This window comes from Myiozetetes cayanensis, unplaced genomic scaffold (assembly GCF_022539395.1).
Source record: "Myiozetetes cayanensis isolate MyiCay16 unplaced genomic scaffold, myiCay2020 scf9, whole genome shotgun sequence".
NCBI classification, from domain to species: Eukaryota; Metazoa; Chordata; class Aves; order Passeriformes; family Tyrannidae; genus Myiozetetes; species Myiozetetes cayanensis.
In genome coordinates this window covers 14,238,971-14,381,185 of record NW_026088185.1, presented here as the reverse complement: position 1 = coordinate 14,381,185, position 142,215 = coordinate 14,238,971, and the positions used below count along the sequence as shown (strand labels likewise).

The following is a 142,215-nucleotide window of genomic DNA, read 5'->3' as shown; positions in this document are numbered from 1 at the left end:
AAGTGGCTGCAGAGGGTCCCAGGACAGCGGGACACATCATGTAATAGAGCACCTGTTCTAAGGGAAGAATTGAAATAACAGCATGGGTGCTTGTACTGCTGCCTGACCTTGCTGATGTCGATGAGAACTGGACATGTTCAACTCTTCAACACATTCAGCTTAGGAGCCAGAGCAGATAGTGCACTTGGAAGATAATGCTGGAACATTTGCAGCACACAGGGGCTTTTGCTTTCTTTATCCTTAAAGAGGGAAACCAGCTTCAACTTGTCTCTGCATGCATGCCTCTGGAGTGCAGTTATGACTGCCTTTGTTGCTGGGCAGAATAGATGGCATCCAATGTAGTAGCAACAATTTGGGAGATCCTTAGAAATAACTGCCAGGAACAGATAGAATAAGAAGTGCAATATGAAAAATATACTTATCTTCTCACCTCTTAGTGACCACAGGCTCTGCATCTAGAGAGGTGTAAGAGGGACCACATGCATGAGTATAAATACATAGAGTTGTCTCTCTTTCACTGTTGTTGCTACTGCTCTTCCACAGCTAAGGTGTGGACAGCCCTATTTGTTTATGTAGTGTTTCTAAGTATTGGAGAAGCATTTTGTAATTTTTTTGTCCAAGGTAAATATATCTTTAACCATTCTAAATTGTTACCATTTGTAATATCCTTTGACAGTAAATGCTATAGGTGAAGTATTGGCTGTGTGGAAAAAATACTTTATTAGGTGATTGTTTCATGCAACCTGCTATGTAAGTACTTCATTTTATGTGTTCCAGTTTTGTATTGTGAGAAATAATGAGTAATTGCATCTGTTCTCCTTAATCTCATTTAGGATTTTACGTACCAACATTATTATCAGCTCCTCGTAACCTCTTTTTTCCAGGCTGAAAAGTCTTCATTTATTTAATCTCTGCCTGTATGGAAGATGCTCTGATTATCCTGGTCACCCTTGTCTGTACATTTCATGATTCTGCTCTAGCTAATTTAAAGGAACGAGAACTCCACACTGTACGCAAAAGGTGAACTCACAATTCATCTGGAATAATGTTTTCTGGTTTGGTGTGGTTGCCTATTAGTTTGGAATCATCTGCCTTTTTGACCATCATTGCTTAGCAATGTCTTCATTAAGCTGTTTTCAGAGCGGCTGGAATACTTTTTTTCTGAGCAATAGGTAATTTAAACTTTTCTGTGGGTCTAACAAATTTGTCTTTCCCAATATTGACTTCTTTGTATTTATCAGCACCAAATTCATCTGTGACTTTACCTCCCAGTTCTCAGTATCATTGAATCCTTCATGACTCCTGGCAGTCAGCTTTAGTTTAGTCTGCCTTGAATATTGACTCTCTGTGTGCTGCATGCACCAGGGGTGGGAGGTAACAGCAAAAGTAATAGCAAAGTGCAGTGGACATGTCCTGTCTGCCAAGAAGTGATGAGTCCCCGAGGACAAATTATCATCTGGCTTCTGAATGGCACAAATGAAAGCAGCTGCCAACTGTTTTCATCAGTCTGGGCTTTGTCTCCCTCTACAGAACAAATGTCAGGTCATTATTTAAAGAGGAGCTCAGCGTGGGTAAATTTCCAGAGTGCTGAATGAGCTGTCATCCTGCCGATTAGTTTTCTGGAATATCATACAGGTAGACAGGGTTGAATCACAAATCTTGTGGGAGATCATTCCTCAGAACATAGCAATTGGATGTACCTCTGAAGGATACAGCTGGATTGGAAATCTGCAGTCTAGCGTGCGTTCACTGAGCCAGGCAGCAACAGTGGGGCTGGAAATGCAGACGTGACAAATGGGAGCGAAATGAAGCTACTGCTGAAGTACAGCGGTGTGTGATGGCAGTTCTTACACTGAGGAAGGCAGCTTCTTGCAAGTGCAGAAATCTAGGCTTGTGTTTATGTATTCCAGCATTTTAAATATGTGTACGTTTGAGAAAATTTGAACCAAACTGGCTCAAATTTTGATCTTGATTAGCTCAGTTGGAGCTGATAACGCCAAGGTTGCATTTCAATCCCCATATGTTCACTTAGGAGCCGAACTTGATGATCCTTTTGGGTCCCTTCCAACTCAGGATATTCTGTGATTCTGTGACTGTATACTCAAAAAAAGATGCCCAGTAGTTAGGGTTCCTAATCTATTGGCAGTGGAATTAGAGTGACAGATTATTTTGAACTTGCAGTTTGTTTCTGAGAGGAAATATTAACACACTCTATGCTCTTCTGCCGTTGCCTGGGTTTCCCTGTTAGCTGGGAAGCCGATGTGCTGCCACTTCACTGGAATGGTCAGTTATTCCATATAAGTGAAATTTTTATTCTATTCACTGTTACATGTGGCTGTTCCCAAATGACTTTTTTTTTCCAACAGTACAACCAAGAACTAAAAACATTAAGGTATCATTTAAGCCTCATTCAGTGATATATCTGATATTTTTACTGTAAAATTACCTGAATCACCTTTCTTAGAAACATTGGTGTCTGAACTTTGCCGTGAAGAAAAACTAAAGCCGGGACAAATCAAGCCAAACGCCGGCCTTTCTGGTCCAGCTAACCTCCTACCTTTTCGCGGGGACGAACAGGCGGACGAACTCCGTGCGAGGTTCCGTGCGGGGCGGCTCCCGGGCGCGGCTGGCGGGGTGGCCGCCAGGTGTCGCTGCCGCACCGGGCACGGCCGAGCGCGCCGCTGACGGGGCCGCGCTGCGCGGGCGGGGCCGCCGCGAGCCGGGCACGGCCCCGGGCACGGCCGGACAGGCGGGCACCGGGACCCGAGCGGGGCCGCCACCGGGTCACACAACCCCCGCTGTCCTCCCACGGCGTCACCCGGGGTACAGGAGGCAGAAAGCCGCGCGGCCCGCGGGGGGTGGATGCCAGCGGGAGGGCTTGCTGCCTTTCTGCTCGACAGCCGCTGCGCTGCACTCTAAGGACGGGCAACTCGCTTAAAAATGTGTTTTGTACCCCCAAATTGTTAAAAATAAGAAGCTGCAAGAGATAACTGAAATAGCTGCTCCCAGCCCCACACTCCCTCTCTCCCGAGTTCATTAAACTGTACAAAGTTAAATAGCACTTACCTAAGTCCAACAGCCCTAGAGGGACAGGAGGCGTTGGTGCAGCGGTCCGGTGTCTCTGAACTTGCTCATCGTCTCCGAGTGTCTTTTTTTTCTCATAAAGAGAGACCATATATTTAGAATAGTGGTGCTGCTCTTAGATGCCACTGATTCCGAAGAACAGGCTGTTAAGGAAAACAAATATGCAAGTTAAGAACAGATATTTTCAACTATCTTTCAAAGTTAAATATTTGCAGATGGGTAGATTTAGTCCAGATGGAGTAAAATATCATGTTCAGTTTCTGGTTTCTTTATGAGATTAAATATTAGGCTCCTGGCACCAATAAGTTGTTTTTCCTCTTCTTATAGACTCTATTCATTCATAAGTCCCACTCAGAAAGCTGGCTTTGCAGTCCACTGATTTTCTCTCAGTAACAAAGGACTCTGGTGGCTCTGCTTCCTCTCCCCCTTTGCATGGTCCGTTCTGCTGCTCAGGTCTCGGAGTTCATCCAAACCTGTGGCAGTGGTGGGGGACTACTGCTCTGTAAAGCAGGCAAGGCTTTTCCTGTCTTTTGACTTGCATTTGGCCACTTGAAGGGTGAGCTCAGCTTTGCAAATCAGGTAAAGCTCACAGAGGTGACTTGTGTCTTTCTCAGCCTTTCAGCCCCGGTGATACACTTGCCTACTCAGCCATAGAGCACTAATGCTGTTCCTGTTTACCCCTCCGGCAGCAGTTCCCCGGTGTAACAAATGGAGTTGTGCTGGTCTGGCACTTTTTGTTTAAAACTGATGTATGGTTAAGTATTTTAAATTTACCAAATTGCTAATGATTTTCAAAGGCTTTAATTGAGTGATTATAGTAGCCATTGATTTTTCAGGCCTCAGCCTACACTGTATCAGATGCTCTGCAATGGAAGTCACGCATAATCAGATTTAGCCATCACTCACGGTGAGGCCTGTGCAATTATCATTGCAAACGTCAGGTATTGTGTTTGCCTTATTAACTTACATTAGGAACCTGTAGCGAAGCTGTGAAATAGCAGTTGTCTTAAGACGTTTCCTGTGGTAGGGTTTTTATTAAAGACATTTACAGAGTCATAAACTGCAAAAGGGAATGGTTGATGCAAATTGATGAGATTTATGCTTTGAATGTGTTGTGGGTCTGCAAATGTGCTGGAAATCCTACAGAAGCACTGCCACATCCCACAGGCCGCACTGGGAGGAACCAGTACTTCCTGGCTGTGGGCTTTTTAAACATTTGACAATTTAAACAGTCAGCGGCAGTGCTTGGAAAGCTGGTTAAAAATGACCAGGCTTTTTCCTTTTTTTTTTTTTTTTTTTTTTGTGGGAGGTCCCCACAATGGCACTGTGCCCCCAACCCAGGCACTTCATGACCCATCTGCCCCATCCATCACAGTGATGCTCCCTGTTGGCAGTTGCTGCTACACAAGGGACCTTCTTGTTCATCCCTCAAGGTGGTGGACCTTCTACCTGCTGTTCTGTCTATCTGGGCTTTGGAGACCTCCAAATTTCCATTTAGAGGGAAAACTAAAAAGAGAGGAGATACATTTCATGACCCAACTCAACTTATTTGTCTAACAGCAGTTATGCTGAGCTAAGGAACACAGTAGTATAAAAACTCTCACAAAACAAGAATCAACTGAGAAGATTATTTGAGAGCAATTTGAAAGTGTAATGACAAGCTAGTTATTCCTTGGTATTCAACCCCAGCTCTTCAGAAGGGAGTGGATAAGGTCTTTGCAATGTCCTGGGACTCAAACGTTCGTGAAACATGAAGCTCTGGAGATGGGAAGGTTTAAAATTCTCTATGGATACAACCAGCTCTGACCTGCTGGAGCTAACTGTTACTGTCAGGATCTGACTGTCTCTGGGAATCTAAGATTAAAGATTTTTATCTCATTGCAGACAACTGAGGGACCTGACTTAGCTCTTTTCAGGTCTTGTCTCTGTGTTATTTTCTGCCTTAAGTTTGCAGTAGTACTTGCTTTCCTGTTTCTGTTGCCATAAACTAACTCTGACATTCCCAGCCATTTTTAGTAACACATTGGGAAAGAGGCTTTGAGAGCTGCCTTTACTGTTTTAAGAACAAGCAATTTACTGTAGCAAGTGTCAAGCAGGCTGCAAGCACCAGATGAGTACACCTTCCTCGTGGTGTTTATACTGTGCACCAGTGCAAAAGATTTTTCTCCCAAGGCCATCCTTCCAAGCCTTGCTAAAGCTTTCTTTTCCTTCCACTTCAAGCATTTTGAAAGAAGTGGTAATTTCCATCAACTTGTTATTATGAAAAACTGACTAATGTGAAGCTAGGAGTTCAGTCTTGAATTAATATAAGGTTAACACTCATGGCAGCTGAGTGATGGGGAAGCAGAAGTGGCTCTGGCTTACGCTGGCTTGCAGGAAGTCCCTGGAGGCCATCACACTGGCAAGAATTATTGCCTGAAGGGCAATTACATTGGCAAGCATCAGCTGGAGCACCGTGCACCCTACTTTCTCACCTCATCATGCCAATTCATGCCGCCAGCTTTGTTCTGACACCCATCCTCTATCACAGGAGCAGGTGGCAAGGAGCCAGCTCTGCTCAGCATGGGGGTCTCTGCTCCTCGGAGAGCCAGTAACCAAGGGCCAGCTCAGCCTCCACTGTGGCTGCAAAAACCCAACACAATGCAAAGGGCAGAAATAAAGCCTCACTGAATAAAATCCAAAAGCTTGGACTAGTCTAAAGAACTTCCCTTGTAAACAGGAGGAGTAAGACAGTGGGAGCAAAGAAAATAAAGCTGACATGCTGGAACTAGGCCTGACTGGTGGCAAATGAACAGATGGACAGCTCTACTCATCCTCTTCCTAGGGAGAGGGATGGTAATTCAACTGTGAGACAAAAGAAAGACGTGGACAGGAAGGTGCAGATTTCCCCATCCTGGCCGCCGTGCCTGCCACCTTCTGAGATGGCTGTGAGCCCACTGGGCCTTCACTGCTCTTATCTTGTTAGAGTAAGGGATGGGCTTGGGAGACAGACAAAACCTGGCCCTGGGCTGGAGTACTGCAGGATGGAGGTTACCAAGGGAGAGGCCGTGCTGCCCAAAGACTTGTCCCAGTATGAGCTTATCCTCTTGTCCCTGGTTGGGGGACAGACCAGCCTGAGCCCTAGACAAGGACTAGGGTTGGTGATAAACCTGGGTCTGGAACTGTAGGGCTATTGCACTTTTTAAAAAGAAATTAAAAAACTATGGGATGACTGGAAGTCCAAGATTGAGCAGCCACAGAAAGTGTCTGTAAATGAAAAAGAGAAGCACCACAGCTCTACTTGTTGCAGACGAAATGCTACTTTTGCAGAGCTACCCTGTAATAGTGCCCAAAATATACTTTCATTCAGCTTCAGAAACCAAGATATATATGGAAAAAATAAAATAAATAAAAATTAATGCCACAGTTTAGTCTGCATCCCTAATTGTTTACATGCCACTTACTGCCAATTTGCTTGTTCTATACATCTTTTCTAAATAAATTCAGGATTAAGAAATGAATGCTCTTTTTTTGGAGAAACTCCATCTTTGCTGGAATTATGGAGAAAAAAAATTGGCAAGAACAGAAAAAGAGACTCTTTTATTTTACACATATGTGAATGCTCCAGGTGTCTTCCATGAACAATTCAAACATCATCATCTTAATTTTTCTGTTGGCCCTACACCAGCTGCACCTAAACCAACAGATATTGCACTAGTGCAGATGTGGGGGATCTGAGCCTGCACTAAGGAGGAAAACAAACATGAAGTGTGTCAGAAATGACATTGTTAGATCACTATAAGAAGCTCTGCCATCCCTCTCTTCCCCATACATCCAGTGGCGACTACTATGCACTGAGGACTATGAACTTACCTACCAAAAGCTGCAATTTCCAGCCTTCTAACAGCTGAGAAATGAACTATTGGACAACCCAGCTCATTAAGCCAACCAACAAGGAATATAGAGGAAAAAAAGAACTAGTTTTGTGCAGCTGCCTTACACTACATCAGTTCAGTCTGGAGTCAGACAGGTGCTAGACCTCATGCCCTGCCATGGCTGAGACTGCATAGCTGTGAGCAGGGGCAGAGATGCAGAGACGAGGAGGATGGGAAGATGTATGCCCTTCTCAGTGTCAGGAAAATGAGCTGCCCTCTCCCTGAGAAGTGTTTAGCTACTTGTTTAAATCTAAATCAGTCCTAAATCGGGAACTCTAAGCTCTTCAGGATAGAGACTCTATCTTCAGACTTTAAAGTGCTCTGCACCTGACAAAGTATTGCAGGACTTCCTTTCCTTTCACCTTGCTTTGTAATGATGTTCAATTACACTCAATTACAAATAGCCTTGGAAATCTGGCACAGGTAGATGTACCTGACTAGGTATTAGGAATGTCATATTAAATATTACATCATCTCCACTCCTTTAACAGATAAGTCCATTATTTCCTGTCAGTGTCTGGTCAACTTTTCTCTCTACTGAATGATTCTGTTTCATGATAGAGATGCACAGGTCAGAGGAGGCATTTCTAGGGCTTTATTTATTACCTGTCTGTGGTGCTTAAGCTCTCTCATCATTTAGACTACATGACTTAAAAATGCACTCAATATACATAGTGAAATAAGTTGTCTTTCTCTCTAAATAAAAGTTCTTTTGTATTTCATTATTTCTATATTCATAATGTTTAGTGTTTGCTCTTATTCAGACACAGAGTGATGTCTGTAGTGCTTTCTACTGGTTACAGAAATAAATCACATGTATTTTTCTTTCCAGTCTGTAGTAGACTTACATGAAAACACAGCTACATTTTTTCTTTAGGCTGTGAACTAAATATTTTTTGACAGCATCAAACATCACCCTGTGTTGTACCTATAGCCTAGGCAATGACCAGCAGCATGGTATCCCTATGTATTTTAACTGCACTTATGTCTCTGTTACTTAGAAGTGGATTCGAATGTGTACCTGAAGTACGTGTTCAAGCATCATTCTTGTGTAGTGGTAGGTGGAAAGTACATATTTAATGTCCATTCCCCTCACTCAGCACTCCTGGGTATTGGGTAGAGAGTTCCAGAGGACAGTGATCAGTACTACACACTACAGCTACCTTTGGTTCACATGTTTATTGTGGTTTTTCCTATTTGTCTGGGGACCACAGTACCAGGCACTCCAGCCTCCAGTACGTCCTGCCAGGTGCTGCAGTGGCAGGCACAGAGACACTCAGCACCAAGGTATGAGGGAGAAGGTTACCTCTGAACACATGGTTACCATTTAGGTAGGCTTTTCACCAAAAATGCTTGCTTGGGACCTGTGTATTCAGTTTGGGAAGGATAGTGCTGTAGGAGCTGAGGAGATGAGAAGGGAAGCACACAGAAATCACCAGTTGTTAAGGGCTGTGCAAATAGGTGTCAGTGCAGTTTCACATTCTGGAGGACTTGAAAACTGAATCATTTGGATAAGAAATGTCAAATAATAAAATAGCACCTGGACCCTTGCCTAGAATTTTGAGTCCAGTCTTTTCCAAAATATTAACATATATTTTTTATTCAGTTCTGCGTAATCAAGCTGCAAATGATCAATCTTATGTGAGGTCCTGTTTCAGCCTATTTTGTCAGATGCCTTCACTTAAGCTAATTTGGGGAATGGTCTGGTCGGTTTGGGCTTTTGAAATCAAACCTCCAAAAATCTGCCTGTGTCTTCTACTCCAGAGTCAATTTATTGCTAATTAGCACAAATCACAGGGACATAACCTTTGGAAAATACTGCTGATGTACAGTGCATTTCAACACAGTATTCAGCATTACAATGTGATTTGTTGAGAACATTGTTAGAAATATTCTTTTGCACAAGAGAAGCATGGCTAAGCAGAAAACCTTATCTAATCCTGTTTTATGCCACATGCCAGATTAAATGTATCAGCTGCTATCATACAGGATCCAGATGTAAACATGCTGTCAGCTTTAAAAGTATTTTAACTTTATATATAAACATAAACCCTATGGCTGAAATGTCTTTTCAGCTTTCTCTTCTCTGTGTTGGATTAGCACATCAACAGCTGTGAAAGAATGTTTTCAACCATGCCACAGAATCTTATTATTAAAATAATGTCCATACACAATGTCCAACCAAAGAAAATTTTAAGCTTTGATTACTCTTTACCTCTGCTGCATACACACGAACAAATATCAGGTTTAACATTTCAGATTTTCTTTTCATCCCAAAACAGAATAAGCAGTTGACATTTTGAAAGTCATGCAGTAGAAAACACCCATGAACTTTGGGTTACCAAATGGAATTTAGTTGGGTACTGGGCTGAGAGATCAGAGCACTTTGTTTTATGTTGCTATTTGCATGTGTGCCTTCCAGAGCACCACCATCAGCATCCAAATGAGCAGCCAGAACAAAGTGCTGACTAAAAGTGAGGAGAGGATTTTCAATAATTTTCCAGGAAAGATAATATTGATGAACATCGTGTTCTCTTGCAAAACTTTTGGTAATATCGAACCCATATTTCTACAACGAGAAACAAGAATTAAGCTTTCTTCAGAAAGAAAAGGCAGTGATCAGTTCATTGTGCAGGAATGGTTAGAGGCAAAAAGTTTTGTAAATTTTGTGAACAATGCAAAAGTAGACCCATAGACCCCATAGCCCTACTAAATTTTTCAGTAAATATGTATGTCACCTTGTAGGGCGTTTCCTTTCACCACTGTTTTGTTCTCATCTACACCTATGTGAAACTAGAATCACTTCCCTCAGGCTGTTCTGCTTTAGACATTTTCATTTTTCTGTGCATGAATGTCTGATTTCCTTTCTTTATATTTTGCATTTATCTACCTCTTTAATCCCATTTATGGAGTCCTCCTTTCAGTCCTGCTTCAATTACACTAGAGATTTACATATCCTGCTACTTCAGTGAGGAAAAAAATGTCCTTCTCCTATTCTGTTGCACTATTAATGCTGAATTTACAGCTACATTTTGGAGTAGGATGCTTTTAATAGTTCTTTTTAGCCAAAAGGAAGAATATAATTTTAAACAACAAGCAATGGCAGGCCTGGTCTGCTGCACATTTGAGGGAGCATTAAATTTTGCTGAGGGAAGACCCTCCTCATCTCTAACAAATTAAACATGCAAGAGTTTTCTTCCCTTTATAGGCTGTTCATGTCCAACCCACGTCTTCACTCATTAGATAATGGCTTGGGCATCAGTGACCCTTCAGTCACAGTCTCTGATCTGCTGTTCCCTACCAGGGTGAGCACAGCCCCAGCAAACACCTTCAGGCCATCTGAGCTCTCCCTGTCCATGAAGCACCAGCACACATCATCCTTCCATGGAGCATTATTCAACTCACTGCTTCTTACAAGGCAGTAAATAGCAGTCTCTTACCTAATTTGTTATCTTTTGTTGGATCCTCTTTTCATGATGCAGCTCCTATTTTCAATATAAGCTGTTTCAGCTTTTGGGTACAGATATTTGTTGAGGTTGAATTTTTTAAAAACTATATGTATGAATGAAATCTGGGACAGCTGCATTCTGGGTCTCAGATAAGACAAATCCTCTAGGTATAAGAGTCCCTCATCTTTGCTAACTCTGGCTGTCTGAACTAATGTGACTATGAAGCAGTGAAAAGGTTCTCACTTCTCCCTTCAGATTTAAGTTTTCAGTATCACTGGCTGCACCATTGATGGCAAATCTCAAAGTTCCCGCTGGAACAACCCTGTGCAGGTAAGGCCTTGTGCCATTCAGTAACCTACTTCCTTGACTTCTCTCATTCCATGATGGTAGCCCTGTGGCTGTCATGGCTGTTTGTACCTATGAAAAAGTCTTGTCCTAATCTAGAGCAAAAAGGCTGCAGTATGCAAAGACAAACCATTGACAGCAACATCTTCGAAAATAAAGCTGTACTTGGCTCTGTGTATGGACATATATGGCACCATTCCTCTTCATTTTACTAGGCAGGGATATTTCTTACCTACTAAATATTGGGGGCTGAGGCACACTGGCAATTATGGCAGTCATTAGTGCATCATCAAGAGAAACTGTGTGCCCACTTGCCCAGTGTGCATACACCCATCTTAAAGTCAGAAATTGCTGTCTCTGAATTTGCTGTATGGACTAGTCTGAAAAATAAACATGGAAATGCCCCTCCTGAAGACTTATCTAGTGATTTGCTTCTGGCCAACATAATCCAGATTTTTCTGTAGTCCTCCAAGCACTTCTCCCTTGTCATCCTTAGTTTCACAACTCATCTCCCAAAAGGAAAATCATAACTCCACTTAGTCGTGTAGTGTTTGATTCTGCCTCCCCACAGGCAGTGGGCAGCACCACAGAGTACCCAGGCCAGGGGCATGATGAAGGTGCCAAATCCAGGCTGGCTGTTTGCAGGAAAATCTCTCTGGATACCCGCAGAGTGCTCAGCATCCCCCCAGGAGGCTGCATGCAGCCAAAGTGGCGCAGCTCCTCTGGAGCTACCCACGCCCTGTCAGCAACACACCCCCCTCCAAGTTTGTGTGCTGGTGGGGCTGCTCGAGCAGTTTTGTTTGAGTTAGAAATCAGGGAATTAAAAAATAATCGTGCTGTTTCATGGTTTGATCTTGCTTGTCTACATGTACATATTTTCCTATGTGTTATAAATACATCCTTATAATAAGACAGCCTGAGTTTCTTTTTAAATTGGTTTGTTGTAGATAATAATTTTTAGCAGATGATAATTTGAATAGATTTATAGAAATTCAGAACAGTTGGGGCTGGAAGGGGCCTCCAGAGCTCTTCCAATCCCACCACTGGCTTGATTTGAGTCAGCTGGATCCAACTGCTGACTGCCCACTCAGTTGGGCTTCGGGTACCTCCAGGGAGGGACATGCCACAGAGTTACCTGTGCCCATGTTTGACCATCCTCACTAGACAAGACTTTCTCTTATGATTAAGGAGAATTGTGTTGAATTACTTCAAACAGTGTTCCTAAAACATGTTGCTTTCAAACATCAGAAGAGTGTCAGATGCAAGATGATACTTAGACCCTGAAAAGCACAGCTGTGATTCACTTAACAATACCGAGTGTAATATAAAAGCTATACTGCTGAAAGCTTTTAAAATTGAATGTGGTACCTTCATTCAACAGGTCAAGTGGAGGATATTTTCTTGACAGTATCTTCTATCCTTCAGACAATTCCTGATGCTTCCCAGCAGATCAGAATGATCTTTAGGTGAGATGCTGTTTCTGCTTGTTACCAGGCCATTACTTCCTCATTCTGTCACTGTGGCTGCTAAATAGCTTCAACATGCCTGGTACAGTGCTACAAATATGAAGATATTTCATAAAATTAGTGTCAAATTCTCACCACTTGCATGATATTGTTTCTTTTTTCTGCTAAATATTTCGTAAAAATTTGAGAAAAAACACATTATTTCCCTCAACCAAGCTGGCAGTAGTTAGCTGGTCTACTATGAAATGAAAATACAGCTCTCAGTTCATTCAAAGGTCCTTAATTTTCCTTTTAGTTCCATCTTACACCATTTTATCTCAGGGGCATCTTTCTTGATCTGCACCAACAGCCCAGCAGACGGATCAGACCCACTAATTCCACCAAAGAGGCTGTGCCACCTCTCTGGCCAGCCACAGCTGCCCTAACACAGAGTCAAGAGCATCTGATTTCTTTGTTTCCCTGGGCAGGATAATAAAGCTTTCCTGAACAGCAGTGTTTACAGCAAGCAAACTATGCGAAATCTCTCCCCTCAACTGCTATTACACAGCTTGCAACCTTTCGTTCAGGAGATTAAGTTTGCATCGCTTCGAATAATCTCTTTGTAATTGGAAAACTTTCGTTTTGACAGAGACAATGTGGCAGCCTCCCTGCGAGCCTCGCTACAAGCCAGTGCTGAGTGCCATCTGGAGAACCGATGCCGAAGTCAAGCAACAACATCCTGTCATATTTTATCTGGAATTTTGCAGCAGAACAACTAATAACATCTTAAGCTTCATTTGTCTGGCTCTCTCATGCTCTTGGCAGAGGTCATAACCAATGGTGGCTTTGCTGATTTGCTGCATCAAAACTAATTAGGTTACAGTGCTCACTGACAGAGCCTCTCATAATGGCATAAAAGCCTCCGGCTTTAACTTTATTCATTATGTCGAAGTAAAGTTTCAAACTCATAAAACTTACACCTGTATCAGCTCCTCAGTCATAACATTTAATATCCATTAATGGTGCTTATTCACCTTGATGGAGCTATCGACTCCTATACTTCATTTTTCCCTTTCTTCTTTAAAATTGCTGCTGGTGAGAAGCTTGAAGACGCGTGCCTGAGGTTGCAGATGAATTCCAAGCACAGACTCTTTGCTTTTTGCATTCTTTACAGCAGCAAGAATGCCCTGAAGTGACTCGATGGGGTTTGTATGTCAATGCACTGAGGCTGCCTCCTGTCCCCCCCCCGAAGAAAACCTGGCGAAGATGACCTTTTAACCGAGCTTATAGGAAATCTATTCATTTACCAGACACTTTCAGTTTGTCTTACTGAATGAGACAGTTTTGAAACTCTGAGTAAAATTAAGATAACCGTTGCACAAGGTTAAAATTAGGGCAATGCTCAGGGTAAAAGTCAGGGCACATCTTAACGGCTCTTAATTCAAGTGAGAAGTCAGCAGGAAAGAAGATTTCTGTCTGCATGGAGGGAAAAGAGAGAAGTAAGGTTTAACAGTTTCCTGCTTAAATGTTGTAAAACATGTCAGCAGGGGGCTGTGGCAGTAAGAAGGATTGTGCTTTCTCACAGCAGGAAAGTGGCACTTCACTAGACTGGCTACATTGATTATCAAGATGAGGCCGTCTTAAAGAGCAAGCACAGCACTTAAATGTATTATAATGTGTGGAAGAATCATTATTAAAAAAGGCAGCACTGTGTATTTGCTCTAAGATTTTCCACCTGCTACTGTTTGCAGGGGCTATGGTAGTGGTGAGAGCTCATGCAACTTTCTTTTTTACTTGTCTGATGAAAATATGATCTGAATCCTAGAGATTGCTGTCAATCTCACACAGCCTGGATTTTGCTGGACATTAGTGCCAAATCATCTCTGTTTGAGAAGGACATTAGGAGTGCGTGACAATTAGGGTTAAATAAGGATTTATTTATTTATTTATTTCTATGTTAAAAAGTGATTATCATTCTATTACTTAATGTTCTTGCACTTCCTATTTATTTATTCATTCTTTATGCTTTTTTTGCATAAGGAAAACAACCACAAAATTCTGGAACTTCTAGTGCTCTTATATGAGATAAAGGGTTTGAATTACATTAAATTATTAATTTCGGTTTAGACCATTGTAAATAACTCAGTACCTTTAGATGTGCCTGATTCTTCTTGATAGATAATGCTCTGCTTTATCAAATCTTCTTATGCTTTCTGTCCTATTTAATGCTATTTTGTGCATTATAAAAAAAGTATGGAAAATTTTTTAGCAATGCACACCCATTTCAGTGTCATAAAATGGAACATATGCTGTTCACCCCCAGGAGCATTTCCAGTCGGGAGCTGTATCTTTCCTGTACATGAATGTACATCAATGGTTGCTACCAACCGTGTGAATGAGTCTTATATGATAATGGACAGATGTAAAGAAATCAGGCCTGGAATATTGTGTTCATATTAGGATATGTAATTAAGTGAAGAGACTGGATATTTAACAGGGAAAAAATCACTCCATGGTTAATAATCTGGATGGATTGCTTTCAGAAAGGAGACTAACCTAGGAAAATATGTAGGTTCACAATGCAGTGTTTAAGGAGATTGTAGCTGTCTGAGTCAAGAGATATTTGAGGAGGTTCAGATCCCCAACACACTATACACACATACACATTTATTGCTTTACCAGCTTTCATATTCCTTGTGATAACAAAGTTAATTGTGTGCATAAATATGTGCAGAACTACACTCTCACAATGGAGAGAAAGTAGTTAGCATGTCATACACTACTTCAATTAAGAAGTAGAAGTGAAGGGAATGAAAATTAAGACTGCAAACCAAGAGAGCCCTTGTCAAAGAAGATTGCAGGCTATGAACTCTTTTCCGTGTTTGATGAGTGAAGTTTCATTGTTTGGATTTTAAAACCAAAACAGAACAACCACCAATACACCCTAAATGGGTTAGGCATTCACCGACTGTAACCTCTACATCTACGTGTGTGTCTCCAGACTGATATTTTGCATCAACCAGAACAAAGCAATATCTTATTATATGTGCTTGGTAGGAGCTACAGGTAAAGATCGTTTAGTCCTTCAGGAATATACAGTGTTATGTAGCAGTACAGCAGCAAGCATTTCTGATTTGGGAACTTCCCATGAACTGGTAATCCTCACTGTCCCTAGCGTGAAGTATTTTATTATTATTTGATTTAGGAAACTTAAAATTTCAAGACTGCTCTCTTGGGACAGAAAAAATGTGCTGAGAGAGGGCACTGTGGACAAATAAATACACCCTTATTTGCATACATGAAGTAGTATCACAGAGGCACTGAGGAGCCAGGAAAAAAAAAAAACCACCAAAACCTTGGCTGTTGTATACTTATTTTGTGGACTTTTCAAAATGGAGTCTTAGACCAGAATGATGTAACATAAACCAAAATACAGCATGCAGCTCAAATTTTGAAAATATGCTTTCAGAAGATAGGCGTATTTCATTTCCTATTTTTCTTAACCGGCTCGGCTGAAATATGAGCTTTAAAACTGCTCACCTTAGAGAAAAGGGTGTTGTCTAAATTTTCTTACCACATTAGAAGGGTTTGTTATGACAAAACATGACTGAGGCTAGGTGAGACTACCCATTACTCACGCCTGCTTCCAGTGCAGGAGTGCTGCAAGGACCATGTGTTACAGCTGCTTTGTCCTATCTGGTAGCTTAAAGAGGGACGTAATCCAGCCATAAATTCACAACATGAATTCCCTACTGTAGAGGAGCGCTGCTGGATATAAATGTGCCACAGTCAATCTGTGCAGAGGCATAAAAGCATGCTGGAAAAGAGGGAGCAGGACTGAGATGAAGTGAGGTTGTGCTGTGCATTATTTCTGCTGCTGTGTGGGCACCAGGGTATTCCCACTGCCTGTTTGTGTGGGACAATGCCATAACACATCCCACCTAGAGCCACCCTTTACTCTCCAGTGGGCACAGAAATGGTCATGTGAGGGAATGGCCTCCTGAAAGAATAAAGGTCTGGAAACTGAGAGGCTCCTACTCCATCTACCTTTTCCTCTGAGCTCTCATGTTACACAGGAACAACTATTCCCATCATTTGCATAGTACATGCTAATGATGTGTGCCAAAACTTGCCTCTTTCTGTAATGCCTTTGTAACTCCCAGGTCCTGCAAATTTCTAGCAAAGCTGAGTGCTTCAGATCATTGTCCTTCCTGATGGCAGGATTCAGATTCTAACAGATATATTTAGATTAACATACCCCCCACCCCCAACATGAAAAAGCTGACAGTGGTCAATTTGGAAACTACAAAGCAAATCGTGAGAGTAGTAGCTGTCACTGAAAGAATAGCACAGTCTAATAAAAATGGAGCTGAGAAATCAAAATGTGATTTAGGTTTCAGCCTTTGGGTATGGAGATCATCAGGTTCTCTGCAGGACAGCTGCGGTCACCCTGTGTTTCTTGTTTTGCTAAGTTGTTTCTGTACAGCTGGAGGTGGGTGCTGAAGAGACATCACCAATATCCAGCCTCTCTGTCAAAAGTGAAACTGTCACCAGCATTTTGCAAACTTGATATGGCCCTTGAGCACGCTAAATCATGTTTGTTCTACATTGATAATTTTCAATGTATTTATCTGCCTTTGAAAGTCTGTGTAGATTGCATTTTGTCGAGAGATATCTCTGGGTATGTGCGAGACAGGGACTTTCTGGACAGTTCAGGGGTTGGTGCTGGAGCAAGAGAGGCCAAGCATCTTGTAAGCAGTGTTCAGAGTTTGGTATTTTCCCCTGCTCAGCAAGAATGAGTTTCTTCTTTAGCTAGTGCATTTCAGACATATGTTCTATTAAAAAAAGGACAATGCTCCCACAGCCTGTGTAAGGAGAGGCAGTTCAGATTGCTACCAGTGCTAGAAATATAGAGATATATCTGCTGCATATCTTCTATACAATTTTAAAGACATCTGAAATAACCATCAGCTAAGCTTGGAGGGAATGTGATATCTCCATCTGTTTTTATGTTCCAAACACAATGCTGCAGCCCATAAGACTTATGTGACTAAGTAAGGTCCTGTGACTTTAATATGAGAGCCAATCCCTTGGAGTAGGAAGGTTTTTTTTAGCTCTTGGCATTTCTAATAAGGACCCAATTGTTTCAAACCTCTGTTTCTGGATAGATTTTTTTCTTTACTTCTGCTGTAGATCAACTGCCAGCAAGCTTCTAGGCCTGTGAGGAGGCAGAGTTCAGTCAGTCTGCTCACAATATAGAAAGTCATCGGCAAGGTAGTGGCACTGGGGATTGCGCTGGGAGCTGGAGCAGAGCACCCTCTCTGCCCATATAACCAACGGTCACTCTTATCAGGTGCAAGCATTAGTTCCTACATTGTGAAGTGTAATGTGCAGCATCTGCAAAGGCCTTCCTCTGAGCAACTGGAGGGCAAAGGAAAGGACTTCTTCCCTTTGTGTCTGCCTTCTGATTTAAAAAGTAACTTACATCTTTCTGAACCATTAATTCTTTTCAGCTGCTCTCTGTCTCTGTAGATGGTTGACAAGTCCTAAAAGTAAAGGCCATTGTGAATGTTGCTGCACTTCTTTCTGCCTACATGAGAGGAGTCAGGAGAGAGAGGCAGATTTGAAGTTTTTACTGTTCCTCTTTCAATTTTCTGTTGCACTGAAGAAGATTCAGAAGACTAAACCGTATAAATCAGTCTTAGGGGAACACAGGAGTTAGATCATAGGTAAATCAATGCTAGACCCACTTAAATGCCCATTCTGTTGAGACATAAAGTTGCAGTCTGTTGCTTAAAGCTCTATCTGCAATTGCCTTCCTTCCCCTGTGTGTCCCTCTAACACAAGAGCTGACAAAATTATGGAAGTAAGCCAAATACTTTGCCTTCAAAAGGCAAGTGTAAATGTTGTCATAGCAACGAAGGAAAGCAGAATGCTACTTTTTAAAGGTGGTGTTGGGAAAATGAGGAAGGGATAAAGGGAAGGAGAATTAGGGGTTTACAGAACACACAAAAAAATTACAGTTCTAGGATGTGTAAGTGGACAGAAATTTGCCTTGTGACACCTACTGCTACTTGCAAGAAAGTTTGTGTTTGAAACACAAGCAGCTCCAGTGTACTAGATAACACATCTAAAGAAGTAAGAATCTTTACACTCTCAACGTTTTATGTGACAAAAAACCAGAATATTGAGGGGTCAGACAGGCCTTACCCAGGTCTATTATTGGAAAAAGAGACTGCTGACTAACAGGATTTTTCATTTTCATAAGCAGCTTGTGACATCCTAGACCCTCTTCACGATTTGAAAGTTTCCACTGAAACTGCCAAATATTAGATATTATAAATAGATCCAGGAGGGCAGATATTAGCACATCTATCTCACACAAGACCCTTTGATGGAGAAGCCTTTTTTTTTGCTTGTGCCTTCTCTGGTAAAGCAAAAGGTGTCACATTATGGTGTCCCAAAAGGCAAGGTTTTTTCGTTGCTTCATCAGTGAACCGAACAAAAATTGATTCAGTAAGAAAAAGGAAAACTAAGAAGGAATCATTAAAGAAATATCCTTGTAATAACATTAAAAATACTCCTCCAAATTTTTGGTCTCAACCCATAGGAAAAAGCTGTGTTTATTACCAAAACACAGTTTAGGTATTTTACTTTAAATGTTTTGTGTACATCTGTTTATGTAGGTGCTTCATCAGGGGCTGAGGACTTGAGAAGCTGCTGTCAACAAACCCAAGGAGACAAGAAAGAGCCCACGACCCTTTGATGATTGACAGATTCAGTCACTTAAATGCTGAGCCCAAAGCTGAAGCCTGAGCAGAGTCTGCTTCACAGAACTATGTGAATTCCATTGGAAACTTTTTTCATTTTAGCTTGTTGTTTAAAAATATCAGCATCTGAGGACAATTCATTTCCAGGAGCTTATATAACATCTAAAGTACTGTGAAGGGGATATTTTTAGTGTATCTGCAGTTTGCTTTAGTATTACAGAACGAGAAGAATGTCTTAATTAGCTTGCTTTAACCATTACTGTAGCCTGTATTATAGATTTAGATAATGCTATTCAAGAGAGAACAGAATGCTGCATTTTCATTTGGAGTTGACAAGTGGCACATCATTTCCAGATTTATGAAGGTGAAATAAATGCTGTATAAAAATAGAAAAAATTCTGTCTGCCATATTTAAAACCTAAAATGATATTGCTGAATGCCTTGAAAACAAACTGAAGGAAACACCTATGTAAAGAAATCTTTCAGGCAGCTTTTGTGTCTGCTTGTATTTCTGTCTTCCTGATGGATTTCTGCTGCTCATAGACCCTTTAAAACCACAGTTGTAAAAGGACCTGAATGACCCACAGGAATCACTGTAGACCTTCCTCTTCTTGTCCTCTACAAAGGCTGATCTCGTCCTTAGTAGCAGACAATGATAAACGTGGGGAAAGGAAGTTGCTCGCAGCCAGAGTACTGCAGGTGCTTTGACTAGAACAACGCACCATTTCCTGTCTCACTCTGCAACTATTGGCTTACAGTGGTGATGGTTAAAAATCACAGAACTAAGATAGAAGCAAAACTAGCACAATGAATGTTGAGCACAAAAACTAAAATTGCTAAGAAAACTAACTGTAGAAACAAAACTGTGAAGCTGAAGCAGAGAAAGAAAAGCAAGATTGTTCTATACATCCTGCTATGGTGGGGGAAATTCCTAGGCAACGTAAAGCAAACATGTTTTAACGCTGCTTGTTGCTTGTGGGGAGTGCTCTGGCCACTCCAGCAGACTGTGCTGTCTGTATTCCTGTACTTCTCACTGCCACGTGGTCCCACAGTCCATCTGGAGTACCAGCACAGCACAGAGCAGCACAAAACCGTCGTGGGCCTTGTATGAAGCAGAGGGACAGAGCACTGAAAGAACTACAGCAGTGTTTGCAGCTCGGCAGCTCCTGCAGCCCCCAGACAGCCCTTCTGGGCGGAACAAGTGAGAGAAAATCCACTCCTGCCCCATTAGCTACATGAGTCTTAATTGCTTTCTCTTGTAGAGATACCAAATATCTTTGTAAACAGCATGTTCGGATTGTTACATGCAAACGTACATGTGACACCTTTATGAAATATGCAAAATATGATGTGCTGGGCTATGATCTGATCTGTGTGTGTATTTGAAAGCCTTTTCCATGCTTTGGTTCGGGTACTGAATATTTCTGACAGTTTGTTTGAGGTAAACAGAGCCAATCTGTCAGCATGATTCATTACCAGCACATCTGATAAGTATGACTTAACTTGCAGCAGGCTTGTATGTTTTTAAAGCACTTTCCTGCTTTGCAGTTAGCAAATTACTGCGAGGCAAAGCAAACACAAAAGGAGATAACAAAAGGAATGATGGATTCAATTGCATTACAGAGGAAGTGGGCTGATGAAGAGATTGCTTTACCTAGCTCAGACACCTGGAAAGCAGAGCGTGTCTCTCAGTTGCTCAGAAGAGGTGTGATCCAGAAGCCCCATGCTGTGCACAGGCATTATAACAAGAGGCTGTCATCACATACTGTCCCACATTCCCTTTTACATGTATTTCCCTGATTAAGTTTCTCTTTTGACAGCTTTTGAACAGTAACACCTTTCTCTTTATGCCTCTGAATTTTCTTCCTTGAAAGGTGCAAATTATGGTTTTACTATGGCCTGTTAGAGGTGCAAATAAGCACAGCATAGCCAAACTGGGACAGTCTTGAGGAAGTAAAATAGCAGGGCTGAATCCTGGTGAAAGCTAATATATATATATATAGATGAGCTGGGACTAAACTGGGGAAATATACTTGTGAATTTCTTCAGGTAGTGTGAAGTTCTGTATTTGCACAGCTTGGGAACTCGGTAATACCAAGGACGGGGAAGGCACAGGAAATCTAATTATGGTTAAATTCTGGGAACAAAACAGCTTTGGTCGCAATTACTACAAACAAATAATGTTTGTGTCCTTGTTTCATTTGGCTCCTTGCAGAGTAAAAGGTGTAACTCTCATTATTTGCTTCTGAACTTACTTTGACTTCTCATTCTTAGTATTACAGAAATTCTGTGCCTGACTCAAGCAGCACCACTTGTACCTACAGGGAACAGAAAACCACTTCCTTAACCACAGCTTGTCACTAGTTGTTTATCACAAGGGCACATAAACCTATCATAACTGTATGGCAACTTCTTGGTGCTAGAGGCAGAAAATGAGAAGAAGAAGAAACACATTTTCTTCTGTATTTCCTTTCTATTCATGGAAATAGGTTAAAAGAAATTTGTGAGTTTGTGTGACTTTGTTTCTATATCTTCACGTTTTCAAAACTAAAACAATACTGGTTAGAATTCAATAAAAATGCATATTTTCTGTTCTCCATTTATCTAGACACAAAGAGTCCAACACAACACATTCATTTACATTCTATACATGCTATTTTCCCTTACATAGTGACAGAAAAAAACCACCCTTCAAGGTAAAACTCTTGATGTTTAGCTGCAAGTGAAAGGGAACATTTGTTTTGGACTGAAAGGAACACCTTCTTTTCATTTCCACACCAAGAACAGCAATAGTTTCTTTTGCTACAGAGTTAAAAAGGTCTATTTCACCCACACGCTGAAAAAATAGAGCCTTTTTGTCATGTACCTGTTGCCAGAGCTAAAGGAAGACTAGTCGAAAGGGAAGCTTAATCAATACATTTTTTTGTTTTTCAAATCACTGGAGTATATGTTTTACTCAATTTTTTTTTTTTGAAAGTTTAGCATCTTATTGGAACACCTGAAAGAATTGTAAAAACTGTATGAAAATAGACAAAATTGCAGGTACATGAACACTTCTTTTGGTTCAGTTTAACCTCATTCTTGTATGCTTGAACACAGATCCGTTTTCACTTTCTAATTTTGGTTGGTCTAACAAAAGATACTGTCTCTGCCTGCAAACAATCCCTCCTTCTCCTGAATTAGCAACTGTCATGGTTGATACCATTACTACTACAGGAGTTTTATTACAGGGCTATAAAGTCCTTTCTGTGGCACCAGGGTGTCCTTTATTCCTTCACAGAGTGGGAAGCCCAGAGGGCTTTGGCTGCGCTAATTGTGTGCAGGAGACTGCTAAGCTTTTAGTGCAACCACAGAGAGCCTTCACAAGCCAAAGCTGCTGCTTGAAGCTTCGCAAAGTAAAGCTGTGAGCAGAGAAAAAAAATCCACATGGTGTATTTTAAGAGTTCCTTCTCATTTCTAGGATATACATGATATAGAAGATATATTAGATTTTCTTTTAAAAGCAGGATATGTTTTGACTATTTACAGTCACAAGTATAACCCAGCCGTAATATAATACTATTTTCTTCTGTCATTTAATTCAGTCATTTGCAACAGTTCTGCATATTCTCACATCCAGTTATTTCAGTGAGAGATGAGCCTCAGTGGTTAACTGGATCTTTTAGATATTTTTAAGATTCACACTTTCTTTTCTTTTAGAAATTCCTGAATAGAAAAACAAGCACCAGTTTAAATTCAAGTTTTAAAACACAAGTAATGAAAAGTAAATTAAAGTAAAAGTTAGCAGTTTAACATTGTATATTTGATTTTACATTTATTTATCATTATTGTAGTAGAAGTGAAGTATGAAAGAATGACTCCCTCTGCAGAAACATGAGTTCGTGCATGTGTGAGGCAGCCAACTGAACAGTTTGCAGTTGAAAGCCTCAAATACCCCAAATCTTCTGAATTAACAAAGGATTACTTCTGATTGTTTTTCTTTTCCCTCCCTTGCTTAATAAACTTCAGCTTATCACTTCATAGAGATTAGATACAAAATAGGGGGCAAAATAGTTGGTGGTTTTGCTAAGGATGCATTTCTGTGAGATGAGAAGTCCCAGCTGGCACATTTTCATAGGTAAGAGAGCAAATTCTGGTGGGTCCCTTGTCTTGGAAACTGTTACTGAATTTTTCTCTTGTGTTCATTTTAAGTCTGTCTTGAGTAAGCTACTTCTGTAGCCTGATACACACTTTCAGTGACACCAGGTTACAGAGCATCACGTGACATAATGCGTTTTGACACATCCAGATGTAATGTGGTGCACATGCCACAAGAAATAAAGCAAAGCAGAGGCATTTAATTTTTCCTCTCCTCAATGGACTTGTAATATCCACAGGTGGCTGAGTTTTTCCTCATGTATGCCCATATTCTTGCTAAAGGAATCGAGTAGCTGAGGACAGCCCTGAGCAGCAGCAGGCTATAGGACATCCTGGGTGGCTGCTGTGTTTTTACAGTGATAACATTTGTATAGCCCAGCAGGCCCTGTCATGTGTATTTAAGTGGGTGCTACACAGCTCTGTGTTAGACCGAGGTGGCGTCAGATGAGTTTTGCTCCTTTGTGTACCTGACAGAGAAGGCACACCAGCCACGTCCACGCTGATTTTAAGCTCTATAGACAGCTGTGACTGCACTAAGGCAAAGTGGGTGCTGCTACAGCCAACAGCTGGCAGAGAAGTTGCTGCTGCCCTTGCTGGGTGCAGTATCGCCTTTGGGCATGCCTGTGGCTCTGTTGGAGGTGTCCTGAGGGTTGCTGGAATGGAGGGAGGGAGACACAGGGCAGGCACAATTCAGCTGCTCTCCTGTCTATGCTGCTTGAAGCAATAAAGAGGTAATCTCAGCACTGTGTGTCACTTCCTGGCATGTAGCAAAAGCAACAGGAGTGTGTTAAGATGAAAAGGCCTCTAAGCATCTTTTTTTCCTTCAGGTACCAAGTATTACTTAAAGCTAAGAGCCAGAGGTGAGAACTGTCACATAGGTACACCACGGTATTTTTCTCTTTAGTAAAAAATGGGAGGCAAAATAAACCTTTGTCAGCATTTCAAACTGGTTACTACTACCTTTACAAGTGCTGGCAATGTAAATTAAATCATTCTGTAACAGATGAATTTGCTATACTTGTTTCTTATTGAACACACCAGTATTTTTTGGAGGAGGGAGGAGGAACTTTTCTTCAGCTTTGTAGGTGGATAGCACAATTAACCAACAACCAAATGATTTACCCCACTCTCCTTTCCCCATCTGGATACTGAGGTACAAAGTTGAATTTATCAGCAACTGAGGCTGACAATTTTTGTTCCTAGTCAGACAGCTGCACTGAGGCAGAACACAAGGGCAAAGCAATCCACAGCCTCCTCCTGTCCTCTCCAGTAACGTCAGCAGTCCCCTTCCATGCAAGCCAACAAGTGTCACACTTTGAATTGAAATATGTATAGATGCAATAACAGACTGTTGCTTTTTTCAGACTGAAGGTGCGCCTGTTAACGTTGCCTGAGCAACGCCATCCTACAGCTTCCTGCTGCCAGTGCAAGCAGGCAGTGCTGAGTGGACAGACTCCAAGACAGTTTCATTCATGAGATTGACACCATGCCTGAATCTTGTGGAAATTACTTTTTAGGTGTTGTTGTTTGTTTTGTTTTAAAGGTAGAAAAATGCAAACATATTAATTGCTACACGATGAATGACATTGGCTCAACTGTGCAAATGTCATGAGGATTTTTTTCATTGCAATAAGTGACACTTCAGCATTGTACCTTAGGTCCATTTTTCATTAAATTTTATAGTTTATCCTTCAGCAATAATTCAGTCAATCTGGAGAGAAAGGGTACAATTTTGCTGGGATTGAGATGCTGAGATGATGTGATTCCAGGCTAAGAGCTGATGGTTGTACATTACCTCACACCAAATAGCTCAGGGATTTCAGAAGTTTTCTTAAAGTCTATTCTTCCCTCCTCCATTCTATATACAGAATCGTGTTACTTGTTTGAATGATTTTTTTAAAGCTCTATTTTTCTGGGAGCTGCCTGGATGGCTGCCTTTCAGCTAAATTTGATTTTAACATGTGCTTTTAAACAAGTATGGTAGAGCTGCTAAACCACAATGATTCAGAACAGAAAATAGCTAGTTATTCTAACCACTTCCCTCAAACAGGTTTTGATATTTTTATCAGAAACATAAATCACTTGATCTGGTTGGCCTTTGTACATTTGGTAAAAAAAAGGAGTTCATGTGCATATTTGCATGTATATGTCCATCGGGTAAGTAAACACTGTGCCATGTGTGTTTGCCTGTTCCTGAACAAAGGACACTGCCATGAGGTTAATGGACTTTCCATCCTTCCCTCAGATGTTATCAGCTCCACTGTGGGTATCTGATTTACAGGAGAGAGATGTGACGCTCCTCTTGAGAGCTCAGATAACTGAGTCGCTTGCTCACCACTCCTGCTGGTCTGTGGTGCCGAGATTACCCCTACACATAAACTCATCTGTCTGGGCATGGTGAGGATGTGAAACAGCCACTTCTGAATGTCCCAGTGCTGGCAGGTTTGCATACACACACTCGTGTGTATTTGCAAAATAAACCCCAACGTTCTTAGGATAAACTTTAGCAAGAGGCATAGGGAGTCTGTGTCAGTCATTTCCATACTCTCCTGTCTCTATCTGCTGTTGGTTTGAGCCAGGTAAACAGTTTTGTTCTACATGATTAAACATTTCAAAGACACTGCACGGGAAGGAAGAAAAATTCATAGAATCATTAAGGTTGGAAAAGATCCCTAAGATTATGTGCAGACACTTTTTTACATACTTTGAGGACAGTTTTTGTAACAAATCCAGACAACCCCAATTAACTCCACTGAAGAAAGATAGTCAATAGAAATGCTATAATCAGTATGGAAGCCTAATAAATGACCAGCAGGCACAGGAAAACTTACCCAACTGTATATAAAACTTTGGAAACAATTTTTGGAAAAACTTGGGATAAGAACAATTCCTGTAGAAAAAATTTTCTTTTTATACAGGAAGTAACATCAGCCTGTAAATCCCTTCTCTACTCTCAAGGATGTTTCCCATATGGATCTGAAGACATTTTAATTTCCATATGTCCTGAGATAATTCCTCAGCCTCTGATCCTGTAGCAATCCAGGATATCAGATAAAACACAGCCAAATATTAGATGGGATGTTTATACATTTCTGCCTTGTGAAATGCTTCAAGTGAACTTTTATCTAAAAATTTAAATGTATTCCTTTGCTCTCAATTTAGTTTAGCATACCAACCTCTTTCTGGACTAAAATCTTTCCTACATTACTCAATAAACCATCTCAAAGTCATAAGTGAAATTTTATGAAATGTGTGCTTTCAAAAGTATGTCAGCCTCTGGGACTTTGGCAGAAAATTTATTAGCTTAAATAATCTCAGAACATTTTTGTATACAGCATATGTTTTGAATGAGAAAAATGAACACCAATGCTACAATCTTCTACAATGGAAGATGACCTTCATAAGATTTTAAAAGAAATCAATGCCTGTCAAATTTTAAATTAAACCCCTAATTCACTGGGCTTGATCTATAGATCTAATATAAATTATTAGATCTATATGGTGAATTATTTTGAACAATCTATGGCAAATTATTTTGAACAAACCTGCAAAAACACTAATGAAAAAAATGTAAACATGAAAAGATGTGCAGTTGCTGTTCCTAAAATGAACAGGACGTTCTCTTCTTTCTAAAAGAGGTTCTGGGTTGGTATCAGAGTTTCTAATTTGGTATCAGATTTAAGCTATTCCTGGGACTCTGCTTTAGGAAAAGAGTTTAATATTTTGATGGAAAGTGTCATAACTGTTGAGTCTTTCAGAGGCAGCTTTGGGACTTTGTCCAATGGGAACCAGACAGATGGGATGGAGGTCAAACATTGTTAGGATATGTGCGATCATCTTAATCTGAGGCATCTTTATAGTCATATGAGAGAATGAGTTAGCAGAGGAAACTGGGGAAAAGGTGACATTTAAACAAATGGAGATGAATGATTGTTGCGATCACAATTTCCCATTAGGCAGCTGTGGAAGCCTAGTGGCCGGAACATGGAGTAAATGGATGAATTTGAATTTTGAACACCTAAAATTACAGCAAACTCCAAGAGAAGAATTAACATTATACAGCTACACAGTATAGGAATTTTTCAGTGCTGAAATCTGGAGCAATCCCTTACTTTCACCAAGGCTCTTTTCAAGAATCTAAGAATCATCCGCATGTAGTAAGACACTCAAAGCCAAAAAGAAATCACCACAAAACCTAATAATGAAATAGACATTGAAACCAAACCATGATAAAATTCTCCACTAAACAAGGAGTGACCTTTTCACCAATTCGTGCTTTTTTAGAAGGAATCAGAGCACATCCAAAGGTTTCCTGGAACCTTTGCCTTCTCTATATGCTCTTTTGTAGTTTGAGGGGAGCCTGTCATATCCAATGCCTTTGTATTTAGCTAGTCATTGAGCAAATGAGCACGGCAAGCGCAAAACCAATTTCATTTTTCAGTCACTGATCCATTTATTCATTTACTTTCTACTTTTGAACCTGAGATGTCTTTTAATAGTGTGTGTTTTTAAAAAAGAGTAGTTAGAAGTGTACTGGCCCTGGTGCAGGTTGCCCTCCAAGCACAGAGAAACCTCAGGGTCATAAATGGCAAAGATTTGTCTTGTATACAGAAGTATCTTGTGTCTCCACAGATTCCCGAGGCAGTTCTGTTGGTGGCCCTGGAACTGCCGTTGGTCCCATTGTCTGATTGAGCTGCAGATGGTTCTCTGGACTCCTTTAGATTCCCAGTTAAAATTTCTGTTAGTTTTTCCCAGATTCTGAAAAATTTAAACACTTCAGAAAAGAAGACATGGTTCAATTTGCCTTCATGAAATCTATTTTGTTAAAATAAATGCAGAAACTAAAGGCTATAGTTGTACTCCTCTGAACAGGAATTCAGGAGCTGGCCCACTGAGGCCAAAGACGGTGCAGGCACATTTTGCACATGAAAGAGAAGACATCAGTAGGGAAAGTTAAGCCATGTTCATGTTCAAATTCTATGTGATTCCCTTTGTTCAGATATATGAAATGCCCTGTCCAAGCTGTTCTGTGTAGAAGAGTTAAGATACTTAGGGCTCACCCGCAGTAGCCAGTGGTACCTCTGCAGTTCCAGAGCTGCAGTCTTCATCAAGAATGTGGTAAAAGCTAAAGCAAAGGAGCAGTTCAACTTTAAAGAAGACAGCTGGACTTCTTCAAAACTTCAGGAAATGTTTGTTTGAGGGTTTTTTATGAGGCTTTGAGTTGCAACACTGAGGTTGCTGTTCAAAAAGAAGCTCAGCACATTCATTATGCCATTGTACACTCTGCTGATAAATATGCAGAGAAATGCTGTCTGTTTAATCTGTGTGGGCATTCAAACCTTCTGTAATACTTGGTAGAAGTTCTGGGCTGAATAATTATTTGTACTGCAGGAAAATAAAGCAATTCTCACAGCAGCTGTTGTAATCTTGGTAGTAAAAGCTGGAGAGTTTGTGCAGATGCTCCAGTCTTGGGAGCCATAGAAGCGGATATATCAGAGGAAATACCAGTACGTGGTTCTGCATATTTTCTTCTCACTATTCACAGCTACAGTAGCACCATTTTTCTCTCCATCATCCTTTTCTTTCACCACTGTTTCCTGTAGTGCATCAACACCACTCAGCTTCTCCTTTCTATTAGGTGACAACATTGTACAGTAAAGTAGCACTGTTTAAATACATACACATCTTTCCAAAAACTGAATTTTGCTTTATTCTCATGAATAGGACACCAGCAGTTCCCCTATCTTCTGTACTAGGTTCATATCTCAGCTAAATAAATAGGTTGGATGTGTTTGTTGTGGTTTGCCAGAGCAAGCAGGACAGAAGCAGCTTGCCAAAATGGAAAGAAAAAAAAAATCTCCTCACATTTACATAGATGATATTTCTTTCACAGGTCTGGCAGAGTTACCAAATATGAAGAGCCTCCAAATGATGGTGTGTTCTGGAATGTGCATATGAATGACTATGATTTCTTTAATAAGTTAATAGGTGCATTTTTATCTTGCTGTAAGGAGACAGAGGGCAACTAAATAATAAGCAAAATGTAATTCCATGTTGAACCAACACTCAATTAAATCTTTTCTTCTCTACAGTAACTAATAACTCAGGAATTTAACTATTGTCAAACATATTCTTCCCTCTTATGCTGATACAGCCTCTAATGATTTCCAATTAGAAAGCATCTCAGAAAAAGTGTATTTTGAGTGAAGATGAATTTGAAGAGATGAAGATCTAAGTTAACTCCAATCTCCCGGAGAAGGAGGAATTGTAAAAACAAGAAGTGTATGGAGGAATTCACAACAAGAGAATAGTAGGACAGTAGGAAGCGGAGTAGGAAGAGCAGGAGGAAGGTCAGGAGAAGGAGGACAGCCAATTCTTGCCAGTAGATAGAAGTGATTGCCACACTCTCCTCTTGGTCCAACTTCGCATTTCAGTCCTGTGATAATTTCTCACACACTCCATGTCTGACTCACACATTTTGTAAATAGAAACTGTGTTTAACACATTTATGAGAAAAAGTTAAAGAAAAAATTCCAATGCACATTTTCTTTTATGAGATGAATTTGCAAAACAGATGATGCAAGTTTTAACACCAATGCCTGCCACCACAGCATATAGAAAAGTCAGACTAAGTAGTGTACTAGGTAACACATCTACCACATGCTGGTAATTTTTTTTAATTCTCTCCTTAATGTAAAAAATTAGTACTTGTGAGGTTTGGGTTCTTTTTTTCCCTTTTAAATAATGCGGGTCTGTCCTACTGCATTTGTATGAGAGAAGACAGGTGACAGAGCAGGGATGTCTGTAATGGCTGTTCTGTTTGGTGCAGATTTGTTCTCTAATCTGGGATTACTCCAGCACAGCTCTGTCTTCTGCACAGATGAACTTTTGCCCAATGGTAAGAATTTCTGCTGCCAGCCTTAAACTTTTTCCTGAGTTTTACAAAGTGGAAGAGAAGGTGAAGAGACAGGGAAGGGCTTACGGGGAGATAAGTGGTTAGGGGGCCACACTCCTTTGTTATTTATGAATGTTTTTTAAAGACTCAGTTTTGTGGCCAGATGTGTTGTTATTTTCCATGCAGCTTAAGAAGATACATATATAAGATGAGGCCACCATCTGTCAGCATGGGACACATTTCCCCTAACCTGTCAGAGACAGCAGAATGTCTTACCTGAATGAATTCTACAATGATGGATTTAGCCACTTAGTCCTACAAGTGTATCACTAAAAGGATTGCTCCATGTTTGCAAAAAGATCTTTGAGAATTTCCTTCATAGTTCAGCATCATCTCTCTTTCTGAGGCTCATTTTCAAGAAGCCATTATTTTCTTCATTATCTGATCTTGTCCCAACACTGAGACTGACTGTAAATACTGGCATATGAGTATATGGTATCTTTTGGGTTCCTGTAAACTCAAATTGTGTTTACAGGAATATTGCCAGTGCTTGCTGTCATGGCACCTCATGAACTGTCTTGGGACTGCTTGAAGATGTTGATTTGAACTGGAGAGCACACTGTTCATAGTAAAACTTTGTAAAAATACTCATGCCACTATAGGTAGTGGTGGTTGAGCAGTATACTGAACAAAACAACACTTAAGTCACCTGCAATCACCTGAAATTGGTTTGCTTATTGACTAGATTTAGTTAAAGGATTATTGAAAATGAAAAGGAGTATAGAAAATAGCCTTGGAAAACTATTAACTGTGAAATGTTCACAGGGAAAATAATTTTATTCTTCTTGTTCCAACTCCTGGCTCGTTCCTGTTTTACTTGGGAGATCCCCAGATCTCTCTGCAGACAGGGAACCAGTAATACAACAGAGGTGGATGGGTTGGAAAACACCATTTCCTCATAAGAATGTGTAAACCCCTTCTATTTACCATGTTGAAATTAGATCTCAAATAAAATTGCTCATAATAAGTAATTCTTATATTTTTTTCCTGTCTATTGTTGTACTGGTTAGCACTAAATCTAGAGGAGAGAGCACGTCTGAACTGCTACACCATTACATGAAATGACTTGCAGAAATCAGTACTTCAGTAAAGAGATTAAGTAGTGTGCCAGTTTTTCAACTATTTGGATCCATGCATGTTGTCTGTGATGTGTTGTCAAGTCAAGGATTGAAGACTAGTTCTACAAAAATGAGATGCCTTTGAAAGATAGCCCACTGAAAAGGCATTTTAGTTAATCAAAAGAAGATTGTGCTTTTTACTCTATTCTTTTCAAATACTTTTTAAAATAAGAATCCTGTAATTAGGTAAGTTAATGTAATACAATGTAGTGGAATAAAAAGTCTTAAAGGATGGTGTCAGGCTCATAGACAAAGTCCAAGTCATAGACTATATCTATTTTTATTTCAGAAAAGACTAACAGCTCAGTTCATGCCTTTTCCAGCTGTAACTGTGCAGCTGAATGGGGAAAAAACCAGATGTTCACAATATGAAAACTTCCTCTGATAGTTCATGAACTCACAAATGTGTTTGGTAGGAAAGTAGCCTGTTTCTATCAAAAATGGGAAGCATGGCCATCAAATACAACTTGAGACCCAGGCCTGGAACTGTTTTACTGCAGAACAGTTCTTCAGAGCACTTCCCAGGGCACAGGCAAATCCCAGGATATGGGATCATATATTTTCATTGACATGGAACTGGTACAATTTCCATTTACAAAAATGTACATGTAAATGCCAGTTTCTCATAAACACATCACTAAAATGTCTGTGCAAGGGTTTTTTTTCCAAACTCAGTTGGATTATACAACTATTATCATTATGATTCAAGCATAGAAAATGAAGTTGGAATTAAAATAACTGCCCCTCCAAATGTGGGAATATTTTTTGAATACTGTGATCACTTGTGTCTAATAATTAGTGACCTGAGAATTCACAAAAGCAGTCCTTCAGTTTCCCTGGTTCCCCTATTATTACCAATTGAATATTTTCTCCAAATATGATAGTTATAATGCTTTACTCACACTATGAGAGTCTGATTCTATTTCCAGCTTGCAAATTTCTAACTTTCCTCCCTGAAAACTTTATTGCAGGTTACAATCATATGGTTGGAATGATTGCATGTCCAACAAATCTTTGACTGAAGACAGGCTGAAAAATATTGGCACAGTTAAGCTCCTTGGACCCAAAAGGAGACTCAAGTTCTTTCTGCACTTCCCATGAGTTTGGTTTTTCAGGAAAGTGGAGAGAAACTTGTTGACTTCTTTTTCATGCCTGTTATATTTTTCTTGTTTAGAGCAGGTTTGTTCTCAGTGGGTTTGTAATCTCTTAATTTTTCAGAAAGTACTTCCAGTTATGCCACTCTCAAAACTTTGTATATGATAGAAGAGGCTCATGAGTTTAATGCAAGAAGCCAGGGTCTATCCAACTCTCCAGTCTTCCCCACCTCTCCCCACCTCCCTGTCATTGGAAAGGCAGAGCAGAATCACTCACTGTCCAACCTACTGGATGTTTTTCAAGCGAGCATATGAAACTTCCTACTCATTTGTGCCCAATTATTATTCTTCACATCTGCCATCCTCACCAACTTCAGCATTAGCACTTTAATGATCTCTCTCTAACAGGAAGTGTTCTTGCTATAGTGAAACTGTATTTTTATGGGTTTAGATTGCATAAATGGGAGTATGAATAACATGAAAAAAAGGATCAACAGGTTAATAACATTCTCATATACTCAGTTTAAAAAAACTGCCTTTTGGGGAGTTTACTCCAATCTCATGCTGCAATAAGTCATCCTCAAAGTCTGGATACATTTCCATCCCTCCCAATGAATTGGATTAAAAGTTGCCTTTCACAATGGTATCACCTGGTATGACAGATTTACATTATTGTAAAACTAGAATGAACTTAAAAATAAATACACCAAGTAAGAAGACAATTTTCGCCCAAACTAACATCTGCTACTGTTTAATATTATTAAAGGAAACTGAGACAGCCAGGTTTTAAACTTATGTTTTGCACATGCACAAACCACTGCTTTTAGATACATTTTGGTTAGGAACTGCATGAGTTCTGGCTCCACAATTGCCCAGCTGACCAGACTTGTGGTCTACTGTATACTTAATATTTATCTCCAAAATTTTTCTAATGAGGCAATTGTTAATTTATCATTTAGACAATGCAGCCTTAAAAGGATTGTAATTACGTCATTATCATCCACAGTGGGCTATAAAAGAGCTATTATGAAGTGAATAGTCAGTGTTTCAACCAAAGTATCTGTGGAAGCTCCTTTATTTACAGAGCATAAATTAAAAAAAACCCAGAAGTTTTAATGTTTATTTGCTCTCTGGCCACCTAAAGAAAATTTAAGTGGGTGTCAGTTTAAAAGAACCCCAGGAGACAGGACATTGTTTTCCCTACACAGATGTCTTTTAATCCCTGTAGTTTTTCTGTGGGAATTGAGAAACAGGATCTTGTTCTCCACCCACATGATATTACTAATTGTCAGAATAAGAAATTTTGCAAATTAAAGCAACAAATGCCTAAATCAAAATGAAAACTCCAACAAAAGCCTAGTAAAGCACACTATGAAACCTTCCAAGTTTTGAGGTATGGACTTTAAGTCTAGTTATAAAATCATCCTGTGTCTAACCTCACTGTGAATGCCCCTTCATTTCCTTCTTAAATTGAATGTCCAAAGGCTAGAGCTTTAATACAGAGGAGAAAAACCTTAGGAAATTTCTGGTAAAGAGAGTAGTACTGATTGATTTGGAATACAGCTACTTGGGCTTACCTTGTTTGTACGCTGCAAACATGGTTTCCAGCACAGACTAAAAACCCTATAGTGACTGATTTAGTTATTGTGCATTATAAAGCAGGTGATACTACTTGACTTATGTTAAGCAAATGTTCTCTTTAAAAGGTTTTATTATTTAGCCAGCTTAGGAATTTATTATATTGTCATTCAAATGTGAATGTTTATGAGGTCTACCTATTTATTTCAAAAGATATTTTTAATGTCAGTCTTTTACTATTTGTGGTTGGAACTGAAATTTTCCAAGAATATGTGTGAGCAAATGATCCTTCATATCCTGAGCTGAGGGACACTCAGGTCTACATGCACATGTATATTTACTGATTTATATCTGAGGGAAACAAGAAAGGAGAAATATTTATTCTGAGAAAAAGGAAAGAGAACATTTTCTTTATTATGAGAATTAAAAATATTTTTTTAAAAGGCAATTTTAAAAAAAATGCATGGATTATGAAAGTTTAAGAAGCGAGAAAGCTGGCAAGCTGGAAAATGTTAGAAGTGGTAGAAAGAAAAATAACATCTCACAATGTTACTCAAAGTAGCAGAAAAACCTAGCAACAGTGATCCAGGAAAGGCAGAGCTTGACAAATCGTTCTGGTCTGCATCAGGAAACAGGCAGATACAGCTCTCCCTTAGCTAAGGGCAGTATTAGACACAAACATTTTGAAAACAGCTAGTCTAAAGAATATCTGGGAAAGAGCTTTTTCCAAGCAAGTTTAGCTGCCCACATCTCCAAGGTGGCTGATCGGCAGGAGCTGCTCGTTCTGGCTCAGGAGGACTTAGAAGTGCAGCCTGAAAGCATAGGGTACCTCTGAGACCTGGTGGCAGTTGAGGGAGGTCCCACTCCTGCTCTTCCTATCCTGGTGCTCTCCTTCTCTGACTCTGCTCCTGTCTCTCAGCTCTGCACAGCCCCCAACTCTCACAACATCCTTCTCTAAGCCACTTCAGCAGTACAGCAGAAAACCGTCCAGTTTGTGTTTTTGCAGATTTTAGTTTTTCACTGGATTAGAGAGCTGCAGCATCTCATGAAAGATCCAAAGAGTATCAGAGCTGGCACCATGTAAGCACAATGAATGTAAGCAGATGGGATTTTGCAGACTGACGCTACCATCTTTCAGCAGGGTTGGCCAGTTTGAATCCAGTGGCCTTCCCTGTCCTCCTTCTCCTGCAGCTTCATGCTTGCTGAGAAATACCGCAGGCATATGCTGGGCTGCCCAAGAGACCGTGCTGCAGGAAACAGACTGCAATATGTGGGTTGTGTGCATCTCACACGGCTTGCACACACTGATTTCCAAAAATTGCTCAGTCAGCAACCCTAGAGGAATAAACTGACAATAAAATTAAGATGAAGCTCCACAGAAAAGGATCCTGGATATAGTGCTCATATCGGTCTGCAGCTGGACATAAACTGTGCCCTTGAGGCCTTGCTTTCACTGAAAGGGAGTCAGACACTGTAGCTAGGAAGAGAAGGGACTTGTGTGAGTGAAACAGATTTCAGACCTCTATTGGGCTTCCCATTTTTTTTCTTTTTTGCTCATATTTAGCCAAGGCTTATTGTTTAAGTGCACTCAAAGAGACATTTACTGATGCAGGTTAAACTCAGTAGGTGTAGCAAATATGCAAGCCAGTTACGCTATCGCCTACTGAAGCATGTTCAACTGTTCCTCTGATCTCACAGCTGACCTTTGCAGATGACTTCTTCTCATCACTTAAACAGGGAATCTTTTCAGTCACAGGAACCCACTTATTTCATTGTAGTTTTAAAAGTGAAATGTTGGAAATCACATAGCCTGAAGCAGCAATGAGCATTACGATACTCATGAGCAAAAAAAGGAGCCCTCCACAGACTTCTGGAAATTTTCCATACTGTCCCATTACTTCAAGAGGCTGATTTCAGTCCCTAAAAAAATTTAAAATGTGGTTGGTAAAAGTAACTACATAAATGTAAAAAGATTCAGCCAGACATCTGACATACTGTTCTTATTGAGAGTTATTTGTCTAATAAAACCATCTAACGTGTGATTTATTGACACAGTGTAGCATTAACTTTTCATTTGGGGCTTAAGCAGGAGGTTTTACACAGATTTTGCAGGGAGTTGTAACCATTCCTCCCAGTACTGAGTATTCACATCAATGAACTAGAAGTAACACATAAAATCGTGGTGAATGAAATTTGCAGATGACCCAAAGATGGGCAGAGGGGTGAATTTCAACAAAGACAGGTTGGGCAAGTTGAAGGAAGGTGTATTCAGGTACAGTTAAATGTAAAATATATCTAGGGACAATGAATGCAAACCCCACGCCCAGCATAATGTACTAAACTTTGGAAAGCAGTGACTTTCAAGAAGAATTAGGGGCAAAGAGAAGAACTAAAGAAATCCTTATGCTCTGACTAAACAAACACTTATGCTGTCACTAAATACATACATGAATGGCAGCAATAAGAGATAAAAAAATTTAACTGCAAGTCTCTCATTGACATGACTGATACATAAATAATTCATTCCAGTCCAGTAGCCCCATTTTAAATGGGTATTGAAAGTGTAAAAAAAAAAGCCACAAGAATGCATTAAATTTTTTTTCAATGAGAGAGAGCAAATTCAGTTTATTCACTGAAAAGAGGTGATTTGAATACCATGCATAAATGTCTGGGATGAAAGGAAAATAAATGCCTATTAAGATCCTTTAACCTTGTGGAAAAAGCCATAGGAAGAAGTGTCTGGAAGCTGAAGCCAGGCAAATTTAAATAAGGCATGCTGGAGTTACCTTAGATGAACATTAAAAGTTATTAGATGAACTACTGGAAAGAGTTGCTTTTGAAAGCCACTTCTGCTTCATTTTAAAGTATTTTCCATGGAGTGTCTTACCAGGCCAAATATCTTTAAAAGTGACCCAGTAGTATGCAGATACCTGAATATGTCATTAATGTGTAGGTGCCAAAAGAATTCTTGCATGTTTCAAGATTCAGACATCAGTACAAGATCTTTACAGAAGGAGTGATACAGGAACTGGGACTTTGTAGTCATTAATTCTGAATTTTTCTAGCTTTTCACAGATACAGAAACACCTCTGGAAGGCAAGGAACTTTCATGGATTCATTCTAGACTTTTCCTCAAGTTGCAGCCTTTATCTACATTCATATATTACTTATGGAAGAAAAATAAAATATGGATTTGTGAATTTGAATAAAATATTGAACCTTTCAGGTGCTGCAAAACATGTTCTTACAAAATGGCATGATTTATGTGTGAACTTCCTTGTGACTAATATAAGTGGGACAGGGGAACGCTGCAGCCTCTCCCTAGCACCTGAAAATTTGTTGTTTCCTTCCCTCTGGATAGCACTACTACTGGAGCTCCCAGTGGCAACTTCACCTGTTCTCACTTTGTGTGGAATATCCACAAGGATTCACAGGCTTCCCTCTTACATGAGTTTTGAATTCCTGATTGCAGGGTCATTGTTGTTTCCTAATCTATTCTGTCTGCTTTTTGATACAGGTTGACTCACACTTCCCTATTTGAAATCAGTGTTCCACCATGACCATCTGCTTCAATATTACTTTCTTCTGCTTCATAAATATGAAAGAGAAAAAATAACTCTAAAAATAACTCTAAATGTGAAAAGAGAGATTGCCCTAAGATGATTCTATAAGATTGATCATGACATATTAAAGTAGAAATTTAAGGCCGCCCTGATTTACTATATCCAACTAACCATTTTCAGGACAGCACTTTAACATTAGCTGGCAATAGAATATGAGCTGACATATTAATTGATAGCAAATGATTCAAATATATTTTAAAATGTAGCTTACTGCTTTGCTATACTATACTGGCTATGCTTTGTCTACGCTGTCTTGATAAGTAAAGGTTTTCTGTTCCCCAGATGCACATCAGTGTTAGCATGGGTAGCAGCATACTTGTGTTATGAGCACATCTCAGGAGGGTGTCCCTGCTTGGGGTCATTGGTTTCCTCAGAGCCAGGATGTCACTCTATTAATGAGAGCTTCACATCCAGCGTTACTGGTTGCTGATGTGGAGGTTTCCCTGTCCTCTCATTTCTTGAAAGACTGGGGCAGGCTTGGGTGCCAGCAGCCAGGACTGGCAACCTGTCACTAGTGGGGTTCCACAGGGCTCCCTCTTGTGCCATGTGCCCTTCAGCACCTTCATAAATGACTTGGATGCAGGACTGGAAGGGACACTAAGCAAGTTTGCAAGTGACATAAAACTAAGAGGAGCTGTTGACCCCTTCGAAGTCTGGGAGGCCCTGCAGAGGCATCTTGACAAATTAGAGGACTGGGCAATCACCAACCATATGAAGTTCAACAAGGATTCTGCACCTAACTTGGGGCAACCCCAAATGTATGTACAGGCTGGAGAATGAAATGCTGGAAAGAAATGCCATGGAAAGGAACCTGGGGGTCTTGGTTGATGGCAGGTGGAATATGGGTCAGCAGTGCCCTGGAAGCCAGGAGGGCCATCCATGTCCTGGGGGATATCAGGCACAACATCGCCAGCCGAGCAAGGGAGGGGATTGTCCCACTCAGCTCTGCACTGGGACAGCCTCAGCTTGAATATTGTGGCAGTTTTGGGCACCACAATATAAGAAAGATATTAAAGTATTGGAGAGTGTCCAGAGGGGGGCAACAAAGATGGGGAAAGGCCTTGAAGGGAAGTCAGTGAGGAGCAACTGAGGTCACTTGTTCAGCCTGGAGGAGACGGAGGGGAGACCTCATTGCAGTTACAACTTCCTTGTGAGGGGAAGAGGAGGGGCAGGCACTGATCTCTTCTCTGTGGTGATCAGTGACAGGACCCCAGGGAATGGCCTGAAGTTGTGTCAGGGAAGGTTTAGGTTGGATATTAGAAAAAGGTTCTTCACCCAGAGGGTGGTTGGGCACTGGAACAGGCTCCCCAGGGCAGTGGTCACAGCACCAAGGCTGACAGTTCAAGAAGCGTTTGGACAGTACTCTTGGGCACATGGTGTGACTCTTGGGGATGGTCCTGTGCAGGACCAGGAATTGGACTCAGTGATCCTTGTGGGACCCTTCCAACTTGGCATATTCTGTGATTCTGTGAGTTTTCAAGGCAGTGCTAGACATTGCCTGACTGAAGAACAAATCTGTGGCTATGTGCAGTTTGTGAACCTGAATTTCATGAATTGCCTTTACTTGTCACTTCAAAATTAGAACAGCAAGGTAACAAACAAAACAAATAGCTAATAAAGGAGGTGATAGTATCATACATAAGCCAAATGCACACACCTGTAAGAATTTACATGCAAGGTTGTCAGGGAACTTGAATTCCATTCTATTACTCCCAAACTTACTTGCAAAACTACACTGTTGTTGATAGTGGGAAACAGAAGAGCTTTTGCTTCATTTTTATTTATTCCTTATATGTGATGCTGTTCTTCAGTGAGATATCTGGCACACTGTTCTTAGCACTATTAGTGAAATTCTGTATTTATTGGGAATTTTCCTCTCATTTCAGTGAATTCTACTTTATATTGTGCAAGGGAATATAGTGTAATGGATTATTTAGCAAGAAAGCCTCAGTATATGCAGAACAGCACAGGAAATTCATTTTTACTGAATGCATAAATTTAGAAAACACAAAACAAACAAAACATGCATTTAGATATGCTGACATGAAAAAAATTATGGAGAATAAGATAGTTCTGGTTCCCAATGGAGAAAACAACCTCTCTTAGCAGAATCTGTCTTTATCCCTTTCCTTTGAAGAAAAGATTTTGGACTGTTCTTCACCAGAAAGAATGACAGACTTCTTGGGTTGGGTCTGCATACCATGTGTGTGACTCTAATGGTGGATGGGTTATCTCTCTGCTCATGTTTTCATATATTGATATATAATTATATGCATTGTGTATACAAACATGCAGGTACTGAGTTATAAAAAAAAGAGGAGATCAGCCTCACATTTGTGCCAAAAATTCCTGCTACACAATCTCAATCTCAATCATTATCTTTTTTCCTGAGACCTTCTCTGTTTTTTGAGAATTGTTGAGAGATGTCTGTGTTTGCTGTGCTTTTCTGTTGTTTTCTGTAACTGTGTAAATTTAACATTGCATGCAAAATAGAACAGTCGGGGTTCTGTGTGCAGGAGTTGAACTCCATTGGTTTCATACATCATTCACACACAATCTTCTTCCTACAATTGGCATTCATTTCTTTTATCCTACACACCCTCTAAAAGAAAGATTTCTTCTCTTCATGAGCACTGGGAAAATTGGTACTAGGGGATTCCTAATTGTGTAGGAGAATCAGATATTCAAATTAGAAAAAAAGGAAAGCATTTGAGGATGATTGTATTACTGATTTCCAGGAGGCCCTACAATTATTTCTGTTTGGGATGGGAAAAGATTAAAATGCCATTTGCATGACTGATGTTAAACCTTCTATCTTGCAGTCTTGTAAATGAATTACTGCCTCACAGGTGCTTCATGTTATGAAAACATTTTACATTCAACTGGAATAATTGAGCATTTAACTTCGAAGTTACAACCTGCCCAGGGTATTAATTTGTCAGGTCCACACTGGAGCTGAAGAAATGTCAAAAGAATTGGCTCAGGATGGAGCTGTCATGCACCATAAAATATTCCATCTTGTCTGCAGTCTCTACTACAGATCTTGAATCAAAATTTCTCATAGTTCAGGGGAACTCAGATACCTGACAACCATTGAAGAATGTTTATCCTGCTTGAGCAAGACTTCTGGGTAGTATCACAAAATGAGGAGCTATTATATTGTACCACTGCCAGCTTGCTCTATTGCTTTTAAATTGGTTTTCTATGCACAAATAGCTATGGAGCTAGGGTATGTTCCTCATACAGATAGTTTTTTAATCTCCTTTAAATTAAAAGTGGGCTGTGAAGTGGGTTTTATTTTGGAATCACTGTGGCAATGAAAGCTTGCAAAGAGATAACAGCCCTGGTAATGCAAGCCGGAGTAATGCGCAAGTGATTTCATTCACTGACTTTACAATGTTCCTGCTGGTTACAGAACCGTTTGGCATTAAGGTCATCATTGGTTTTAGGATCTGCTGAGAAATGCAACAAACCACCTTAAATTTTATGTTTCAGATGTTTGTGATTCAAAATCAGTGAAAAAGATTTCACCATTTGGGGCTTTTTTTTATCTTTTTCATACCAACGATCAGGTGATGCGTGGGGCACAGTTAAACAAAGAAAACTGAGATAAACCTAATGGATGCATGGCATCTGGGGACAACCTGCTTGTAGCTGCTGAAGGATTCACCCTTCATGAGCTTAAGGTAGCTTTTTCTTCATTTGGCAAGGATGATTTCATGACGACAAAGCCTTTAGAAATAAAACTCATCAACTCAAGTAATGCATTAGTGATCTTTTCATCACAACAGAAACTTGATTTTGCATATTATATTTGGCTACTAAAATAATTTGCCTGATTAAAATGCATGCAGAGAACATATGCAAAAATAAATTGTGAAGTAGTGATTTATTCTCAATATTTACTCAAAACCTTTCTTCTTAGAATCTGGTAACTTATCGCTTCAACTATATCTTTACCTTAAAAATTGTGATGGCATTTATAACACCATTGCCTCAAAATTATTTAATTTGTTCAGTGTTCCATTTTTAATAAAATGAAGCTTTTTTTTTTTTTTTAAACTTTGCTTGCATAGATTTAGAAGGGAAAAAGATGTATTTGTAATTAAAATCTGAAATTTCTGATTATTTCTGTACAGCTTCTCCATAAAATCTTGATATTGTGCTTGAGATAGTTCTGAAATACTTGTGGGCTAAATATCTCTGAAAACATACATTAAACAGGAAACTGGTTCTATTACCATTACTAGAGTAAAATATTGTTGTTAAATCTTTCCAATAAATCATTCAATGAGGCAGTTATTTAATTTCTCTGACCTAATGTCTTCTGCTACTTTTAATTAAAAATGTATCTAATCAAGTAAACATTATTATGAGCAAAACGTTTTCTACTTATGAGTTTTCAAGTGTCAGCAAACACATCTGGAACTTTGCTTAATAGATTATAAAAGCGTCCAAATTTGCCAAGAACAAAAATATAGACAGGAAATTTTCGAAGAAGGATGAGGTCTTGTGTTTATTGAAAGAAGTCTACAGAGGTGATAGATAACATAATGAGGGCTTCATTTACCCACCAGCAGTAGACCATTAATTTTGCTAAGTAAGTGCTTTAAGAGAAGCAAAGACATGCTGAAATTTCAATTGACCTGATTTCTATGTTTTTGGCACTTTCTATAAAAAAGTGCATACCAAAACCTGCAAATTTGTAGAGAATTGAGCAGCTATTACTAAGTCCACTGAGTGACACAGTCAGAAGACAATGCTGGTTTACCACAGGTCTAACCACACAAGACTAAGAACTGTAGCTTTTGTTCAGGGAAAAAATGAAATGTGTTAGTCTGGGAGCGTGCTCCAGTGGGGCATTAAAAATTCAAACTAAGGTAAAGAAATGTTTTTTGCCACAACTGGATGTGCATCAGAGCCCCAGCTCCCTGTTGTTTCCTAGAGCCATGGCAGCAGCAGAGATAAGTGTCTCAGGCTGGTTCAAGGTGAGGGTCTGAAGCAAGGTGTTATATCTACACCAAGCAATTCATGGTAGTACAGAGACACCTCAAGTAGCAGGAAAGCCAGGTTGTAGATGAGCATGAAATGGTGACTTGGAGACGCCCACAGTCACTACTGTCACTCATTTACACAGAACTGCGTTTATTTTTTTATGTTGTAGTCTTTGAGCTATTTCAGAAGTTGTATTTTCTGCTGAAAGGAAAACAGAATCTTGTTGGTTGCTACCATTAACCTGCTTGCTGGGGTCAGCGAGGACCTCGACAAGGTTTTTTTCTCTTTGCTGTAGGGGTGAGCACTGGGAACTTGAGAGGGGAGGCAGATGTTGCCTGTTGTCAAGAATCAGCAGCACAGTTACATCAAAATGATCCTTCATCTGGCTGGGCTTTGCCTGGAAGGACCATCCCACAGTGAACAGAGGCACAAATCAATCACACAGCAGCTGGGTTTGCTTAAGCTCCAGGAAGTGCTTAAATTAGGATTTGTATTTCTCTAGGTCCTCTGCACAACTAATAGATGATAGGGCCATGTCCAGAGTGTGATTTAGCTAATCCAGCAAATTAGCTAATCCAAATCCAAGCAACTCCCATGTTCAGCAAAATTGCATTCATGTAGATCACAAAGAAGCTGGGACTAAAAATATGTAAAATAAGGTTCCTAAATATCTTTTCAACATTTTTTCTGTGCTTTTTACAAATTCTAATTGAAGCCAGTGGTTTACATGTGATATCTTTTATCAGCTAAGGATAACAGCACTGACATCATTGAAAGTTTGCCATGAGAAGACTCAGTTAATGTCTATTAATAATTTGATAACTAGTTTGAATGGACTATTCAACAGATAGTTATTCCATTATTATATTCCCTGACAGTCTTTCTTTCACTCTTCTGAAAACAAAACCTTATGTTATTAGCTAATGTTCATTATGTAAAGTTGCTGAACTCTTGGTTCTCAAATTGAAGGGGATTAGTAAGAATAACAATGGGATACACCTAACAGAAATAATAGAATTTTCGTTTAGATATTATTTAGATTGCATCATGACTGACTGCAGAAGTGTCACTGTTCAAATGATGTTTAATGCTCAACTAGAAACTTATGAAATCTCAGTTTTGGTTTGTAAAACTCAGTATTTGGGAGCAACTTCTAAAATACCATTTGATAACCTGTGGTTTTTATTCCTAATTAATAATGCATCAGCACTCTCTTCTAGTGAAAAAAAATCTTTGTTCAAAGTGCTGATAGGCAGCAAGGTATCGTGAATGTTGTCAGACTTAAAGCATGCAACTTTATCAAACGGAGAGTAAACCCATGTTGTAACTGCTCTGTACAGGAATGTCACAATGGGAACCTCTGTTTAGAGAAAGGCATCTCAAGGGCACCAAAAGAGCTTTATTCACAGGCTTCAAAGTGAAGCTGCTTTTAATTTAAAGGCCTGTTTGGTTTTCTAGAACAGCTGCTAATCTGTTTCTATGGGATACTCTGCTGATACACTGCAGAGTGCTTTCTGCCTACTCTAACTTCTTAGTTACCTTTGCGTTCACTACAAGGATTTCAGGGAAAAAGGTTAGGAAGTCTTGGGTTCTGCAGGCAAACAGTGAAATGAATTCTTGTGTTCCTAGGCAGAGTTGGACATTAACATCCATTTTTTAATGTAAAATTTCAGCTTCTTTGCAGTTCCTGAGGAGTGTTCCTTTGACTGAGTGATGATGGTCCTGGTCCTTGTGCCAGGTCTGTAACAGGAGCCACCACGGTATTCTGGCCAAAAAATCCCTATTGTGTCATGCAGGAAATCAACAGCTCAGCTCCCACATGGCATTGATTTGTGATTTAGATGATGGTTTGTGCTTGTGGGTCCATGCCTGGGCTGTGGACTTCCCTGCTGGCATCTTCTTTGTCTTTCACATTTCCCTACTTCAAATGCACTGGCTTCAAAATTAGCATAATTTTCCCGAGACACTCAAGTGTGTTCTTGTGAGTCACATTAACAATATGCAAATATTTTGAATATTTTTTACAAGTTTTTTTGGTTTGGTTTGGTTTGGTTTTTTCTGGGACACAGTGCTTCCTGTCATAAACCAGAGTGCAGTCTAATATCTAGTCCAATAAATTTTCAGTGGAAGTGCTTGGAAATCGTGGATGTGCTGTTTGTTGAAACGAAGTTTCATTTTGTCAGGGAGTTGAAGGCTCTGAACTATACACTCTAAAATTATCCTGTAGGGTGGCAGTTGTGTACACAACAAAACACCTATACTAAAGAATCATAAACTTTACGCAACATCTACAAAGTATCACATTTTTCAGTGTAGATCAGAGTTCCTGAGGGAACAGGGGACCTCAGGAAAGAAAAATCTCATTAAGTTACTGCTATTGTTCTCCTATTGCAAAATTAAAAATGATGGTAAATCTAATCTGCATGACATCTGAAATACAGACAGGACTGTGTTCCTTATGACTTTAATTAAAAGTATTACAATATTTATAAGTTTATACTTGTGTAAATGTATTCACAACTGCCAATTACTAATTATATATACAACTCTATTTAGCTGTTGTCTTCATGAAGATGAAGTGTATGAACAGGAGAAAGAACCATTCTAGGTTTTATTTTTGTGTCATTCTACAAGTGCTCTCTTGGAAGTCATCTTATAAGCATCTAACTACATGTAGTCTTAACTAGTATTTGTGCCTTCAGTGCTTTCAGCTGATATTATATGAATTTCCTAGGAACTTTACTCAAGTAAATTGCCATATTTAGCAGTCTTATCTTCTCAGATTCTTTTTCAAGCCATGGGAATTATTTCTTGCTGTGCTAAGGCAGCAGGGTTTTCTCTCTTAATTCTTATAATTCCATTAAGTAAACCTGCTGAGCAAATAGCTGTTATTATAATAGTGTAGATTTTCTACTGCTTCATTGGAGTGAAAATAAGGTTGATAATTGACCAATATGTTATAGTATTTATCCAGTGTCTTAATGTAATGCATCCCCAATTCAGGTGTTCTGTTTGTTACCAATAAATACCAAAAAGAAAGGGCCAAATCAACAAGCAATTCTGATTAAAGAGGAATGAACCACATAGGCTGTGACTTACTAGTCAACACAGAACTGTCCTCCAAAGGAGAGTCTCATTCTTACTCTCAGGGTTTCAGTTTGTTGGTTACTTCTCTACTTTTTAAAATTTCTTTTATATATTCTTACAATGCTGATCACTCCATGAGTTTTAGGCAAAGGTTTTAAAGGAGTCAGATAAATGTATGCATGCAAATCGAACTGATTTTGCATTCTGTGAGTGAGTTTTTTTCTTACACTGGAATTTTCCTTGCTTCTCCTTGAGTCATCAAGAAATGCTGACTTCTTGGAGTAAGGGCTAGTTAGAATGAACCTCTTCCAGATACTCCAAAAGAAAGAGGAGGAAATCCAAGTTACTCTGAATACAGTGGAATAGGCTCTGTGGTCTTCCACTGCAGAGTCATTGAAGTGCAGAATGAAATTCCCTGTCATCATTCCTCACTAAAGATTAAGCTCTGTAAGAGATCCTGCTACCACAGGGGTTGTTTCCCTAAATAAATGCAGCTGCTAGAGAGGATTAACATTTTTAATGGCAGCATTTGCACCATCTTTTCAATACAAGACCATGGATATCAATCTCTTTCCTGTCTCCATTCAGATAGTGGCCTATAAAAAGGAGAGGCCTTCTGTCCTTAGACTCAGAACTTCCTTTGTGAGAGGTCCTTTAGGAATTCAAAGGTAATCAGTATGGTGCACTTAAGAGGACAAGAGAAAATTAAAACAAAAAGCAAACCTGTAGCATTATTTAAATCCTCATGACACTTATTAAAGGCTTTGGGTTTAAATGCCTGAAGTATAACATTTTGGGTTTATATCTTAAGGGATTAGAGGGGAACAAAAAAAGCAGAACTGTAAGAATTCAACATTAAGAAATCAACAACATTTCAAAATAAGGTGAACAAGAGAAGCTAATTTCAGGAAAAAAACCCAGCAGACAACCCCCAGAAATGCAGGAGATATTGCTTTCACATTGCATAGACATGGACAATTTTTTTCAGAATCCAAGTTAATGGCCACTTCCTGAAAGTATCCAACATCTCAGTTTTCGCATCATGGAGAGAACAGATTGAGCTCACCTAGCTGCTGTGTTTAAGACAGAAATAGAGGCTGAAAATACAGTTTATGTTTTCACCTCCCATGAGTTGTTTGGGATTGCTTCACTCTTGCTGCAGCTATGTTTTCATCAGAGGACAATTTCCTGTTAAATCCAGCATAAAGGACCCATGAGACTCTGTGAGCTGAAAACCTCAGATTACTGATGAAAAACTTATATTAATGTTTTTTCATAAATTAATGTTAAAGTAATGGATTTATGTTCAAAGAATAAGTAAAAGCAACTCTGAGAAAAAGAAGAATGTGCTATGGTAATCATGAGAGCAATTTAGCCATCTGTATATGTTGTCTCTGATCTTTGCTCTGTGATCAAGCTACCTCCCCTTGACAGGGCCGAGTGTGTCGAGATGTAAAGTCCCTTTTCATTCTTTGATCATGTGCAGCTCTTTCATACCTTTTCTTTTTTTTTTAAATGCTTCCATTTAGTCTCTATTTATAGTTCCCACACTCAGATATGGGAAGAAACTGCAGCCACATCGTTTTGCTACTTTACAAGGACTTCAAGGTCTTTGCCAAAACAGAGTGTAGCTTATATTTTTCCAGTTAACATTTTTCTTGTCTAATGTGAGACTTCCTGTTACGAAAAAGTACTTGTACAAGGAAACACCAAAGTAAATGTTCAGCTCATTAAGAGTGCAGTTGGTAGAACTAAGTTGATTTTGCTGAAGTTTACCACCCCTTGGGAGATTATTGACTAATCCATAAGAAATGAAAAATAACGATGGTTGTATCTACATAAGTAAACATTGAGCTGCATATAGAAATAAAGATAACAACTTTTACATTCCTCTCCACTTCCCAGCCTTACCATGTTATTCTAACACAACAAATAGCTTGGATTTATGTTGTGTTTTCAACCCCTTTACATCTATCCCCTCTGTTCAAGCAGAGGGCTTCACACATTGCTGTAATAGTGGACGTGTGTTACCAGTCGATGATGTAAATAGCATGAATACTGATAACATGTAAACCTAGTTCCGCAAGGAAACGCTCTACCTAGAAATCTGGCCCAAACACTATACTGGTGTCTCTGGGCTTCTAGAGTGTTTTTTAATTTTGTCAGTTGTTGGGCTGGTTGTTTCCCTGTTAAAAAGTGTGGTGGAATCTTTTTGAACGCCACGTGTGAGAATTCCGTATTTTCCTTACAATAACTAAAGGTAGTCAAAAGGTTTGGTGGAGGCCTATGCAAAGCAAGACCTCAGTGTGTATGTTTGGTGGATGAAGTTTTATTTACCATTCAGTATCACAGGAAAAACATTGTGAATGACACTGGAGAACCCATGGGCTGAGAAGGCTGACAGAATCTCTGCCAAACTGCCCAGTCATGCAGCAGCAGATGCCTGAGCCCTTGCGCTGCCCTCAGGTGCAAACCAAAAACCTACAAGTGATTTCACCCCAGCTAACAAGTACATTCGTTGTGGCTGGAAAATGAAGCTCCAAACTTCTGACACAATCCTGTAGGTAGTGTAGAGCTCAGGAAGATTGTATCAATATGCTTGATAAGATGAGATGTTCTCATACTGTGGACTGTGATGAGAAAAGGCTTCACAGAGGCGCATACAGGATTTTATACCAGAGTGATTTAGCAGCAGACCAGTTTTGTCAAGGCAGAAGTGTGAAAACAGGCCCTAAATAGTGGTTTCTTTCAAGGGACTCCTGTACTTGTAGACAAGCCAGTGCCATAACCACTGTAGGCTGAGCAGTTCTTGCAGACAGCTGCGAGGTTGCAGGGGATTAAGAGAAAACATTTAAAATCAGGTGCAGGTTTTCTTCCCTCCTGCCAGAGGAGGTCAGAAGATCCAGAGATATCACACTTGGGTCTCAATGGTGACCCAAAAGTGGGTCACCATCAATTTCTAAAATTTGTAAAATCCTGATCTAGTGCAGTCTTGCCTGGTTCTCCCAGAAACCTTGTCCAGTGCTTTTCTATCTGTAATCTAGTTGACATTTCCATTTGGGAATATTTGCATTAGGCAAGAAATCTGAGATTGACCATTGTTTTTTAACATGTCAAACTCAGAGATGGGCTGCAGAGATTCATGAACTCTTTGTTAGATATGAGAACCAAAACCAGAAAAAAGCTTCTTGTAAATTATCTGTTGAAATACCAATATTTAAAACATTTTAAATCCATTTCTTTTAAACATAAAAAGTTTACACAGCTTGTAGGATATCCAGTTTGGGGACATTAACTGTGTCTTTCTACAGTCCTTTTATCTCATTTCTTCCTCTTCCTGAGCAACCAATAAAACACAAAAATGCCTATAAAAATAGCTGTTGGAACCAGTAAAATAATTTATTTACATATATAAGTTGTTTCATCCAATACTGTGTGGCATGCACTATCACATCTTCTTCCCCTCAGTGGCAGGAAGATGTCTGATCTAATTCAGAGGGATCATCAGTTAACTATTTTCAAGAGTGGCATTGTTTTCACAGACAGCATTGAAACCATATGCTCTTTTCTTTTTCTTGTCTTGTGCTTTCATCTAACAGATATTTATGTTTGAAAGTACTGGAAAGCATTTAGCTTTCAGATCTATCCCTACCTTCTGGCAATCTGCTTAATTTCCAAGTTTTTACATCAATGAAAGCAGTGTTTCAGCATGGAAGTATTTTTCTTTCTCTTATCTACCTTCCAAGTCAGTGTTCAGTGCTATTGAGGAAATAGAGCAAGCTGAGGACTTGATGAAAAGGAGTAGCTTTGTCACAAAGTTTTTAAGCCCTATTAGGTGAACCAGTACATCGGAAAAAACTTCCAAGAGCACACATGAGTTTTTAGTAATTATGCAGTAAAAAGCAGGTAAAAATGTGTGTTAGATGGTAAAATTAATTTTTTTCTGTCTATCTCATTTAGAAAGGTACTTCAGTATGTGCCTGCATGTAAATACAGCTCATCTGAAGAATGAGGGTTACACTGGTCTTGTTTAGTTGCAAATCTGGTGTGTAATCAGTGTTTTCTGAGGCTGGAATGTGACTGATGTCACAGCCTGTCTTCTCTGAGCCAGCAGCTCCTTGTGTGATACATCCCAGGGGACATGATGATTTGCACTTCATGTCACATGTGGATGAAGCAGATCCCTGTGCCCTAAGGAGAAGTTCATCTGAGCTCCACCTGCCTGTTTGCCAGCGTGCAGGTTAAAAAGAAGTTCAAGCTGTGGGTAGTGAATGAGTACATTTAGGGAACTAGGAGTTGAATCGTGATTCTCTTTGTGCAGATGAATGCTTGTCTGTTTGTTCTTCCATCTGCCTCTGACAATCATGGTCATGCATCCTTGGGAGGTAGGAGGGACAATCATGCAAGAATAAGTTAGTCTGTGCCTTCTTACATCATTGATTGCATTTGCCTTATTGAAATGTACACAATAATCCTCACTGGTGCCCTGCAGGATCAAGCTCCTTCCCTACCATTTACTGCCTTGTCTTCAAAAGCTTTTAAGTTTCTGCACGTGGGTCACAGACAATTGTGTGAACATTGGTTGCTAAATTTTGGTGTTAAATCCAGGGAACTCAATATGCAGTGATGCATCCCAGATGTCAGTAGGCTGTGGGGCCACCCAGCAGCAAGGACGAGAATTTTCAGGGGAGGAAGGTGAGACACATGAGACAAACAACCCCAAAAAACCTGGCAAGGCAATTCAGTGACTGAGCTTGCTGCTGCATGCAATGAGCAACTGGCTAACTGGAAAGTCATACTGAAGGAACAGTATGTGTGGAGACATTTATTTATGATTATTTCCAGTTTTAAAGGAGTTCAGAAAGTTATATTTGTGCATCTTCTGTCTACACAGCTCTGACATGTGACCTTTTAGGGTGTTTACTGATCAACAGTTACATACTTCATTTTTATTTACATTTTAAATTGTAGTTGCTTTTCCTGACACCAGCCAAAGCTACTTTTTCCCTAGGACAGACAGCTGTTTTCATCCAGAGGAAGCTCAGTTTCAGACACAGTGTTCTTGTTACCACCACCACCATGCCATGTACCCAGCATTCATGGTTGGACACAATGATCTTGAGGGTCTTTTCCAACCTAAACGATTCTGTGATTCCATGATAGGCCCTGCCAGCTCTCAGGGAATTTTGAAGGGCTCTCTGGGCTGGAGCTGTGAAACAGGACCACTGCACTGGAGCTGCCACTTCTTTGGGAAGATGCTCCTGAGTTAGCCTGTCTGGTGTTGAAACTCTTCATTTTTATGCAAATGCAAAATGAAAGTATTTAAATAAAGTAAAGAGCTTAAAAATTAATTAACATATTTGGAAGCATTATGTGTTGATCCCTAGAGAAAGAGATGAATGTCAAAGAATCAAGCCCTAGAGAAACACTTTTTTCCAAAGACCCGACTTTAAAGGAAATATATTAAACATATTGATGGTAGAATAGAAAAGTTAATTAGAACAGATATGCATAGATATATATAATGCTAAGAAAAAGAAAAGTGGCCATTTCTGAGCCATACCTAAGAAGTTAAACACAAAGGCTAAGAGTGTCTTTACATCTGCAAGCAGAAATCTCAGCATAGGTGTGGGGTCAAAGTCAGAAAACACTAGCCCATTAACCACCTGTCTTGACAGAGATTAGATCTGAGAAACAGCCTACTGATTTAATTCTGAGGTTACCTGAGTCACTGAGGCCTTGGTCCCTGGGGTCAGTTTTAACTCTATGGGTAAAAATTAATGATGCATATGCCCATTTTTTTGACTCCTTCTTCAATATCTCTCTTCTGAGTAACTGAGGATAAAACCTCTCACATTGTCATATAAAGATCTAGAAAATGCTGCTACTTCCCCTTGGGATGTCACTGTATATGGTATCTTGCTATTATGGTTAGAAGCAGCGTTTTGTTTGCACAGCAACTTGGTTTGCTTCTTGTTTTGTCACAAGAAATAAAACAGTAAGTGTTCCTTCCCACCCCAGCCTGGCTCCAGGGCAGGAGCTGTGCATCCATCAGCTGCAAGGCTGTCACGTGAAGCAACTCATAATGGGGAACTCTCCTACCCAAATACTCCTCCCCTCCACAGCTCTCGCCCTTGCTCAGGGCCAGTGATTTGTTCAGGTGCCATGGGAACAAATCCAATGGCAAACAGTGGGAAAAAAAGGCTACATTGCAGACAGAGCAGGAATGGGCTCTGGTTCACCAAGAGCACATGAAATGACTGGATTTTGATTACACAGTATGGGTATAGATTGCATAAATATTTCCCTACTATATATTTCTTTCATGTCTGACTTCTGTCAGGTGATTTGAGGTGTCTAAATCTTAATTCTACTGAGAAAATAGCAGAGGCTCTATGAAGATATGAATGTGAATTCATATGTGTGTTCAAGGGACCCCTTTCTGGAGCTTGCTCAGGGGGCTGCTGGAGCTTCCCTGTAGAACCACATGGCTTGAAATTGGCTGAGTGATGCCAGTTAAAGATGCTACCTTGCAATACAGAGCCAAAACATTTCCACAGTAAGAAGAAAAATAAATAAATTGCTAACAGTTTGTGAGGCTTTTTGAAACTCTTTCCATATAAAGCTGTTTTTCAATCTGTCATCAATCTGCAGTAACCCAGTGAAGAAAAACAGAGCTATGGTATCAGTTTGGGTGTCAGATCCAGTTGTAAAAAGCTGCTAAAAACATGCAAAGCCAAATTTGGAAGATCTCTTTTTCATATTCCTGGAAAAGGATGCATTGGCAGAGACATGAGCAGAATTTTTAATTTATACAAAGAGACTTGTCTAAAACATGTTTATACTCCTTATTTGACCAGTCTTTGGAACTTGAATCATCATATCTTTTTGCCTGAGTGGGAAGGTTTGCTTTCACAGTATGAGAAATTTTAATCTGCCACTGGCATGGTTAAATTCAGAAGCATTTCTGACCAATTCTCCCCTACAACTATAAAGGAGAATTTCACAAAGTAAATATTGGGAATCTCTTATGACTAGTGACTAAAAAATCCTCCAAAATGTTTAAAAGCCCATCTTGGAGCCTGCTGTTATGGCCACTTTCCAAAGATTACCATAAAACCTTTAATAGACTCTTTCTACAGTCATTTCATGTAGATGTTGCCTGTCTACAGTTTTGTCTGCTCAAATTGAATTGATTTATCTTTTTTTTATGAATGTATTACTTTCTCCTTCCAGGATCCCCTAATAGACTTCTCTTTTTCTTCCTATAGGACATTCCTCTTCCCCTGTTTTTTTCTTTTTAGTTTTTTTCCCCCTGCAGTTTATAAAAAGAGGCCTTTTTGTCACGTGGAATAAATTATGAGAAATAAAATTAATTTTCCAGCTGGCTCCAGGGAATTCAGTGGCAGAAGAGGACTGGGATTTCTCTACCTTTTCTCTCCTGCTACTTTTTTCCCAGAGATTCCTTGGTTTGCTGGATACTGCCTCTATAGTGGACATTTAAACTTAATTATTAACATCTGGAGAACCACAAGGACAACTAAAAGATGAGCTAGTCAACAGTTCAGCCCAATCACAAACGCACATATCAAGAGAGGAGCACAGGAGAACACCTCTCTGCCGTGTTACACAGGATCCTGTTGAACCCTTGACTACTGTCTGAAATCCATCTCATGGTAGTTATTTTGATCTGTGCAGGAAGCTACCTGTTATCTTCTCAGCTAGGGATCTTATGGTAGGCTTCTGTAAGCATGAGTGTAAATTCCTGGACTTTGCTTATGCTGTAAAGACACAGCATTAAAAGACTTGCCCTTCTACAAACTGCTGTGTTTACTTGCTCCTAATCTATGCAGGAAATACATTAAGACTATGTTCCCTTATTTAAGACTATGTTCCCTTATTTGCAAAGCATTTCACAGTGCTTCCAGATAAGTTAAAAGTTGAACAATGATCTAATATGTTCCTATATATGCTAGAGATTGCTATCTTCCAAAATACTGGCACAATAGCAGCTTTAACAAAGAGACAGATGAATTTTGGCTAAATGCTAGAGATCTGTATGCACTGCCTAGATGGTTTTTTTCTGAAGGTATGAGGGATGCTAGGGAAATCCTAGAATAAATGCTAGGGAAATCCTAGAATAAATTCTAGGAAAACTTTCAGACAATGATGACAAATCTTCTATAACAGTTACCTGTTATTAGAAAAACATACAACTCCTGGATGTTTTGGTGACCTGTTTTAATTTATTAATGTAAACAAAGAAACTAAAAAGAGGAGAGCACAGTGGAATTCTGCCATCAGGCAAATTTCAGAGGAAAGGCTGTCAATAGTTATGTGCAGATATTACACCTGCAATACTGCACTGCTGATATTTCATTGCACTTGGAGTACAAGCCCCATGGATTCTATTTCACCACCAGATCTTGGAGAAATTATTCTTCTTAGGATCTGTAGGTAGTTACAAAAGCTGTAACACCAGTCATGTATTTTACATTACGATCTTTGAGACAAGGGATTCCTTTATTTTTCTGAGGTATGTCTCAACAAAGCATCAGCATAAGCAGTAAAAATACTCATAAAAGTGAGGAGACTCATTAAAATATTTGGCATTTGTACAAGAACCAAGTAAGTTACTAAGAAAACATATGAAAGATTATTTTTATTCTGGGTTCAGATTAAAATGAGCCATATCATAGGGAATCTGCATAGAATCAGATTCGGTGACAAGAGACCATGTAGAAGACTTTCTCTGGCGTTCCCATCAACACATTGAGCTTCACACCAAAATATGAGCCTTGGAGTGTCACAGATGCTGGTGGACATCTAAATTTAAACATTAACATCTGGAGAACCACAAGAACAGCCAAAAGATTAATAACTAGATTCTGGATGCTTTGCTCTGACAGACAGTATGTGTGTTTTCTTTCATTTAGTCGTTATGATATACCATCTATTTAAAATATCATCATGATGTCAGAACACTGTTTCTAAAAAGAATGAGATAAAACAGAGTTCTTGGGTAAAAGCAGTTGCTAGACATTTACACACGTATTTCAGATTCAAAATGGGTAACCATATCTCCTGCTCAATTTGTAATTAAGGGATTAAGTTAATCCCTTAAGAAGTTTCAAAAGGCTTTTCATACATTTGAACAATTTACTTAGTCATATCGTTTTGAAAGTACAAAGTTCTCTGGCAGACTACAAACTATTTAATATTTGAGGAATGTTCTCACAAGGCAGCATTAGTCAGTGGTTCTGATATGACATGACAGATGATATCGTGAAGATGAGGAGCTGGACAAGTTTTGGGTTATTTCTATGGGTATCTAAAATTGCAATGTAAAGAATCGTAATATTCAAGAAATTTGGCAAAGATATAAATCCTAATGCTTGCACTTAAAGGTACAAAAGAGCTGCTGAACAACAGCAAGAGGGAAAATGTTTTGAATGAGGACATCAAGTTTTGTTGTACATTTTCCTAAAGGAATTATTATTGTAATATTGAATTTAACATTATTTTCTTTAATTATTCATATTGAATTATTATTGTGAATTTTTAAAGAACTAGCAGTAATAATTATATGGAGATAGAGTATAAAATAGTTCCACTGGAGTGCTAGACTCTTTAATCTTCAGAGTGGCATTATCAGCTCTGGCTCTTTGTAAATGGAAACCAGCGGAAGTGAAGAAGCATAATTCATATACATTGGATTCCTTCCCAGTTCCTAATTTTCCATTTTTATCAAGTCTGTGGGAACTGGTCTCGATCCAATTCTCATGGCATTTAAAGAACTGGCTTAAATACAGATATATTTGTGGCTGTGTATTAAGAGGAACAAGCACACATAGAAAAAAAGGTGACCCACAGGAGATCAAAACCCAATCTGTGCCTTCTTGAGATCAGAATATAAATCTTGGAGGTTTTTTTCAAACTTGTTCTTCTGCAGCTGCTCTCCACATGCAGGATCTATGGAAAGACAATGCTGGACACTACTGTAGCTTTATGTAAACACTGAGAAACTCCCTACCTAAACTTGAGGAATAAACAAAACTATCGAGATGGGGATCTGTCCATAAGAAAGCCAGAGGACAGAGAAATGGCAATTGGGCATATTTTGTCCTTAAAATATGTTCTTGCTATGGTTTAAGCCTGTAGTATATCTGTCATCCAGTGATGATTTTCCAGAAACAGAAGCAGGAAGAATGCCTTGTAATGACCACTCTGCACCTTCAGCTACTCTCCAAGTTATGCTTACACCCCTCCTTGGCTTTATTTGGATGGAATCACTGTGGCAACAGTACTTCCAGCAGCAGAAAACTTTAAATGGCTGATGTATGCTCAGGTAAAAGTCTTCCTGCTGTCATAGAGAGCACCATGCTAGAACTGTAGAAAGTTAATATAAAGTTCCAATCAAATACCACAGAAGAAAGTACTGAAGTATTCTAAAAATGAAAATGTAAAACATAAAATTCCTCCCTGTTCAGACAAGAAGAAATCAGAGACTTGGGTTTGATATTCCTGAATAAACTTTGAGAATTTTCTCTATATAGAACTGGACAAAGGCCCATGAAACTGAGCACTCTGCAGCCAGTGAAGGAGTCCAGGGTTAAATGAATATTCCAACCTTATAGAATTTGCTGTATTTGTCACTGCATGTACCAAATAGTGTGAGGGATATGGCCTAGACCTGTGAAATAGTAGTGTCAATTATTGGCTTAAAACTGATTATGTTATTGCTAGGGTTTTGTTCCTGCTTTTTGTGTTTGGTTGTTTTGTGGGTTTGGGGTTTTTTTGGTTTGGTTTGGTTTGGTTTGGTTTGATTTTGGGGCCTTTTTGTTCGGGTTTTTTGGTTTTGTTTTTAATAAATAACACCAAAGTGAGTATGACATGAGGATCCCAAAGACGCAACTGCAAGCTGGAACTGAGGATGACGGGGTTAAAAGTAGTTTATTCAGTGTACCCAAAATGTGTAGGCAGATCCTCCGAGCTGTGCTCTTCTTTACCAGAGGTATTTATCATGAGAATCAGAGAGCAAAGTGAACATATGATAACTAATGAGCTGCAAAATACAGCATGCCAAGTAGAAACAGCAGAAAAGAATCTATGTGAAGATCAGACTGCTTTTCTGGAACACTTCCTGCTGTCTCAGTTATCTCTTATTTTTACAGTGGTATATTAACTCTGACTGCATGAGTCAAAGTGGCAGCTCTCATGCAGAGAGAATTATAAGTGGCTGTACGGAAAAGAAAAAGATACTAATTCTGTTCCTATCCTGTTGGTACCTTTTATTTTTAACAGTAAAAGCAGCAGCAACATTACTATGAAATACTTCCTTCATATAAGAAATTTTCAAAGTAGCAGTGAAACACAGAGGAGCCTGAACATAAAGTCCTTATGGTGGCAAACTCCCATTTTTAATCCATGAGCTTTACCATGCTCTGAAGGGATGGCAGAACGCGCCAGGCAAACTCCTTATAGCGTAACTGTAGCCTTGAGCAATGAGCAGAGCATTTGGAAAGCAACTGGTTTTTACAAAGCAGCACTGCACAGAGTGAGAGACCTTGCATTTGAGTGGACAGTACTCCACCTGATTTACAGACACTCTGTGCTATAATGATATCTGTCAGTGGCAGTGCAGGAATACCTGGTTTTCCAAGCAATTTACTGTAATAGAAATAACCTGTTTCTTGTGACTACTCACCACCCTTCCATCTGCTGAACATTTGGAACAGACACTTTCCATCCAAATTGGATCGGATACTAACTACATTGGCACAAATGTAGTGCTAAAGCCAACTATTCCTGCTTGGAAAAATTTGTCCCAGACAAAGCTTAAAATCTTCTTCCACTGATGACATTTGACATGCTCTGTTTGTTCCAGCAAAATAGGTCCCGTGTAATAAAAGAGAGGATTTTACAAATGCTATTTTTCTACCATTCAAAGCCCACAACTCTCCAATTTCTTGAAGCTAAGAAAATTGTGAAATTGTGAGCACTTTCAGTGAGATAACAATATAAACATTAGTAATAACAGCAAGGAGGTATTGACAAGACTGAAAAAAATGCATTTTAGCCTTAAACTAATTTTACCCTGCTCTGTGGAAATTTTGAATGGTCCCACTGTACTTCAGCCTCTGAAACTCAGTTGCTGCATTCCAGGATTTAAAGTAGCCCATTAATTTTAATCCAGGTTTTGCAGAATGCAAATTGTGCCAAGCTGCTTCTCTACACACCCTAGTTCATCTATTTTTCTTTCAAATGCCAGTTTGCATAAGCAAACACCAGTTCATGAACTTCTGAGTCTCGATCTGTTTTGCTTCATAGTTTCTTAAGCCTTACTCTGGTCATGTCAAGGCTGGTGTACAACCCCCAGAGTGTCCTGGTTTGACAAAAGAGCAGAGCTCTTTTTGTTTTTTCTAAATTTCAGCACCACATGATGTAGCACTGAGGTCTGTCTGTAGCTTGTCACACTCAGATATTTCTGAGTGTGAGAATCCCAACTTTTGAAACAGTTCATGACTTTTACTTTCTTTTATAAATAAAGATACAGTAATAGAAGTCCTTGTGGTTATGTTCTGCAATGAATGAGGATTAGAGCCTCTCCTTTTCCTAACAAGGGTGCATATTTACCTCTGGAGGTTTTTTTTATTTTCCCCACCACCTTTTTATTTTCTAGTTGAATCTCTTCCTTTTTAATAAAACGTCACAGAAAATGGGATTCTGTTATGTACCACTCATATGCTCTCTAGTATTTCTTCAAGTATGGGTCCAGACAAACTTTCAAGGTTAAGTTGATGCTGTGACTTGAAAAAACAACTGTGTCTTTTACTCTGGTATAGACCTAATATATTTTTGCTCTTTTGTCGAGTTTTAATGCAAAAATATAAGATTTGAACATTATTATCTGATGCTCTTTGTATCCCATTGGGGATATATCTCACTGAAAGTATCTGTTGTCTAGTAATGACTAACATGTATAAATATTTATACAAATTCTTGTAACTCAGCACCACGAGCTATCAAAATGTGCTAGATTTTTTTGCTCAGTGCAGTAGAATTGGACATTGTACACTGGGAACAAAAATATACCTTTTTTTTTCATTTTCTCTATACAACTTCCTAATGCTAGAGTAGAATGATGTTGTTTGGAATCAGATTGGGAGGTTTTCTTGTGTTTATCAATACTTGGCACTGCATGTTTTCTGTGGTAAGCAGTTTTCTTTTCACTCCACTTTTATTTCCTTCATTGCTGTCTTGGAGCATATGTCTTTACCAGTGCCTAATTCCAGAAGACTTCCTTAATGCATCTGAAGGTGCTGACCAAAGTGAATATGCTACATTCACAGATTGAAGTCCCATATTTTCATTTTTTCAGTCCTGCAGGACTCACACTGATTTAGTGTAAAATTTTGAAATTCACTATTTACTTTTCGCTTGTTATGATGTTGAACACAGAACTTTAGTCCAGCTCATGCACCTCATCCAATTAAAAGGCCTCCAGACAGCACATTCAATGTGTTTCAGGGTTGCCTCAGAAAAGATCATTGGAATAGTCCATCCACAGCATAGTTCTACATTGCCAAAGGAAATACTTGGAACTAAAGAAAATTTTTCAAATTAAATCATCACAAAGAAGAACAAGAGATGAATTTTTTTTAACCCAAATTACTGACTGGAATTAAACATAGCATTTCCTGAATTAATTTTGATCGTTTTCAATAAAGAACAGCAGAACTCCAAAATCACACAATCTTAAAAGAACCTGCTGCAAAATTTAATCTCAAAGTGTCTCTACATCAGAACAGCTTTTCTTGTAGAAATTGTATTTATCTGTATAAATAGATATCTCCTGTTAGCTTTTAAAAACATAAAAATATGAAACAAAGCATTCCATTTAGATATGAGGGAAGAATTTTGCTGTATATATAATTGAATTTTCAGAGTTTTATTCCATCCTGTCTTAATATTAATCTTTTTCCTATTCAGACAATCAAGCACATATTCAATTATTTATAGGGCTCTGATTCTAACAGTTTGCAATTGTTTCTCATGTTATTTGGAAGCAAGAGGTAGAAATCAAACCTCAGAGGAATAGAGTACAATAGAAAGAGCAGTCATTAAAAGGAACAGGCGTGATGGAGGAAACAGATCAGAGAATTCTCCCATCACCTGATACACCAGCCAATGTTACTGGGCAGCCTGAGAGAAAATTCCTGGTTTATTGAAAAGCCCATTATCTAATTTACAGATAAAGCACGGAGAGATGAGTCGTCTACAGAATAGGAAAGATCAGAACTCAGATCAGACCAAATCCCCCTTCTCCCTGTGTGCTCTGTTCACAACGTAACCCCTACTATACAATTCCAATGTTAGGAGACTCCTTTGGCTACAATGCAAGTTAGACTAGAGACCAACATAAATTTGCTTTCAAGCAGATTGAATGTGCAGGTGAAACAGCTGTATGCAAGACACAAAGGTGTCCCCATGCACCAGTTTTGAATGGCAAGCAGTTTGACTGATGCAGGGCTGGAGGAAGGGCATGTGGGATCTCTTAGGAGGCTTTCATGAAGAGCAGCAGCACCTCCAGCCTCTGGGCAAGCAGTAGTCAGTAAAGATACCATCGAGAGGTGAGGAATAGCATCTCTTCATTTTTTCTTCTCCCAGTCCTGCTGGGTTCCCACAAGGACAAGTAGCCCAGGTGGTAAAAGAACAAAATGTAGCAAACACGTCAGCTTGGTAGGTTGTTGCCACTGTGCCCAGTCAGAGCAGGGTTCACAGTCTCCATACGGCTTCCTTCCCATTTGAGATGGCTCTGACTCCAGCTACAGTCCTCTGTGACTCTTGCCACCCTGAAATGCTCTTCCCCAGGGGTAGAGGACACTGGGGCTGCACAACATGAGATCATTAGTTAGAAGAGGAGTAGTAGAGCAAGGCCAGGACCTGGCAATTTATGTAGTATTGACTAAGGGAGTGTCAGCATTTATATTTTCTTTCAATTATGACATAAAGCAAAGTCCTTTCATAGCTTATTCAGCTGGAAAAAATAAGAAGAAACAATAGCATGACATTTTCTAATCAGATATTTTTTCCACTTTTCCAAAAGACAGTGTCCATCTGTTTTAGCATCTGCTCAGTGTAGTTCAAAATCCTCCTAAAACCAACAAACAAGAGAAATGGCTTCACTGCCTTCAAAATGTCAAGATCTAAGAATTTCTTGGGGAAAAAAAGCTGCACATGTTGTCACTATTGCTGCAATCTCTGACCCCTGTTTTCTCTTTTTGTTTAAATACAGTATGCAATCTCCATTTATTTCGGCAGGTTTGAGAAAGGTACTTGATTGAAATTTTGATGCCTGGAAAGACAAATTAATTTTTTAAGTTAAAAAATTTGCCCTGCTCTTAAAGGCATTAGCCTTTTCTTGCCTTTTCATCAGGGTCCTTACAGCAATAATGAGGGATCACACTATGTCCTTGAAGTATCTTTTATAACATGAAACATTTGATAGAAGGGTTTTTTTAAAGGAATAAAACAATCTGCACAGGTGTTGTTTCCCCACTTACTATGCAACAACCAGAGAACATTGGGGGAAAAATGAAAAAATCTGCCTAAACCTCCAAAAAAGTTAAATTCACTTCTTTTTTCAAGCATATTTTAGACTGTTTTATCAGGTTGAATTTACATGTAAGTCTTGATATGGCAAAAAAATAATGCCACAAGATTTCATTTCAGGCAAAAGAGGATTGGAAAAGAATACATTGAGAAACAAGATTACTCTAGTTTTGGATGTCTTTTTTTCACTTTTGCTGATTGCTTAACTATGTACTGACTTTTAGACAGTTTTATAATTATTTCATCTTATATTCCATAGTCTCCTTCCTATGTGTGCTGACCCTTCTTCTGTCTTGCACATTATTGATTCCAAAGGTGGTCTTCCAGCTTGTGTTTCTGTCATTGTGTCAGTCTGACATTACCTTCTTAAATGAGGAAGAGTGGTGTAGGCACAGCTTTCCTGAGAAAATCACTCAGTGTCTGACAGACGGTACTAACATGAGGTAATCTGACCATGAAGTCTCAAAAGAACTGGAGGATCTCTTCCCTGTGGGAGCCAGATGAGATTCCCCATGAACCAGACAATGATATGTCTACAAAAGACGACTTACACTCAGAACATGTAGCAAATGTATTTCTAATCACAGTGATCCCCACAGCTGTGTTACACAGGGGGTTCAGACTTGAGGAATGAGACAATATTCCATTGGCCTTGGAAACACTGAGGCAACTGCCCATTTTATTGAATGCCAATGACCCATGTTGAGCAAACAGCATCAGCAAAGGCTTCAGTTTTGCTTCTGTTTTTGCCACCAGGTAAAAACAAGGTCTGCAAACAAGGAAAAGTTGTTCACCCTTGTGTACTGACCTCTGCATTAGTAAGCAATGCAGTCTGATTTATGCCACCCACTTCTGTTCCTTCATTCCTTTGTCCCACAGCAGAGCTGTTGCTGGTTCTGACCAGCATTTGTACATTTCCATGAATATTTGTAGAGTTTTTTTAAAAGGGGCTTGGAAGTAGCAGGAGATGACAGTGACCAGTGACTGATACATGAATTGTGTTGACAATGCCGCTATCCTACTGACAAATGTCAGGGTGGATAGGAAAGGAGGGTGAGAAGCATCACGATGCCTTAAGAGAGAGATGAAATACAGTGTAATGGAATATAGATGACACATATATCAAAACAAATATGTCTAAATGGCTGACCTTATTTAGATAAGGAATGACATTTACATGACAAAAGCAATGAAATTTAAATTATTATCTTTAAATGGCAGTAATTAAAGAGTATGAGTCTATAGAAGTCTTCTGTATAAATAAATAGATACATGATATCATAAGTTACTGATAGAAAAGCCTCCATTCAGTACATAATTCTCAGTAGACTTTCTTTATCTGAAAGCAGTGTTACAGCGTTATCATCAGAGTGACTAAAATTAAATGAATTAAAATGTCATCTGGAATTAAGTCAATCCTTTTATTATTATTCAGTCTATCTATGGAATCCTTACATAACAAGGAGAAAAAACCCACAGTTTGTCTGAGAAAATCAGCATGATCAGTGATTTCAACCTGAAATATTTACTGTTTTCACTGAATCTGTTGAAACATGAGTTGTATTAAGGCTTCCTACTTACTTATTTTTAGCTATATAGACAGATTCATTGAATCAATAGGATTATAATTGCTTTTGAAAGTGTAGGGGAGCTGGTCTCTATGTAAATTTTGCTGAGAAATACAACTGAAGCCACTAGAAATTTTAGTGCAGATGTAACTGCAATTATATGAAACACTTATTTACTGTGATATAATAAGTGGTTTTCTTTCTCTTTTTGTCTGATAAATTCTGTGTAAACTGGACTCCTAATCTAGGTTTCTTTGGAATTAATTTTGTAACTGAATAATGCATTTGGAAGAACAGCCCCCAGAAAAGGAAAATGTATTTTAAAGAGTATTTAAGTGATAATATCAACCAGAAAACTGGAGAGCAGCTGAGGTATAAAATATGCTTCCTATAATGAATAACAAACCCATATTTTGAATACAGGAAATATATATGCAGCTTTTTACAAAAGGTCCCATTTCTAAACATTACTGAATATAGAAATTTGTTCTTCCCTTTCAGTAAGTTTGTGACAATAGGAATATTAACAAACACTCCTTGACAGGACAAATTCTGCTGTCACAGGTACAGTTACATCTCATTTCTTTTACACCTTCATTGGTTTTTATCACTGCCAAAGCTGTTCCTGTGAGTTTGTGAACCGGGCAAAGGGTTTGTATTTAGAGGGAACGAGGGGCAGTGCGTGTCCTGGGGCTGGTTGTTCCCACATGACAGTGGCTGTTGGGGATGCAGGACACAGAGCTCTGTAAGAGCAATAGCAATGTGTTGCTCAGGTGCTTGAACTGATGAAGCAGCTCAAAGCTTTCCTTGTTAGGAAAAGCTCCAGGACTGCTTTTAAATTAAACCACTTATCTCCAACATATTTGAGTAATCTTGTAACAGGAAGGAAGAAGAAAATCAGGGAATATGTTTAAATTTTTCTGTAATACTTCTACTAATGATAAGAATAAATCTTAGAAACTACAACAAGGATGCCAGTTTGTTTATCCTGTAGCACTGTGTTCTTTATAGGATCTGGGAACTGCTGCTTCTGTATTTCAAGTATGCAATTCTAAATATTCTGTATGAGTTGCTTAAGAAGACCTTATATACAGGAAGAGTATCTGTTAGTGTACTTAAGCCTAAGCATAGATGAAGTATAATGAACAATCTGTTAAATGTTAATGTAATTTATCCTTTCTTAATTTACAAACATGACATATTGCATGTATTTAGTGTTAATCTGTTTTAGACACTCATTTGTTTTGACCTATGTCCATAATATATTATGTACCTTGAGAAATTTATCTTGTCACTTTGAAACAAGATTACAATTAATATGACATACATGAGTTTAAATTAGTACTCCAACTAGAGATGTGTGAGTAATGAATTAGCCACAGTCTTGAACTGTTGGCAGACAATTTAAATTGCCTGACTTCGATGCACGATCTGGAATCACTAAATATGTACATGGTCTTAAGTCAACATGTTTTTTGGATCAGTGACTGAATGATACTCTTTAAACACTTTTTTTTTTTTTTTCTAAGGGAAAAGAGGAAAAAAAAAGTTAGCTTGGGACTGCATAGTCAGATGTCTGACTGCAAACAATTCTTCCACAGATTTGTTTTGTCACACCACATTTGGTTTGCGATTGTAAGGTCAAGCCTAAAAAGTTAAGTGGTTGCCTATAGGAAGCAGGACTGTAATTGTGATATCATTAGAAATACTGAATTGTGGATAATACTTTATATTTGTACTTGTCACTTGTCTGGTTTTTGACAAGAGGAGGCAGTTTTGATGGGCTTCCTGTGGTCCTTGTGTTTTTTATCCTGTTATCCAATTTTCTGCTGCACTGCTTTCCTTCTGTCACACTGACTGCTAGCCAGCCTTGCGTCCTTTACTGGAAGGGCATACAAAGCTTTTCGCTATAGTGGACAGGAATAAAAGGAGAGGCAATAGCAGGGCTGAATTTTGATAAGTACCTTATGTCCCCTGTCCAGGGCAAGTCATACATGATCTATGTATCACCTGAAGGTCTTTCAAATCTTACAGAAAAAGTAACAATTACGGAATACGTGTATGTATATATAATTTTGAAAATCAAATAAATACTTAGAAGAGATAAAACAATCTGTAATTTTAAGGGATCTTTGTGGAGGACAGAAAACACTTAAGTTTAGTGACCCTGTATTTTTTGAAAAAGTCAGAAGCCAAAAAAAAAAAAAAATCAAACAAAACCCAAAAAACAACCAGTCCATAAACCACAACCAAAGTCCTATAGGTATATAGGTAAGTGAACACTACCCAGTTTATAATACCTTTCCTTTTTTTGTTTTTTTTAACTGGATTTCAGCAGGAACAAGAGTGAATGTATGTAGGTTTATGCTCATGTTTACATGCTGATTTAATCTGCTTTATATATATCTTATGTAAAACTGACAGCCTCTGCTAATAGTCACATTTGCTCCTATTCTTTGAAAACAACTGTAACTTTTGTGGGGGTTTGAATTATTGCACAAATCCCTGGCCCTTTTTTTATATTTAATGCTAGATTTCTTTGTCTGAGTGTTTTAAAACCCCACCCCCATAAACTTAAGGACAGAAGCATAACAATGCAGGCAAGATATCAAGGCTATGTCTGAACTGCCAAAGCTTTGAGTTCCTACATGCAGGTTCATGCTTTATTTGGATTCCATTGCCCACAGGTAAGGAGAAGTTTGTGACAGTCAACCTGCCTCTCACCATGCCCTGGCTTCTTTGGCTGGGACCTGGAAAGCAGAAGAGAGGGAAGTGGCAGTCCCAGTCTGGACAATCAGGAGCCTAGGACAATTAGTTCCAAGCTCAGGAGAGCTATGTCTGATTCCACATGTGCCTTGTAGTCTGCTTTAGGTCTTCAAACAGCTCCCAGCTACTTTATTTCCATTCCTCCTTTGTGCATAGCTGAGGTAGAAATGCTCTTGTTAACAGCTGTTATTTTGTTGTATGCCACAGGCTGTCAGTAACGTGGCTCTGGGCATTGCTGAGAAAGGAGGCATTAAATGGCCAAAAGAAGTGTCCTGTAAGCTATCAGAGACATAACTGATTACTGAAAGGAAGCACATCTTCAATGCTGGGCTGGATGGGACTTTGAACAACCTGGTCCTGTGAAAGGTGTCCCTGCCCAGGGCAGCAGGGTTGAAACTAGGTCATCTTTTAAGATGCCCTCCAACCCAAACTGTTCTAGTATTCTATGGTCTAATGTGGTCCCATCATCACTGATAAGTGTAGAGAACACCATTCTCCTTATTTGTTAAATTACTTTCAGAACAGGGAATTTTTAGTTTATGTAGAACATTTTTTGTAGATCTTACCTATTATTGCTCTTTCTAGACTCAATACCAATGTCTACTATAAAGGAAGAAATAATTGCTTTTAATATCTGTGAAAATTTGCAGTTTTTGGGGAATGTGGCAGTCTCCCAAAGAAGCATCTGAATCCTTGTTAGTCACTTATAAAACTATTTTGAATAATGCAATAAGTCATGAGATTATGGATAGAACCCCTGCCTGAGTCATGGGTTGGGCTATGATTTGGTAGATCTCATTTTATAACTTTATTTTAAGAGGTTTTTTTGTATGCCATATGGGGTGTAGGATGTAGTTGGAACAGATTGGTATTCATTAATCACTAATTCATACTTCATAAAGAGCAGAGTTAGTGTTAAAAGTAATGAATTCTCTAATATTCTTGGTCAGGCACAGCAAGCACTTAGAAGCATAATGATTGCTGTCCTTACAGGGCTTCTTCCACAGCCGCCTCCTTTGTTCCCACGGTACAGTCAGGACATGCAGTTTTATGTTTGGAAATGAGTGGTTGCAGTAGCCAACATTCACACCGGGTTGGTTAGAGGCAAAGATGATACAGCCACAAACTGAGTCACACCCTGAGCAAATCTGGGATGAGACGACAGGAGTTAGGTGATATCATAAGAAACCTGACCACATAAAAGAAACTTAAAGGTATTCTCAAGCTTTGAAAAGTCATGAAAAAGGAAATCAGATCAGTCTAATGCTCGAAGGTTTGGTAGGTCAGAGAGGAATAAACATTTCTGTAAAAGAAATTTGTAGGATTTTTATTATTTACTGTAAAGGGCTCTAAGACCCAGTATGTTAGCTATATATATATTTGTCTTGTTTTATTTTATGCTACCAACAGTATTAAAAAATCTTAGTTTTCATTAGACCACTTTAGTCTTACTGAATGGATGACACTTGGTAGCTATCATACCTAGGACTACAGTCAGCACAGCATGTACTAAGGAGTTCTCTCTAAGGTATCAAAGACACCCAGGAAGTGCCTTCAGGTACAAAAAAACCCTCTGAATTCATAATTACTTATGTGACTCTCTCCTGGATTGGATTTATCGTTATGTATAATATAGCAGCAGTTTATTGACCTGTTTGTAGTGGCACGTATCTCCTCTACTTTTGTTCTGTTCTTTCTTACATAGCTACGTGTGTTTTTTCACACGAGAAACTAGGACATTTTAAATTAATTACTTTATTTATTAGCCCAGGTGTACTTTTGTGTGTTTGTGTTTGTGCTACTGTGTGTTCTTGGGTCGATGTAGAATATCAAAAATCCAATCACTGAAAAAGCTGAAGAAGCTTAACTTGTGTCCAAATAGTTGCTTTTGTTCTTAGCTTGCTGCAGAATAGGTATGCAGCCATGCACATCAAAGAGCTCTTTTAAATTTTTCCTTTCAAGTACAGTCTGGATGGATATAAATCAAAACATAGGCAACTCAAAAACCTATTCCATTCACAAGTTGACCTATATTTAGACTGTGTTTTTCTGTTTTAGTATGTCATGTTTTCAGGTAGCTTTTATAAGCTCCTGTGGTTTAGTGCTGGTAGGTCAAATGTGACTGTGATGTGTGCCTGAACTTTATGGATTCTCATTCATACTGAAACTCCAGATGTTTTGTGGTTTTGGTGTCACGGTAGAATAATGCAAGGTACTTAATAATGTCACAGCTCACCTATGATGTAAGGCAAAATGTTACATATCTGGATTTGAACAACCTGCTACGGAAAGAAGGTGGTGGTTTGGGATTTTTTTTGACCCCATGACTTCGGTCTTGTAATTTCAGTAACTTTATAACTCCGAGCTCTCTGGATTCAATCATAGAAATAAAGTTTCCAGTTTGCTTAGGAATAAATGAGTGCAAAAGACAAGTCCTCTTCTAAGCAACAATTAGAGCATTAGCTGAACAAAGAGCTTCATCTGGCAATTAGTATTCCTATGGTGAACAGGGAGAGAATTAGTCAGAGATACAACAGGCTCAGGCTGCAAGAGCTGAAGCAAAAGGCTCGGTGTGCAAGCTTTCTGATGCTCCAATGCCTTTTCTCCTCCCAGTCTGAGAATCACTTGCATTTATTTTTCACAATAGGTTAATACTCTTGTGTTGAAAGAATACATTATGGCTCAAACATTCATCTCTGCTTCAAAAGATAGGCAACAGCTACTGGAAACAGCAGGGCTCTCTGCTGTGTTTTTCGTCCTGAGGCTGATCAATAAACTCTGGTGACACAAGGGAGGAAGGGGTAACGCACTCGCACACTGCTCAGCCCCAGGAATGCAGAAAGGATGAATAGAAAGCTAAATGTTTCTTTAAGGAATGAGACCCAAGCACAGATGGTACTCTGTATTCATGGAAGGCTCCCACATGGTGCAAAGAATTAGAGCCTGCAGGGCCTCATAAAAATAGTGGAATCACCTATACACAAAATCTTCAGCCTGATTCACTCTCAGCTACATCGCTGTAAGATAGTAGGAGTAGAGGTGTTAAAGTCATTGGATTAATGCAGTGTAACGCTGTCCTTAGAGCTGAACCTCACACCCACTGTGTGAAACGCTTATCCAAAGGGCTTGTAGTGACTGAGTCATGAATAAACTGGGCAAGAAACCTAAAGCTCCATCTTTAACCATGATGAACCAGATCACAGATACTATATGGGGCATGATATCCCTGTTGAGGTGGAAACAGCCCAGAAATCCAGTTTACTGGAACATCTGGGGTTCTCACAGGGATTGGAGTCAGATCTTGTAACCATTTCTAAACCACTGTCTTTATAGTTCTTTTCTTTATCTCAGAAGTAACGTGAAGTCAGGAGAAAGGAAAAAAAAACCCACAGTTTTTTCTGTCTAGTAATCTCCAGATGCCTAAAGTGCCCCTAAGAGAAAAATAAACTAATGTCATTCTCAGCCTTCTAAGTTACAAATCAGAAGAATAAACTTCCAAATATTCCAGAAGTTCAGATGTCCTGAAACAGAATATTGCTGCTGAAGGAACTTGGCTAGTTCCAGAAATCTGAACCTTAAACGGAAACAAGCATCTGCTGGACATTTGCAGTGAATATAAATAATGTATGCCACATAGAGACAAACATTTTTATTCATTTCAGCCAATTAAATCTTTTCACAGTTTCTACATCACTAAATTCACTTGTGCTACATAGATGAGTTCTACAACTGATCGAAGAAGAAAATAAAATGATCTCTTGATCTTAATTGAATACAAAGGCATAGTTTAGTTATGTCATTGATGTCCTCTAGTAGATCACTCAGCAAATATCAATTCTTCAGAATTTATGTGCTGTGGATGTGCTAGTTCTGAATTCTCCCTGTAATAGGGAAAACCAGTTATGTTAGCATCATGTTTGCTGATGCTTTAAAATAAACTTGTAGCTGAATTTCTGACCCCAGGGAAATTCTGTTAAAAGTACAGAATGGTAAAGTTAAAGCAATCCAGGGACACAAAACCTCTTCATTTAATTGCTACACACTCAGATCTGCCAGACTGCAATGGAGGCAGCAGACTGAGGGAGACAGGCCTAGGAGTTCCTGTCTGAAGAATTTTCCTTTCTTGAGTTTTTACAGAGGAAAAAGCAGATGAAAAGGGACTATATTTGTCCCACACCCCTCATGCCTTCCCAATCTCAATCTTCTCCACCATGAGTAAATTGTTGTGTTGTGGTTTTCTGCTAAAGAGGGATCTCCAGTCTGGGATGCCCCTTAAGCTACGCTCCATCAGGCTTTGGACCAGAGAGGGCTTTCAGAAGTTGCATCTTGATGTAAATCCACCAAGACTGGAACTAACATTTCTAGTAGAAAGAGCTCCTGATGAGGTACTAGCTATGAGAAATATTTGGTTTTGAAACAGAACTGACTTTGAAGGGAAAGAAGCATCACCAGACAAGAGTCAGGGCCCACCATAAATCTTGTCCAGATATGTTCAGAATGGTTGGAGTTAGGACAAAATTAGAGACTGAGGAAGAAGAAAGGATTGTTATAGCAATAGTAAATATATAGTGAATAGCGATGTAATTGTTCTGATTTATGAATAACAGCACGTATGTTAATTACCATGTCAAATGGAGGCAGTGTTCTCTCCGTACAGCTCCAGAGCATTGTGTCTTCAAGCTTTCTTCCTGCCTGGCCGTGTATCAGCCCTGACAAAACAGCTCTCCCAAACCAAGAAGGCCCATCACAGCCTAGTGAGACAAGCTACAGAGCCCCTCTGTGACACCACTAACCACAGCTGTTGCTGCTTGGAAGGACATTTTAAGTATAACACATGACTTATCAGGCTGATTTTCTACAGGTCCCACAGCTTCCTAGGTGGATGCTAAGTTATTCATTTGGTGGAAGCACATCCAAGAGCAACGTAATGTGTAAGAGGTTGGGCTGGGCTAGTCCTAGATGTATAGCTTAAGTACATGGTCTAAGACACTTGAATGAGGGTAGATTAAGCACTGATGAATTTGGAGATCATAGAAGCGATGATCTTACAAAAATACATTCTTATTAGGCACTATAGACCCAGTACATAAACTAAGTTGGAGTAATTAAATAAGAGGAAGGCGAAGGGGTGAAAGAAAACACCATCTGCTAACTCTCTATCAGTCACTTATAAGCAAACTGGAATATAATGAAGGCCATTGCATTCTGATCATGAATAGATCCATCTGCTCGGCTTGTGTTTTTTTTCCTCAAAAATAGTGCATATGTTTTGTAACAGTTTGGTAAACACACAAAAGAGAGAGGAAAAAGAAAGCTAAAAATCTCTGCTGAACTGTATGAAATGCAGCACTTTGGATGCTCCATGATATTTTTTAAATATTTATTTCACAGACACTCTTAACATTTACAATATAAATAGTTTGATTTGAAGGTAAGAGCTTGATTATCCAGTCAGCAGTTTCACGTTGCCATAAGATAATTGTATTTGACAGAGTGAATCCAGATCAACACTAATTCATGACCTGACATTCTCACTTATCCATAGCCATTAACTGAGACACTGATTCTATTAGCTGACTTCTAAATGTAGGGTATTCATGGAATCTTCTCTAGGGTTGAAATAACAATTGTTTTTAAGTCTGTGCATTTTTCAACATGAATGATGACTTTCTAGGCTATTAATAGAGAAGAGTGGCATGAAATGACATGCCCACCTGTTGTGTCAACTACCAGCACCCAATAACATATATGTTAACGCAAGACAAACATTCCTTAATTAATATTTATAGAAAATGAAAGAATATTTTGATTAGATGCAAATAATTCAATTATTGCAAAAAGTAAAATTTGTTACAGCATTGTCATAGGCATTTCACTTAAACAGATGAATGACTTTAAATGAGAAGGAACAAGCCAAAATGCATGGAACAAATTTATATAAGATGCTCTTGTACTTAAGTCTTTTTTTGAAAGATATTACATTGAGACATGCAATTACTGATACAGTCTTTTAAGGACACTTTCCACCACACCTGTGCAAGGATTCAGTCCTAGTAATGTTAGTTCAGCTTAATTATTAAAGCAAGAAAGAGTTTTGAGAATCTCTACAGAGGCTGTGAGGTTGGTCACTGTTAATAATATTCAAAATTCAGTATTCCTGAAAATTTCATTTGAATGGAATTCTTTTAAAATACAGCTTGTCACTAGTTTGTTTAAAACAGAAATACTATATGCCATTTTCACTTTTGGAAGTTGAATTTGCTTTCTAGTTAAGCTAGTACTGTGCCTCTCGTGGTGCCAGGACATGGTATCATGAATAGCAGTGTGGGATCTGTGTCAGGTTCCTCATTGTCTCTTTGGTTTGAAGTTACCAGCAATCAAGTCCTCGTGCTTACGAAGACTATGGGAGCACCGATTTGCAAGGAGGGCAGAATGCTGCACCTGTGGAAGGCACAACCACACCTGCCAATGCGATGAGCTGTACAGTATGCAGCTGACAAACTCCAGTTAAAACTCTTTTTTCTGCCCAGAACTTTCTGAGGACAGGTAGTGTCTTTCTTAAAACCAGCACTAAGTAAGAGGACATCCATTTTGATTTTAAAATCATGTTCCTGATGCCATTAATTTTCTTTTCCTTGGTTACAGCAATGAAGCAACATGCTTTGGAAAAGAGAAGAAAATATAATGCGCTCACACCAGGCATTAATTAAGACTTCGATGTACTTGGAACGGATTTTAAGAAAACTTTATGTATCTACTATGTTTTGTTGCTTGCAAGTGGTCTTTTGCCCTAATTTCAGTTATTGACCTTTAACTATGAAAAGTAAACTGAGGAGACAGACACAACCATACTTGAGATGTGCTATTGATATTCTCTAGAGAGCCAGAATGTTTGTGCCTTTGCCAGCTCTCAGCAGGCTTTTAAAGACATGCTTCCATGTCTTTTACAAAGTTGTTTCAGTGCAATTCAAATGGGTTTTAAGACTGCTTAGGCTGGAGGACTAAAGCACAATGCTTGGGTTACCAGTATTTCAGCCCAGCAAACCAGAATAGTTCCAGCTCACATGTGTATCACAAACACATATGCCTCTCTGGGTACTCGTGTAAGATTTGGAGACTCTGAAATAGAGAAAAGAAAATGTTCCCTCCAGACTGCTTAAAGGAATGGTTTTTTCTAGCAGTTAATTCTTGTTACTGAGGTAAAGTGAATTGCTCCCTCTATGCTCATGGTAACCCAGCTAACACTTCATAGCATTTTTCCACTGATGGGGCTCTTTGAGGACATTTCCCAGAGCTCCATGCTTATTTGCCTTGCAACCTCCACAAAAACAAACAGGAACCACTATGTGGCTGTTTAAATGTGAGTCTTGAGGAACTGCTTTCTAATCTCCACAGTACAATAAGGGAATGTCAGGGCTATGTGACGATAAATGTTCAGGGGCTGAGTTTCTCTCATTTTAGCACAAAACCCAGTTTTTCCCTTGTACTAATTTGTATCACAAAGACATCAGGGACAAATGGGTGCTGTGGGAGCCACTTCCACAGCTAAACTCTTGAGTGTCTTACAACTTAATATAGAAAATGAATCTTTTCTGTGATTTTATTGTCTCAGTGGAGTTATTTTGGTTTAGCTGAATGCTACATTGAATTATCTCTTGCAAAATACCCACACACACGCACTTGTCTATTTGACATCCAGAAACTTGAAGAGGTTAGTTGCTGTGTAATATCAGAGTCAATTACTTTTTAAAAGACAATTTTACCAGTTGGCACCTGGTTAACTAACTGTAGCTGCCCTCTCCTTGGAGGCAGTCTCCCTAGGTCAGCTCTGAAGTTTAGGGAGCATATACATCACATCTGCTAGAAATAAACAGATGACATCTCCACATAAGAAATAATCTGATTTACCCAGTGATTTATGTAAGGGCAGTGATAGGAAGTTTGTGTCTACCCCTTATTTAGTCACTGAACATTTGTCATGATCCCACTCCTATAAAAAATTGAAAAGTGGAAAGGGGGAAGTGTCTTTTAGCATCATGAAACACGATTCCTTGCATGTCATTTTAAAGCAGAACAAACATGGTCCCTGTCACACATTCATTTTATGGAGAAAAGGAGAGGAGTATTTCAGGACAGTAAGCCATGGTGAAACAAAAAGCAGCCTTTCCCTGAGTGTTTAAAAGATAAAGAATGTTATAGAAACTGAAAAGAAATTAATTGGCTGGGTGTGGTTTAACTGAACAGGAAGAGGAGGCAGTAAATGTGAGAGTCCCAGATAAAAACAAAAGTTCTTTCAGAGTAACGTAGCTGCCACTGTTTCTGGTTTCAACAGAAATGCACAAGGGACTTCACAGCCCTGTATTTTTCTTCCTTGACAGTACTGCCACAAATAAACATGACACACTGAGTTTGTTTTGCATTTATTGAAATTTTCTGTGTTTTACTATGAAGAAATTATTTGTTGGAAGCCCTCTTGGGACTCTTGAGAAAAATGTATTAAAATCTGCCACCAAATTAAAGGAAGGCTTGGGATGATGTTTTGATGTTTTGCTTCTAGGATTCCCTATCCTCCCCTAATTTGATCCTTTTGCATTGAATTCTGTTTAGTTTACTTTGCATTAGCATCTAGATGCCTTTATATGAAAGCAATTTTGTGTTAAAAAAAAAAAAAAGGTGTTTGAAGAGAACTCTTGCTACTTCCAGAAAAATGCAGGAAAACATAGCACTTCTTTTCTTTCCTAGCTTCTAGAAGAATGATATGGACTATAAAAACTGATTAATATTTAAATAGAGTGAGAAACATTAACATTAATTAACATTTCTGCAGTATATAATTGATATGGTGGCTAGCAATAGGCACTCACATAATTGTGCTGGCAGGAAATAATCACCTGTGTATTCTCCTTTGTATTCTAACAGAGGCTGGGATTAACTGTCCTGAAGTAGATCAGTTACTCTGAATACAGACTGCTCAGACTGAAGAAGAACCAAGGCAGCACTGAGATTACAAAATAGAGAGGAGAGAGGTGTATTTGATGACTCTTAAGAGAATATATCTAGTGTACTACATCTGGTTACCAGTAGGAATATAATATCTTTCTTAATAAAAAATAACTCTTTCATATACAGAAGAAAATAGAGGTAGCTGCTGACACAGAAGGACTCTGGGCCATCCCAAACAGCTAGTACATTTTGCTTTGGCTGTGCTCCTTTCCACCTTACTAATTAAGAGTTCAAATAAACCTAGAAAGTGAATCCCTGCTATGAAGCAGACACACAGAAAAGAGTATGAAAAATAACGAACATAACAGTACAAGGATTTTTAACAAAGAATTGTACGCAGAGAAGCAAAAAGCAATTTGTGTTACACTGGGGTGAAGGTAGTGTCATAATAGCAAGATGTGCCAGTGGGAAGGTGAAAGTTGTATCAACTTAAGTTTCCATGGCCTGGTTTTGATTTATGTCAGAAACAGTATCGCTGCTATGACCTTCAGAGCTTCCCAGGGAACACTTTTGTATACTCCATTGTCCTTGGCATAAGGGACTTCTCATAAGCAAAGATGTTCAGCATAGCCAAAATTATACAGAACAGTTATATCACAGAGGAACAGTGTGGTTCCATACATGGTTTGTGAAAAATCCAAGCATCTCCTTCCCAAACAAAGATCACGAAACGTGAAACTGGTAGTTTAGGTTTTTGTTTGTTTGTTTGTTTGTGTTTTTCCTGTCTATGGAATCGTATGACACAGATTTAGAACTCCTGACAGGCTCCCTTGAGATACATCTCAGAAAGGTTGTTTTGGATAAGTATGAATACCTCTGTTGGCTTCCAGGCTGGGTTACCTTCAGTGGCAGCTGATGGCAGTGTACAACAAATAGGATGAAACAGAATTTGGGAGCAAAAACTGTTATAAAAACCAATGGAAATCACATGGATCCTGCAAGGCTATTCAAGGCTCATGAACAATTTCAAACCATTGCTTCCTCCCCAGACGTGGCGATTATGAGACCTTTGCCAATGCTATTACAGACCCTGCACTGGCCAAGATCAAATGTTTACACAAGAACATTTGGAAAGCTAGAATTCAAATAATCTTTTGAACATGAATAAGTAAACCACATGAATCCCTTTCTATGCTGTTTAAAATCACTTGTTCTGAATGAGAGTATTCACACATTGGGATTTAACTTAGTTATTTCAAATTTCACCTTTAGCTGGTTCAGATGAATCTTTTGTGTGAAAGCAAGCCGTGAATTATAAGTGATACATGTAACGTTGCCCTTTGACTCACTTGGTTGTTTGCCTGAAAGCCTGAGGGCAGATGAAAAAGTGATGAAATTAATGAAATAAAAAGCATCCTCTCTATTTTTAGAAATAGGTAAGATTTACTCCTCATGGAGTACAAGTATACCATCACTGTGTTGATGGTTTTCAAAGTCATTCTAACGTTGTGTGTCACTTATTATATCTTAAATAGATTTTGCAAATTTATTTTGGCTATCTGTCTAAAAGTAATGTACTTAAATATCAGAAGACAATATTTCCAGAAAATATGCAATGCTATTTAAATATTATTTTGTATTTCTAACATGCCAGCTAGCTGAATAGGGTTTATATTGCTTTACTGGTAGCTTGCATTGGGTACCTCATGCCTTAAGAAACAAGGAAAATGATTTTAAGAATTCCTCTTCATGCCATTCATAACTTTAATATGCCTTAACACACTGTAGAATTCCTCTTTTATAGGACTCCCACACAGTCACATGGAAAAAAATTCAGATATGTATAGCATAAAAATAGTCTGCACTGTTCGGTGGCATTGAGAATTACACTTCTCCTTAGTAGAACTGTATTTCAGGCAAAAATTCTGAGGGAGCTTTGTGATATCATTTAAAAAATAGTGAACTTATAGAATTATTTCAAATGTCTGTGTGTTTTCTTTCATCTGGTAAATCACTAAATCAAGTATTTCTACATGAAAAAGACGTGATCCCACTGTTGATGTTAAAAGACGGCTCCCTGTTGTTCTCGGCATCTCAGCCTTATACTAACAAAAGAGCAAAAGGTATAACTTCTGTAACAACTATCATTTACTATCATAATTTTTGTAGGAAACTGAGACTAGAAGGCAAGAGTCATCATTAAAAACATATATTAAAAAGTATATTTAAAGGAAATATATATTTCCATGATCAGCGACACATTTTAGAAGATAAGAAATATCTATAAATTTATTTGAATCAGATATTAAATGCTCCAGTTCTTTGTTAGTTTACCGTTGCAATTTGAAGTGCCATTGTATGTAATAACAATGCATAAAAATGGACTGATTCTGTTTTTATAAGTGGACTGAGAGTTTGTCATCTGTAACACATTACCTCCTGTGACATAAGCCCCAAGAGCAGCTTTGCTATCCTCACCAAGCCAAGAACTGCAGGGCCTGAGCTGGGCTCTTTTAAGTAGCTTCCCTTAGCCTTAGTAAACTTTTAGTAAGAGCCTTGGATCAGCATGTTATGGTTATAATCACCACCTACATTCTCGAAAGAAGAAATGGATTATATGAAGTGAGTGTGAATGTTCACTGGTTTTCAGTGAATCTTTGCAGTTTATGAAAGCTTGAGCTCAAACTGCAAATTCTAAGGTCCTTCCCAGTGTTCTGATGGTTAAGGTTTATTTGTAATAGAGTAACTTCAAGGGATACCAGCTAAACCATCTTTTTTTCCAGTTTATTTTTGTTTTATCTTTCATTTTCCCAAGCATAAGCTTATATCGTGGTAATTAGAAAGAAGAATTTTGCCTGCATTATGCACTGGACAGTACTTGGTCTTTGTTTCAGCTGTTTCCCTTCTTTATAATTAGATGTTTCCTTTATTTTTTTAACTGTTTTTGCCCATAGCAACAAAGCAGCAAGATCTGATTGCCACAAAACCCCAGAAGGTTTATAAACTGTTAACAGTATTGCTAATGCCTGGGAAAAAAAACCTCTTCTGAACCCCCCAGTGTTAGGGTCTTCTTGTAAGTGCGAACAGAAAATGTTAGCTCTAGTGGAAGTTTACCAAGCACACTGACTGCTGCAGTTTACTTCATTGGTAAAGGAATAGACAGGCATGTTCAAAAGGGGTTTTACAGGGTGAAAATAAAGAAATAATTTCCATGAAATTATGAAGGAAAATACTTCAAGAAATATGCTACCAAAAGCCTCATGTGTGACCAGGGATATCAAAATGTCAGATTTCACCTACAAATTACAAAACCTATAATGTAATCTGCATCATTTTATGAGCAATCAGAAGGATGCAACACATTTGCTGGCCAGAATATTTACTTCTCCCAGAGCACCTACAGCTGCAGTTTCCAGATACCTCACTTTAAGGCATTCTGTGCACTTCAGCATTTAGTGCTCTCTCCTTCTTTGGCCTGGGAAGTGACTGAATATTTTCTGTTCCCTGAATATTTTCCTAATTAAAAGTACCTCATTTACATTTAATAGTTCTTATGTCACCAAAATCATATTGAATCTCTGTTTCACCATGATTTTTAGGTTCACACTCCTTAAAAAATGTTGTAATGATAATGGCAGACGCAAATTATAGCTGTTCTTAAAATGTCCCTATAGTTCATGAACTTTCAGTAAAACTGTCTTTACAGTAAAATTTCAGTTGTAGGCACTGCCAAAGCACAGAGAAGAGAAGCAAACTTTGGCCTGGGCAGAAGTCACAGACTGACTTTCTGTTAAACAAGCCTGTAAGTGATCATTGAAGTCAGTTGGTAGCTGTATGAACAGTTTAAATTTATCCATAACACAAATCCCTAATGTACCCTTCACAAGAATAAAATAATATGCTTAACATCAATGCATAACCATGTTTAGATTCACATAAACGAGACTTTACTTGTTTCCATCAGCAGAACCAGAAACAGACCAGATACTTCAAATTTCTTTAGCTGAAATATATAAACAAAAAATGTCCACATTATTCTAGAGGGTGAATCCAGTAAAGAAAAAAGTAATCAAAAAAATTTTAAATTCAGCCTCTGCCTAAAATAGATCCCTGTGAGAAAAGAGTCAACTAAACATCCTTTTTTCTAAGTGACCCCCAGCGGGACTTCCATCAATATCCCGGTTGGACATAACTTGCTACATGGGAACGTGCCCAGGAGTTATTTCTGTGGAGACTGTAATATAAACTTGTGATTGTTTCTGAAAACGTAGTACTTCAAGTCAATGATAAAATTATTATTTTTGAATTTTTGTTGGTTATCAGATGAATGCTGTGAGCTCCTTTTTGAGCACAGCTCAGAGTAAAAGAGCTGAATGGAGGAATGTTCTTTGACCAAACTGCTATTTTCTCTTTTCTGTATTTCATTTTAATCTTCTGTCTGTGTAAGAAAATTTCTCTGTGGTATATAGCTGACTCTAGTCTTAAAATACAGAATATAATAGCCATTGATCAGTCAATGGATATAAAATAGAAGCAAATATGAAGGTAAAAACATGTGACAAAAAGAAAGCAATGAGAAGAAAACATGACAAATGCTATTTCATGAATCCCTCTGCTTCTTCAGGAAATGCTTTTACTTTGGGAACTAGGGAGGGCTGGACAAGGCAGTGTCTTTTGGAACAGTGCCATCTTTTAACAAAAGGGCTAGAATAAATATATAAACTTATAATTATAATAATAGTACAATTTGAAGGTTTATGGAGTCTTCTGATTTTTTTGCCAATTATTATCACAATATTTACTGATTGTTTACATTTTTCTTTCATGTATATATTGATGCATAATAAAGCTGTAAACTCATGGTCTATACCTCTTTGTACCTTCATATGTTCTGTTTTGCAGTACTTATCTACAGTACCTGGGATAAAGCCAGTCAGGCACGGAAGAAAAACAGAGATTTGATGAGTTTGTTCTGTAATATTAAATCAGGAGATGGGAAATGGCATCTTGTGCCCTTTTATTAATTTTATCCCCATAAAATTCAGTTCCATACTTAGTGGAGTATTTTGTTTGTTTTCTGGAGGACCCTGTGGGAGGATCTATCCATCATCCAAACCCACATACAACACAGCCTGAATAAACGAGAATTTACCAGAAGATGTGCCAGCAATACAATAAAATATACTGACACTTCTTCACATACAGTTGCCATGTCCTATATGCTTTGCCCCTATAATTTGCCTTCTGGGAAAAGTAATATATGATAAACTTGTTGCAGGTGGTAATAAATTAGTAAATGCAGAACCGATTCAGAGTGGCTGTGTCCGCCCATCTCTAGCACAGATGTTCTGCAAAAGATTTAGAGACTGTTTTGCAGGCACTCAGCCTCTGAGGTGAATTGGTTGCATGATTACACTGAAGAATAGAAACAATCCCTTTTTGCATGTGCCTCCTCAATTTTTTGTTTTTCCCTTCCTCTAAACTCCTCCTACACAGAGCCTTTCCCTTGTACAGTATGTCCATGTGCACAGATCGAAAGTAGTTTTTAATCTGCAGCACAATATAGCTTCTGATACATTATAACTTTCCTTTAAAGTACCCTGTATTATCTATAGTGGGACTTCTACTAATTTCAGTAATTGTATTCACTTAGTCATCAGAAAGTACTTACTAATTTTTCTAAGAACAATTACAAAATGAGAAAGGAATAATTTTTTGGCTTGAAGGGCTTGTTTGGTCTATCAGGCTATACTTACCCTATCATCAATATTTAACCTTTCCCAGATTAGCAGAAATTCGACACTGAGTACACGGAAACCATGTTTTGATACTCATGTGGCTCCTCAACACTTCACGATAATACATTAACTAGGTTAAGAATCACTGAAGACAAAACGTTTCTGTCCTTTCAGTGTTATTTCCCTCAGTTATCGAATCAGCACACTAAAAATACAGTGGTAATAGGTAATGCTTATAACTTGATGACAAACTTGCCTACCAGTGCCAATGGCACTTCTATTAACATTGCTGATCAGATGAATAAGAGCTACATTTAAAACCTAACATGCAGTGCAGACAACCTGGCTGTGACACCAACCACTGAGAATTTGGAGACCCTGACAGAAACTTTCTTTTATCTATTTTGAGAGGACACTGAACTATAAAGCAGTAGCAAACTAAAGGGAGCTCATAAAGAGGCTAATCCTATTTTACTGTGTGATGTAGTTATAAATTAAGGGCCAGATCTGTGGAGGTATAGAGGTGTTTTAAGTGCTTTCTACATCCATTTCGGCACTCAGGCCTTCACTGAGATAGATGAAAATTTTCAAGTAACTTCATGGCTGTGTATTAACTTCCCTAAGTGCAGCATCAAGTCTTACATTACCAGTGTATTCATCACACATTATTTTAAAACATCTCAACAGCTTTTTGTGATCTAGTTACGTATCTTTAATGACAGAAGCATCAAAACAAATAAGCAACACAAAACTAACTGAAAGTAATTACCTTACTTCCTGGTCTGATGATGTAAAACCCCCACAGCTCACAATTGATTTACAAAGGGGCCAACAAGATCTGTAAAGAAAAGATAAAGTAAGAACTCCCAGTGTAAGCACACAAGGCACCCTGCTGCTTGATTTTATTTGTTAATACTCTACATTCCGAGAAACAAAGCTCTAGAACATACCAAACTATTTACTGTGATGGGAGTCACAAACAAAAAAACCCACACTTGCTTTGGGGACATGGTAACCTTTCTTATATTTGGATCTGCGTGTTCTGTGCTTCACATACCACCAGTATGGATGCAATATTTCACACCTGTGGGTGCAGCACAGTTTCTCTGTTGGTTTATTCTGTCTTTTGCAGCTCACAGTGCTGGGTAACCCATGTTGAACTGGGAGGAAGACGACTTCGGTTGTTTCGCAGCTGAGCCAATTCACAAACTGCCACAAAAAGGATTCTGTTTGTACCTCCGTTTTCAGTAGCATGACACATGATAGTCCATGAGGACTTATTGAGCTTGTTCTACTAAATGTTGCCTCTGCTTGATAAGCAACATGAGTAATGAATGTACCCAATGCATTGCACCTCACTGTGTGCACTCCTGGATGATGGGATGGTAAAAGGAGCCCAATTCCCCATTTCACACCAGCCATAGGAATTCCTGGGATTCACTCTTTCGTTTGGATGAACACACAGAGTATCTAAACAGCATTTTAAAATGGCAAGTGACAAAGAATATATCACAGTCCTTGGATAACTGCCATTGCCAATAACAACTCAGGTTTTATTTTAGTCTGAGCTGTTCTAGCTCTAATGCTGGTGATCTGAATCTGCTACCTCCTACTTGATACTTGTCTATAACACACTGACAGTACGTGTGGATGTAAACTGGTACTTGCAAGTAAGAAATTCCTATATGTTTCCTCTTAATTAATACTTTCCTATTCTCCTGTATCTGACAACTGTTGTCATACACCCATTCACTCTTTTTTAAGCAATCATATCCTCAATGAGATTTAAGGTGATAACACATCTTGTGGTGTAATGATCTGTAAAGTCAAAGTGAGCCCAATTCTGAAAAAAACTCTGATTTCACGATCAGTATAGTGGTGATTACACACTGTGTGTCCTCACATTGAGAAAGCTGGAGGGAGCAGCTTCCAGCATGGGGAAATTTCTGAGGTTCAGCTCATAAAGATAAGCATATAAGAAGTAACTGGCCACAGCTTGCAGCTTCTGCTGAATTGTGAAGGCAGTAGAAGCTGAGACCCTTCACCATGGAGAGAAAAGATTATTTTTGGTGTGCTCTAGGGGTGGGAACCAAACAGCTCTCATGCCCTGGGCACCAAAATGTCTTGCCCTATGTGATATAGGATACTGATGCTGAAGTTGCACATAATTTAATGCAGCAGACAGCTACAGATTCACAGCTGAACAGACCTGCAAAGAATCATATTATTGTGCACAAAGGAAGCTGTATGATATGAATATGATCTGACACAGCTGACAAAACCTGACAGTGTGTATCAAGCTAATCATGCAGAGAGTAAGTATGGGTAGTTTTCAGAAAACAGGCTTTTGTTGTTTATTTATTTTCCAAAATACTGCATAAAAGACTATTTTTTGACCTTTTACCCAGTTCACTGAAACTGATGGAAAAATCTTCTCTGATTTCACGGGTTGTTGGATCAGGCCCAGAGACTGCAGTAGTGTAGCAATTTAGTATGAAGGGCACTGTCAAAGCCATGTGGAGGCAGTGGGTTGGGGTAGATGGAGAGATTCAGAACAGAGCTGAGATTCATAGGTAGAATTATTAATGTGAAGCTTGCAAAGGCCCTCCTCCCACTGTGCATACCTCTGCCTAGCAAGATCAATCACTCACTTCCACATCAACCAAATTTGTCCAAGATTAGGAAGATAGTAATAATAAATAATTAGCATTTACATCACACCTTTCAGCTTCAAAGCATCTTACAAATATTCACTAATTAATCCTCACAACAGTCTTGTGAGTTAGGGATTTTCAGCATTCATTAAGGACTGAAAAATCTACAGAGTAAAACAAAAAAAAATAGTCAGCAAACTACCCCCTCCCTGACTGTATGAGTCTTTACTGCTGACCGGTACAGGAGAAAATATGATGTGTCTTGGGAACACTTCTCTCCCAGTAATTTTTGCATTCTCTAAAAAGTAAATAAGTATGTATCATAAACTCATGAATTAAACATAAAGTAAAACAAACCCTATTATTTTAAGTCTTTGTCATCCTAAAAATATTAAATATATTAATTTTGAAACAATTACGCAGTTATTTAATCTTTTACCAGCCACTGTGATCATGAATTGTGTTTTCCTATTATAGGTTACTGAAATATCAAGAGAATCTTTGAAAGTATCTATTAACTATCCATTTGTCAGATGAGTGCTGGGAGCATAAATGCAGTAGTCCTAAGAGACTCTAAAGCAGCTGTGTTTCTCAGAGCATTAAAAGGACACAAAAAATATTGCTTGTAGTGTCATTCACATGTAGTTTTACGTTCATTTCCGTGCAAAAAGAAGCTGCTAATGGGGAAAAAAAGGAAATGTTAATTAATTCTATCCCTACCCCATAATGCAGGTTACTCAGAAACACATGGTACCTTCAAATCTTTCTGGTTAGCATGCAATGTGGAGAAGCAGTTACAGTAAAGGATAAAGAACTGCAGAGAACTACAACTGCTCATGATGTCCTGCTCCCTATCGTGTCAGTAAATTGGAATAGAACTGCTGAAGGAGATGGGTCTCAGCTGATTCATGCCAGGTAAAAATACGGTGTGCCTTTGTGGTTTATAGAACCTCTTTGTCTCAGTCTCCCCAACAGACAACTCTGCACTTTTCCAAAGGAAAAAGAACAGGCTCTAGAAATCAATGGAAATCTAGTTTTGCTCTGTGGTTGTTTCTTAGATTTTCACTTTACCCATTGGTAAAAGAGGGAAGTTAAACAAGTGGCTTCTTACTTGTTTCAGAAGAGAGAGGATCTCCTTGTATTTCTTCAGGATTCACATAGAAGAAATTACTCTTATCTTAAGGGGAAAATAGATTCATTTAGCAGGTTAAAAAGCTTCTTTTCTTGTGGTCAATGCCAAAAAGTAACAACCTTGTTCTTCAGAAACAGGGTGAAATAGTGTAATTTTTTTTGTATTTTGTTTCTGTAGAGTCTCTTCATGTGCTATTCAAACTAATAGTCTTCATATTACAAATACTATGAAGTAAGGCTACAAAACGAAGAGTTATTCCCTGAACAGTTGCATCAGTTCAGGTTGTGTTGGAGACATATTTTCTGGGGCAATGTTGATAGAAGAGCTACCAACATTCTGAATTGAATGTTAACTGTCTTCAGAAATATCTAATCCTTTTTTTTGATTGGTCTTTTCCAGAAATCAGAACGATTCATAATCTGCTGAGTTCTGCAAGTGACCCCTTCTCCTACCTTAGGTTCAAACTTCTAAATCATTCACTGCTCTGTGGCCTCATCATTATATCTGGTTGTTCCTCGCTTGCTGTCCAGCTCTTGTACTTTTGCTTTTTAAACTTAGGTCACGATTTACAAAAGAAGGTTTTGCAAGCCATACTTTTTTATGTATTTGTTATTGGACTCAGTTTCATTCCCATCACTGACCTGCCACCAGTTTTTACCCACTCCCAGTTCCAAAAGCGTTCTCTTTTCCGGCTCCTTTGTGGTGTTGGGGAGTTTTACAGGAGGGTGGTACACAATGAAAACCGGGTGTCACAGATAAGACTTTACTATGATACAATTTCACAGGGTGCTCTGCTTTTCTGAGGAGACATTCTGGACTATTTTATGTCGCACGTTGCCAGAAGCTGATTAGAAATCACTGGAGTACAAGCTGAATGGCCAATTAAACCTGTGTATCCTATGCCAATCTGATCGAGATAGAAAGTAGAGAACATAAGGGACATAGCTCCCCTAAACCACAGCTTTCTTAGCAGCTCAGCTTCTTTTAGACATTCTGTCTGTGATAAAACACATTTGGCCACCTGACAACACATATATTTAGTACGTATTGCAGTACATCCATATATGTACAAGACATGCACTTACTATCTATCATAGCACATGTAATACAAATATATGTAGTCTTGTAATTTTTCAATGCCATACAAAGAGACTTACTCACTCCACTGTTCTGAAACACAAAGACCTTTTAAGTCTTTCTGACAAGCAGAAAATTCCTAACCCAAACAGGTAGAAACTGTCAGGAAAGTAAGTTCTTTCTGGAACATATGTCCTGGTGTTTCACCGATGGAAAGAGGGTGAGCCATAAATGGAGCCATCCAAAGCAGTTTGAAAAACCTGAGTGAATTTAACTTTTACTACATAGATTTTTCAAGCCTTCACCTCAATCAAATTTAATAGGAATTTAATTCTAGGGAAAACCTAGCGTCAAGCTCTACATGCTTTTAAAAGACACAAACTTTGGAGCCACATAAGCACACAGGATGTATGTCTTTAAGTGCTGGCCACTTTTATGTTTGTGCTGTGCTAATCAAAAACATGTAGTTATGAGATGTCTCCTTGTTTGTTTCCCATAGAAAAAGGAACTTCAGGTTATGGGATGTGACTGGGACTAAGAATGCACAAAATCCACTGTTTTCAATTTCCTTGAGGCTTGAATGGTCAAGAAGGGTGGTCAAGAGCTATAACTGGGTAAAAGAGGCTGCTCTCTGTAAAATGAGGCTGCTCCAGGTACCAAACATAGCTGTGCTGTGAGTGTTGTCTTATGTTTAAGACCAGCAGAGCTGATGTGGGCAAAAATAGAACATCTACTTTTGGGGCTACCTCCAGTCTCCATGGCAACCCTGCCAAACTGACTTCTTCACTCCAGAACTATTGAGAGGCCTTACTAAGTAGATAAATTACTTTGTATTTTCTTTCCCAAGACATTTAATCTTGTTTCTGTTGAGACTATTGGAAGACTACATTTTTTTAAGTGAAAGGTGTCAGCAGGTGCTTGTCTTCAATGCCTTATTTTCCTTTTCTTATTGTATGGGGCAGGGACAGCTCACACACCTGACAACAGGTACAGTTCTGCATTTAGGGACTCACATGGTTACAGACAAATCAGCATTTAGTCCTGTAAGGATATGAGATTTAGCAGTCTGGAAATGTTGTCTCATCTGCCTTGGTGCAATCTCCTGGGATGCCCTGTCCTGCAGCCCCAGGTGTGCTCAGGAAGCAAAGCCAAGCCAGGAATTGTGCAGCAGCAACTTTGGGTTTAGTTGTAAGGATGTGTGAAGAATCCCCAGTGCTTTGTAACTCAAGATCATAAAGCTCATTTCCAAAAGTTCTCCTGCAGAACATATCATGTTAATTGTACCTACAATAATAATTCTCAAAGCTGATGAGCTCCAGAATTTAATTTCCAAGTCCTTCCCACACCACAATTATATGAAAACATAACTTAGTTCTTTTTAATTCAGAACAATAAAATTATTCCAGTTTCACTGGAGAAGAGCTGCGTGGATCCTCAAACACTAGGGAGAAATTAACACTTTTTGGTGAACTCAGTTTGTCTATGAGGTTTCAAGACCCAGAAAGTGTGTGTGTGTGGCAACTAATTATAATAATTTTACAAGTTCAGTGATTTTTTTTCCAAACCTTTGATTTTCTTTCAGAAAAAATCATGGCTCCATTTTGTCAAAGATGTGAATTATTTTTCATTTTGTGAATTTTTTCAAGTAAAGCAAATTGGACAGTTTGTATTCAGCAGCAGAACTCATTTTGAACAATACTTAGGTAATGGAGCAAAAGATGTATAAGGTAAAAACATGTGCTGAACATATGCACCCCCCTGATGCATGCCAAACTTAATTAAAAATCAGGCCCTAATTTGCTGTGGGATCTAGACAGTGTACTGGTTTGTCCAGATGTTTATAAATGAGAAAAATATATTCTCTATTGCAATTCTGCATTTTGCACACTCTGGGAAACAATTGTCCAAGTGTTATGCACTCTCAGTTCCTTGAATACCAACATTCATCATTGTTGAAGGTATAGTTTATAAATCCCAAACACAACTGAGGCCCTCTGAGGATTGCTCATTTTACGTTAAAGAGACTCAGTGTAAAACCATGAATAGAAGTCTTAATAAAACCCTCGGAGAATACGCGTCCCTGGGCTATTGAACAGGAGATTGTCAGCCTTTCCTCTGAAGTACAAGGCAAGCAATAATTTCAAGTTGTCTAATACTACTGTAGTATAACGGCGTGAAAAATAGAGAAAAACTACTTTCTTCTAATATTTAAATTTTTGCATAGTTTATTGATATAAGTTACCTGTTGTGGGCAATTATTTCAGCATACAAGTTTAGCAGCAGTCCTCTATTTCAGCATTGTAACAGAAGCAATAAATAGAGGACTTTGCAATTCAGTATATTGATGGATATACACATTAAATGCAATTTTGATTTTGAAATTTAATTAATAGCCTTCATGCAATAGAAGAACATATACCAGTTTAAAAAAAAAATTACCTGCTCCCCCCCAAGAAAAACCTGCCAAGCCCCCAAACATTTTTAAATATCTGCTTGCACCATTTGCAGTGATCAAAAATTACTTTGGGAATTATTTGTGTCATATTTTGTTTTAAGAGAACGTCCCAAAAAATAGGTAGGAAAAAAGTGTTTAATACCACAGAAATTGGCTTTCTTCACATAACTGTTTATTTTTGATGTTAGATTTTGATAAAATATTAACAAATGTGTAGTTTATAACTAGTAGTGTTCACTAAGTATAGTGAAAGATGGAAAATTCCTGGCCACTCTGCAAAACAGTGACAAAATTTGATGCAGTATTTTGCATCTTTTGGGAATCTCCAATGTCAAACAGAAAAGTATCCTTATATCATCTTTAACTGGCATGCAAACAAGGTTTTGTACTTGCTAATACAATGAACTTGATGTTTAACGTATCAAATTATTGTATTATGCGTCACATTTTAATAACCTCTTCATTACAAAAACAGTTACTATTTAAGAATGTTTAAAGTAGCCAATCTCCCCCCTCCTTTTGATTAATATTTACCTCCTTATATTGTGAATAATATAATAGTACCGACATTAAAAAAAAATTGGAAGCCTAACTGGTGCCTCAAAATTAGAGTCATGTATCCCATTGGCAGCAGGGAGTTCCTAATTTAAGGCCAGGGTCTTAGAATGACAAGAAACAGCTGATGGTGAGACCTCTGTTCCTTACACAGTTCAGCTGGTTCCACTCTTTTCTTGGACTTTCCACAGCTCCAGATGCAGCCCTCTGCTTTGCCTTTTGCTCAGGGTGGGAGCCCTGTGAAAATGTCTCTCTTGTCATGCTCTTTGTCTAACAACCCAGCAGAGAGGGATACTCTGTCTTGGCTATCTTCTGGGCAATGAAATAAAACAGATAATTGGTCTTATATTTCTGGGGGAAGACTTCTGGATGGAAAGAAATTTTTTGTGTCCCCTTTCAACTGTGAGAAAAATCACAGAAAGATTCTGCATCAAGTCACAGATTTTTTTATCTTTGCAGAAATATCACGAAAACCTGCCAGATTTTAACTTGCTAAGAATATTTTAGCCAAGAAGCAACATTGACTCATGCAACACTGACAATAACAAAATGTGACTGAAAGTTCTCAGAGTATTAATAGCCTTGATCATTTCTCAATATGTCTGAATACATTTTTCTACATATATTGTTATGGAATTTTACATGTAAAAGGACTAATTCACTAATTGTTTTTCTTCACTACACAGTTACTATTAAAAAACACACTTATAATATTTTTCCTGTTATTTTAACCATTATTTAACTCTCTACAATGGTGGAATTCTATGGTCTATTGTGCCATTTCCTAGTAGCCCATAAATACCACCACCACAAGCATTTCTTATCTTGTCTGCAGGACAAGCTGATTCACTCCATATGCAGTAGAGCTGGGTGAGACTGAGCTCAGAACAGCAATTACAGAAAGTAGTGAAACTCCTGTATTAAAGCCTCTCCTAACAGTTGTGTGTGCAGTAATAAGCAAATGTGGAAAACAAAATAATTTAAAAATAAAAAGGAGAAACAATTCTCCCAAGGCCGCCTGATCCTCTCACCTGGCATTTAATAACTTACACCAAAGGGACATCGCTGCTTATAGTTCACCTTCTGTTAATCAGCCACTTTTCCTTCAAGTATAAGTGAGCCAACAAAAGGCAAGCCTTGCTTTGAATCTGTAACAGTTGAAGGAGTCCCTTTTGAAGTGCTCACACTGAAACACCTGCATTGGCATCAGTGGGGCTATCCACTGTCAATGGATAGCACCTGGAATTTATCCTTGGGTTTAATGAGTGGGATCCTGCTTTCTCAGTATTTCCACACGATGCTAAGAGGTGATTGTCAGTGAATTAGGAAGAGTTTCTTGAGAGTTTACAAAATATTAAATGGAAACAGAAAAAAAGTAAATAGCTTGCTCAAAAAAAAAAATAATTGTTATTCTCATGCTATACATCTTATTAGGTATTATTCATTGCTCAAAGTTTCAGGTGTAAGCATCATAAGCTTAATGAGAAGCAATATTTCTTCTTACATTGTAACTATCCTGACAATGACTACGAAGAGTGGTTAAGAGAAGCAAGGATAAGGAGTATGTCCTGCCCTCTAAAGCTGGAAAGCAGTTTCCACACATGACATGTTCAGGCATTCTGGCAAAGCCACACAGTCAGCCAGTGCTGATGGCTGTGGATTAATGTCAAACTCCTAATTCCAGTGTAATTAGTGATTATTTGAAGAGCCTCAGTGGCAAGTCAGATGTGAAGTGTATAGATCTAATTCCCTGAAAAATCTGCTTCTCTTTCTCTCTTAGACAAATACACTTTTCTTCACATAAAGGAGTATTGGATTCCTTCACGTAATAAATATCAAAACTTTCCAACTGATTAGCTTGGCATCATTGCTGTTACTATCCTGCAGGTTAAGAGCAGAAAAGTAACTCCTTCCCACAAACACTCAGAGAAAGTATTAAATAATCACTGCTTCCACCTTTGGTGCACTAAAAAAACTGGATAATTTACTTGGGCATAACGAATCTAAATCAAGCTGTAGGGTTTGAATCAGTTGATCAGTCAAAGAACATATGCTAAATCCAAGGAATATCTTATGGTGCAAACAGTGAGTGAATGTATTTGTAGATGGGTAACAATCTGAAGATCCTAAATAATGAAATATCAACAGAAAATATTAAATTTTGAGACAGAAACAGTTAGTAGTTAGCTTGCTTCCACATAGAACTGTTGCTATTAGTGGCAAGCCATGTGGGTTTTTTTAAATAATTATTTTTTTCCTCTCTTCAGATTCCCCAAGAGGGAAGATAGTAATTGATTATTTAAGCAGTGTTATTCCCTGGTATTGACTGAAATTTAATATTTGTAGTCAAAAGAATAATTTGTGTGGGAGAACATGACTTATCTCTTATGAAGGTTCAGTATTCTGTCAAGGGGTGTAATAGCTGTCAAATCATGATGTCACCTGACTGTCTCACCAAATTGACAAGCAAAAGAGTAAATCTGGAGTCATCAGAATTGTAACTTGTGAAAAATAAATCTCAGTGGGACATTGACCTTTCAGCACTGTAACAGTCTTGACTCGTTCAGCCAGTTGCACACATACTACTTTTTACTCTCATGTGTTCATCACTGTAAATACACAGCATAGATGTATAATCTACAGGAACAAGTGAAAGGCAATATACCTAGGCAGAAATAATTGAGAAGCTTCAAACTGTGGTTAAAATATTCATATGGCTGCTGGAAAAGCTGCCAGCACATATTTTCCTGTGAGTGTAAGACCCCAGGAAGTGAGGGACTCTTACATCATCTGAGGGGGCAGCACAGGGGAGCCTGAGGATGGGAATTCACAGCCAAGAGGGAGTATTTTGGACAAAGTGACAATCATACCTTCTACTATTACCACAGTGAGAAAACAGCTTGGGGAAAATCTTTAGCTGAAGCAGCAGAAGGACAGATAATGTCCCTGGGGAAAACAAGAATGAATGGAGCAGACTATAATCCCAGAAATACTGGGGAGGCAAAATTTAGCTGGCTCTCATTTAACCCTTTGATAATCCAGCATTTAAGAGTACGATTTTAGATCTTGATGCATCAGGATCTGAACTCTGTCTCCCAAATAAAATTTTTCTTTCCTTGCAAGATCTAAAGAGGTTAAATTGTCTCATCTTCTGTATTATTCAAAAGTGTTAGAATCCTCAATAGTACTTTCACAGCTGTGTCATTGTAAAGTCAAACACCAAACTTACATAAATATAACATCTTAAACTTTTATGCAGGTCCTTACCTAGAACTTTTTGTAGAGGAATGTTAACGAAGCTGTGAGCTATACTTATCACTGTAAGACAACTTCCTCATGTCTTTTAGGGCTGCAAAGAACCACCTGTCTGACTGTGGCAGTAAGCCAGAAACCAACTGTATGATTTACACCCACTGGCTTCCTAGAGGCTGTGGGAGTGTAACCTTAACCACCATCTTCTTGTACAAAAGATCCTGAGAACCGCTGTTGATTTTTTTTTCCCCCCAGAAAAGCACAGTGAGTGAAATATTAAATATACTTCCTGCCTCCACATTCTCAGAGCCTGACAGGGATAGTATCTCTTTAGGAAAGCAACTACTGTTTTTTATGCAGTTGGAGAAATGCTAACGAAGTCAAGAATTTCTGTGCTGTGGCAAGAGTCTGATTGTATAGCATGAGCTCTGTAAAGGTAGTTAGACACCTAAATCTCAATAGTATTAGAGCACATCAGGCATCTGAAGATTCAAAATTTGGCTGTTATGTTACAGTCAGCTGTAATGCAGAACTCAGTTGCAGAGCTGAAATACTGAACTGCTACCCTGGACTTTTTAAGCACCCATGTCTACCAGAGGATTTGCTTGTGACACGTTACTTGCATTATGCAATAATTCATTTTATACACAGATTTTATACCCAAATGAAAGAGTTTATGAAGCATTATAGTATTTAGCAAGTTGAAAAAAACTGTAAACAGTTTCCTTAGGAGGAGAAATATAGCAACACTAAAATACAAAAAAAAGTTAATTGAGTAAACCATTTTCACTATTAGAATATCACTGAATTCTTAATCAGTGCTCCTCAAAATCCCAAATTTTTATAAAATGACAGGTCAGAGGAATGCACAGACCAACTTGGAGGTTAGAGATAGATTTTCCTTTCAGATATTGGGCTTTGTCTTAGTCCACACAGCATCCCTCACAGCTAATGCCAAAGAGTCGTTCTCGTTATTCCCTGCCCAGCTTCTAGGGGGAAATCTTTTCCCACAGATAGGGAAGGGATCAATATTTTGTCTCCTGGTTTGCAAGATAAAAGCTCGCTCACAAGTCTCTAAAATAATTTCCTCTAGAAAGAGTCCAGCTGGCAGATTAACTTACTTATGTGGTATTCTGTGTAGCTCTCTGAAGACCTACAACTAATTCTTTTGCATTCTACTCTGTGCAGTTCACTCTTTTAAAGAGATGCACAAGCTGGATACAATGAAATGTATATACCACCAGAGCACAGCTTTGCAATGCTCTTCCCAGCTGTCTGCAGCCCTAATGCCTCCTTCTGCTCTTCTGTGGTTAGAATAAGACTTAGTATATACAAATAGTCTTAAAATTAGAAAGAATTAAGAAGCTGCCTTGAACAATGTGATTCAGTTCTTTGACTACGTCTAGTGAAAGGAACTACTGTGAGATCCTGGAAATGTGATAAATTTTGCTTCCCATACCCAATTCTGCAAAATTACATGCTCATACCACTCATTGATGCAACTAAGTGAGGACAATTTCTCACTTGAAAAGTTGTTCTCGTTTGTGGCCTGAAAACTGTTGAAAAAAATAAAGTGTACAGAAGCCATTCTCATCAGACAATAAGTTACACAGACTATTCATTGCAAGCAGATTCAGAACGCGGGATTGGTTTAAAACATCCCCAGCTGTCCTCCACATTTTTCAACAGTTTCAACTATGGCATTTTATCTGCTTTTATCTCCTCTGATTTTGCACTCAGAATATTTCCTTAGCTCATTTTACTCCCAGTACCATGTGTTTTCGGTAATCGGTCAGAGTCAGATTGTGTTTCATTCAGCGCCTGTGCCCTCACCCAACAGCGCTGCTGAGCACAAGCTCCCATCTTAATATATCAACTGGTTCCAGCTGCTCACGCTGGGGACCCTTGGAGGAACACGCTGCCTCCAGGAGCTGATGGGCTGAGTGCTGCAGCCCTGCATGATGCACTGCAGCTGTTGGTGCGCAGAGCACGGCTCGGGGAGTCACGCTGCTCCCGGCCTCAGGAGGGAAAAGTATCCCCAGCGCTTTCTGCAGGCACTACAGCACTGGTGCCCTGCTCTTACCTGGCAACTGATAACAGGGAAACTCTTGTTAGAATCAGAGAAGCTATCTGTTATTACAGGGAGAGAGAGAGCACTGCATTGCTTTTTATTACTAAAATGAGTCGGACTAGGCAATTAGATAAACTAAGATGCGATATTGCAATTCAGTAAGGCTTTAAAAGGCTATATATACTTAACCTCTTTTGCCTTCTATTCTCTCCCATCTCTCATTCCCATGCACGTCAGTGTTTAAAAATATATCTTACAACCATACTTGATAATCTAAATTTTTCCTATTCTCATTACTATCTGTAGCAATAGAAAGTTGTTTTGTCCAGCCCAAGGTGGTTTTGCATATTTTGTTTTCTGAGCGTACACTGGTTTTCTTTCTATAGTTTTTTTCCTACCAGGTATAAGGGTCTCATAGGAGAAGGTCAGATGTGAAGAAGCTTATGGTTATTTCTTTGCTGACACTGGGATTTGGTGGGATGAAAGAGGGGTGGATGAAGGGGGAATGGTAGCTGTTAGGTATCTTACCACAACTGGGTTTCATCAGTAAGAAACAATATCATTATGCCAAAAGTAACATGAGGGTGGAAGATGGCAATGTCTGTCACATCCAACAACCCCTATTTCTTCTTTAATGTGTTTTTGGCCAGCTGTCACTGTGGCACCTCACAAGGCAATTCTGGTGTGCCTTATCTCACTCTCTCATTCGTTTCTACCCATAAACTGCATTTTCAGGGGGCAGAGAGGCTGTTTGTTTCCCTGCTTTCACATCACTGACAAAGGTTTTTGTCACGTAGCTTTTCCCTATGTTTTCTCCACAGCACAGTTTTCCCTAGATTCTGATCATTGTCCAGGATGTTACACAGCTCAGCTATGTGAACTCAGAAGTGCATCTTGGGCTGTTGGTTTTGCTTACTGGTGGTTTCCTGCCTATATTTTAGTGGGTGTCATTTTTTTCCTTAAAAAAGATCAGATTTTATACACTGCAGTGCAAATTACCAGCTTACAAAACAGTACTGCCAGATTATAAGACTGCTTTATTGTTGAGAAAATTTAAGTAAATTCATGCTGATAATAGCCGTGGGCAAGGGAAAGACAAACATGTAACATAAGATTGTATTCAGAGATTGTATAAAAATTCTTTTTTTTTTTTTTAGTTATTAAAATCATGGGGGGGAGAGCAGGGAGAGAGGGAAGAATGAGAAAGAGAGAGTAATTCGCTAAAAAGAGCTGTTCCTCTTATTGGTCAGACCTTGTGCTTCCTTTTCTTATTTATATTTTGTGTTTATAGCAGTAGGTCTTCATTAGGTTACATGCATTTGTTACGAAGGTCAGGTCATATTTTATCATGGTAAACAGCTGTGCACGAACAACTGCTGGTGTTTATAACTAATGGGCATGTTATTGTAGCCAGATATGTGCTTAAAATGTAACTGCAGTATTTTTTCCTTAAAAGCACATATGTAGTGCTAAGGATCTAATTCTGTACCTTTAGTTCTAAGTAAATCTTTGCTATTTCAAAGATCAAGCACTTAATACTCACGAACTGCCTTTCAAAATATTAGTGTCAGGAGTCACGTAAATGGTTTCCTGCAGTTCACAGACTCTAATACAAATCTAATTTTTCCTAAAGCTCCTTTATTTGATGCTCATAATCGATCAAGCAGCTTTTTTGCTTATCTACTTTCACTAAAATTATCTGCAGTAAGTTCTGTCTTTCACTCTGGCTGCAGTAGGGAGAGAACCACCTGTAATGAGTTATCTAATCAGCAATGAACTACACCACTTTTAACATGCAGGGTCCTTTCAATGTTTTATGTCTTGCACTAAGGCTATATTGTCTAAGAAACATTTTCTGTAGTCTGTAAATCATAGGTCAAGGTCTCAGTTTCTGTTGCAAAGCTGCATTTAATGCTATACACATGATATCTTTGAGGTAAGGCATGCTCAATAAGCAAGTTAAGTGTAGCTGAAAATGGGGCAAATCACTTTATAAAGCACTGTGGAGGATATATCAATCTGCAGATAATAAGTAATGGAAATATACCAATAAAACATACAGCATTTAAAAGAACATACTGATTTGAAGACAGAAGTTGTTTGATCAGTTTGAGGAGCCCCAGAACAGTCTTTGACTTCTGCTCTGGGCTGCTGCAGTGTTGTACAGGGAACAGCTCAGCTTTGTAAAATGCTCTCAGCTCACAATCAATACAAAGAAAAGTACAAGCTGAAAGTCCAGTGAAATAAATTCAGATTTCAGTTCTAATACTCCATTTTGCACTAAAATAATCAGTGAATCCCACATCAAAACATTAGGCCTTCTCCAAGTTAAAGAAAAGCTAGGAAAATTATTCACAAATGTTTGCATGAATTCTAAATTGCTTTCCTATTCAAAAGTGTTCACACCCCTTTTGGTGATTAATCCATGAACATTTGTGCTAATGGACATCTGCCCACACAAATGTTTGGCTTTTCACTAAGTGACAACTTATTTTATTTGCAAATAAGGTATTGGTGCCCCAGTAGGGCACTCACCATCATCCAGTCAAAGAGCAGGAACAGTGCCATGTGATTTAGGCTACTAATCTTATATAATGAGTTGTGAATAGGCAAAGATATAGTGGAATTAAGAGTTGAGGAATACCACGTGAGTAGAAATGTACTCTGGATGAGTGTTTGGCACTCCAAACTGAAAAAAAAAAAAGAAAAAAAGAAAAACCAAAAACAACAACCATAAACCAAAAAAAAAAATCTAGACTGCTGTGAAAATAGGAAAAGAGCTGCATCAAATAAAATGTTTCTGTAAGTAGTATGACCTGTTATAGCTGTACTACTACAGCCTGGTTCCAGGCGGGTCTGAAACCTGATGGCTTAAGGTTTTAGAAGAGAATATAAGAAAAAAAGACGCTTACAGCTTATATAGAAAGCAAGGAACTGAAGAATTTCTTTAACTGGGTACACACCTGGTATTAACTTGCAGGCACTCAGGCACTACTGAAACTCTCAGCCAAACTTCCCAAGCTATTGATAGTTGCTACTGAGTTCAGAAAGGCAGCCAAAAGCCAAGATATATTGTGCAGCTTTCAGTCTCAGAGATGAGCTGGAAGTGTTAGGAAAGCATCCTCTTGGTGAGTTTATTTTCTCTGTTTTCAAGCTTGGCAATATCTCAGCTGTTTTCTTAGCTATTGGTTTTTCAGGTGGTATATATATATATGGCCAGTCTTCACGAGTGAAGATCCGGGGAAGGTCTTTCCACCTTCCAGCCTGCGCATTGGATTTTTTAGGTGAGACACAGTGTGCGCGGAACTGAGCCCACCCTTTAATCCTAAGGTTCATCTGCCGGGGCCAAGCGAGCTTGGACGGTGGCAGCGAGGTCCTTAGGACGTAGGTGGGTTGCCTTTAAGGGCTAACGAGCCCCACCTGCCCGGGAGTGGCCCTGACCGGGAATCGAACCCGGGTCTCCGCGGTGATAGCGCGGCGCCTTTACCACTAGACCACCAGGGGCTCCTTTCAGGTGGTACTCTGATATTTAACCAATACCTTCAGGAAAGTACTCTTTTCATCCAACTTACAACCAGGACAACTGTATTAAGATTTTTTTTCTTTTTCCCTACCAGAAACATACAGCAAACTCGAATTGTGCAACTTCTTGCTTCAAAGAAGATAAAGAAATTGAGTCAGAGATTTCTTATTAAAGCAGTAGAAATGGCTATTTAATTTACCACCCTTCTCTCAGTAGGATCTCTTTTGAGATGCAGCATTTAAGGCCTCTCCAGCAGACTTTGGTTACCTTAATGAGGAGCATAAAAGAACACAATTACAATTATAAGAAACTGTGATGTGTTGATAAGTCTCAGCTATATTGTGGCTTAAATAAAACACTGAAGACCAGTAATGGTCAACAGAACAAAAAAAAATTTGAGAGTATGCAACTGCTAAAATGGAAGTAAGCCCTACCTACTCAAGTGTGGTTGTCCTGCTAATATGTTTGCCTGACAGCATGGGCCAGGAACCTATGCACAAATAGCTAGCAACAAATCCACCTGGAGCCAGATATCTCATTTTGTATACAAGACATTTCAAATTGTCAGCACTGGTCAGTATGCCAGTCCAGGGGCACAGGAAACCGCCTGGTTGCCTGCTCTCAAATTTTCTTACCATCTTTGCAAGAGAAGATTTTAAGGAAAATTTTGAAAAGCGGTATTGGTTGACAAATATCTCAAAAGTTTTCAACTCAGAGTGCTGAAAAATTACTTGAACGACGTAACAGCTTAAGACTTACTTAACTCAATAAGATTTAGACGCAAGTAATTAATGATTGCACACACACGTGGGAAAATACCAAGTGGAAATCCTTTTCTGATTCTATTTGAGGCTTAAGCTTGAACTGTTCTGAACAAACATATACTCTGTCTAATCAATGGAAAATGACCCTGTCTAGCAGAACGTTTAGTTTCAGTGACTCGGCATCTTTGGAGGGAAGTGTATCTTTTTCATCAAGGCTTCATTACGGACTTTTCATCTGTAATTCTGAGTTTATTGATCACTCTGTAAATACATCCAGGAAATAATAGCCTTAAAACTTATAATCTTCAGTCCAGTTGTCAAAGAGTAGTTCTTTTTTCCTGAGCCACATCAGATCTCTACACATTTGCATGCTTAGACAGTTGCCTTATAGATAATCTAGTACCATTTAATTTCCTTGTTGATTGATTTCAGATGTCAGAAAAGGTCAGGCCTAATCAGTACTTGGATAGGCAAATTCCCAGGAAACATCTCACAGAGCAGGCTGTGGTGATCCAACACACTGGACTCACACCCCATGGCTGCTTCTCAGCAAGGGCTGGTAGATAGAACTTTACATTCCAAGATCTTGTCAGCTTTTAGTCTCTACTGCTCCTGCAGCAGTCTTTGTTATCAGTATGATACTAGTTGTCATACGTTAATCAAAATTTAATTGAGAAATTACAGCAGGCCTAATTCTGCCCATGTAGAAATAGTCAAACTGACTTTAGTGGAAGCAGAAAGAAATCGTAAACCATTATATACCTAACAGTTCTTGCATAATTTCAGTTTTGTAAATAATGTTTGCTTTTTGTCCTTAGTCACTGAGTAGTGTTATATCCCTTTAAATGGTTCTGCTCTTCTGCCCTAGAGGTAACTGTGTGATAGATGAAGTTGTCTCCCTGCCATATACAGCATATTATGTGCTCACATCTTTGCATGAGGAATTCTAGGCTATTGTATCACCATCACTCCTGTTGCAGACTCAGTGTCCTCCCCAGTCTGCAGCAGCACTGTTAGCTCAGTTTCAATTGTGACAGAAAAGAAACACAAACAGAAGCTCAGAGAAAGCAAAGACATAATTACCATTCAGCCTGCCTGCCTAAGTCAGCAGCAATATTCTGCTCAATATATTTAGCAATGACATTAGTGGACTGTTTTACTTATTCTCACTTCACCTCTGCGAGGATGCCTTGAGCACATACCTCTTTCATATACTTATGTTAACATCCACTAATGGTGAATATTCAAGTATGTATCAGGCAGAATGGATGCTGCTCTAGCCCAGCATTCTGTCCTTGTGTTTTGGTGCTATCCACAACAGGAGTTGGACAAGCAGTTTCCTCACTCTTCCTTTTTTATCTCCCCCCCACTATGGTGGTTGTTCTTTGTAAGCCATTTCTTTTCCTTCCTGCCCACTGCACAAACTCAGTATTGTGTAGCATGCAATGAGGAACAAGGGGGGCACAGACTGCTCCTGTGTGCCCCCTGCCACTCCAATTCTCTTGTTCATTAAAAGCTCCTATTGACTTTAAATCAGTTCCACAGGGCTTTGTGTTGACAGAAATTTGCCCAGAGACAATTTGGCTGAATTTTGTCTCCAGACTTCAAAGAATCTTGCACTTGTACATGTAGTTCAGACAGAATTATTGATAAAGTTGGAGTGGGATTAACAAAAAGTGCTGCCGGGGCCACAGCTGTAAACTCTGAACCTGTGATATGTCATGGAATACCAGGATTTATAACTGACTTTTACAGCTCCCCAAATGAAACCAAGTCATATATGTATTGTTTGTTTTCAACTTTCAGCCTGTTTTAGGATTTAAAAGTTTACACAGTTTTTTGTGTGCATTTTTTACTAAAGGTACTTCAACCTGAAGATGTTCATCACAGTCTAAAAAGATAAATCCTAGACATTTAGCATGTAAGAAGAAGAATCACCCTTATAGTGAATTATCTTTATTTTCTTATATATAATAGTGTGTATTATCTATGCAAACCATTGCCATGTCTTGAAAAGCTGATCTTTTTCAAAGCCAAGTAAGTTTCCATGCCTGAATTTAACTTGTAAATAGTATTGGCCAGATAAGATGGCATTTTACCTAGCAAAAGATTTTCAGCATTTGAATCAACAATCAAATCAGAATGACTGGAGTGGGAATGGAGGGAGAGTGGGATTAAAATACCTTAAAGATTTAATTTTAAAATTAAAACTTTAGATGTTTCAGAAATGGTGAGATGGCAGTTGAGCATTCTGAAGCTCTGTTGAGAAGTTCTTAAATGGGATATGCGTTCACACCAACCTCCAAACAACATCCCCTGCCAAAAATCCGAAAAATGACCCTCTAACATATATGTTAATATTAAAGCAACACTTTTAACTTAATGAGATATGCTATAGTTCACACTTAAATTTAAATAGCATACTTTGTTCAAATGGGGTTGATAGCTTATGGGATAACTCAGAATTTTTAACTTCAGAGGTTACTTGATTTGTCTAACTGGGCTGTGCACAATCAGCAGCTGGAAAGCCTGATGGGGTGTTACATCCTTCTTGCTAACTGCTGTGTCATCCCTTTCAGTCTGCTCCTATCCTTCACACCACTAGCACAAATGGGCAACTCCCACAGGCTCTGTGCTCTCACAAGCAGGGGGGGACCTGCTGGGGACAGCCCTCACATGGGCTGTGCAAAGAGGGAAGGCTCCAGACCCCTCCTCCTGCAGGGTGAGGGGAGTAGAGATTAGGGAGCATAATCCAGCCTTCCGTAATTTTAGCCACTTCTTAAAAAAGTAGGCTAAAGAATAGCATACCCCTGATTTGTAATTAGGTTAAATGACAACAGCTCTTTGTTCTTTCCTCTGGGTGCTTCACTCTTTCATCCGAATCCACACCTGTGTATGTACATGCCTGTGGCCTAGGATGCACATTTCTAGTCCACTGAACTACAGTCCCTCAAAGAAAATCTTAAGCCCCCTTTTCATCAGTATAATGTCGTTATCAGAAACTTCATGTGACTCCCTCTTGTGGAGCATCAAACCGTTCTGTCAATATCCTCAACTGTTAGCAAGCTGTTAAAAGGGTTAGTGCCTGATAAGGGATGTTGAGCTCATATGACTTTGCCTCTGAATGATAAAGTGAAAAATGCCAGACTGAGTCCCATAGGGTGGCTTTCTACAGTAAGTTCTTGAATTAATATCTCTAAGTAGATACATTATGTGTAATTAAAAGGATGTATTTTATTTGTATGTCTACATATATATGTGAATAGATTATTTATAATTATATAAATATATTTTACTTAATTTTTAAAATCTGTTTTATATATTATGTATAATGTATGATTAGAAGTGGAATCAGCCACTCGCTTGTGTTGTATCACAGAACTTCCCTTTGCTCTGGGGGGATCCAGTGGTCACAGAATCACAGAATATCCTGGGTCGGAAGGGACTCACAAGGATCACTGAGTCCAACAGTCACAAGGGACTGTTTTGTATTAGGACCTTTGTGAGATCACCTTAAATGACTCAGACCAAATCCTCAATGATTCAATCCACAGAGGTACTTTTGAGGGTTCTTCTGGTGCTGCTGGCATGTTGTACATCTCCCACTGCCCTCTCCCAGGAGGCTGCCGGTGAGCTGCCCAGAGCATGTAAGGGCTCACAGTGACTGCCCGTGGGGTGCTCCCAGTGCCGATGTCAGCACTTGAGGCTGCAAGCAGCACATGCACAGGCTCACAGCACTGAGTACAAGTCCCAGCCCTGGGGGATTCCTCAGAAACCTCAAAGGATTGGATCCCCCCAGGCAGCCACTGCTATGTTCTGCTGGCAGAGAACCCAGGGGCAAGAGAAAGGTGACTGGCATGTCCACCTCACTGAACTCGGCTTTATTTTTTACCAGGGCAAGTGTGTTCTTATCTCATTCACATCAGGGATCACCCTTAGTTTGGGGAGGAGATTACACCTTTTCCTGTCCTGAGATGGGGCTGGAGAGTATGCAGAGAGGTGGGGAAAGCTCCTCTCTGTCTTGTGATCTTCTCTCAAGTGGGATTCTTGCTGGTAAGCCACAAACACCAACCCAAGACAAAGGACACTGCAGCAACAGCGCCCTGCATACAGGCTGGCTGCCCTTGTTTCACGCACAGTGAATCTGGTAGTTTTGCGATAGGACTGTCTTTGTTTACAAGGGAGACACAGTTGAGAACAAGCAGACTGAGGTCTTCAGCAATAATTTGCTGGGTCTTGTTTGCTTGTTTGAAGACTGGAAAGCACACATGTGGTCTTTGGGTTTGAACTCTGCCTATGGGAGCCTGGCAAAGACAGTGGGATGGGGAGAACCCAACACGCCCAACATGTGGCCCCTCTTGGATGTAATATAGTTAAACTCTTCATTGCTTCACCCTAAGACACGTATGGTTTGGCACTCCTCTGAGACAGCTCTCAGTTTGCCCAAATTAGGAGTGATATCACTGTCGATCACTACCAGTCAATGCTATCAATGTCTGTGAAAGTGGAGTTGCAGGAAAATGAAACCCTCTGTGGTGCAGTGAACGGTGTTTTACAGAGATGCTGCTAATTTTATCTTCCCTGTGCAACTTCAGTGTTTGCAGACTGAAGGAGACAGAGGACCTAGCAAACAGTTCACAAAAGCCAGTCACTCTGCAGCACATCAGCAGATTTTCCTTGTGTTTGCCACAGCTGCCATGCAAACACAAGAGCTCCCCAGTTGGAGTCTTCCTATTTTGTCCTAGGACACTTCATCATTTTGATCCCTCTGTGCCCATAATCGATCTTAAGTGGGTCCAAAAGTCACGAAGTCACACAACTTAAAAATTTTAATGCTACTATCCAAGGAGGAAGGTCTCAAACACCTTCCCTCCTACAAAAATAAATTATGAAGCAACTGCTATTGCCTGGAGAATAAAGCAAGCTTTGTCTCCAAAAAAGAATTGATGAAAGGATTGTAAAATATCTCTAGGCAGCCAGTTGAAGTCTGTAATATATCTTCTTGGAAAATAAATTAACATATTCCCTCCCATAAATAATTAAATTCCAAATAAATTCCTACAAAAATAAATTCTCATCAAGGTGAGAAAACAAAATTCAGCCTTAAAGGAGTATAAACTTTGACTCTGGGTGGTGCAGTGGAAGGGAACTAAAAAAGAAAATGTCATGTTTCAACTGCATAAGACAGCAATCCCACTGCACTGATTTCTCTGGCACTCATTTCTAGGAAATCCTGCTCCACTTCAACTTGGTTTCTATTTTATATCTAATTATAAAAAGACTAAATGCTCCTAAAATGCTGTTTTAAAAGGGCAGCAAAGAGACACAGTTCTAAAATAATATAGACCATGAAAGCCAAGGCAACTTTTGATAAAATCCTGCTACAACAGTTGTTTTGTCTTAGTACTATGTTGAAAGCAAAATGTAGTGCAAGTACATGTTTGGTAAAGTCTGTTTCAAAAAGTAACTTGCAATGAAAACCACTGTTTTTTGTACATACGTAAATCTTAAAACCTTTTTTTCATGTGCAGGTAGTATGTGGATTATCACACAACTGTTGATTGGTTAAGACCAATGTATTTTACTTTTTGTCCTTCAAAGTGTATGGCGAAAAATTATTGCCTCATTACCACATTCTCAGTAATTGGTTTTGTTTATACAATGCAAAGCTCACACCAGGGGTCTATCAAAATTAAGTAGACACAAATTCTGCTCTTTGGCTTCTTAATTAATGTAAAGATTTAAATCTACCCTTTCACACTGTCAGTTTGATAAACTGTTTCTGGTTTGGCCTTACAGTGTAAGAGGAAAATAAGAGGCTTTTGAGCCCCCACAAAGGAATCAAGATAGAGTAGTGCTAACAAGGACTGGACATCCTTAAATGTGCAGATCATGAGATCCTGCAGTAGTTCCATGCAATCAGTGACCTAATCCAGCTGGGAATTTGCTGATCTGAGTGATCTAAACCAGTTGTGTCTACCAACTGCAGATAGGAGCTCGTCTACTTATGGCAGCTTTGTGCCCACCATATTTGGCAGAGAATAAATTCAGACTGACAAACAACCCTACATATCAGTAAAGGAAATTACTCATAAGCTCCCCAGCAACTTTCTTAAACATACTGAGCAATCATGCTGATGGCTGCAACAAGGATCACAATAAGAGGGAATGTGATATCCACTCAAACAGTACATGTTGTAAAAGGTATGAGGAGCAGTTCCTTAGCTCACAATTTGCTACAGCTGGTGTGGTGGACTAAATCCCCCAGCCATCAAGGTTAGAGGTTGCTTATTCCTTCCCTGAAATCCTGGTGAGAAGGAGCACATCAGAGCTGCTAGGCAGTCAAAATGGTAGAAAAAAGGGTCAAGAGAGACAACAGATTGTGGACAACTTCTGCAGATCTAATGTGTTTGTGCCTTGAGACACCTGTGAAATACAAGTGTAAAATGTGGCCAGAATTTCATGTTAATGTAAAAGACTTACTGGTAGCAGCTGTGTGAAACTGAGTTAGCCGGATATCCCAGCCACACCAAGTTGTAATGTCTTCCAGGGGAAGAAATAGCTGGTATGATATACTCACAGTGTTTTAGGATTATCCACAGTTTTATTTCTATCTCTAATGCTGTGCTGTCACTGTCTCGGTGACACCTGCCTTGTGCCATAAACTTATCTGATTCTACCTTGTGGCCGTGACCCAAAGGATAAGTAAAAGAAGCCCTCTCAGCTTCTCCTCCTCACAGTGCAGATCACACATGCCAGTGATCATCTCCCACTCTGCAACTGCACTTTGGAGAGCACAGTGCCATCTTGGAAATGGCTTTTGATTTCATGCAATAAATAAAGTCATCTTGTGTCCCATGATAGTGGAACTTATCTCCAGCCACAACCTGAGGATTTTTATTTATCTGATTTTGTTTTGATTGCATTTCTGAATAGGTAGTGTGTTTCAAGTGTTTCAAGTTGAGATAATTGATACTGGCATTGCAAAGACAAATTGGGTAATGCTCTGCTGAGGGAAACGGGGTATTTGAAGGTCATAGAAAAAGGAAAGCAAGAATACCCTGGAAGAAACAGGATTTTTCAACACTAAAATCAACAAATGGCTTCTGAGGCTAAAACTATGCCTATTATTTCAGTGCTGGACATAACTGACTGACATTTTTTCTCTGGTTTTGGAAAGTTTTTAAAAAATCACATGAGATGAATCTTGCTGAGGTTGTAGTTGATCTACTAACACTTTTGTTAGGAAGCACTGTCCTATGTCTGGAGTATAGCACTCTGAGAGGTCACATACTCTCAAAAATGAATCAATGGATGTAATGGTCTGCAGCTGTCAAACAGCTCTTCTCAGTAGTGCTAATTTGTTGTGGCAGGATTAGTTTACATTACTAGTGCATTATAAAGAGCAAGACTGAAATCTTCCCTCTTCAGGGCAGTTGTGGTAAAGTGAAATTACTCATCCACTGAAACTCAAGGAAGATACACAAGGTTCAATATGCATTTGAAGAAGTTTCTCAATTTTAACGGAGCAGCTCTGGCTTTTGAGTCTGAACATGGCTAAAACTGGTTTTGATTAATATTTTTCTCATCTGCTTGAATTTCCTAAACCCATCGTAAGTTGTGCTCAACACTGTAAGGACAATCTCAACATACAGTAGGTATATCCTTTGTGTTAGGCTGTTATGCAGACATATAGGCCAGGAAGATTTAACAAGAATGCAAAGTATGACCAGCTTTTACAAGTTGCTAAATGAATGATTTTTCACTTATATAGACTATTTTAGCCACTTTTTGTCATATTGTTTACTCAAACTTATTCATTACTTAAACCTATTAAACAGATGCTTTCCAATAGTACACTGTGGACACCAAAACCATAGTTTGTATAGGTTCTTCAATTATTTCCTTAAAAGTCACTTGTAGGAAAGTGATTCAATGATGTGTTTTCTTCTGCCTTGTTCTCGCTAGAGGGAGGTGTATATTTTGTAGAGCTACTTGTTTTGGAAAGGTTTATGTTTGATGTAATGGTTTTTCCTTGAGCTTTACAGAGGCATGGGTTGTTTTGTTTTGTTGCTATGTATTTCTTGTGCTAGACACAACAAAACAAATTAAGTATGTACTTGAAGGAGTAAACAAGAGTTTTATATCCAGGAAAGATAATTTCATTTCCAGGTGAATTCCATGGAAATTTTTATTTCAAGCTTTACTTCTTCCACATCAAGCCAATTTACCAGATATCACTTTCATCTCAGAATTTTAGTGAGAATGTTTTGAGTTTTAATATGTCAAACTGCAAAGACAGATTATGAATCTAAGCTAGATTGAAAGTTTATGAGTTGTTTAAGGCTTAAAGACTATTGTCCAGTTGCTGTGATCCACAAACATAGTGAATGAAGGTTCTTGACTGAGTTTGAGAATAGTGCAGTTTAAGAAATAGAAATATTTTTTTATCTTTGTAGATGAGAATTGGAACATATGCTGTGAAACTCAACCTGAAGCAGACTTTCTGCTGATATTCATACAAGTCTTACACAAAGTCTTACAATTTCCAGGAGAAGGGCATGGCTGATTCCTGTGATGTTTGGGCAAACTTTTGAACCTTTACTCCTTATTCATCCAGTTCCAAATCTGAGCCTACTAAAGCTCCATTGCTAAGTATCTGCTACCTCCAGAAATGCCAAAGTCTGCAAAAAGGGTCAGCATCTCTTCCCTGCCTTCCTCACATTAATCACCCCTCATTAGGTCCTGGAGTGCTCAGGATGGGCAGCTGGCTATGGATCTGCAGTTTTTGCTCCACGGCTTATGAGTTTCTTTGAGTCAAAAGGGATAGGTAAGAGAGAAATGAGTGAGAAAAAAGTAAAATATGCAGATCAAATTTGGATACATTGTCTTAAATATGTCATGCAGATGGGCTTGGTTTTCTAATTCTGCAATTCCAGACCCAAAAAGGAAAACAGACTTTCTTTTGACCTTTGCAGTAAAGCCTGGAGGGTCTTTACTGCAGACTGTCCCCACTCAAGTGCCTCCCTTAGGATAAAACACACAAAAGCCAGCCCTATAGGAGAGGAAATCGTAAGGCTTATGCCTTCCTACCTCTGTTGTAACAAATATGAAAGGCTTTGACTGTCACATGTGTTTGTACGGAGAAAAAAACATTGCTAAATATGCACACAACCCTAAAACACTTCTCACCACAAACCACAAACACCTTCTTCAACACTAAACAAAAAAGGAGTTTTAATACATAATCTCTCCACTTCCCAGATGAGCTTTTCCTTTTCCAATGTCTTGCCCTTATTTTGTGCTCAGCTTCAAGTTTTCAATGGAGTATAAACTCCAAGTATTGGAGGAACCACCAAAGACACTGCCCAGTTACTGTCCAACCCAGTCACAGAGACGCCACAACTAATGGTGGCACTGCTATTTCTGGCTGTAAATTCATGGGCAGACCTGTTCTGGGATCAAGCTGACATACAATCAAAGGTCTATGAAAAGTCACTTTCTGAAGACACTTGTGAAGAACTGAGCACAGGGGACAAGTTTCACCTTCTCAGCTTTCAGATCAGCCCTAAAGGTTACGCTACAACAGTTCTGCTTTACTGGGTTATTCAAATCCGTGCAAAGGTGGCTTGTTTCAATTAGCAATGAGACAGTCTGGGGGTTTATAGGCCACCTTGTTATACTAATAATTCAAAGGTTTTAGTAATTTTAGCCAGTTTCATTTTTGAGATGTGACCTCATAATCCGTTTAAACAAGGGTTAGTAAAGTCCAGCTTAATGGTGCTAGCACAAAATTAGCAGGACAATGTCTGTCTAATGAAGCCATACGACTAATTCATTTTTTCTGTTGAAGGTGTGGGGGTTAGTTTAAAAAAATACATACATAGTTTTTTGATGAAAACACTGGATTTTCAAATGAAAATTTTGAGTTTTAATATAAATGACATGGCTTGGTTGAAATGTGCAGAAAAGAAGAAGAAAGAAAGAAGAAAGAAAAATTCTGCCTATCTGAAAATTAACGTTTCAACAAAATTTCAATTCCAGTAGTTGCAGCTGAATTTTTCTTTGCTGAAACAAATCAACTGCAGCTAGGGAAGTTGCTAACATACTTTTGTATGGTAGTAGTGAAAGAGTTTACCTTTCCTCCCAAACTAGGAAATTCCCATATCAACATCCACCAAGAATCACTTCTAGACAAGGGTTCTCCCTCCCTGTGAGAGGCCATCCACCACTGCTGTGTACCAACATACCACAACAGCCACTCACCATAGATGGCAGGCACAGTGCTTGGCTCTGGCATTTTTCTGCTGTAGACTAGCTTTCATTAATGAACTGAAAAATGCAAGGGAGCAGTTAGTCAAAAAGGAAGCTCTGCCTTACAGCTGTGACAGTCTGCCATGACACATCTCTCGTGTTCAAGCCCCAGGTCACAATTTCTTTCCCTCCATCTGGTATAAATATTTAGTACTTTTGATGTCCCTGTTTCAAATAAATTGACTTAGACTATTTGGATATTCAGGTATTCCTTGCTTCTGACGTATTTTGAAGGAAATAGTATATCTCAACCCTTCATCAACCTGTTGTTTTTTAATGACAAAACAACTATTTATTGATCTTTTTTATGGTGACTGGAACAATGGCAGCCTTAAACACCAATTCAAGTATCTAATAACAGTTATAATATCCCTGTCGTTCTCAGCACCAGAAGAGTTTACTGAATGTTCAACTTCCCTGCTGATGAAAATGAGAATAGTTTTACAGTTTGCTTTCTCTGGAAAAATCTCATCACCTCACCAAAAGAAAGGTGCTGTTGCTCTGAGAATTTGCTTCTGTAAGGTTTTCTAATTTACAGCAGGTTTTCAGGTTTGCTCATCCTTGTGATTCTAGTGATTACCTTCAGGCTCTTAAGAAAAAGTTCCTGTAGTGTCAGTGAACATGAGAGTGTCAAAGAAGCTATTTGTCAGTAAAACAGGAAACATTTCACTTGAGCATTACTATTGTCAGAATCAGCTTTTTTTTCCACGCCATTGCTGAGGTAACCTCTGAAAATAATTGATAGTAGTAATACTTTTAAGTAGCACCCACTGTTGCAACACCATTTTAGTGTCTTTCCAGTCAAGGTTTATTACTACTTAATGGATTTGCTGCCAAGATTATTCAGTAAGGAAGAGGGATAAATATAAACTTTCTCAATATGGTTTTATTTCCATCTTGAAAACATCCATACAAAACATGAAAGTGAGCCCTGACCACATGGCACAACAGTTGTGAAGCTCAGCTGAACTTCTTACAGAGGAATTTTACGGTCAAGAATTTCATCTCCAAAAAACAAATTCTGTTCCTGAAGCCTCACTTTATTGCACTAAGCATTGCACTTCTTTCATTGTCCCAGCTAGTTAGGTTAGTTCTGTCCCTGCTCTTCTTCCCCAGCACTGCTTGTAATCTACCACCTGCAGAGGCTGTTAGGAAGAGCCTGTTTACTTACTCGTGCTGTGACTCACTACTCTTCAAAGGAAGAAAAAAAAGTCTTCTGTACCAGTAGTCTATCACTGGGGCCAAGATGAGAAGGAAAAACCTCCTTCTGAAATCTTTAGGAATTACACTAGTGATAGAAAGACTCCTGTTCCCCCAAAGAGATGAAGTTGTAATGCTCTGCTTTGAGGAAGGATTTAAATAAAAGGAAAACTAACAAACAGGTATGAAGAAGGGTCAAAAGAAATAGACAACACCGAGAATTATTACCCTCTAATGTAACATTCACAATAACATTTTTCTTTCTTTTCTTCTAAAGCATAATGTGCTTTTGCAGACTGCTTTAGAAGTAGTAAAAATACACTCCTACAGAAACAATTATTACAAGCAAAGAAAACAAGAAGAACCAGAGACCTTTCAGAAACAAAACACCCAGAATGAATTCCAGCACAAACTGGATCTCATGAAGGTTAGAAAGAAGAGAGTAGTTACATATATCTACTATCCAGCAGCCATTTTAAAATAAAAGAGGTCAGAGCTGGGAGTAAAAATTCACAAGTGACATGAAGTCAACTGTGTTCCTCATTATGAATCTCAGTGAAAGGGAAGCTGAATATACAGGATGCTGGGGTAAGGAGGCAGCCCATGCACGTCTCCCACACTCAGTGTTTTAAAGTAAGAATGACAGGCAGTAAAAACTCAATACTTCACTTTACAGTATAACTGAAAGGAAGAGCAAATACAAGGGGGAGGGAAGGTAGTTTATAGTAACATTATTCTAAGGGAGCAGTACAAAGTTCTGCCTTCTGATTTTGATTTTCTGTCAACATTGGACTTAAAATGCAGACTCGTACTGTTCTGTCTTCATTCCGGCTTTTGGTTCAGGTTTTGTTGAGACAGAATTTGACCCACCCAACCAAAGAATAGAAGTGAAAATGAGGTTCCCTGTGTTTGCAAATTGGTATTACAATTCTTCCCGCTGCCTGAATGAAGCTATTCTCCATGCTGCATGGAAGTTATTCTGCAGTCTCGACCCAGGCAAAACTTCTGTTGGTTTTAATTGTAATTTCCTGGCTGTGGGTTGCAGTTCTTAAGAGTTTTTTAATGTGTATACTTTTCCTTAGCAGGATGTGAAACACAGCTGGATAAAAAAAATAAGCAGTTTTGAAAGTATCATTTGTTTTCACGCTTGAAAGGGCAGCTTCAGCTGTAGTATTATTGTGCCTGTATATGCAAGTATAATCAACGTTTCTTCTGGTGACTTAATATTATACTGCCTTTTTAAATGTCTTTTAAAACGGTTGATGAAATCATCTTAATTAGATGATTTGCTTTAACATCTGTTGCTGTTGTCATTTAATTTTCAGTGTTTTCATTTGGTGGAAAGATTTTTCTTTTCTGTCTTGCAAAACAACATAATATCTGTGTGCACATATGTAACTGTAGAATGTATACATGTATTTTTAGTACACTCTGTTCTTTCAGCTGTGCTTGGGTAACCTGGTAAGCTTCATTGCCTTGTGTTTGCATGATCATGATGCACAGCATGGGGGGACTTTGGTAATGTGATAAAAGAACTGTGAAATCTCACATTTGCTTGCTGAAATAGGAAAAAGAGTTTATCTCACCATGACCAAAGAGTTTTTTGTAGGTTACAAAAGTTCTTTAAAATAAGCAGTAAGAAGGAATGGGACCACAGTCTCCTGTAAGTGTAGGGAGAATTAAGGTAAGCTTTGAGTAGATCAATATTTAGAGCTTTAGAACTGCTTCCTGTTATTCTCCTGGTTTATTTTCAACCCTTTTTTAGACTGAATCAGCTGCTGAGATGTTTCCTTTGTGTGATACCTTAGGTTTTAAGGAGGAACTTCTCACAGTCCAACAACATTCATTGGAAACAAGTCTAGGAGCTGACTACCAGAGAAAAAGATCGGCTGGAAGATTGTGCTGTAGTCTCAGGAAAAGCTGACCACTTTCTTCTGAGGGTAAACAACAAATCTATGAACAAATCTATTATGTATATGCTTTAATGAGGATCTCTATCTCACTTTCTGTAAAGTAAGAAATGTTTGCTTCACTCCTCACCCAGTCTTCTAAGTCAATAAAAAAATTTAAAATATATCATCTTACTGTATCCTGAGCTGCAGAGACTGTATAGAGGCAAAACAAAAAACCCCACATGCTAGCACATAAATTATTCCATGTCATTTATTAGAAAAGTCTAGATGGCACTTCCTTGAGAAAGGAAATTTTGTGTTTACTTTTTTACTGTTAGAATCTGCAGAGTATGAATTGAGTACACTGTAACAGTGGAAACTAGTCTTTAACTAGGTTCCTTTTAAATGCTAAATAGATAATACAGGGAGTCACTGTTAGGTGTGAGTGGTAATCCTTTCATGGCCAAAAATTCCACACTGATTTCACTGGCATCAAAGTCCAACTAGTGATAAACTACTCACTTTGACTAAGGTTTGAGTAATTATATAAATGGAAACTGCTGCTTCTCAGACACTGCTGCTGTTTTCAAGTGAATGGGGCAGTTTACTTCAGTTGCAGTCTCCTGTTCAAGCCTTGTGGCCAACATCATCTTCTGTGCTGGTGGGCACAGGGGCAGCTGTTCCCACCATCTGACCAGATGTGTGTGCAGGAGAGACTCCCAGAGAAATAGCAGCACATCTTCAGAGGTACAAGTGACTACTGAGAACTTTACAGGGAGAAATACTTATGGGTTTCAGTCGTGAACTTGAGTCATAACTGGGGTGGTGGAGTGACAGGAGTCAAATTTCTATTTTTTATTAAAGACACTTCAGCAGCTGACACTGATTTGGAGGGAACTGGTCAATATACTTGAGGGCAGAGCTGCATTCAGAGGAGCCCAGAGAGACGAAAGGGCCGAAAGTAATCTTGTGAAGTTCAAGGACAATGGCAAGTACTGCACTAGAGAAGGATGAAACCCTTGCAGTCATAAGGGCTGGGGACTGCCTGGTGAGGGTAGACCTCTGTGGAAAAGGCCCTGTGAACGGCAACTTCTATTTGTAATGTACTGTAAGTACTGAAGAATAAATATCAGCCCTTAGGAGAAATGCCTGGTCAGGAATACAGTGCAATAGTTTCACTTAATAGCAATCATCGCACACTGTACAAATAAAAGAGAACTATGTGGTCCTTCTTCTACTATTTCAATAAAAGAAGGTATGTTTTCCCTTTTGGAAGAATTCAGATTTTCTAAAAGGAACATTATATATTACGTGTTTGTCATTCACACTGTTGTACCAGCAAATCTAGAGAACATTTCAGCCATGAATGTCATCCCTTCCCCCTTCAATTTAACTTCAAGGCAGTTAACAGAAACTACCTGTTTCCATCTTCTCTGCATATAATAGCTACTTGTAACGATGTTTAGTAAGTAGGTGCTAACTAAAACAAGCTTACAAATCAAAGACGTTGGGTTTGTTACCTTCCCCGCCGGCATGCATATTAGAGTGATAGATGGGGTTTTGGGTGGAGTTCAGTTTCGTTTGTTATTGCCTATGGATCACACAGTTCCTAAATGAGTATGACACCAATTGTGTGACACTAATTTCCACAGAAGTCCAGACTTTAAAGCGTTTGATGTAGACCTTGCCATCTTATCATTTAGAAGAGCTTACTCTGTCACTGACTTACTTAAGAGCAGTGTGGGTACTTTGAACCTCTCAAGACTTTGAACATTTTCATGTTTCTAAGTTATGAATTTAAGAAATTTTTCCCTGTTGAGGTCAGTGCATCCCTGAGTGCTGCTTGCTGGTGAACTAAATACAGCAGAACAGTCTATGCAAACAGAAGTGTCCAGAGATGCTGAACCAAAGGTTTGAAAGAATTAATTTTTTTTTTCAGCATTTGTCCCTACTTTTAAAAACTCGCTCAGTTTTTCCAGGACCCCCAAAAAAGCCTTTTCTCTTGCTCTTGCAGGAGGACAATGAGGGCCTGAATATCCAGTCACAGAATTGTGACAGGTTTCAATCTTTCTTACTGACTAGAGATCACCATTGCAATCGCCATTACCACCCAGCATCTGAGAAAACTTTGCCTGAAACGACAGCCTGAAAAGTCCACACTGGGATTCAGTAAAGAAGAAAAATGAGAAAACATGTTTTGCTATGCATAACCCACACCTCAGTGGTAAAACAAGTAGAGGTAGGTGTCTATCCAGTGGAAGTAAATACAGAGGGAGAGGTTCAAGTGAAGTACAGCAAAGAAACTCTATGCAGCACACAGAGCTCTGCACTGTGCTCCCTTTTGTACTACAGGTACATACATCCTACCCTTCAGCAGAGCCGCAGAGCTGTGAGCTGTGGTTTAGGGTGGGGTTCGTTTGTGATTTGGGTTTTTTTGTGTTTGATTTTGTTTGTTTGTTTTTGTGAGGGGTGGTTAGCAAAAACAGATGCTGAAACGTGGTTCTTTTTTGTGAAGGACTAGTTCTAATTCTCAAAATACAAAAAGTATTACATTATTACTGAAAGGTTTTTACAGATGAGAAGTAGAGTTGAGGCTTCAAGCAAAGTTTGTTTTCTTCTGTCTTGGTTTGTCAAACTGACCATAAATATGACTCCAAGACTAACCTGAGGATTTGAGGATTTCAGGTGGTGATTACTAGGCCTCCAACTTTGAAACTACAGTGAATTTTTAATAGAAGAAAAGGTAATCATCACTTCAGTGGAGATGAAGTCTTGTGAGAAAAAGGTCTGTGGAGCTGAAGTAGACTGTGAGATAGTAACAGCAAATTACTTTAACCAGAATGTCTAAGGATATTTTACACTTCAGATTAACATTCTTAATGGGGCAGTTACCTGTATATTTCTCTATCAGTTCACAGTGTTTTGAGTTGTACTTCTGCACAAGGTAAAATTACTTCTGTAATGAACAGTTCCTTTCCTTTATAAATGTGTGATTGATTTCTGTAACACTTGACACTCAGTTTATGTACAGCCTGTGTACAGGTATAGTATAATCTATTTTCACAGTCCTTTGCAAGTGAGTGTCATCTCACTGACAGAGGTTTCTTCACACTCTATCATACAGAGACTTTCTTGGTCCTTGAGCTGCCACCAAATTATGTTACATTACATGCATCTTAAACTACTGGTAAGCTACAGGAACAATGAATTAATTAGTCCCTAACATTAGACACAAAGAAAAGGTTATCTGGTTTTATATATTCCTTTATGTCAAAAGACAATGTGATGCTAGTAAAGCAAACCAATTCAGGGATCTAAATGCATTTTCTTTGCTGGCATTTTTATTTATTATTTTAGGCATTTTTCTATCTGGGCTTCTTTTCTAGCCCAAAGACATCTGGAATGAACTTTCAAGATAAGTAAAATATATAGCACACAAAGCCAGTAGCAGTCTTTCAAGCAGTAAAATGATTGTATCATTTGGACAAAATACATGGATTACAGTGATTTTCTTAGACAATATTTTGACATGTAAGTGTTAGGACTAGTAGTTTTTCATGGTGACTTTAAGGTGGCATGCTAATCATTTGCTTTGTTCTTCTGCTGTTTCCAGTCTTCATCATATCATCTCTCTCTAAATAATCTGGATTTCTTCCTGTTCTGCTTATTTGTGCTGAAGAAGATCTAAGATCTAATTCAAGTTTTAAGCATTAGAAGTCAAAATAGAAAATCTTGCTTCTAACATGAAGGTGAAGAAAAGGTCAGCAGAGCAGTCAGAAGGATGACTGATATGGTTTGACAATTCAAGTAGTCATAGGGAGAGGAAAACCATTACAGTCATAATTTAAAGAGAAGAATTAGTAGGAGGTGAGAGTCAAATATGACTTTAGACAACAAGTGAGTGGCTGTCTGGGAGGCAATACCTTCTTATTTTTTAGTGACAGAAATAGACTGAGAAGTCACTCTGAGAAGTCTGACAAAAGCAGCGAGCACTTATTGGAACAGAGAGTCTGACTCTGCTTTTCTGAAATGTCACCCCATAGTCAGTAGATGAAAAGTAAAAGTAATGGACTGCTGCGAGTGTCACAAAGTAAGAAGGCCTTAATCTGAGAATAATACAAATTACAGATGTAGATAGACTTTGAACTAGACCCAAAAGATGTCATCTGTAAGACTTCTAAAGATGAAACCTGCAGATCATGATGCAAAAGGATACACAAGGAAAGTATCGGTATTACTTATTACACAATCTCCAGTGGCTGAGGATAATGAGAAAATTCTTTGGGAGAATGTGATAGATAATCTTTTGCCAATGAAAAAAGAATTAAACCTTTTGTTTTCCTGAATATTTCAATGTTTATTGATGGTGCTCTCACATTTGACAGCTTGCTACTGGTGGGTAGCAGTCCAGGTTTCATCTGTGTGATATAAAGTCTGTACTTTAAAATAACCACAGACTTGTCAGCACCATGTACCGTCTACCCCCTGACTCCATGCAGTAGTCTTTAATTTTCAACACACTGTAGGTCTTCCTCTCTAAAGCCTTTTAGGAAAGACAAGAGGTATTCAGTAGCTATGTAGAGATCTTGACTTGCCCAAGGCAGTAGAAAGGTCAGGTAGTGTTTCCGTTACTTCAGAAATGAGACAGTCATCTGCCTATTGCCTGACCATACTTCCTGTAAGGTGGCTGGTAAGAGTCTGCTGTAAAGGCTTTCACATCTAAAATGGGTTACAAATCTTGCAAGTGGTCAGCAGCCCAACCCATAAAACTCAGATGGTGATGATCAGACCAATCACATGTCCAATCACACACGGGACAAACTGGTATGGGCGAAACATGCGTTGGATTATCCTTACATGTGTTTGATACTATAAAGAAAAAACACATTTATGATGGTGGACTAGTATAGAAAATGTGCATTCTCATAGTGAATCTGATACTGCCTTGCAATACAGGTACTGCAAACATCACATTACTGGTGCTGCTGATGCTAAGAACTATGCAGGGTCACACGCTCAGCTCATGAAGCTTGGAAAGGCCTGTGAATGAGTTCTTACCAACTACTATGATTATTTTTAATTAATTCATTAAACTACGTAATACCTTGAATCCCATAGGATTACTGAGTAAATGTTCTACATTAATACAAGCTTGAATTGCTAATTACAAAATGAAAGGCAAGAGAAATCAACGCAACATGTGTTAATGCATCAACAAATGTAATCCAGTACTTGAGGACTTACTTTATTGGCAATTGCAAATGAAGTGCCACTACTGCAGTATATTTTTAGCTTAATGCTTTATTTCTGTAGTAAAAATGTTTGATATATTTGATATCTTAAATAAAAATACAAAACATTCAAGAGTTCCTTTGAAAGCAACTTTTGGCCTGAAAGTAATTTTCCAGTGTCAGTAACACAATTCTAGTACTTAGGGCACAAATTCAGCCAGTCAAAACTAGCTGGCACAACTATTGTAACTTCTATTAATTTCTTTTTCTTTTTTTTACATCTGAATGTGATTGATATGTCTCTGAGCATTGGCTGCAGAACCATGTTTCAAGAAATAAGTCAACTGAGAAAAACAATCTCATGCAAAAAAAATTCCAAATAAATTATTTTTTTCTTACAAAAATATCCTACATTTATAAACTTAGTGCAAGACATTCCTCTATAACTGAATGGAGGTTGTGCTAAAAAAGATATTCACATGTGAGTGCAATGCCACCAGGATTCCCCTGACATTTTACATGGAATTTGTAAATCTCCTTCAGCTGTACTGGGAAAGTTCTTCTCAAAATCAGAAGTTTACCAAGTGGGAGAAGCGCGGAAACACCCTTAGTTATTCTCATGAGACATTTTGCTGATTAGTCTGATTAGTTCATACTCCAACCAAGCATGCGGTTAGAGTCCTTCTCTGTGGGTTTAGTAGGTTGGTATTTGCTGCTGATATCAACAGAAGGCAAAACAAAAGTTTTCTCTGGACTGAAAATACTTCTGTTTTGCAGGGAAATATGTTACTGCTTCTTTCTAAGTCATTTCACATATTTACCATTCTCAGTCTACATGGGTAATAGAGACAGATGAAAGTCTGTGGAACTGATAGGATTGTGTTATTGTAGCTGCTGACAGATAAAGAGAAAAGCTCAGTGCTGTGAAAGTTTTTCATGCTGATGCCATCTTTCCACAACAATAGGTGTAGGACAAGAAATTATCTGTGTAATAGGATGATGTTTCTGATCTGTTTGGGAGAGGTACATCAAAAAATCTGAGCAATTTTTAATAATTCGGAACCATTGTCCCCTGGAGATTATGAAACAACGCATGTGAAAAGTTCACACCATAACCTAGAGATGTATAAAAGGAGGACAAACATTTTGTAAATAAGGGGTTTACTAAGAACAGGTGAAATAAAAGTATTCTTTCACTTGCTAGAGGAAACAAAGAAGAAAAGAGCAGGGATAAGAGAAGCAAAGGAGAAAACTGAAAAAGTTAGACAGAAAGAGAGAAAATTGCCAGAACCAATGATATGGTAAAAGTAAAGCTTCTACAGGGAGCAAGCAAAGTAGATAAATAAGGGAGAGAGAGGGAAGTCAAGACAGAAGGCCTGTCTTTTCAAAAATTTTGGCAGGACTTTTTTAAAAAAGCTGGGAAAATTACAAAATGAGAGAGGATACAGAACCTGTTATGGTAGCAGTGGCTGAAAGGCCTCTTACCACATTTTAACTGTCCTTGGGACAGAGAAGGAACTTTCAGACTGCAAATCATGACTTCGTGACAAATATTCCAGCACATTTGCATCGTGCATTTTTGGAATAGAATGTAAACAATGAGACCTTTAAACACCATGAAATACACTCTTTGCTATGTATTTTGATGTGGTTTTCAGTTCCTCTTACAGAAATCTCCAAATGTCTATAGTCAACAAACAATCAAAACTTTCAGCCTTTTGAAACAACTTTTTGAAAACAAAACATTCAACCTCTCAAACTAAGCAAGCAACATAAACTACTAATATTCTGCTAATTCTTTGTTTTGAAAGATAGCCAGTGGACTATATGCCCATGACAACATTGACTACTGTGCTAACTCTACAGCGGAAACCAAAATAACCTGTAGTTCCGTGTTATTGATCATTTTCTGATCAAGGGGTTATGAGGTTCCTGCCATTGACACATTGTGTGCCCACCCGCCAGCGCCGCTTATTCACCTGTTTGTGAACTCTCTCATCTAAAGCAGAACTGAAAAATTATCGAGTCATAGCAAGTCATTTCCTTAATCAGCATTTGAAAAGCAACTGTTTGTAAACTTAGTCCAGAGCAGTCACATAGTTTCTGGGAAACGGGAACTTGCCATGCTGAAGGTTTTGCAATGTGAGAAAGTGGGCTGGTGTTCCAGACTGGGCTGAGACTCTGCCTTTCAGTTCCTTTGGTTTGTGTATGCAGCGGGAGGTCTACAATCAGGTCTCAGATCCCATATGGACTTCGTAGATTTATTACAAAGCATTTATTTGCTTAGTTGAATTTCTTGCTGAGCAAGTGTTCGGTAATTTTGGGATTGTAGGTACTGCATGATGTAAATCATTTACAATTTTAAAAGATCATAGTATACATTTATTAATTTCTGTGGTGGTGAGCTGCAGAACCAGCAGCATCAGAGTACTGTTTCAAAAACAAGCTAAGCTTGTGACAGTAAAGACAACTATCATATGCTACAACAGAAAATTGTTGTTGTGTTTCTAAATTAAGAGAGAATACTTGTCTAGGGGAGGAGAAACTAAATTCCAGGATCTTCGAGTCCATACACTTCACTTAAGTAAATCTTCAATCATCCTCCCTCAAATAAAAAAAAAATTACATTTGCTTATAACTACAATAAACAAATTGGCTTAAGTACTTTTTTCCTTCTTTCTTGACAGATAGTCTCAACATGAAGAATGACAAATCACCTCAAATCATACTTAATCTTTAGAAATTACTTACAACAAGTCAATGCCCCCGAGAATAAAAGAAAGCATTTAATGTGGCAGACCATGATGTAAGGAAGCAATAAAAGGGAAACGCGGCTTGAACTGTGATATTGCCGGATAACTCACATCTCCCTGCTGAAGGCAGCAAAGTTGCAGTTACTGAATGGCTAATCTGTTCTACTGTTTTTTAATCAGATGTTGGCATTATCTGCCACTAATTGCTTTTTCATTTCCACTTGTAATTATTCCATTGCATGTTTGTGGTGAGAAGCTGAAAATGAAGCAGATCACCAAGAAAGAATTAATTGTTAATGAATAATCATCAGTAGGAAGCCAATTTCATTATCTTCAAAGAGGTAGCTAGAGATTAACTACTAACTGGGGTTCTCCTACATTCAGTGCATGACTGTAAAGTAATCACAAATAATCACACCCTCCAACTTCATCAATTAGTTTCTATTATGTGAATTGATACCCATTTTTGGTTTTGTTGTTTAATGTTAATGGTAGTATTCAAGCTGGGGAGTGCTAATTGGAAGGTGTTGTATTCAGTGGTCTTCGGCCCTAATTATTAGAGCATCTTTTTCATTAGCATATGATTCTAGAAGGGATATATCGTGGTAGTTGCTAAATTCACCTTGTTATAAATGCATTAACTTTATCAATAAATTTTAGACTGTCACTTAAAATAGAATGATACATACAAAGCTACTTTGTCAGCAATGCACAGCAGTAGGTCAATTTATAAAACATGTCATCATTAACTGTTTCTTGAGAAATTCTCCTTAAATCAAGATGTCAAAAACAAAGGCTACTTGGGATTTAAGCAATGGGTACAATAGAGTGAAGGTCTGAAAGAAATCAACTAGAGTAAAAAACCTATTAGATACTAAGCAGAAGTAAAAAAAAAAACCAAAACACATTTGCCTCTTCATTATTGCAGAGATTGATGTCCAGTGAGAACTGTTTACTATCAGCCTTCCATTCTGCTTTGCTACTAATTTCAATTCAGTCCTCTGTGATACTAGAAGCAAGTGTAAAGAATAGTTCTCCTAATATTTTTGGATGAATTCTGTATTACACTTGTATAATTTTTATTGAAAAAGAATAAAAGAAATAATGCCAGCTGTGTGATAGATTCGGTCTCTCTGTACTGCTGCCCTCAACAAAACCTCCAGTCTTCTCTGAAAACGATATAAACACAGAAGTTTGACCTTTACTGAGAAGTAAAATTTGGCCTATCTAATATGACCAACAATTCTGGAAACTGGAAAGTTCCATTCCTGCATGGAGGTGATAGTCACATCAAACCCCTTAAAATATTGCAGAGCAGCTACACTTATCTTCTGTCAATCATATAACTAACCTGTGCCACCTCTGTTAAGTAGCAATATGTTTCTTTCTCTTTGAAGACTTCATTCAATGTGTTGTGACAGAGCTTGTATCACTGCAGTTATTTTCAGCCAAAATAGTCCAAAGCAGTAAAAGTAATATTCTCTTTAAGGCAAGATATTTTTCCCAGCTATCATGACAATGTGTGACGTGCTGATGTCATTGTTGCCTCAAAATATTCTTCAAATTGTGCATATTTGCATCCAGAGTGGGGTGGCTTCTGTTATATTTCTTTTTTGGCACAGAATCTGATGATCTATTAAATAAATATTAATCTCTTGTTGCCTTCAAAGCTGTCTCTGCCATATTAGGATTTTAAATATCTTCATTAATTGCTTAACTACCTTTTCCTAAATTCCCCATGGGCTCCTTTGATACTAGTGGCTCTAATGTGTTACCATGTGATTCATGGCTTCACTCTGCTGTAACGTAGAACATGTTTTTAGCCAATTTTGTCTTGCAGATGCATTTGACGAAATGAAAATTCAGCATTGTCAGACTCCAAAGATAAGTAGGCCTAGAGTCATTAGAGTACTACATTTTTAAAAGGATAGAAAGCTTATTCTGTCTCAGTGCATGTTTGTGGAAAATGTTTGTGATTAAAATCATGGGTAAATAAATACCATCAGTATTACTTTACCTAGACACATGCACAGGATGATAGACGTGAAATGTGAAAACATGTAATGCCAACCAGGAAAAAACAGCTATACTCTGTGATAGTCCTAGAAAGATGACTTCTGAAATGTAACAGGAGAGCCTTACTTTCAGGAACATAATTTTGGCAGCTGCAAACACAGTCACAAGAAGCAAAAATGTAGTGTTCATGTATTGATGCATACATACTTTGATGCAAAGCTCCCATGCACTCTCCATTCATGTATCCTTGCAAAACTGAATTTCCTCACCTCTTCCAATCCCTGGTAGAGACTCAGTCATACACATTTTCCCATAGGATACTTCATATTGAAATGCCCACAATATTTTATAATCAGAGGTTGCATTACTTATTTTGTCATTACCTTTTCTGTTTAATCATCTTCTTTAAGGTGAACAAAAGACCTTATGAAGCATCTCCTGGCTCCTCTAATTAGAGCTCTGGGTTCGGTGATCAGAATACTGATCTAAGTACCTATACATATTCTTTTTTAATTGGGCAGGACAAGCTGATCTTCAAGAATATCTTAGAATATTTTTTTGCCATCACTTATTCTGTGGTATTTTAGTCATGCTACAGAGGGAGGAAAGTGCAAGAAATAGCACTTGATTTTTCCCTAGGCAGCCAAAGATGGGTAAGTGTTCATCTGTTATCTGGCCTTCTGTGAACTTTCAAGCTTTGCTTTCTGACCTTCCATGCATTAAAGAAGGCCTTCCAATTTGTATTGCCAATAGCCAGCTATCACACTTAGCCTGACGTATCAGAGACACAGATAACACTGTTAGGTTTGGGTTTCCCTCATGTTTAGCCTAAATTTAAGCTTATATGAGAACACTTTGACTACTAATTCATTTTGAAATGAATGTGATGCATTTGTACTAAGAAAAGTGTTTTGAGAAAGCAGTATATTGACATGGAAATAGTAGCAATGCCATCTTTTTCTACAAAGATTCATAGTACAAAGGGTCTTCATGATTTACTGGTTTTATTGTTTCCAGTGAGGAAGTGCTGATCACAAGATAAAGAATGCAGTTAGGTCCAGAATCCAAAGCTAACTATAACTTTTGGTAAAAACATCTTCATTTTGAAAGCTCAAGGAGCAGCGCATAAAGTTGCCTGCCTCACTGGCTTATTTTTTGTAAGTGACATTTAACAGCCACTCAGAAAAATGCATTAATATCCATTTTATTTCTGGAAATAAAGTAACTTGTTAGTATAGATCACAAAGCACTGCAGACCTTAAGTCCTATTTCCAAGAAGTGAAATTAAGTGGAGTACTGGAATGATGAGCCTCCGAAGCTAGAAGGCTTTGTAAATTTGTAACTTGACTCAATTTTTAGGCAAATTGTAGCTGGTTCCTTCATGTATGTATTAGAAGGAAGGAAACTTTTCAAACCTGATGCATGAGTAGAAGAGGGATCTGTAGTCTGCCTATAGAATTTAATGATAGAAAGCTCCTATTAGATCAATCAACTTGAAAAGAAACTGTGGAGCTGTAAAGCATCTTTATCTTTACTGTTACTGCAAACACAGGAAAACTGCTTCCTCAAAGCAATGAAAAAAGGAAAATAAGGCTTCCATAGGAGTAATTCAGATTTCTAACAGGATAGTAAGGTGTTTCACCCATCTTTCCCTATAAAGAGAAATTTAAATCACTTTCACTATTTAATCTTGTTTTGTCTTTAGCTATAAAACAAAAATTTGAACAAAACAAAAATTTGAACTGTTATATCCATATGCAATTAGATACCTCTTGCATCTATCATCTAAACCATCATGGCTCATGTTCTAAAAGCCCAGTTACCTTAGCTTTAAGGAGAATATTAGACATTGAAAATCAAGCAAGCAATTCATGGTTTATATGGCACATTACAAGAAATAGTACCAACCAGTAAGCTCTTTCTGGTCAAGTATCAAGACTCTGTAATCTCTGCTTTCCTTAGCTGGATTATTCACACCAAAATCCAAATGTCACCAGAACAAACATATTTTTGATTTTATTCAAACACATCCCGGCTCTTAGATTGACACAATGGACTGTGACAGCCCTTTCAGAGGCATTGTAGTTCATCATGTCCTGTGTGGTTGTTGTTCATGCACACAAGTCTGTGCACTAAAACCCTTTATGAAATATTTATCCCCAGAAAGGTAATGTGCATTATCACTAACAACTTCCCCAAACAAAACTAAGTTAGTCATTTCCCATTTTCCCCCCAAAGCACTAAGAGAGTACATCACAGATTAATGCCTTCAAATCTTTAGCTGTAAAAAAAAAAAAAAAAAAAAAAAGAAGACAGGAGGAAAAAATATTTATAATTTATAACTGCTTGAATAAATAGGTGAAAATTTTATGCCTTTCAAATACTTTAAAAGGGCCAAAAAAACAGCTGCAAGTGGAATTTATAATTGGAAGCAGTGGCACACTATACCCTACAGCAGCATCAAGAGTACTTTTATAATGCTGTCACCTGAACGCAGCATAATTTCATTTGGCAACTAGGTCCTTATATCAGTCACTTTTGAAACACACTCAATTCAATAAGGTAAAATACACAGTCATATTTTTGCATTTATTTTTAGGCTCCCTTTTTTTTTAATTTCAAAACAAACTTTCTACATAGCATACATAATTCTGTCTGGTTTTAGGGGGTTTTCATTAAACTATAAGTGAATTGCCCTTCTGGCTGAAAATCTGTTTTCTTTTGCATTCCCATCCATCCTATGTGCTACATTCCCTCTTAAATTCCACATGGATTCTATAGATTTTATTTAAGCAGGGCCAAGTTGCATGAACAGATCTGCCCTAGAGAAGTTTGCCTCTTTTAGCATGCAATCCACCACTAATGCTCCTTTTTCATTTAGGTTTTCAATTTGGATGAATTCCAAATTGCCATTTATTCCAATAGAAATGCAACTAATTACACAAAGCATCTTAATAAAGAATGGAAACAAGATTAAAAGCCCTCCTCCTTCTGGTGTTTCAATGTGTGGCATTTATAAAATGCAGAAAGGTGCTTTAATTTCAGTTGTAGTTGGGTTTCCTGATCTTTTATCTGGTTTTTAGTACTATCCACATAGAACAGTATGCAAGTGAAGGCTAAATATTGCCAACTTATATGAATCTGTTACAGAGGGTTTTCCTTACTCTCTGTGTTTTCTCATGTTTTGCAAAAAAAAAACCCCAGACAGGCTCTTCACATATGGTGTGTTCAGAGCACTTATTCTGACCTAGAAAATTCATTGTCCTGTCTTTCTTCAAAAGCTTTGCACACCCTGAAGAGATGAACAAGTGTGTGACTGGGGGAATGAACAGCAAGAGGTATTCTGTAGGTCAGCTTAATTCATTGCAGGCAAACCCCACATTTATACAGCCTCTAAGAGCACTGTCCGGCTGGATAAGACAGGTTTCAAACAAGCCCTTAATGGTTACACAGCTGTAATGGTCCTAAGCAGAAAGGAGAATGAGGCTGGAAATGGTCACATTAGGAAAGAATTATGAGAGATGGAAAAGAGTAGGAAAAGAAGGTTTAATATATTTAATATTTTATATTTTATATAAAATTTAATACTTAAGCAAGATAAGTACTACGTGAGTGATAAAAACAATGGCACAGACACCACTGGAGATGTAAAGATGGTGACTGAAATCCCAGAAGGGAATAACACACTCTGCAAGTGAGTAAGTCTGATGGCAAGTGTTTGTACTTGAAATTATCCAACACAAAGAATGCACGTACTACAAAGACCAAAGAATGTACTTTTCCCATGTAACTATTGCCACAGCCAAGCCTATGTAATTACAGATCTGGGCTGGGAAGAACAGACTGTGAGAGTACAAAAGAAAGGGGTATTTCCTTTACTCCACAAAGAAGCTGTGGCAGGATCCAGTTAAAACAGTCACTGTACAGCACAGAGGATCATTTATGCAGTGCTGCAGAGTCAAACTCAATCTGTGCATGAGGAACCTCTCTTATACTCATGATTTGTTGAACAAAACACAGTGTGATGGTCAAGCAAGTAGAAAAAAAGAGGTAAAAAAACTAAATAAGAGAGTTTTAACTTAACAGAAACCTGTGTAAATACTGGAGAACATTATAGCTGGAGAGTCAACTGGAACAAGGATATACTCTAAGTCAGGCAATACCTCCTCTGAACCTTCATGTTTGTAGCAATTTTCCAGTGGTTCAAAGGCTACTTGTGAATGGGTGTTACAGAGATTTACAAAATAGTGCAGGACCACTGCTGCTGCTGGTCCTATCCCTCTTGGATTCAGTCTCTGTATGTCCTTTCACAAAAACACAGTGCACTGTTGGTTTCTTCCCTTGTCGATTATTCACCTCATGGTTATATACAGTTTGGTCAAAAATAGCATCTCCTAGTGATACAGCAAGTCAGCATTTAGGGTGATTAAGAGGTCAAAAATGGGATGTGGCCAGGATTGTTTGCTTCATCCGATGTTTAGTTTTCAAGGGGATCTTATACAAACATACACACACACCAGCAAGATTCATTATGCTCTCTGGTATACATTCACTTCATAGTAGCAAGCATTTGAAATACCTGGGAGCTCAGGAGCACGTAAGAGAAAAACAAAGCCTTTCCAAATATTTTAGTGTATTTACTGCTTTTGAATCTCTGAAAGTGTTAATTACATTGCCAGTACATAGGGAGAAGACAGTACAAAATAGAATTCAATTATTCTAGGGGAATTTGTCCTTCGATCTCAGCACAAATGAAAGGATAGCATAAACCAGTGAAAAGGTGAAAATCAGTTATTTGTATCTTATATTTCATAAGAATCCCTTCATCAGATTTAGGACACTGCTAGCTAGTAAACAAACCAGTTCACAATCCTTTCTAGTACTAAACTCCTGACTGGTCTTTGCAGTGCTGTTTAACATAGGACAACTAGGAGATTCCACGATCCAACAGCAGAAAGGTCAATAGCTGGGAGTGGGACACAGTAGAAATCTGCCAGAGGCTACAGTCAAATGGCCAACTCATTATAGAGCCTCAGCTTTAAACTTTCAGTTCCTTTTCCCCAGGAGCTTACAGATAGCATGGCCTTTGTTTCCACAACAGCTTCCTTGAAACCTGTGTTTCCACTATGGTGTTGTCACAGTAGACAGGATATAGCTATTAATAACAGTGTTACACAATTTACAAAAGTGGATCATTTTTTGTTGTAGCATAGGCTATGCCCATCTCTATTAATATTCAGTGCTAACACAGGTCTCAGTAGTCTCACCTGTGGGCAATAAGGAAACACCAAAAATGCTGTGCACACCTGCAGCCAAGTACCTATTTAAGAACACCAGCGCTATATGTACCTGTATTTCTTATAGTGTGTGTTGTCAGTCTTCATCAAACTGTTTTGGCTTTTTTTGTTAGATTTAGAACAATTGACTAGCACCTCAGCCCTCTGTTCCCCTTGGGCAGTTCTGTACACCTCTACATATTTTAAAGACCTAGCCAGAATATATAACTGCAACCTTAATCAGCACAGTTCTGCAAACCTTTTCCAAGTAAACTGTCCCTGAGAATCTGCAGAACTAAGCACCTCCGGAGCAGTGTGTGTATTCAGACCATGAGTTTCTTGCTGCAGATTTTCACATCAGCGACTGTTACAAACGCACTTGCTCTCAAGCTCCCAAGACACTGAGAACTGACAGTAGTTTCAATAGAGACATATAAGATGGATATAAGAAACGCTATGAAATAAGAGCAAAAGATTAACATCACTGGTTTTGGATTTTGAGATATAGCAGTTCCTTTTAATCTCCAGTGCTGTTCAATATTGTATCAGTTGGCTACTCCTGTCATGCTTTCATCTGGAGAGACTTTAGGAAATACAGTTTGTCCCAAGTGCTTCTGGACTTACTCATTGTTTGAATCATAGAAAGGAAAATTGAACAAGAACTGACTAGCGCTAATACATTATTTTCCTACAGCAATCGCTGAGCTATTAATTATTTTACATGAAATAATGAATGTTTACATGATCTAATTGCATGTTATTTCCTTCTGTCTACAAATTAATTTTAAGAAATATGTTCTCTATGTGGGAAGAAGAATCACATTTATCAGCAACTACAGAAATCTGAAAATCACATCCAGTTTTACTCTGTTCTTGAGCAAATAACAAAACCTCACTGCTTGAACCAATGGTGCATTAGTATTTTAATGATAAACATGCATTTTTCATTGAACTTGGAATAGATTCTTATTATATAAATGTAGACTGAGTTAACTGCAAAAGTTGAATTCATAAAATCAACTAAGATAAAAAGAAATATAAACATTTTCTGAAGGCAATATTTTATGGATGATCAATACAAATAAAATGTACAAGATTAGGTTTTCATTCTGTGTGTGGCAAAATTATATGAACAACAGTTCTGCCCTGTTAATGAGATTTCAAAACACAAAGGAGAGGATCCTTAGTTATTATTTAATGCTAGAAAGAGTATCTCAAATTTGCATAGTACAGCAAAGGCTTCTCAGCTGTTTTATGAACCAAGACATCTATGAATGTGTTAAAATGTCCAAATATGGTTCACTTAATATAGCAATACCCTTATACTTGCTCCACTTATTGTCCCAGTAAAAAGTGGAAATCCCACCTGAAGAGAGATCTCAAAACAGAGAAAACGGCACTAAATCCTGATTTGACAGTCAAGTAAATGACTTGACTGACACGAACATTTTGAGAAAAATATCAATTAATAACGTCAGAAAGATTCTGAAAGTCACCACTTGCTCTGTAAATACTGAATGAGGGGGATGGCACATCACTGGCTAAAAGAGCATCCAAAAGCTGTCTTAAAGCTGTCAGGAAGGAAGAAGCTGGGAGACACAAAGACCAAGAAGCATGTGTAAGCTGCCCATGTAAAGCAGCATAGATTAATTCCAGTGAGCTGCTAGTTCCTGGCAGTGGGATCACAGAGGAGAAGGTTATCAAAATCATTTAAAATCCGTGAATGGAACTAGACTGAAGCTGAAGCAGTGGGACAGGCTTGGGAGACACAGCATGCCTCTTTGTGCTTTGAGGGAAGATTAAGAACACCAGCAGCATCCCAAACATTTTTGGTACATTGTTGCATGGCAGGTCTCCCTGAGAAGGATGCTCAGAAGAAATATGAGTAGTGGAGATGGCAACTAAAAACACAAATATTACAAAAAGAAGAGGGAAAGGCAGCAATAAGGTGGCAAGGCCACCCCTCAGGAGAGATCACTTTATGATCTAGTATATGATCTAGTAACCACATCTAGTTGTTTCTTTTCAGTCTGTCACCTATTCACACATAATGTAAAATAACAGACATCTGAGTTGTTAAAAGCTAACTTTGTACTAAGAGGTAGCTCCTGTTCAATTGTTCACACAGAAGAGCCAGCGTGCTCTTTCTTCCCATACTAGTTGAGGATACCTTGAAGACTGGAATCACTGCAACACCCTGATAGAAGAGGCTGAGGTGCAAGATCCTTCCTCTCATTCCTTCTGAAAGGAAAATGTTAATACAGAGGTCTTTTGTAGCTGCCAAACCCTAGCCATTGGGCCTCTGGGTAAAAGAAATAAAACCAAAAACCACAGAAGTTGCTGTTGGCATCAGCACCTCACCTAGAAGGAGGTGAGGAGAAACAGCTACAGCAGGAACCTTCTCCAGATGTTGCCATTCATCCAAGAAGAATGACTTTTGCACACTTATCAAGTACATGTGGTCCCTTTTTCGAAGCCCTTTGATACCATCACCTTATTCTGCCTCACCCTTCCATTCACATCCCCTTCCTCATCCCCCTTTTCCATACACTCTATGGCTCTTAACTAAACCTCACCTCTTTGAACTTTTTAAAGGTATGAACAGAAATGCTGTGACATCTCCAAATGCCATTGTTTTGTCTGTTTGACCCCTCCTGCCTGAGTCATCTCTTTGCCTTGCCTATTCAACTGTAAATTCTCCCAGATGGGAGGTTCCCATACCTTGTCTGTCACAAGTAGTGTCATTCTCAGCTGAAATTCCTTGGCACTACTATAAATGTTAATGTTAATAAAATCATTATCTTGGACTTCCCTAAGTGTAAATATAAATAAGAACGTAACATCAGTCGAATCTTTTAATAAAAAATTTCTCACACACCCTCATTTTCCCCCTCCTGCTCATTACTTTAAAATTTTCTATTAAAAATAGTTCATTAAGTTCTTTTTCTCCAGGTACTGAAGAGTTTGGAGATGCAACTTTCTGCAAGTATTTTTTTTTCATCTTTTTCTATATCTCTTTATCCTGGTTTTTATTTTTATTCAATTTTTATTGAATATTTAACTTACTTTCTCAGATGAAAGCTGCTATCACACGTATTTCAAAGCACTTGACTAAGTCCTAGAGAATTCACATACAGCTCTGCACCACAATAATTCTTCACCAGTCACAGATGGCAGAATAATAAATATAAGAAATGCCAGAGGAGAGTCACTGGCACTAGGGAAGGTTGGAAGCCCTATCTAAGGATTTCCAGCCTTCTGAGCTTGCAGGCAACGCACCTCGAAGGTGCCACTGTGAATTTATCAGTCGCATCACTGATTCATTGCCTCTCGTCTCCCATCAGAGGACCAAGACTCTGCCAGAGTGTTGCCAAGCAACACTGTCTTGGGCTAGACACAAAAATAGGTGCCACAAAGCCTTCATGATTGACTGAAGTCCCTTTTCTTCCTGCTGACAATCTTGCCTCCAGTTACCATGCAGGTCTCCGTTGCCCTAAAAACTTTGCTGTGCTAAGCTCTGCATGGGATGTGTGGGAACAGATCCCTGGCTGCAGTGCCCTCACTGCTGCACTGGTGGAAACAAAAGGGCTTTACTCAATCATTCTCCTTTAGCAAGGACACTTTGCCCAAAGTATGTTTTTGATGCTGCTGCCATGTGCTAAGCATACAACCAGTAAAAGATCATCACTAGACTTCTAGCTCACATGCTGCATAGAAGACTGTAATAAGATCCATCACCGCATAGTCACGGACTCAATCTATGCCATGCAGCAGCAACACTAAATAAGAGTTTGCATTCAGTTGTTTATTTCCAGCTGTCTTGATAAATACCAGTTCTTTCCCAATGTCATTCCTTAAGCACCATTTTGAAAACACCATAAATGAAAAATAAAGTCTATGTTTTGGAAGGGAGAGGTTAATAAAAGAGTCAGCTTTTATATCCCTTTTTATTGCTGAGAGCTTAGGCAATCTGAACTATTTTAGTGATACTGCTCTTGGTAGTATTTTGGCTTTTAATGTTACTGACTGGTCGTCCATTTTTAACCAAAGTATTCACAAGGGTGTTTTGTTTAAAAATGCACAAAGGTATCTTATTAAATAATGTCACAAACATGAAGTTCATTATTATGCAAATGCCATCCTCAGAACAGATTTGTTAATTGCAACTCATTTGCATAATTAATGAACTCTCAAATGAATAATGCCTTTGCAGATTTGTGCAGCATTGTTTTAAAATAAATTATAAAATACATGTCAAATGAAGAGTGCTTCTTAGATTCCCATAGCATTGTTTGAAAATTAATTACCAAATGCTTGTCAAATTAAAATGAGTTTATAGTTTTTACAATGTTATTTTAAAATTAATCACAAAATAAAATGTCACCATAGTAAAGTCAATAACCTGTTCTATTTTTTCCAAAAAAAGAAATGCATAGAAGTATGTCTAAACTTCAGTTAAATTGTTTGTTATACTGATCATGAGTTTTAGTTATTTTGTCATAGCGTTGTGATTTAGCAAACTTGGTAGCTGTTTGTATGTTAATATTGTAGTAAATTGAGATTAATTTAATTATATTGTGCTGTATCTCTAATAGTGCTAATGATTAATGATAGTGCATGTAAAAATGTTGTGTGGGCAAGGTCATAATATATTAGTAGCAAAAAAGCCTGGACTTCCGAGGACTGTAGATTTATGTTTACTTTCATAAAGGTTTATGTACCTTCAAAACTCATTGGGTTTTTGGATATTTTTAAAACAGTGCCTTAACCAGAGCTCTTATTTCCTGTCATATAATTTATACTTTCATTTTTTTCACTGAGAAAAACAGCCGAAAATTTTCTTCATAACCATACAGCCTAAATTAAGTCAGATCCATCTCAGGAATTCAGCACTACAGCTTGATATCCCTTAATTTGTCTTCTCTTTTAAAACTCAGAGCGTGGATGATCTTCCACTCTGAGACACAAAACCTTGGGTAGGTTTCCTGTGTTTTGTAAATTACTGTTCACTGACTCTACAACAAGAAAACCTTTTATGTCCTGAGAAGTCAAGCATGTCTGTAAATGATGGAGGATTCAAATACCCTGTTAGATGCAGCAAAAGATGCTATGGAGGCATTTTATCAATTCTTTTAAGATTATTCTTGGTAAGTAAAGAGAGACCTTCCAATCATTTCACAACCCTCTGAGTTATGTTAAATTAATCCCAAACAATTAATACAGTTCATAGCTTTTTTTAAATGCAGGAACAGTTCCTTTTTTTTTGACCATAATTTTTAAGAGCAGTTTTTTTCTATAGATGAACTTGTTTATCATTTTACTCAGTCCCAAGCACTGCCTTGGCAGTGCATAAATATATATTCTTGTGTCTCTCTGTGTTTAAGGAAGTATCATTTAAGAGATGCTTCAGACAAGAACTTAAATATTTGGCGTAATTGCATAAATAAAAAACCTAAAAAATAAAACAAACAAACAAACAAAACAGGAAAAAAATTCCAGTTCCTGGAATTTACTCAGGGTTACTTAAGGTTGTTGGTGACTGTGGAGTGACAAGAGAAAACATAAATATGCAAAATGGATTGACCCATTTCAAAGAATTCTTCAAACCTACAGTTCTTGGGATAAAGTAATAGGTTAAATAGAGATCAGGTATATGATGTGATCAGACAGAATCATCTTTTCTGCCCTTCCAATGCAGCAGCTTTGGGATTCGTGCTGCTAAAGAAATAACAGGGATTACCAATAAAATAGGACAAGCCTTCTCTTGGGTTATGTTGATATAAACTTGAGAGAAGGCTATTTGTTCTCATACTTTGTAAAACAGACTAAAAGCACACAAATTACACAAGAGATTGCAATAAATTATATCAAATGAAGGAACATCATGTCAGAGACACTTTTTAAATATTGAAAGATGTAATGGAGGACACATGATAACCAAGTAAGTAGTACAGTAATACCCACTCACATTTGGTCACGCAGCTGACAGAATGTTGTTCTGTGCCTTTAGATGACCATGGATGCCACAGCAGCACTGCTGCTGAGGAAGAGGGATCTATAAAACACAACAAAGCTAGTGTTGCTGCAGAACAAGCTTCTCCAGGCACTCCGATGGTGTGGTGTGGTTTCTGGCCATGACTAACCAATGCAATGTACTGGAGACAATTATCAGGGGTGACACACTGAAACTCTGGGGTGATACAGATGACTTTCAAGAAATCATTAAGTTCTTGAACCAAAGCATCGTTTAGTCAATTGCAGGTGTGAGAGTTTCTAATGAAGAATATAGCCACTATCACTTTAAAGTTTATTTTCCTTTATTACTCAGGGGCTAACTAGTTGTGTATGAGCCATCCATCACTATGTCTGTTGCCCTGGAGATTTAAAATGCTTAATGTGTTGTTGCTTCATTGTGTCAATGAGCTTACTGATGTACGGGAAGTTAGTTATGTCTTTGCATTGAGAGTCCGGATAGAGAATACTGGTGAGGTTAAATTCCTACTAACTGCCTTTCAGACTAATCCCAGCACCTTAAGACCAGGAAGAAATATTTCCTCTGATGATGCAAAGCGTGTTTGATTGCTGTGGAGGACTGGTCTGCATTAAGCAGTCTGGAAAGAGCCATCAGTTTTAAAAATTTCTCTGGATTAGGCAATGAAATATTTCCTCTTAGGAGTGTCATGGATATTAGTGGACTCTGGATTAATTTTCATTGTAATACGCATTCCTTGCTTATAAATCCTTATTTATAAATCTGGTCTGCATTCCTTGTTTATAAAATCTTCACTTATACAAAAAAAAGGAGCAATTTAACTTAATAGACACTTCATAACAGTGTCTTCTTTTACCCTCCTTGCATCTTCAAAATAGCTACAGAATTTCTGGATCATGGGGCATAAAGTTTCTGGACATCCAGAATGATACATTCTGCAGATTCTCCAAATGGTTGAGAAAACAAACGTTGAGGCTGATGTATGCTGGTGCAGGTCAAATTGTGTGTCTACTAATGCATGCTGCCAACAGTGCTATGTTGAAATTGATGCTGTCCAGATCATAGGCAATGCCCTTTGTGGATTAAAATCTAACCTTCATAAGAAAACCATCTCTCTACCAAAAATACCATATACTGCAACAGAAATGAAAAGTACTAAAGATGAACGTGACACACTTTATATGTACACATATGCACTGATCTATCACAAAGCAGATTGCAAAAATAATGAAGCACCATAATCTTAACTATTAGTTGGAGAAGCTAGGTAATAAAATAGTTAAGGATCTTGCCTGGAATATTACAGACAGTCAAAGAAACAAGGAAAAAAAATCAGTATCTTAGTCATGTGTGCTTTGCTGTGATTCTACATCTAAACTAGAATGAGAATTCATTAATTCATTAAAGTTTCTTCTCAGTTGGAATTTTCTAAATTCCCCATAGTTTCTATGTGCATTATTATCAAAAATAAAAATTTTTGTCTAATAATTGTGTTGCTAACTTTTCTGCTAGTGTAACAATTTACATTAATTTATATGATCTTTTAAAATAAACAATTCTAGTTGAAAGACATTTTTGGCTTGTTAACCATTCTGACTTTCGCTTCAATGCAATCAGTGGAATTGTACTGTTCTGTTAAGAATGAGATATGGCACTGCTGGTCCGGTGTTGTACAAAACCCCTGTTACTCTTTATGTTCTTCTTTAATGAATACCAATTAATCTTGAATTATTAAAACTTCTCTTCATCCAATAACATTCAATGAGAATGCCATTAATAAATCCGTTATTTATTTTCCCTGAAATTTGTATGAGTGAAGGACCAAATTTACTGCAATTCAGCAGGGTAGAGAGCAAGTCTGTGGAAGAAGCTCTGGGACCTGAAAGGAAGCAACCTGAGCATGTGCCAGTGGTGTGTCCTACTGCAAACATGGCCAGCAGCACCCTATCCAACCCACCTAACCTGGTGGGAGTTTTTGGAATCAAACCCAGACATGTAAAAACAATTTATTCTTTTAACTTGCTTAGGTAAGAAATGTGGGGAGAAATGTCTTGCTTTTAAAAATAAAAAAATTAAAAAAATTCATCGCTCTTCTTAAAAATAATCAAGATACAGATTTCTCTATGAGTTATACCCAAAATGGAAAAGGATTTTTTAAATCCTATAAAAACTGCAGTGTACTAGTTATATAAGACAATTCAATGCTCTAGAAAATAATAAAAAAAATCACCAAAGGAATTAAACTCTAATAGACCTGCCTTTAGAAAGTCACACATCCAATGTCAACTATAGAAGGATTACAGAGGACTTATTCTGCAGTAATCTTCAATTTATAATCACTTAGTTTCTTTTGGATTAGATTCAGTCCATTTCATTAACCTGTAGTAAGGTTTTTCCTTTCTTGCATTTTAATCCACTCTAGCCTGATTTACAAAGATTAACTTCAGATTGAAGTTCTTGAGATCCACATCCCCCAATCAGACTATTTTACTTGGAAACATATATATCATAAAATATGAATTGAATCATAACCCTTTTAAATTTTAATAATTAAACACATAACTCTCTGAAAATTATTGATAAACAAGCTTGTAGAGACATCATCCTCCTCAGACATTCCAAAAACTACTGTTAATCACAAAAAACAAACATCAAATTTGAATATACCTTTAGTGACCTTGAGGATAAAAATTATTCATTCCAGCGAATTCATGATCTAGCAAATTAAATAATAAGATAGATAGATAGATAGATAGATAGATAGATAGATAGATAGATAGATAGATAGATAGATAGACAGATGCAAGAAATAAATGAGAATCAGTATGAGGGTAAAAAGTAAGCAAGATAGCTACTGTTAAGTAATAAAGCCTGAAATAGACCTTAGTTTGATTTTCTTGTCATTCATAAGCTTGAAGAAAAAGTATATAACTGTGTAGCAAGACAATCTAATTCTACTTCCAATTGTCATGTTGTAAGTTAATCAAACATTACTGAATTGTAGTAGACTGAGGCTGAGTACTTGAAAGCACCTGATCTCAAATATTTTAAATATTAAAATATACCTGACAGCTGTATTTTGAAAATTTGAAAATAGTTCTGATACTTATATAGCTATTCCTACAGATGGTTACTATGAATCAATCAATATAGTTGATCAATCAATCCAGACGTTATAATGCATCTTCATTTGTGAAATAAGAAAATCAAAAGGTTAGGGTGCTATTGTGTTAAGACTCTGCATTTATTCTAGCTGTAATGTATGTAACCTTGATATTTCAGCTTTTCTATTTTGTTTTTAATGATGGATACTTCCTTCCAAAGTATTTCCATTTCACAGTATTATTTGTATTTCTCAGTATTTTTATACAAAATAATAAAGAAAACATAAGCCTTTAAGCCTTCTCCAAAGATGACTGACATTTTTTCAATCCAACCTGCATTTTTATTCTGGAAGTCCTGTACTAGAATGTAAATGGATTACCAGTTTGATTAATGTATTTTGTTAACTGAGATCGTTAGAGTTACAGAAGTCAGAACTTGTGAACTTAGTCTACACTGCTGCCAGTGCCAAACATCAGAGCGTTCAGTGGGTATTTTTCTCTGAATCATTCACAACTTTGCATAGAATGATGTGAAATACAGCAGGATCATATTATAGAACAAGGACATGAGTTTAAATTCATGTACGTGAGGAAAGGACTTGAAGCAGAAAAAGCCGCTGATATTTCTCCTTTTAGATTTGTTTTTGGCTCTGTCCCCAGCTGTCTGCAAACAGGCAGCCTCAGTGTAACATCCTGTAACATCCTGATCCTCTCCAGTGCTGAGGGTTGATGTGGGGAGCCCTTTGAGAGCTGTTGCTCTCCAAGTTTTTCATATCCAACCATCATCCTCTCTATTTGGAGGCAGGTGTCAATAAAATGCCTGAGTTTAGAAGGGCTCTAGAGAATCAGCTGACCTACGTATTAAGGGGAGATTTGTGAGTGTCCATCAGCCAGCTCTTTTTTCTGGGGAATGAATATCACACAGTCATGCCAATGAGCAATTCCCCTTCCCCTCTTCTTTCTGAATCAGACAAATGAATAGCTTGAAACACAGCAGTCCCTTTTCTGTTCTCTCTGCTCAAGGAATTCACCTTGTTTTTCCTCCATCACATGCTGCAACTCCTTCAACTAACCAGTAAATTTAGTAGACATACTGCCCACTTTTACCCTGGGGTGAGAGGTTTCATGCCTGTGGAGAGTGAGCTGTCATGCACAGCCCCTCAGCGAGTCTTTGCTGAATGCAGCCACAGCACATACCTAAGCACCAGCAGGGCTGTACAGGTCGTATTCTGACTGCTTTATCAGTGTGATCAGCGACAGGGGTGCAGGGGGGTGTGCATTAGCTTACAGTTAATACTATAAAATCCCAAAAGATCCAAAAAGATAAGGCTAATGGCATTGATCAAACAGAATTTAACATGTGACTGTGCATGAATTCTATGTGGTTTGTATCTAAGAGGCTTTTGTGAGTCCAACAGCCCCTGTGTGAAAGTGTCTCCAATTAGTGTTAATGCATGGTCAGTTGTGTCCAGGATGTGGTGTTTAAACTAATTTGAAGCAAATAATATTCTATTTAGAGGTATTTCTTCAATTAAATATTGTCTTTTTTTCAAAATATCATGGTTGTGGCATATATCTTTCTTCTTTCTATAGAGAGACAATATAGAAAACAACTGAAGTAAATAAATATGAATCTGAAATTACAGATGGAAAACCGTAATGAAAATGCATGTCTAGCAAGAGCTGAATTAAATTAAAAATATCTTCCAGAGAATTATAATAAATATTTTTTCACTCATTATTTTTCCAGAAAATTAGCTTTATACACAGCAGTTAAAAAGGACTTTAATAAATCTGGGACAGATTGTATTTTTCATTTGAGGATAAAAGGTGTAAACTAAAAATACTGATTTTTAAAGCAGGAATCAAAATAAAATATTCAGACCCAAGACACAAAATGTTTTGCTTAGTTTAGATTTTTCCTATGAATATATTTAGTCTACTTATTTTCTAATTTTCTTCTGTGAGATGAAAGTCAAATGAAAATGTTTTCAGAGCAAGGGCTCAATATTTTATACTTGAAAAAAATATTAAATTGTCCACAGTATTTTTCTAAAATAGTACTGTTCATATATTGTTGCATATTTTTACTTCACAAAATTCATGTACAAGTTAATTTAGTTACAAAAGAAAAAACTTTTGATTGAAAAAATTCCCAACCCACCTGAACCCCTGTGAGCTCTGGAATGAGACATTACTTTGGCAAGTGTCTTAGCCACCACTAAGTTGAGTTGATTGGCAGTTGGGATTGGTTTGTGGGTCTATTTTTTGTTTGTTTCTTGTGTGTCTTGTTTTTGTTTGTTTGTTTGTTTTGGTTTTGGGTTTTGGTTTGGTTGGTTGTTGTTGCTGGTTTGTTTTTGTTTGTTTGTTTGTTTTTTTAACTTCTGGAACCACATCCTGTAAATTACCAGGATATCTTTAACAAAACACTTTTTCATAGTAAAAATATTTAAGTATTGGAATTTCCTCAGCTTCGGTGTAAGATTTCTTGCTAATATAAGAAAGAAAATAATTTGGAGAGCCAGAATTGCTGATGTATTGAATTCCTGATATGTTGGATTCTCAAACTCATCAGGAATATGACAGGGTTTTCTCACTCAGAGAAGATAGAGATTTCAACATGAGCCCCTACATTCTAGATGAACATATTGGCCACTTGGTTATTTGGATAGTTCTCAGTTATGTTGTTAAATTTTAAAAATTTGAAAGCTCAAGGTTGTGGGTTGTTTTCTTTTTCCCCAATGTAGAATGAAGGCCAAATGCTTGAAATCATTTGCAAAACAGAATTCTTGTTTTACAGCCAATCTCACAGCTGACTTCACTGGAGCTATTTACGTGAAGAGGGGAAGCAGATTTTGACCACAGTAGCTGTGTCTAGACTAGTAGATTTAAAAGAGCCAGGGAAATGCTTCCAGGCACGGGAATTTGATTGTCTACACTGTTAAATTGTTAGAAGAGTCCCTGACCCACTCTTGGCTTTTCCCAGCTACAGTGGTTCCAAACAATTCACAAGGACCTTTCCCCATAGGTAGCGTGAACATAAACACCCCTTGGACAGTGAGACAGTTTCGTAGCATGGATATGGGCCAGTCTCCACCCTATGCCAAAGAACAGTCACAAGAAAGTTCAATTTACTGATGTAGAAATAAGTGGTATGGATCAAAAAAAGAAAGTCCAAGTTTTGACTTTCTCTTCATGAAAGCAAAGAAATGTGGAAATGTGGAAAACAACAACTATCTAGTCTAAATAACCAGAATTTTTAAAATGTAATATCCCCTTCTCTCATCTTCTTAATGCTAGGAACACCTGATATTCCTTCTTCCCTTGTCCATGCTAGTTTATTTTTATCTCATTTCTTCATTTTCCTGCTTTGTAGTTACTTACCAATTAACTGACAAAGAAAAAATGCATATGTTTAATTTATTAATAACTTTCTCAAAAAAAGTGCATTAATTCTGAGCAGGCCCTTTTCCAACCTAAACATCCTATTGAATTTTATGTGCCAAAGGGCAAAAAAGAGGAGTCTTCAAGTCCTTCTCCTCCAAATAACCCATGGCCAGGAGAAAAGATGCTTTTGAATTACACGGATCAGCTCAGTCGGGCAACTAAAAGCTAAATTGTGTCCATGTCTGCAGAGAAACACAAGGGCAGAAGGGCACCTTCAGGCATTCAGTCTCTGTGCGGGGCCGAGCACAATTGCAGAGATTGTACTCATGGAATGACAGGACTCCACAGGCTAAAGCTCCTAGAAATTATGTGTGAGAGGGGGTATGGCCTCTCGTCTGCTTTACTGCACCATGGATCTGGCTGGAATTAAAAAGCAGAGTATTCTGGCACCTAAGTAATTCTTTTGCTTGTACTGATTACGTTCACCTTTAGGACTCCCAGGACCGCACTGACTGCAGCACTGTGGAAAGTGTCTGAACTCCCCACTGCCACTGCTGCTGTTCTTTTCAAGGACCCTTCTGAAAAGGGCAGTGTGTGCTATCCTCTTAGAAACAGCTTCATTGAGGTGGGAAGGTCTGCTAAACTCAGTTTGAAGTGGCTACAGAAACAAGATCAAAGATTTGTTTTCCCTTTATCTTTCTTCTAACTCGAATGATGCATCACCCCAAGTAAATCCCCAGTTCTAGTTTCCTATCTATGCACTGCAATGTATCCCAAAGAACTGCTTTCCGCCAGAGTTTGGGGATGAAAAACAGTAGACTGGTTAATATCTATCTTTGTTGAGAGTACAGTACAGCCTGAGTGTTAAGGCTGTCTTAAATAAAGGAAGGTCACATGAATTAGTTGTTTTGAGGATTTCTCTATCATTTCAGAGGGAATTTATTTGAAATCATGTATATTAATAAAGCAAAGCCCATGGTGTTTCCAAGTATGCTTGGTGACATGTGCAGAACTGCCAAATGGTCCATTATTTCTAAAAATTATGTGTCCCAAGGCAGTAGCAAACTTGTTTTCCAGACTGTAGGCATCAGTTTATGTGCTACATTTAGCATGTCCCTTTTTCTTGTGTTTTCCAAGGTAAGTTTGGTTTAAAAAAATCCTATTCTTTGAATAACATTTGTGGTTTTTTCAGAATACATCCTAAAATGTCTGCTTATTCTGTTTTGTCCACTAAACTTTAGCACAATTCAAGATAGAGAATAAAAAAAGCGAAGTATAAAAATGAAAGATCTGTAATGTAATGGCTGTGTTACAGCAGCACACAAGGTCTGTATTGTAGTCAAAACTAAGATATTGCTGCACTTTTATGTGTCCCATATATTTATCATGTTAATTATCTGTTCATTAATACTGGTGAGAGCAATTATTTTCTTTAGGGGTACAGCATTCTGTATAAATCATGGTGCCTGAGGACTTTTAGAGGTTTTACTTTTAGTTTTAGCATCTACTGGATTATTTTGTATTGTAGTGACAATGAGAAATTCAGAGACAATATTTCAGATCATCTACTTAGAGAAAAACAGAATTTTTTTGCACAAGAGGAAGCTTTTAAGGGAGTACATAGCATTTAATTCAGTCAAAGCTTCCAGTAACGGTATCCTGCTAAAGATAAAAATACAGTTTACCAGTGACAAATGTTTATCAGGGTTTTAGAGTGTATAAAAAGCAGGAGAAAAAACCAAGCACAATAATACAACAGGGCAAATTCACTCTTCTTTCCAGATCCATGTGCTACTTGGTAGCACGTCAGTCATGTTAGGTATTAATGAAGAAACTAAAATATATTCCTTTTTTAACTTTAACAGGCCCGCAGTTTGATGCAACAGACCTCTACCAGGTCAGCCCAATTGTAATGTATTTTCCCCCAAAGACTTAGTGCCACTGAGAATTTTGGATTCATGAAGAATCATAGAACAGATCTCAGCTGATGCTTCAGTCTAAAAACAAGAATTCAGGAGAATGTATTTGATCAAAAAATTGAGCAAATAGCTACATTGTCTTCATCACAGTGTGATCTTTCCAGCTTTTAAATAGGTCACCATACAGTTTTATAGAGCACTGCCTGACTTGGCAGAGATATCTCTGGCTTAATATCTGACTTCAGGGAAGTCTCTCTGTTCATATCTCAGCTTCTCTCATGTTCTGTCATGTGCATGAACACACAGACATTACCTCTGACTCAGTTTCTCCACTTTACAGACAGATAATGCTAATGACCTATGAAAAGTTCTTTGGAAACTGCTGATGTGAAAGATTATGTGTAAGTAAAGTGCTACTCATGTACAACTACCCCTCCTTCCCCCTTTCTGGAGATTAGAGTGCCTCAAAAAAATTTAGAAAAATAAAACTTTTATATTCATAAAACAGTAAGTCTGTAGTAGAAGGATGAATGCTTGGAGTTGATCAGTTCTGCCCTCACCAGCAGAGCTGATAATAATCAGTCACTTATGTGCTATTTCACAGCTGATACCTCCTCCAAAAAAAATTAATTGCAAAAGTTTCACAGATGTCTGCAGCAGTTGACCAGAGCTCTTGGGTTATTGCTTGTCAGACTATTAATGGGTTTGGCTAACCATGACAGTCATTACTTTCCCCCTCCTGTGAGCTACTTTCTGTGTAATTTATGCATAGGTTTTGCCAAGATTTGACAACTTTCAGGATATTAACATAAAATTAGACTGCAGAGCTGAACAATGGGTGGCATTAAAATTAGCAGCAGTGGAAACCAATCAAAGAGAATTGGTTTCTCTCCTGCTTTGCTTTTAAGTTAATAATTTTTTTATTTATTTTATCTTATTTCATTATCATTTTAGAAATAAGGGTAAAAGAATAAATGCTAAAAACAGTTTTGTTTTTTGCTAGGTACCTCAGGAACCTTCAGAAAGTTGGAGAAATTTCAATTAGACAAAATGCCTGGCAGCATCTTAAACAACAGCTATCCTCAAATCAATCACAGAGGAAGAAAAGTTAGAAGTGGGGTTTTTTTGAAAAAGGGACTTTAAACAGAGCAGAGTCTGCTCCACACAGATTGTTTAGTGAATGCCATTACAGAATGCGATGTGTGTGTTAATAAGTAAGGACATCTGGTAACCAGCTTTTTTCTGATTCATTAACTGACTCTGCTTCTGTGGCCACAGGGCTTGATAGGGAAGGCTGCAAGACTTTTGCTCACAGTAAATGGGACTTCAATGTATGCTTTGTTTCTTTGACACAACCATATCCTTTAAATTTTCTCTTATGCTTCCATTATTAATATTTCATTTTAAAATCTTGGAAGAAACAC

General features: G+C 38.4%; 1 long non-coding RNA gene across 1 annotated transcript; it reads left to right on the top strand.

Annotated features, from left to right (window-relative positions):
- The first annotated feature begins 41,155 nt into the window (after nt 1–41,155).
- Nucleotides 41,156–141,867, top strand: LOC126652829 (uncharacterized). The gene is made up of 3 exons (XR_007632064.1): nt 41,156–41,198; nt 141,132–141,192; nt 141,795–141,867. It is a non-coding gene; the product is annotated as an uncharacterized LOC126652829 (long non-coding RNA).
- Nucleotides 141,868–142,215: the final 348 nt, after the last annotated feature.